At 43.9% G+C, this 121,896-nt stretch overlaps 2 protein-coding genes across 2 annotated transcripts; both read right to left on the reverse strand.

The window, feature by feature from the left end:
• Positions 1-11,525: 11,525 nt before the first annotated feature.
• Positions 11,526-12,039, reverse strand: LOC117067666 (28S ribosomal protein S17, mitochondrial). Its single transcript, XM_033184495.1, has one exon. The coding sequence runs from the start codon at positions 12,010-12,012 to the stop codon at positions 11,620-11,622; it is 393 nt and encodes a 130-aa protein (XP_033040386.1). The 5' UTR covers positions 12,013-12,039; the 3' UTR covers positions 11,526-11,619.
• Positions 12,040-70,205: 58,166 nt separating this feature from the next.
• HS3ST3B1 (heparan sulfate-glucosamine 3-sulfotransferase 3B1) lies at positions 70,206-119,551 on the reverse strand. Its single transcript, XM_033184496.1, is given in 4 exon segments — positions 70,206-74,238; positions 74,241-74,369; positions 74,372-74,595; positions 118,525-119,551. Coding segments are annotated over 4 exon segments (1,167 nt in total). The 5' UTR covers positions 119,079-119,551; the 3' UTR covers positions 70,206-73,978.
• Between the last annotated feature and the right edge of the window lie 2,345 nt (positions 119,552-121,896).

The raw sequence follows: 121,896 nt of genomic DNA on the forward strand, positions 1-121,896 counted from the left end.
GGAAGGAAGGAAGGGAAGGGAGAAAAGGAAGTAAAGGAAGGAGGGAGAGATGGAGGGAAGAAGGGAAGGAGGGAAGGAAGGAAGGAAGGAAGGAAGGAAGGAAGGGAGAAAAGGAAGGAAGGAAGGAGAGGAAGGAAGGAAGGGAAGGGAGAAAAGGAAGTAAAGGAAGGAGGGAGAGATGGAGGGAAGAAGGGAAGGAGGGAAGGAAGGAAGGAAGGAAGGAAGGAAGCTAGGAAGCTGAAATCCAGGCATTCAAAGTGTTTGTTTTTTTGTACCTGGCACATGGCTAATATTTTAGAATGAAAACTATAAGATCTGTTTCTGTTTATATGTTTATGTATGTTTGTATGTATAATTTAAATGTGATATTTTTCTATCTCCTTATGATATCACCAAAATTAAATTGTAAAAGAGCCCTATTTATTCGGCCTAAAGAAAATTAAGTGCTTATATAAATTAAGTATTCTCTTGGAAAAATAAGAACTAACCCAGATGCTTTTCAAGTTCATACGACTTGGGTAATTTTTGGTAAATAAGAATATTGTTAGTTTTATCATAACAGGCTTATCTTCAGAGTCATCACCATTAAATACAACACAAACACACAACTTTTCCTAATTAGGTTTGCTGGAAATAAGCTTTTGTTATCTCTATATTACAAAATTTATCGGCAAGAAAAATAACATAAGATGATGTCTAGCTGTTTAATGTCTCATATTTATGAGAAATCCAAGCATAATTATTAAAAATAAACAACAAGTGAATCAAATAGATGCAAGTAAGATACACTTCCCAGTTTGTTTTTTGTTTTGTTTTGTTTTTTGAGACGGAGTCTTGCTGTGTCTCCCAGGCTGGAGTGCAGTGGCTGGATCTCGGCTCACTGCAAGCTCTGCTTCCCTGGTTCACGCCATTCTCCTGCCTCAGCCTCCCAAGTAGCTGGGACTACAGGCACCCACCACCACACCTGGCTAATTTTTTGTATTTTTAATAGAGACAGGGTTTCACCGTGTTAGCCAGGATCGTCTCGATCTCCTGACCTCATGATCCGCCCACCTTGACTTCCCAAAGTGCTGGGATTACAGGCGTGAGCCACTGCTCCCGGCCAAAAGGTTCTAACATTCTTATCAAGAATGGAAAGTTGACACTGAGGAAAGTCTGTACAAACAACAAGTTAATTCTCAGGCCTAGAAAATAGAAAAGCTAAGAGGATAGAGATAGAATTTTGCCTCTTCTACAAACAATTTCTTATTACAACGAGACTAAAAGCATCCGAGACTGTTAGTAAACATGTTCTGTGCCACTCTAACAAACTGTACTGTAAGAAAGCACATGTGGGCCAGGCGCGGTGGCTCAGGCCTGTAATCCCAGCACTTTGGGAGACCGAGGCCGGCAGATCGTCTGAGGTCAGGAGTTTGAGACCAGCCTGGTTAACATGGGAAACCGCATCTCTACTGAAAAAAAAAACACAAAAATTAGCCAGGCATGGTGGTGGGTGCCTATAATCCCAACTACTCGGGAGGCTGAGGCAGGAGAATCACTTAAACCTGTGAGGGAGAGGTTGCAGTGAGCCGAGATCACACCATTGCACTCTAGATTGGGCAACAAAACATGATTATGTCTCAAAAAAAAAAAAAAGAGAAAAAATTAAAAAAAGCACATGCTTCTAGATATTATGGTTCAGAATTGCTGGTGTGACAGACAGTTCACAATTATTTGCACCATGGTGTTCACTGGAACTTAAGGTCATAGGGGTAAAAAATTCTAATTAATATATGTAACTAAAATTATTAGTAATAACAAAAGAAACAACTGTATATGTAAGTATACAAGGAAGGTAATATATGCTTTTCATGATAAAAAACTATGAGTTATGAGGATGTTCTGTTTTGTTAAGGGAAAAAGAGAGTGGTTTTTATCCTAAATTGTAATGACTGGTTATTCAAAATGAGAAAGATGAAAAACATAGGACAAAAAAGTGAACGGGTAAGAAAATTGTAGAAGGTTTATGGAAGATGAATCTTTTGAAAGAAATTTTATGTGTGGTCAAACTGGCTAATCAAATAAGTAGAAGGGAATTATTTATTAGTTTTTCTTAAACTTGAGCATTAATATCAAAATATCACTAACACAAAACTAGAATTTGGTCCTTTCTGTTAAAAAAAAAAAAACAAAAAACAAGGTTTTCTTGGAGTATTGGTTTGTTCTTAATAGGAAAATGTGAAAGGCTTTTCTTAATCTTTTAGGTAATTGATCAAGGAGAAAAGATTCTGTGTCTTACTATGATATTTCCTCTACTTCATGATGTATTTATTAGGATTTGGATCATATAAGAAAACTGAGTCCTCTCTATTAAAAAAGCTAAGGTTTTTCTATGGCTATGTAATTTTCTGTTTTTGCCTTTGAAGCCTTTAATTATCACTCTGGTTAAGTGAATGCCTGTTGTTTCAAGTGACTTGTCATCCTATTTTGATCAAGTGTTTTAAATCCTTGATATTTTTGACAAATGTCCTAAAATCAAATTCTAAATTAAATCTTTCTCTTGACCTTAAGTTAATTTTAAGAATTTTCAGATGGGCCCTTGGAACATCTTAAAATAATATCTTTCCTTACATAAAGAGAGATATTAAACAAATTTGGCTTATTTGATATATGAAATTGTATAGAAAGCATTGTCAAATAATAAGTAATGCTAAACCTCACTTGAGTTATATTGGGATGGATGTGTTATTAACACGCGTTCCAGAAATTGTATGAAATCTCTAGAAATCTGATCATACCACTGGATTGGGTAAGAATTCACAGAACTCTTAAGAAAAAAACTGATTGGTTTCATAAAACTGCTCATCCTACATCGAGCACAACATGAATTAATTGAATACCAAGGAAATGATTTGGCAGATTTTCATGCTATGTCAGGCAGTACTGGAATTACCAACATATGTGATTCGAATAAACTCCATCAAATTAATCCAAGTCAAATTACCTATGATAACCTGTTTAAGAAACAGTGGTATGCACCTGAATTGGAGAAACAAAACTGGAACATAAGATGATGTAAATTCAGTGTTAAGCGTGGACTCATGGGGAGCCTTGACAGCCACCTGTTCCTTCCTGAGTCCTTAAAGCTTCCATTATTATTATTATTATTATTTTGAGACGGAGTTTCACTCTTGCTGCCCAGGCTGGAGTGCGGTGGCGCGATCTCGGCTCATTGCAACCTCCGCCTCCCGGGTTCAAGCGATTCTCCTGCCTCAGCCTTCCGAGTAGCTGGGATTACAGGCATGCGCCGCCACGCCCGGCTAATTTTGCATTTCTGAGTAGAGAGATGGGGTTTCTCCATATTGGTCAGGCTGGTCTCACAAACTCCCGACCTCAGGTGATCTGCCCACCTCAGCCTCCCAAAGTGCTGGGATTACAGGCGTGAGCCACCGTGCCCAGCCCCAAAAACTTCCATTATTAAAAGCACTCTATGACTCATCATGAAGCTGATAAAATAAAAGAAAATTGAAGTTGGTAAGATGATCATTATATAACTGCTAAAATGGTTAATAACCCATGTTTGATTTGTCGAACCCATAATTCTGATAAGACAACAAGGTGCGGGTGATGCATTTCCAGTACCTGCTGAATAACTTGAACACTTACAGATGAATTTCCTTCAACTGCTACTTTTAATACATGTTTTCTGGTTGTACAGAAGTTTTTTCATTCAGAAAGACGATGCTACATTAGTAGCTAAAAGGTTATTAGAAAACGTGTTTTACTGATGAGGCATTTCTGAAGACATCTAATAATAAAGGTATTTATTTCAATGGACAAGTTATACAACATTTAAATAAGGTACTACAAATACAATGGCATCAGACAAAGCTAACTGAATTGATGAGATTACCTTGGTGAAAGGTATTACTGATTGATGGCTATCAGATCTACCCTCAGTGGAAAACACAGATTGGCCCCTTATGAAAGTTACTGGAAGGCCTATGCCCCTAATAATAGAACTCCATGTGTCTCCCTCTCATAAACTCTGACATGACTCAATATTGCAAGGTTTTAATGCATTATGCCAAAGTATATTTTCAAGAGGTAAAAGAAGCCTTTTGTGATCCACCAATTGATGCCAACCAGACCTTTCACAATCCAGAAGATTAAGTCTTTTAAAAAAGACAACAGAAAAAGACCGCCCTTGAACTCCACTGGAAAGGACCATAGCAAGTACTTCTCTACAGAAAAACTTCAGGGCTTCAAGTCTTGGATCCACATCTCTCAACCCAAGAGGATCCCTCAAAACTCTTGGAACTGTATACCCAATGGGGGTCTCAAGATAAAACTGATTAGGGAGGTTTCTTCTCAGAAGCAGGTGGCATCTCAGGTGTGGACAGCTTTTTCAAGATCACACATCAAGACTTCTCTTCTCTGTCACCATGAAACATTTGTTCCTGGTACTCTTTTTTTCTGTTTATACATGATAGAATCATATGATATTGAAGATTTCATAATCCACAGTTTCTGTAAGAAATTTAATGTTGGATGTATCATGTTAAACCTAAATTTGTACATGATCTTACAGATTCTGTGGTTCAGCCTGTAACAAATTGCACGGATATTCCAAGTCTGACTATTTGTTCAAATTGCACCCTTTCTAGAGGGTTACGTTTTTCGATTCATGTATTCAAATCCTTTATCTAAATCTAAGAGCAGATAATACCTGAGAATTTTGTGATTTGCAGTTAAATTATAGCATAAGAAAACCAAAAGAAAGATAATTTAACTGTTTGTAGACCAATGTATAACTCTTATCCCTTAATTGTTGGTACCCTCCAGCCATTAAATGATTCAGTAATGGAACTTTAGAAAAATATTACTAGTGCTTCCTTTTTGGTGACCCCTAATGCACAAGATGTCCCACAGAAACTGTCTTTTGTATCCCTTTAGAATGTATTTTTATCTGTGGAAGATTTTAACAACCAACTCTATGTGTGGGCAACTCTATGTCTCAATAGTGGAAAATAAGGGGCCAATGTGGATTAAGTACTGTAACAGTATCACTGTCACTCCATAGCCTATTGGAAACTGAACACTGGTCTACACCTCTGAGTTTGCACTGTGGAATAAAGACAAATTTGCCGGCCCTCATAAATCTCTCTAAGTGGACATCATTTGGTACAATGCTCCTTCCCTAGTTTGGTATAAATGTCAATAAAACTATGATGAGAAATCTGTCTCAGACATTAGCTACTACAGCTGTTCTACTACACAGGTTACAGTTGGCCAGCAAGCTTCTTTAAATTCTTTTGCTAAATTTGTTTTAGATAACATGATTGCTTCAGACTAGGAGTGCATGCAACTGATATAAACTCAGCTGCAAGAAGTCAGCAAACAAACTACTTAGTTAAAATTACTCATCTGGGTCAGTTTTGATATATTTGATTTTGATTGGTTTGATTTGTGGAGGGTCCTCTTAAGGAATATACTTTAGTTTCCTAGTATTGTTCTCAAAATAGCCAGAATAATAGTTTCTTTCTTGCCTCATATCCTCTGAAGAGAGTCTTAAATGTTTGTATGCAACATAAAATGGTCTCACTACAGTTAAAACAATGAAGACACCAGAACATAAGGAATCATCCAACTGACTTGATGTCATAAATTGTGAATTTGTCCTGAGACCAAACAAGTCCATAATGATTACACAGTGGCATCAATACCCAAAGTTGGGTCAGTCTCTCAAAATTGAGATGCTTATCAAAAGGAGAAATTTTTAATTTAATTAAATTTGGCCTAAAGTTGTCTCCACATGTAGCAAACTGCAACCTGACTGATATGGTCTGGCTCTGTGTCCCCACCCAAATCTCATTTGGTAGCTCCCATAATTCTCATGTGTTGTGACAGGGATCTGGTGAGAGATGATTGAATTTTGGGGGCAGGTCTTCCCCATGCTGTTCTCATGATAGTGAATAGGGCTTACAAGATTTGATGATGGTTTTAAAAATGGGAGTTGTGAGCGGGCACCAAGGCTCATGCCTGTAATCCCAGCACTTTGAGAGACCGGGGCAGGAGGATCACCTGAGGTCCAGAGTTCAACACCAGCCTGGTCAGCATGGTGAAACCCTGTCTCTACTAAAAATACAAAAATTAGCTGGGCGTGGTGGCAGGTGCTTGTAATCCCCACTACTCGGGAAGCTGAGGCGGGAGAATTGCTTGAACCCGGAAGGCAGAGGTTGCAATGAGCAGAGATCGCACCATTGCACTCCAGCCTGGGCAACAGAGTCAGATTCCATCTCAAAAAAAATGGGAGCTGCCCTGCACAAGCTCTCTTTCTTGCCTGCCGCCATCCTCATAAGATGTGACTTGCTCCTCCTTGCCTTCCGCCATGATTGTGAGGCCTCCCCAGCCATGTGGAACTGTAAGTCCAATACACCTCTTTCTTTTGCAAATCGCCCAGTCTTGGGTATGTCTTTATCAGCAGCATGAAAACAGACAAATCCACTGACTTAGTATGTAAGCATGTTGCAACCTAACAAGAGTATATTCTTGTAAAAAGTAGCTGAGTGGTAGCCTATCACAGCAGCCAATTTCAGCCAATCACAGGTTGCCAACTGATCGGTCCACAACCATAAAAGGTAAATGCCTCATCACACCATGCCCACATCAGGTCAACACAGAGCTGTAGCCGGTCAAGTTGTTTCTGTATGTCACTTCCTTTTATTGTCTATAAACACTATCTGTCCATGTTGCTGAGTGGAGTTCCCTGAACCTTTACTGATTTGTTCATGACAATTCAGGCCCAATTCATGAACAGTCTTTTGCTCAAATAAATACAAACTCTACTGAGTTGAATTTGTCTGACCTAAATTTTAAAAATAAATTTTTCTATTTTTCATCCAGGAGGACTTTTGTATTAAATTCTGAAATTCAAGATCAGAAAATGACTAAGTGGGCTCGTCTCACTTATCATCCATGCAGCTCTGAGCAAGTTATTATCTCTGGGTCTCAATTCTTTTATCTGGAAGTAAGAAATAAATTGCAGTACTTTTGCAGTTTCAAATGAGATAATGTATAAATGTAAAAAAGTGTTAATATTTCTAGGCTTCCACAACACCAATCCAGCAGCTCCGTGGACAAAGCTTTCAGGGACAATCATCACCGTTGCACTCTGATTAACTCCAGGGCTCATGACTCCAGCCATTGTCTCTTGGTTATTGCTGGTTTCTCCTCTCTCCCTTCAACGTACATGGCACACGAGCCTCAATGCCCATCCTTACATGCACATCAACACATGCGACCCTGCTGGAAACTGTTAGCAGCCTCAGCCCCTGCTGACATAGGGATGCTGGAGCAATTGCTATCTGTGTATGAGGCTAATTCACTACCAGAGTGGCTGAAGACTCAGACCACAGCTGCCTATGCTGGCTTTCTTTACCTAATCTGTGAAAATGCCAACATTCTCTTTCTCCAACAAGTCATCACTGAGCCAAGACCTCAACAAGATGGGGAAGTCCCCTCCTTATGCACATAATAACTTCTCAGGCATGGGGAAAACAAACATAGGAGATCTAGGGATTACCAAATCCAATTAATGTCAAATCAAGCCCAAGCTCAGCCCCTGCAGCTCAACAGAGCCGCCTTGTTATTTGATTACTATCAAAATGGGTAGTCATGAATTCATCAACTCCCCAGCAACAGCCGGTTAAGAGGCATTTCCAAAAATAACCCAAGTAAGCAAAGCATTTAGAAAACGGTAGGCCCTTTGCCCTCTGGCCTTCCCAGAAGACATTCCCAAATGCCTCTACTGTTGCCTTATGCCCCCCTATGGGTAGGGCTATTTATTGTCCCCCATACTCAAATAGAGCTTCAATTAAAAATCAGGATTTGGCAGCAACAACCTGTTTTCTTGTCAGACACATTGTAAATTGTATAAAATCTATTTTGGTGCAATTTACAACTTTGGAAATAAAAACACCCTCATACAGCAATTTGTCTGCTGTAGCATTAGGAAGTCTGGATGCCTGGGCTCCTGGTCAGAGGTTGGAAAATGGCCAATAAAGGGAATGTGTTTGAGGGTGGAATGCATACAGTAGTGACCACCAACAGCTAGGTGTGGATACAGAAACACATTCCACTTCCTCTGAGTGCTGTATAAAGATTAAATGGATAATAAATTTAAAATATTTTGCACAGTACCTGGCACATTGTATTTTAATAAAAGCAGGGGGGTGGGGATGACGATAGTAGTAGTAATAATAGCAGTCATCATCCTGGTAGTAATAAGAGTGGTAAGTGCTGAACCGGAGCCAGGAAAACCTAGGTTCTCTTCATAGCCCTACTACTAATAAGCTATCCAGTCCCTCTTTCCTGAGTCCAGGAAAAATCAATAAAAACACTGGAAAAGCAGATCAAAACCAGGGTAAAGTACTGTGCTCAAGGATAACTCATTATTACTAACTCAGCAATTACTTGAAACAGGCAAAGGTAGGCAGAGCCAAAGAGAAAAATTAGCTCTCACAACCTGAGAATGGAGCAATGAACTAGTCAACCTGTCTCATTATTAGGCCCCTCCAAAAGCTTCTCTCAGGACAAAAATAGGCAGGAAAGTTCTGAAAGAGAAGATGCTGAGTTTTCCGGATAGTAAACACATAAATGTTGTAAAAATTGAAATTTAATTTATGTGATACCAGGACAGAAGTAGACAGACAGATAAATAGAATCAAATGGAAAGACCAGAAACAAACTCAAGTATTTGATAAAGGTGGCACTTTAAATCAGTAGAGGAAAAAGGATAGATTATAAGTAAATGGTATTGGAAAAAATGGATAGCCCTCTGGAAAAATAAATAGATACATTTCGTTCTCTAACTCCTATAATAAAAGCAAATTACAAATTAAAAAATTGAAATACGTAAAATGAATCCATAAAAGAACTAAAATAAAATATGAGCCTTTTTTCTTAGAAAGGGTAATGCCTCCCTTAAAATATTATATAAAGCCCAAAAGCCATTAAAATCTTAACTATCACAAAATTGAAAAAGAAACTCTGCATGACAAAACATAAAAACAAAACAATAAAAACATAGAAAGCAACAATAAAAATGTCAAATTAGGAAGAAAATATATGTACATCATATCACAAAGGGCTAATTTTCCCAATATATAGAAAGTTCTAGCAAATCAATTAAAAAGGGCAAATATATAAACAGACTGTTTACAGAATACAAAATAGAGATGCTCTGAAACATATCAAAAAAAAACTTAATCTTGTTTGTAACAACAAAACCAAAATTACAAGATATCATTTCTTCACTCCTCAGATTTGCCATTAAAAGGAAAAGGTAATGTGGTTAAGTAATAAAATAAAAAATATATACTTAGGTAATAAAACTAATAATGGTATATAGAATATTACTATTTGTAGGGAAACACATGAACATTTATATCTTTTCATAAGAAACTTGTGCCTGTAGTTGTCTGGGTAGCAAAAATGGATGGCTAATTGCAAAAATGTGGAATTAGCTTAAATGCCCATCAACCAACAAGTAGATAAAGGAAATGTGATATATAAATACACACACACACACACCATGTATATATTTTTTATATATGTAATATATGTATTTTATATATAATATATGTATTTTATATATTATATATAATATATAATATATATGTTTTATATATATACACACACACACCATGAAATACTACTCTGCCATAAAAAGGAACAAAATAATGGCATTTTCGGCAACTTGGGTAGAACTGAAGACCATTATTCTAAGTAAAATAACTCAGAAATGGAAAACCAAATATTGTACGTTCTCACTTATAAGCGGGAGCTAAGCTATGAGGACACAAAGGCATAAGAATAATACAATGGACTTTGGGGTCCACTGTACACATTTGGGTACAGTGTGCACTGCTTGGGTGACGGATGCACCAAAATCTCAGAAATCACCACTAAATGACTTATTCATGTAAGCAAAACTCACCAATTCCCCAAAGACTATTAAAATAAAATCTTAAAATGTTTTTAAAGTTTTATGCCTCTGTACCTGCTCCTGAGTACCTTATATTGTATGCACTTTGTCCAGCCCTCTTACTAATTTAACAGATAGGAAAAGGGCCACATAGCAAGCCTAAGCTCTTATAGCTATTTAGTGGCAGATCATGAACTGCCAGTCTTCCTCTCTTTCCACTGTCCTAATTTGGTTGCCTGCTTATTCTTTAACTGGTAGCCAGGCACTAAGAGTCTTTGTCCTCCATTACCAGCATGGTATACTAAATGTACCTTGGAACTCCCTTTCCTTTTTATCCATGCCTTTTCTTCCTTCAAAACATAGCTCAAAGTGTCCCAGCTCCCCACCTGCCCATTTCTCACAGGCTTATGGATGACAATTACACGTCATTATTGTGTTCTTTGTTGTTCAACTTGCAAAGCAGTGTTGCACAAGTAAGAAGGGCCCTTGGCCTGGTTGCCAGGCCTCCTAATTATAGGTCCTAGCTTTCATTCTTGCTAGCTGGGCAATCCAGAAGACCTCTCTAAGCCCCGGGTTCCTTGTTTGAGATATGGAACCATAGTGCCTGCCCCACCTATCTCACGACTATTAAGAGAATCAAATATGTCAAAATGTTTTATACATTTCATGAACTATATTATAAGCATTTCAACCCTTAAAGAAAGCCCATTGTTATTGAGGGAAAAGATGGGTTAGCCCTCCCATCTGAGTGACTACATGGAGCATTTCCTTCTTTAGACTAGTCTTTTTCTAAAAGCAGAAAGACACTCTGAAAGCAGGCATGGGGGTGAAACCTATCCACTGTACTTTCTGGGGAGGTGGTTTCAAATAAGAAAAATTGGACTCAGGAGGCTGAGGCAGGAGAATCGCTTGAACCCGGGAGGTGGAGGTTGCCATGGGCTGAGATCACACCACTGCACTCCAGCCTGGGTGAAAGAGTGAGACTCCATCTCAAAAGAAAAAAAGGAAAGAAAGCAAAAACTGCAGAATTTTTTTTCTTTTCTTCTTAAGATTATTTTCTGGCATCATATCAAAAGCTGAAAGCTTTTTGCAATTGAAACAGAAGATGCAACAAGACCACAGAGTCAGGAGGTTTTTTGTTGACTAAGTTATCTTTAGAGCTTCCCCACAAAAGAGCAAAGTTGGTGACTGGGTTAATTTGGGTGCTATCTGAAGAAAGAATGACACTTTAAAAAATAAAAAAGCTAGTTTCCTATGTTAAGGAATAACAGCCCTGCGATGGACACCAGCAGAAGTGATTCTTCTACTTTCTGCTCTACTAGTAACTAGCTGTGTGCTCTTTGGTAAGTCACCCACCCTCTCTGAATCTCAGTATTCTAGCTGAAAGGGATGCTATGAAGATCAAATGAGATCATAGATATACAAACGCCTTGACCATAACTGCCTGTGAGTGTGAATTACTACACTCTAAACTGGCATTTCCCAAAATGATGCTTTGCAGAGCTCTGTTAATAAGAGGGTAATGAGAAAAGTGTCTGCACTCACAAGAGTTGAGGAATTTTTTTTTTTTTTGATGAAACTTAGAAAAATTTCTTTTTCCATAACATAAACATGTTAATTTTTCCCTTTAGCTCCTTCCTTCCACTCCCGCTTCACTGTGCTGAAGAGATATTGAGTTCTTCCAGATTTTTGCTTAGCTGGGTGGTTTCCGAACTCAACGGACTCTCCAGGTAGGTAGTTCCTGCACAGGGCTTTCCTGTCACTGGATCTATGACTTTTCCAACTTTGAAAACGATCTCGGCCAGTTCATGTTTCACATGCTTTGCTCGTGGAACAGGTAAAGCTCTGAGAAGCACAATATCCCCAACAGTGCACTGCTGAAGGGCATCATGAGCAAAGTAGGTTTTCCGCTTATTAAAATACTTTAATAAATAGGGATCCAGAACAAGCCTGGTCACTCTCACTTTGGCAGTCTTTTGCATTTTTGTCCCAATTACCTTCCCCACAATCCATTTGGCATGGACGGATGAACGAACTACAGACATTACTGTGGCTTTGGTCACCTCAGCCACTACTATCATAGGTGGGAACTGAACAATGAGATCACTTGGACTCGGGAAGGGGAACATCACACACTGGGGCCTATCATGGGGAGGGGGGAGGAGGGAGGGATTGCATTGGGGAGTTATACATGATATAAAAGTCATGCACATGTACCCTAGAACTTAAAGTATAATAAAAAAAATAAATAAATAAATAAATAAATAAATAAAAAAGAGTTGAGGAATTTAGCTTCCTCACTTCAGGTCTCCCCAAAGCCTTTAACAGGCTAATATGCATTATGAGTGTCAAAACCAAAATAACGGGACTGGCACAGTGGCTCACGCTTGTAATCCCAGCACTCTGGGAGGCCCAGGAGGGTGGATTGCCTGAGGTCAGGAATTCGAGACCAGCCTGGCTAATATGGTGAAACCCCGTCTCTACTAAAAATACAAAAAATTAGACAGCTATGGTGGCACACGCCTGTAGTCCCAGCTACTCAGGAGGCAGGAGAATCGCTTGAGCCCAGGAGGCGGAGGTTGTGGTGAGCCAACATCACAACACTGCACTCCAGCCTGGGTGACAGAGTAAGACTCCTTCTCAAAAAAAATAAAATAAAATAAGGAATAGATGTTGAAATGTTTCCCAGTATGTTCCAAAGAAAGTAACTTTAGGAAACATTGCTCTCAAATCAATTCCATTTTGAAGGCAAGATCCTCACCTTGTTTCATTTCCTGGGTATGGAAACTCAACAGAGAGCCAAATACTACTAGTCTTTCTGTTATCATGTTGGTTATTCTTAGTGCCCTACCGCCACTGCCTGAATCCCACCCACCCTCATTCATTCTCCACCATTTTGCCTTCTGACTTCCAAATGGGTACGGTCAATGAAAGACACTGCAGGAAATCAAACAGTAGAAGAAGAGAGAGGTTGGAGTTCCTCTGATACTTCCCTGTATGGGTGTCATGGTCCTGGAAGGGGCTATATCCTCGTATTCATCTGTTTTCACACTCCTATAAAGAACTGCCTGAGACTGGGTAATTTAGGAAGAGAAAAGGTTTAGTTGACTTGCTGTTCTGCATGGCTGGGGAGGCCTCAGGAAACTTACCATCATGGCAGAAGGCGAAGGGGAAGCAAGGCACATCTTCACAAGGTGGCGAGAGAGAGAGAGAGCAAGGGAATGGGGGGATCCGCCAAGCACTTTTTTAAACCATCAGATCTCATGAGAGCTCACTCACTATCATGAGAACAGCATGGGGAAAGCCACTCCCAAAATCCAATCACCTCCCACCAGGCCCCTCCCTCGATACATGGGGATTACAATTTGAGATGAGGTTTAGGTGGGGATGTAGAGCCAAACCATATCATTACACCCTGGCCCCTCCCAAATCTTATGTCCTTTTTACATTTCAAGACACAATCATGCCTTCCCAACAGTCCCCCAAAGTCTTAACTAATTCCAGCATTAACTCAAAAGTCCAGGTCCGGAGTTTCATCTCAGACAAGGCAAATCCCTTCTGCCTATGAGCCTATAAAACCAAAAGCAAATTAGTTACTTCCAAGATACAGTGGGGGTACAAGCATTGGGTTAATGCTCCCATTCTAAATAGGAGAAATTGGCCAAAACAAAGGGCCACAGGCCCCATGCAAGACCAAATTCCAGCAGGGCACTCATTTAATCTTATATCCCCTTTGACTGCTTGTCTCATATCCAGGACAAGCTGATGCAAAGGATGGACTCCTACGGTCTCTGCAGGGTACCCATCTCCTTTGACTGCTTTCACAGGCTGGCGTTGAATGCCTGCAGCTTTTCCAGGCATGTAATACAAGTTGTTGGTGGATCTACAGTTCTGGGGTCTGAAGGATGGTGGTCCTCCTCTCACAGCTCCACCAGGCAGTGCCCCAGTGGGACTCTGTGTGGGGGCTCCAACCCCGTATTTCCTCTCTACATTGTGCTAGTAGAGATTTTCCATGGGAGCTCTGCCCCTTACAGCAGACCTCTGCCTGGACATCCAGGCATTTCCTTTCATCCTCTGAAATCTAGGCTGGGATTCCCAAACCTCGGCTCTTGTCTTTTGCACACCCACAGGTCCAACACCACTTGCTAGCCACCAAGGCTTGGGACTTGCACCTGCTGAAACAATAGCCTAAGCCGTACGTTAGCCCCTTTCACCACAGCCGGAGCAGCTAGGAGGCAAAGTGCCATGTCCCAGGCTGCACAGAGCAACAGGGCCCTGGGCCCAGAACATGAGATTATTTTTGCCCCTAGGCCTCCAGGCCTGTGATGGAAGGGGCTGCTGCAAAGATCTCTGACATGCCCTGAAGACATTTTCCCCATTGTCTTAGCTATTAACACCAAGCTCCTCACTACTTAGGCAAATTTCTATAGCCAACTTGAATTCCTTCCCAGAAAATGAGTTTTTCTTTTCTACCACATGGTCAGGCTGCAAATTTTTCAAGGCTTTATGCTCTACTTTCCTTTCAAACATAAGTTACAATTTCAAATCATCTCTCTGTGAACGCATATAACTGTACGCTTTTAGAAAAAGCCAGGTAACCTCTTAAATGCTTTGCTGCTTAGAAATTTCTTCTGCCAGGTATCTTAAATCATCTCTCTCAAGTTCAAATTTCCATAGATCTCTTGGGCAGGGGCAAAATGCAGCAAGTCTCTTTGCTAAACTGTAGCAAGAGGGACCTTTGCTCCAGTTCCCAATAAGTTCCTCATTTCCATCTGTGACCACCTCAGCCTGAACTTCATTGTCCATACCACTATCAGCATTTTGATCAAAACTATTCAACAAGTCTCTAGGAAGTTCCAAATTTTCCCACATTTTCCTTTCTTCCTCTGAGCCCTCCAATCTGTTTCAGCCTCTACCTGTTACTCAGTTCCAAAATTGCTTCCACATTTTCAAGTTATCTTTACAGCAGTACCCCAACTGTGGTACCAATTTATTGTATTCATCCATTTTCACACCACTATAAAGAATTGCCTGAGACTAGGTAATTTACGAAGAAAAAAGCTTTAATTGACACACGGTTCTGCATGGATGAGGAGGCCTCAGGAAACCTACAATCATGGCAGAAGGCAAAGGGAAAGCAAGGCTCATCTTCACAAGGTGGCAGAACAGACAGCAAGCAAGGGGGGGAACTGCCAAACACTTTTAAACCATCAGATCTCATGAGAATTCACTATGATGAGAAGAGCACTGGAGAAACCACCCCCATGATCCACTCACCTCCCACCAGATCCCTCTCTCAACACGTGGGGATTACAATTCGAGATGAGTTTTGAGTGGAGACACAGAGCCGAACCACATCAATCATTCTGTGACAGTTTCTTAATCTACAAACCATGAACACCGCCCCCTAAAAATTGAGATAAATAGAATTCTGAGGATCTGTAATCTTGGAGGGGGGGCAAAATGCACCATTTTTGCATTAACTTTTAACTGAAATTTAGTATTTTTTTTCCATTATGAATATAGGCAACACATTCATATCTATGATCTGTCATCAACTCAAATTAAAAGTATTTTTATAGCTTGTTACAGTTGTTGCAGATATCTCCAAATGCTGTCAATATTCATCACTATCATCAGATTATGGCATTATGAAATCTGCCTCTTAGGCTGGGCGTAGTGGCTCATGCCTGTAATCCCAGCACTTTGGGAGGCCAAGGCTGGTGGATCACCTGAGGTCAGGAGTTTGAGACCAGCCTGGCCAACATGGTGAAGCCCCGTCTCTACTAAAAATACAATTACCTGGACGTGGTGGCAGGTGCCTGTAATCCCAGCTACTGAGAGGCTGAGGCAGGAGAATCCCTTGAACCTGTAAGGCAGAGGTTGCAGTGAGCCAAGATTGTGCCATTGAACTCTAGCCTGGGTGACAAGAGTGAAACTCAGTCTCAAAAAAAAAAAAAAAACAAGAAAAGAAAGGAAATCTGCCTCTTAGTTTAGTTTATTTAAAATGCTAATAAGGAGGTTCATAAAATACTATGTCACAAATTTGCTTTTTAAAATATCTTTAATAGCATATTTCAGTATAGTTAGTATTCTTTGTGATTCTATTCTTTCAAAAAAGGGATCCATAAATTTCACCAGGCTTCCTAAGGGGTACATGGCACACACACAAAAATTAAGACTTCCTACTTAAATGATCTGAATGGACATTTCTCCAAAGAGTATACACAAATGGCCAGTAAGCATAAACACAGACACAAACACATGCACGTGCGCACTCACCCATGCACGTACATCCATGAACATCGTTATTCATTAAATAAATGCAAATTAAAACTACAATGAGATATCACTTTATGCTCAGTAAGATGACTATAACCAAAAAGTCAGAAAAAGCCAGACACGGTGGCTCACATCTATAATCCCAGCACTTTGGGAAACTGAGGTGGCTGATCACTTGAGGTCACGAGTTCAAGACCATCCTGGCCAACATGGTGAAACCCCATCACTCCAAAAGGTGCAGGTCTCACCAGGCAACTAAGGACTTTCATGACCAGGGAGCCCAGTAGGGCAATCAAGGGGCTCCAGCATACAAAATGCACTTTTCTATATTCTTCAAACAGCTTTACTTCATATTTTCTTCTCCCTCTTAATTAAGTTAAAATGCTATAGCTTACAATTCCATAGCTGTGCATAGAGGTCCTTGTTGTTTTATGTTCCAGATTCTGAATCTGATCATTTCCCTGTTTTAGCTAGACAACATATTGTTTCAAATGACTTTGCTTTTTGAAGGAAGGCTTGCATAATCTGACATTAAGTTGATTTTATAAAAATAATATTACATTCTGGGGATCTATTCTTAATTCAAACCTTTACCTCATGTGAAGATGTTAGCTTTTACAGGAGATCTACCTTGAATCTAAAGCTTAAGTTATGTGGTAAATTCCTCCATAACTGTATTTGGTAACTGTCCTATTTGTTCTTTGGTAAAACTTAATCACCTAGGTTGAGTGCACTCACGCCTGTAGTCCCAGTACTTTGGGAGACCGAGGCAGGTGGATCACCTGAGGTCAGGAGTTCGAGACCAGCCTGACCAACATGGAAAAACCCCGTCTCTACTAAAAATACAAAATTAGCCAGGTGTGGTGGCATGCACCTGGAATCCCAGCTACTCGGGAGGCTGAGGCAGGAAAATCACTTGAACCCGGGAGGCAGAGGTTGCAGCAAGCTGAGATCATGCTATTGCACTCCAGCCTAGGCAATAAGAGTGAAACTCTATCTCAAAAAAAAAAAACCTCATCATCTTACAAATAGGTGTGAGGGTAGAAGTAATCTTCTCTGTCTACCTACCCACACACAAAAGCATGCACCAGAGAGAGAAACAGAGACAGAAAGACAGACAAAAATGAGAAAGAAGTAGAAAGAAGAAGAAAAAAAAAAAGACAAAATTTGCCTATTATAAAGTCCTGGGCAGTTACTGAGGGTCACTACCATAGGCTACTTGTGCTCAGATTCAAATACCAAGATTGGCTGGGCGCAGTGGCTCACGCCTGTAATCCCAGCACTTTGGGAGGCCAAGGCGGGCGATCACAAGGTCAGCAGATGGAGACCACGGTGAAACCCCGTCTCTACTAAAAATACAAAAAATTAGCCGGGCGCGGTGGCGGGCGCCTGTAGTCCCAGCTACTCAGGAGGCTGAGGCAGGAGAATGGCGGGAACCCAGGAGGCAGAGCTTGCAGTGAGCCAAGATCGCACCACTGCACTCCAGCCGGGGGGAGAGAGCGAGACTCCGTCTCAAAAAACAAAAAAAAAAAACAAAAAACAAACAAACAAACAAAAAAACCCCAAGATTTACTTTTAAAATAACTAAAATCAAAAAATTCAAAGAGATATTTGTATACCACATTCCCAGAAGGATTTTTCACGATAGCCAAAAGGTGAAACTAACTCAGATATCTATTAACAGATGAATGGGTAAACAAAATGTGGTATATCCATACAACGAAATATTATTCAACCTTTAAAATGAAGAAAATTCTGACACGTGATACAACACGGATAAACTTGGAGGACATTATGCTGAGCAAAATAAGCCAATCACAAAGGGACAGATAGGGTATGACGCCATTTGTATGATGTATCAAGAATAGTTAAATTCTTAAAGACAGAAAGTAGAAAGGTGGCTTCCAGAGTTGTGGGGAGATGTTGCTTAGTGAGGATAGAGTTTCAGTTTTCCAAGATTGAAAGGGTTCTGGAGATGCATGGTGGGGTGCTTGTACAATAATGCAAATGTACTTAACACCACTGAACCATGCTCTTAAAAATGAGATGATACATTTTATGAGGTGGGTATTTTACCATGATTAAAATAATCTTTAAAAATAATAAAAAACCGCCGGGCGCGGTGGCTCAAGCCTGTAATCCCAGCACTTTGGAGGCCGAGACGGGCGGATCACAAGGTCAGGAGATCGAGACCACCCTGGCTAATACGGTGAAACCCCGTCTCTACTAAAAATACAAAAAATTAGCCGGGCGCGGTGGCGGGCGCCTGTAGTCCAGCTACTCGGGAGGCTGAGGCAGGAGAATGGCGGGAACCCAGGAGGCAGAGCTTGCAGTGAGCTGAGATCCGGCCACTGCACTCCAGCCGGGGGGAGAGAGCGAGACTCCGTCTCAAAAAAAAAAAAAAAAAAAAAAAAAAAAAATAATAATAAAAAACCAAAATCAACTTCTCAAAACAGAGCCTGACACCTTAATCTAAGCTATCTATCTGGATTTCATGTCTGGGTTAGTCCAATATTTTCTGCCAGTCTTCATTTAAGGAAATAAAAACAAATTAAAATAGTATGCCTGAGGCTGGAGAATCGCTTGAACCCGGGAGGAGGAAGTTGCAGTCAGCCAAGATCGCGCCACTGCACTCCAGCCTGGTGACAGAGCGAGACTCCATCTCAAAAAAAAAAAGAAAGAAAGAAAGAAACAAGAAAAAAAAAGTAGTATGCCTGCCTCCTCTTCTGCCCTTCTTTATTAAATACAATATTCCTGGAATTCTCCATTTTAGGGGTCTTTAGAATTATTCTCCCGGTGGTTCTGAAGGCAATACCTTCCAATACTATAGTTTAACAGTATTCTGTAGCATAGAGAAAGGTTTAAAGATTTAATTCTAAGACCTGAAGCAAAAGTTGTAAAATACACTTCAAGTTTCATTCACCATTATTGAGAATGCAACTGTAACACATAAAAGATGAGTTGTTTGGGGCTTAGTTTTCACTTGGTCTTAAAAAAAAAAAAAAACCAAAAAGCCAGAGGTAATCTTGGCAAAGCAGCACTGAGCCAGTGCTAAGAGAATGACTAATAATAGAGTAGTACCTTAGTAAAATCACTTTCCTTTTATGATATCTTAAAGCATGCTAATTTATAGACCCTGAGTCATCCATAGCATGAACGATTTTATATTTCTGGGTATGGTAGTAGTCATTCATTTAACAAATATTTATAGAGTGCATGCTACATGACAAGTCCAGTCTTCACAGAGCTCACAATGCAGACACTTGCTCTCAGCTGAACAAGTCAGTTGGAACACGCAATGACCACACAACAACGACCACTTTCCTCCCTCCCCCAAACCTGATCATTTCTAAGCTGGGATCCTACTATCTTTTTTTCAGAAATAGATGAGGGCAGAGGTGGCAATTTAGAAAGTCAGCAAATAAAACTTCATAGATTGAATTCTTATTGATTACAAAATTCAGCCCCAGCTTCTATCTCTAGCCAATCACAAAAGGACAAATTCTGTATGATGCCACTTATATGAGGTACCTGGAGTAAATTCCTAGAGACAGAAAGTTGATCTAACTAGCTTAACTATTCTTCAGCTATCTCAGTTCAAAGGAGAGACACACCCCTAAGATGCCTCTGTGGGACTATACTGTTTCATCTAAACAATTATTATTGTTATTGCTATTATTATTATTAACACGTGCATAGTGCTTACTATGTAATATTATATATGTGTTTATATACACACGCACGCACACACACACACACACCCCAACATACACATTTAATAGTAGTAAGGACTAGTATTATTCTCCTTTAATAGGTGAGGAAACTGAGCCACAGAAAAGTTAGATAGGGCCAGGCACAGTGGTTCATGCCTATAATCCCAGCACTTTGGGAGGCCGAGGTGGGCGGATCACGAGGTCAAGAGATTGAGACCATCCTGGACAACATGGTTAAACCCTGTCTCTACTAAAAATACAAAAAATTAGCTGGGCGTGGTGGCACGCACCTGTAGTCTCAGCTACTCAGGAGTCTGAGGCAGGAGAATCTCTTGAACCCTGGAGGCGGAGGTTGCAGTGAGCTGACTGCACTCCATCCTGGCGACAGAGCGAGACTCCGTCTCAAAAAAAAAAAAAAAAAAAGAAAGAAGTTAGTTAACTTACTCCAAGTCACCCAGCTAATAAGTGGCAGAGGTAGGATCTGAACCCAGGCAATTTGGCTCCAGGATCATGCTCTAAACCAATCTTACATAAAGTAGCTAGACTTTTAACTTTTATTTTATTCATTTATTTATTTATTTATTTATTTATTGAGACGGAGTCTGGTTCTGTCGCCCAGGCTGGAGTGCAGTGGCATGATCTCGGCTCACTACAAGCTCCGCCTCCCGGGTTCATGCCATTCTCCTGACTCAGCCTCCTAAGTAGCTGGGAATACAGGTGCCCGCCACCATGCCCAGCTAATTTTTCTATTTTTAGTAGAGATGGGGTTTCACTGTGTTAGCCAGGATGGTCTCGATCTCCTGACCTTGTGATCCACCCTCCTCAGACTCCCAAAGTGCTGGGATTACAGGTGTGAGCTACTGCGCGGGACCTAGACTTGAAACTTTTTTATGCTGGTCTGTGAGATGATAAGGAGATCACACCAGATTGTAAATCTATGCACTGCTTCCTTCATTAAGAAAGTCCTTTTATGAAAAAATATCAGCTGAGCTAAATAGTGTGCTTTTTTGGAGCTGACTTACATTCTAGAGAAAGCTTCTTATCTCCTTGGGAACCAATAACAAACAGTTGTAGAGCGGCATTAGTCAGCAGGCTATATGTTGGGTAGCACTGCTAAGCCATTATGCCTTCCTGCCTCCCAGACTATCTCCCATAGAAGACACAGCATCCACATTTCTTGCGCAGGACTATGACTGTTAACCAGAGGTGTCTGGAGAAGTCAATATAGGTCAAACACTACCCAAGAGTACCCCAATTCCAAAGAAAATCTTAAAAGGATGAAAGGATTTCCAAGTCCTAGCCCACCCATCCCAAGCAGCATTTAATATCCGTAAGGTATAAAAACCTCCATGGGAACAAATCCTTTCCAGACGAATGTACAAAAAGGCATCTTCTAGAGTGACAGCTGGAGCCCTTTGTAATTTATCTTAGCTTTGAACCCACAATAGTAGGATGCAAAATAAGCCAAATTATGGTTACTCTCTCAGAAAGAGATAAGACTTCAAGATTTGTCTTTTCTTTTATATGGATGACCTGAAGCTATAGCCAGAGGAGAGTGCTCGATTACAAAGCATGCCTGAAATAGAATCCTGTTTCAATCAGTCAATTAGTATGGAATTTGGACGGGATAAATGCAATTTCCATGTGCCAAATGTGAAAAGGTAAAGAATAGCAAACCCATGCAAGTCTTTGAAGCCACTGAAATTTGGGAACTAAAGTTCCCAGGGGCTTATAATGTCACAGACTGCAACAATTTTTCTAGGGAAGCATCAGAAAAATGCAGTAACGCATAATAAAATCTTGCAAAGAATTGGGCATACTCTGAAGATGTAACTGAATAGATGCTAAGATGCAGTATGGTTCAGTGGTCAAATGTGGGCTCTAGGTCAGTTCTGGCTCTGCTGCTTATAGACCTGTGACCGTGAGTGTTAATACCCACATCTCCTATTTCTTTATTTGCAATGGCATCTGCCTAGTAGAGATCTCATAAGAATAAACTAAAATGCTAAGGATAGTTTCTGGCACAGAGGAAGCCACACTCCATAGGGGTTAACCTTGATTATCAATAAATGCATAGATCACCCCAATTTTAGCTTTTACTTTTTGAATTTGGGAAACTGTGCTCCTTTCCAAAGCATCAGTTTCACCACCACCTACATCGTCACCATCACCTCCATCATTACTGCTTCCACCACCACCACCATCACCTCCACCATCACCACCACCTCCATCATTACCACAACTATCACACTCACTGCTACCATCACTGCCGCCTGCAACATCATTGCTACTATCGTCAGCAACATCACTCCACCATCACCACCACTACCACCATCCTCACTAATACCACCATCACCACCACTACCACCATCATCACTAATACCACCATCACCACCACTACCACCATCATCACTAATACCACCATCACCACCACTACCACCATCCTCACTAATACCACCATCATCACTAACACCACCATCACCAACACTACCACCATCATCACTAATACCACCATCACCACCACTACCACCATCATCACTAATACCACCATCACCACCACTATTACTATTACAACCACCTGCACCACCATCACCGCCACTATCACTACCAACTCTACCACCATTACTGTTGTCATCACCACCACCACTACCACCATTATTCCTAGCACACAAAAATTACACAATTCTCATTGTGCTATTATTACAAAACCAAATATTTGCAATTTGGACAGCTTCTATTCCCAAAATAGCAAAAACCACTTCTACTTTCCTCTACTCCTTTTCAGACTCACCTTTCTCCAGTATATTTGAGAACATGAGATTTTTGTCACACTTGCATTGTGATGTTGATCAAGATTGCCCCAACTTTTCCACTGGTACTTATTGCTCTATGCTGTACTCAACATGCTACACGTCACAGCCAGAAACCCAAGCAATTCTACGTGTTCCTCAATGCTACACTTATAGGCCTACACTTGTGTCTACTTTTCACTGCGAATGTCACTAACTGTCATCTAGTTTCCCAGCATAGCCCAATACACTAGAATACATGGTCCTGAAGTCAGGCCTAGATTCAAAACCTGACCTTGCCTCTAGCTTTATGACCTTAGGCAAATAAACATACTTTCCTGACTTTCAGGTTTGTTTATCGTGAAATGGCATTTACAAAATTCATTTCATGGTAATTAGGAGGAATCATAAATGAGGTTATGACTATCAAGTACTTAGGACTCTATTTAGCATAAGGCAGGAGCTGAATAGGAGAAAGTTTCCTTCCTTTCTTTCCTTTTTCTGTAACACTTGTTTAGTCAGTCTGTAAAGTTGTGATTCCCAAGGTGTGAGCAATATCAAAATCGCCTTGAGATCTTGCTAAAATCTGAACTTCTGAGTCCCACTCCCAGAGTTTCCGATTGAATAGGTTTTAAATGAATCCTAAGAATGTGGATTTCTAACAAGTATCCTCACCCACTCATCCACCCATGATGCCTGCTCTTCTGGTCCAGGGACAACATGTTGAAAACCACCTCTGTATACAAACAGCAAAAAGAAAAAACAAAACGATCATGAAAATTTGAAGATGAAAGCCTAATATACATCAAAAACTTTTGTTTTAAAACACCATAAGAGGCCAGGTGCCGTGGCTCACGCCTGTAATCCCAGCACTTTGGGAGGCCAACGTGGGCGGATCATGAGGTCAAGAGATCCAGACCATACTGGCCAACAAGGTGAAATCCCGTCCCGGCTAAAAATACAAAAATTAGCTGGGCATGGTGGCAGGCGCCTGTAATCCCAGCTACTCAGGAGGCTGAGGCAGGAGAATCGCTTGAACCTGGGAGGTGGAGGTTGCAGTGAACTGAGATCGTGCCACTGCACTCCAGCCTGGCGAAGAGTGAGACTCCATCTAAAAAAACAAACAAACAAAACAAAAGAAACAAACAAAAATGTAAGAAACATTTAACCCACCTTTTTTAAGGAAAATAATAATAAAGCATCTCAAGTGATTCAATGACAGAGTGTGCAAGTGTCATTTTCACACTGTAGTGAGCGTTGTCAATGCTCCTTCATGCCCCTTTTCCCTCTTGTTCACACCAGCTCCCTGTGTACTTTGACTCCCAGTATCCAGCACTTGAATTTTTTTTGTCAGCTTTGCCTAGAACCCCTGATAGCTGAAAGTGCCTGGGGTTTACATGTTTCTGCATTAAACCTTTGACTAATGACTGGTGTATATGGCTAAACAAACACTACAGCTCCTTGCCCCAGCTAGGGATGACTTTCAGGTGTGACCTGCCCTGTCTCCTGTGAGAACAAAGCCAACATTACCCTTCATGGGACTTTGATATCGCTCTGTTTCTTTGACCTTCTTTTCCAGCTCTCATCTCTTTAGTTCTCTACAGCTTTTACTTGGGGCCACTTCTTTTTGTATATTTTTTTATTTACAATTGGCACATAATAATTGTTCATACTTATGAGGTGCAATGCAATGTTTACATAAATGTGTAATAATTAAATCAGGGTCATTAGCATAACTATCACCTTAAACATGTCTTATTTCTTCATGATGAGAACGTTCAAAAACATCTCTTCTCCTGTAATCCCAGCACTTTGGGAGGCCGAGACGGGCGGATCACGAGGTCAGGAGATCGAGACCATCCTGGCTAACACGGTGAAACCCCGTCTCTACTAAAAATACAAAAACTAGCCGGGCGAGATGGCGGGCGCCTGTAGTCCCAGCTACTGGGGAGGCTGAGGCAGGAGAATGGCGTAAACCCGGGAGGCGGAGCTTGCAGTGAGCTGAGATCCGGCCACTGCACTCCAGCCTGGGCGACAGAGTGAGACTCCGCCTCAAAAAAAAAAAAAAAAAAAAAAAAAAAAAAAAAAAAACATCTCTTCTAGCTTTTTTGAAATACGTAACACATTATTATTAACTCTCACCATCCTACTATATAACAGGATACTAGAACTTATTTCTCTTATCTAAATGTAGCTTTGTACTCATTGACCAATCCCTCACCATCCCTCCCTCCTCCATCCTATCCCCATTTTCTGATAACCACTGTTCTACTTTCTACTTTTATGAGAACAACTTTTTAGTTTCCACATATAAGTGAGGTCATGTAGCATTTGTCTTTCTGTGCCCGGCTTAATTTCACTTAACGTAATTTTCTCCAGGTTCATCCATGTTGCCACAAATGACAGGATTTTGTTGTTTTCTATGGTCAAATAGTATTCCACTGTGTATATATATACCACATTTTCTTTATCCGTTCGTCTGTTGATGGACATTTAGGTTGGTTCCACGTCTTGGCTAAAGTGAATAGTGCTGCAATAAACATATGAAAACAGGTATCTCTTCAACATACTGACTTTACTTCCTTTGCATATGAAATCCTATTACCTAGTAATGCGATTTCAGGGTCATATGGTAGTTCTATCTTCAATTTTTCTTTTCTGTAATGGTTGTACTAATTGACATTTCTACCCACTGTGTGTAAGAGTTCCCTTTTTTGTATTCTCTCCAATATGTGTTTTTTGGTTTTTTTGTTTGTTTGTTTTGTGTGTTTTCTTTTGTTTTGTTTTTATAGTAGCCATTCTGATTGGAGCAAGGTGATATCTCATTGCAGTTTTAATTTGCACATCTCTTGGTCATCTGTATGTCTTCCTTTGAGAAATGTCTATTCAGGTCTTTTGCCTATTTTTTGAGTTTTTTTGTTGTTGAGTTGCATGAGTACCTTATCTATTTTGATTATTAATCCTTTAGCAGATATATAGTTCACAAGTATATTCTCTCATTCTATAAGTTATTTCTTTGTTTTCTTTTCTTTCCTGCAGAAACTTTTTTGTTTGACATAGTCCTATTTGTCTATATTTACTTTCATTGCCAATGCTTTTGAGGTTTTATCCAAATAATCTTCATCTAGACCAATGTCATTGAGTTTTTCCTCTACGTTTTCCCTTAGCAGTTTTGTAGTTGTAGGTTTTAAATTTAAGTCTTTAATCCATTTTGAGTTAATATGTGTATCTAGTGGGAGATAAAGGTATAGTTTCATTCTTCTGCATGTGGCTGTCCAGTTTTCCCAGCACCATTTTTTTTTTTTTTGAAAAGGCTGTCCCTTCCCTATTGTGTATACTTAACATCTTTGTCAAAAATCAGTTTGCTATAGATGACTGGGTTTATTTCTGGGCTTTCTAGTTTGTTTCATTGGTTTATGTGTCTGCTTTTATACCAGTACCATGCTGTTGTGTTTTGTTGTTGTTGTTTGTTTGTTTGTCTGGGAAAGTCTTCATCTCTCCCTTGTTTATGAAAAATAGCTTTTCTGGGTACAGTATTCTTGACCGTGTTTTTTTCTTCAGCACTCTGAATATAGCATCAGGCTCCCTCCTGGCCTGTAAGGTTTCCACTGAGAAGTCTACTGGCAGGTGAGTTGTAACTCCCTTATGTGTTATTTGCTTCTTTTCTCCCACTGCTTTCGGCATCCTCTCTTTGTCTTTTACATCTGAGGATTTAATTATAATATGTCTTGGGGTGTGCTTATTTGGGTTGAATCTGATTGGTGACCTTTTACTTTCCAGTACTTTGGATATCTGTATCTTTATCTAGGCTTGGGAAATTTTCTATTATTAGCCCTTTGGCATTCTCAAGTCCCTGTTGAATCTCAATAACCTGAATATTTGCTCTTTTGATGCTGCCCCATAGTTCCTATAGGCTTTCTTCATTCCTTTTCATTTTTTTTCTCCTCTGACTGTGTATTTTCAGATAGCCTGTCTTCAAGCTCACTATTTTGAAATACGTAACACATTATTATTAACTCTAAGCATCTTCTTTCCTGTGCTTCTTAACCAGTTCTTTCCTTTGCTTTATCAATTCTGCTGTTGATGCCCTCTGTTGCATTTTTCATTTGGTTCATTGTGTTTTTCAGCTTTAAGATTTCTGTTTGTTTTTTTATTATTATTTCAGTCACTTAACTTTCTCTGATAAATTACTGAATTGTTTCTCTATATTATATTGAAGTTCACTGAGTTTCCTTAAAGCAGCTATTTTGAATTCTCTGAGAGACCATACTATTTTAGGGTGTCTCATTATGTTCATTTGGTGAGGTCATGGGTTCCCCAAGTGTTCCTGAGGCATGTGGGCATGTGATAATGCACACACATTGAAGGATTAGATATTTATTTTAATTGTCACAGTCTGGCTTTTTGGGCACCTATCCTTTCAGAGAATCTGTTGTTTAACCACAGAGGATAGCACTGTGCCAAGAGCAAAATAGGTACTCAAAAATTAGTTTGTCAAATTGATGAAAGAATGAATTATAGTTCTGCCACTTACAAACTATGTGACGTTGGGTAAGTTTTCTTGCCCATTAATGTTGGATAAAAATACCTATCCTAGCCAGGCGTGGTGGCTCATGCCTGTAGTCCCAGCACTTTGGGAGGGCAAGGCGGGTGGATCACGAGGTCAGGAGATCAAGACCATCCTGGCTAACACGGTGAAACCCTGTCTCTACTAAAAAATACAAAAAATTAGCCTGGCGTGGTGGCAGGCGCCTGCATTCCCAGCTACTTGGGAGGCTGAGGTAGGAGAATGGCGTGAACTTGGGAGGTGGAGCTTGCAGTGAGCCGAGATCGTGCCACTGCCCTCCAGCCTGGGTGACAGAGCAAGACTCTATCTCAAAAAAAAAAAAAAAAAAACCTATCCTAAAGTTCTGCTGTGAGAATTAAATCTTTTTAAAGATCTATAGAAGCATCTAGAATATAGTACTTGCAACTTGATAGGTCCTCAATAAATTTTGGTCACTTGTTCTGTCAATTTCTCTACCCTCATGTTTTAAGCATGGGGCATTGTATAGCCCACGTGCACTTAGGAAATACCGTCAAAGAACCCTGGAATCCATGTCAAATAAAGTGAAATGGAAGAAATCGAACAATTCACCATAGTTGTGCAATAACAATAAACCAACCTACTGCTTTGTGTGGAAAGCCCACCCACACACCTCTTTCCAGAAGTGCCACTTTATCCACACCCACATATGTAGAGAAACTTGACTTGTTTTTCCCAGACGACATGCAGTTTTTCCAGGGACTGCTAATCAAAGGCAAGGTGAAAAATCACTGTCATGAAATATTTTTAAAATACTGGTAACTGAGAAGAAAAAAAAAAGAGAAAAAGAAAAAAATACTGGAACTGAGATTCTTGCAAGGGAAAACAATATTAACATATTCCCTGAAATGTTTCCATGCTCTTAAAAAAAGAAGGAACTCTACATTACCGTATTTATTACCAAGGCAAACTCCTTTTAATCTATTGTTTTGTTCATCTCTGATTTTCAGCAATTCACATCTCCCTGATGAAGTCTAATTTCCATAAATGCTTTACAGAATTCAAAGAGGACAGATCTTTGGATCATTCTAATATTATTAATAAATGCTAAGAGGGTGTAACAAAATTAATGAGGAAATTTAATAATTCTCCTATTGGAATTTCCTTTCCATGTAGTTCCCAGGGGAACATGTTAGTGAGCACTTTCTGTAGACAATATTGTTTAATGGAAACTTTGCAAAAATTAGAATTAGGCCTTTGGTGAACAGGGATCTTTAATTTAATTTGTTTTTACTGCCAGAACACAGGGAGTTACTCACAGTGGATTGCACCAGCAGGCAGCCCGTTAGAATTAAGTTTTGTTGTGATCAGCAGGGTAATGACTTCTCCAAGGCCCGGTGTTTGGAGAACAGTGTGGTTTAGTTATTACGGGAATCGTAAATGGCATTAATAAAGTCCTGGAGGAGCAATCGCGTTGCAGAGCAGCCTTATAAACACGGGAGGCCAGTCACTCCTCACATACTTGAGAGGAGAGAAGGGGATGGCTGTAATGCACTGGGGGAGGGGAAGAGGCAGAGAAGTCAGAGAGGTATGAGAAGGAAAAGGGAAAAAGAGGAGAAAATGAGATCCCTTGCTTTTACTTGGATTTTCCCCCTTAACGTGTGTCTCCAGTTTAAAACGCAAAATTAAAACCCTCTGTTACTAACATCCAGTTTTCTTTCCTGTTACTGATGCTGTTGCTTCCACTTCAATAATAGAAAACCAACCTTTCTAGAGAGAGGCTGAAAAGGTAAGGCTTAAATGCAAAACTGCCACTGCTCAGTATCTACCCAAAGGAACGGAAAGCAGGGACTCAGGCAGATATTTGTACACTCCTATGCAAAGCAGCACTATTCACAACTGCCAAAAGGTAGAAACAACCCAAGTTGTTTCCATCAACAGGTAAATGGGTAAAGAAAATGTGGTGGGTACACACAGTGGAACATTACGCAGCCTTGAAAAGGAATGAAGTTCTGACACATGTTACAATGTGGATGAACCTTGAAGATAGTATGCTAAATGTAGTAAGCCAGTCACAAAAAGACAAACAGTGTATGATTCTGCTTATCTGAGGCACTTAGAGTAGTCAAATTCATAGAGACAGACAGTAGAATAGACATTAGCAGAGGGCAGTGGGAGGGGGATTAGGGACTCACTGCTTGAGGGTTACAAAGTATCTGTTGAAAAGTTTGGGAAATAGTGGTAATGGTTACACAACATTGTGAATGTAAACAATGCTACTGAATTGTACACTTAAAACTAGTTAAAATGGTAAATCTTATATTGTATGTTAGATATTTTACCGCAATAAAAAAGGATGGGGACGAGACGGGCGGATCACGAGGTCAGGAGATCGAGACCATCCTGGCTAATACAGTGAAACCCCGTCTCTACTAAAAATACAAAAACTAGCCGGGCGAGGTGGCGGGCGTCTGTAGTCCCAGCTACTCGGGAGGCTGAGGCGGGAGAATGGCGCAAACCCGGGAGGCGGAGCTTGCAGTGAGCTGAGATCCGGCCACTGCACTCCAGTCCGGGCGACAGAGCGAGACTCCGCCTCAAAAAAAAAAAAAAAAAAAAAAAAGGATGGGGAAAGAGACCCAGGCTTTGGAAAGCTCTCTTCCTCTTTTCCCTCTCTTCCTTCTAGCCCCACCTCTTATATGTAAATCTCAGTTTCCCATGCCTTGATTTTATGAGGTGAAATGAGCAGAAGTGCATGGCTCATAGTAAATGCTCAATAAAATAGGCATCCTGTGCCTCCCTCAGCTTGTCTGTCAATGAAATTATATAGATACCAGTTCAATATCTTTCTCCCTTTCTTTATCTTGTTGAGTTTATGTTTTTCTTTTCTTTTCTTTTTTAAGTTGTTTAAAATTATTTCTATTGAAAGAGAGCCTGATTCTTTCAGAAAACAGTTTTTTGGCCTTCATTGAGGTGTGTGAATTTCAAAAACAGGGTTGGGAGCGGCCTTTAAAAATGGCCACTTGTTCAGAGAATGATTTCACTTAGAATTCAATTCAAAAAAAATAGCGGCAGAAAGCCAGCAGAGAATCAACTCGTTTGACCCTGTTCCCAAAGACAGGGTAGCTTCTGATTGGCAGTTGCCACCACAAAGGCCGTGGGATGGAATTGAACGCTGGCATGTTTTGGGATTTCTTGAAGTCAGCTCAGAGTTAATATGAAACATTACCAAGGAAAACTAGGATTTTCTGTCTCGTCTGCAAAAAGCATCATCAGGTAAACTCTTATTCCTAGGAGGGAAAGTGAAGGTCCAGGTACTTTAATAATTTCCATTTATAGATTTAGAGTTGTGGAAAAGCTTTCTCCCCAAATTAAAGAAGGCTCTAATAAAATTCGTGCCCGCAGTTAGGATTACAAAGGGTCCAAATTATACCTAGATGCTTTTTTGATAGCTTACTCTCAATTTTCTTATCTTACAGGAAATACATAAGCCCAAAATACAGATTTCATTTGATTTGTTTTTCCCACCCCTTTGCAAAGAAAATTTAAAGTGGATAATAACATTATTTGGCTGGAGAGTCTCTGGGGATTTTTCTTTTATTTATTTTCCAAATTTGGTGTGGGTATTTTCTTTCATAACAAAAAAGCACTACTATAGTGTATAATATGTTATTTAACACTGCTAAGATTAGCAGTTTTGATAAAGAGCTCTATTTGCATTTGCAGCTTTTCACTGAATAAAATCGGTTCTGGTCTGTATCTCAGATCATCATGCAATGCTTGCTATTTAACCACATGGCTCAATCTTGCACCTGGTGGTGAATTGTGATCAAATTTTAAAGAAATTAACCAAGAGTTTCTTTGGCAATGTGTTTAGGAGGATGTGCCTATAAAATAACGACAACAAACATGCATGTCACTGTTATTCCAGGACTGGATTAAGACTGTTAGAGAGCCGAACCTCTTAAAAAGATTATGCTGTTTGCATCCCTCTGTGATGCAAAATGCAATAAAAACAAGAGTAAACTGTCCTCATTACTATTACTCTTGAAGTGTACTGTTTGCCTTGCCTGAGCTTTGTCCAGGGTTAAATGGCACACATTGGAAGTCCAAGTCACACTTTGGCCACCCAGGTGCTAAAATGAGATACGAGGCATGAAGATGTTGCCGGGCACTCCGACAGCTAAGCCGGCACTGCATGAAAACACGAAACCAGAAGCAATTGATCCTGTATTTTCAATCATCTTACATGACCTAATTGGATCGACCATTTTAATGGAACTGTCTCATCAATTCAAGCAGCCAGTCAATTAAATCTAACAATCCATTTAACTGGTCTCCTTCTGCCCCCCCACAACACTCCGACGATTTGAACGGATGGAATTCACAGGTTGTTTTCACATCATGTACACACAGCCTTAATGATGAAATTGGACTCGTGCCACTGCTGAGCTCATCGATTATACAGAAATCACTCCCTAATATGTGATCTCCCCACCTTCTTTCAAAATAAAATAAAATAAGAATCAAGTGCTCTGGTGGCCAAGTAGCGCCTTGGCCTGAGGCTGTGAGGATCACAGAATCGAGCCTTTAAATGTCTTAGTATGTTTTAGTATTGTCTAAGTCTTATGTCTTACTCTGTTAATATCTTAGTATGGCTGGGTGCGGTGGCTCACGGTTGTAATCCCAGCACTTTGGGAGGATGAAGCGGGTGGATCACGAGGTCAGGAGTTCAAGACCAGCCTGGTCAACATTGGCGAAACCCGTCTCTGCGCAAAATACAAAAATCAGCTGGGTGTGGTGGCACGTACCTGTAGTACCAGCTACTTGGGAGGCTGAGGCAGGAGAATGGCTTGAACACAAAGAGGCAGAGGTTGTGGTGAGCCGAGATAGTGCCACTGCATTCCAGCCTGGGCAACAGAGCAAGATTCCCTTAAAAAAAAAAAAGTCTTAGTACAACTTCTGCCAAAATGGACTTGAGGCAACAGACATCCACTCAGTACATTACAGGTCTCTGCATGCATTTCCATGCATATCTGAGCCCGTCAATGTGACCACAGGTTCCAGAGAATTCACAGCACTCTCCAGTATAAATATTCTGTCCTGTTTTCCCCATAAGTGTACCTCCCTGGGTCCTCATTTTTTTTATTTCAAAACTATGGTCACTGCATCATTCAGACCTTTAACAGCCCCCTTCTGGCCGCCTACAAGGTCTCGAGTGCCCATTAAAACGTGGTTATAGGGCTCTCTCATAAATTGCCAGAGTGTGTAAATTGATATAAGTTCTATAGTAGGCATTTTGGCAAAAATCTATCAAAATCACAAACACATATATCCTTTGTCCAGAAAGTCCACTTCTCAGAATTTGTCTCACAGAGAAACATATTCTCAGACTTACGGAATAACCTAAATATAGGATTAGTTGTGGCAGCTTTGGCTGTAATAGCAGAAGATTGCATACTGTGTCAACGTCCATCAAATCACTGGTAAAATACAGTATCACAAATCCATACCACGAAATAATATACAGCTGTCAAACGAGGAAACTCTATGCATTGATATCAATGAACCCTCCAGATAGAACATCAAATGTCTAAAATTTAAGATGAAAACAATATATATAGCAAATTTCTATTTATTTTTTAAAGGAAACACTTATTGATGCATTTGCTTTTTTATGCGTAATGTAGCTCTGGAAAAATGCACAGGAAATAGTGAACGCCTCAAGGGAGATCGCTGGTAGGCCAGGGGTTGGAGACTTACAGGAGTAGGAGGAAGACGTTTTATCATAGTCTTCTTTCTTGCTTTTGAATCTGGAAGCACATAAAGCTTTAAATATTTAAATTTTTGTGTTTTTTTCAGTGGTTTGGCAAGTCTCCCAGGCCCCCAACATCCTCTTAGACCCCAAGTCTCCAGTCTTCTTCTAAAGGCTTTTAATCTATCACCTCTCTCTCTCTCTCTCTCTCTCTCTCAGGTCTGGGTCTCTGATTTTCATTTTTTTCCCTCTCTGGAGTCCTCCTTTCTCACAGGCCCGTTTGTGTCCATGACTAGGGGACAACTTGCCTGTCTAAAACACTTGAGCAACTGTCACTCACCTCACTCAGCTAAGGTGCTCATGACCCGTCTGTGTCCAAGGCCTAATAGGGATGGTGAGGCGATCCCAGAGCCAGGCTTCATCTATCACAGACCCTTAGGTGTTGGAAAGAACAGGCAGCTCCTTAGCTGTGTGTAGCAGACAAAGGGGAGGTTCAGTGTTTCCAGCTGTGCGTGGCAGCCCTATCACTGGAAGCCTGTGTTCTCTTTATTCTTCTTTGTTTTTTTTCTTTTTCTTTTTTTTCAGACAGAGTTTCACTCTTGTTACCCAGGCTGGAGTGCAATGGCACAATCTCGGCTCACCGCAACCTCTGCCTCCCGGGTTCAAGTGATTCTCCTGCCTCAGCCTCCAGAGTAGCTGAGATTACAGGTGCACACCACCACACCTAGCTGATTTTGTATTTTTTATAGAGACGGGGTTTCTCCATGTTGGTCAGGCTGGTCTTGAACTCCTGATCTCAAGTGATCTACCTGCCTCGGCCTCCCAAAGTACTGGGATGAAAGGTGTGAGCCACAGTGCCTGGCTGTGTTCTCCTCTTTCTGACTTCTGGAATCGTCTCAGAGCTGAAGCCCAGGACAAGAGTATTATAGGGTTTTGTTGAACGTGTGGGGTAAGGCCTGAGGATCTTCCCACGTGCTCTTTCTTATAGTTCAAAAAACTAATTTTCTTTCTTACTACAAATATACTTAGTGATAGGATACATTCTTGCTGAGTAATAACCCCACTCGGTCTCATTAAATTAAAATAATAATGTGTTTTATTCATTCATTTATTCAAGCAAAACATCATGCAACAGCTAGTTATTTGGCAGAGAAAAAAACTGAAACTGACTCTTAAGTCCGGCAGCTGTGTAGACAATCTTAAGAACAATAGATGGCCGAGGGAACTTTGGGAATATGTCTCTGGCATTTGACAAAATTCCCTGTACCTTTCCATCTCCTATTCCAAATGTCGGTGACAAAGTCTACTACCCTTCATAGAGCCTTCCTTCAAGAATGTGCATATTGGCCAGACACAGTGGCTCACGCCTGTAATCCCAGCAGTTTGGGAGGCTGAGGTGGGTGGATGATTTGAGGTCAGGAGTTCAGGACCAGCCTGACCAACATAGTGAAACCACGTCTCTACTAAAAATACAAAAAGTTAGCTGGGTGTAGTGGCACGCGCTTGTGGTCCCAACTACTCGGGAGGCTGAGGCTGGAGAATCGCTTGAACTAGGGATGTGGAGGTTGCAGTGAACCGAGATCGTGCCACTGTATTCCAGCATGGGCAACAGAGGGAGACTCGTGTCAAAAAAAAAAAAAAAAAAAAAAAAAGAATGCACATATCTGCTTTATCACAAATACATAATATCTAAAATCATCCCATTCATTCATTCAACAAGTATTTCTTGAAATGCCATCAGCGCCAAGTGCTGCAGAAACAACAGCAAACAAGGCCCTGCTGTCATGGGAAGAGAGTCATAAACACGTAAATCATAATCACATGGAGAAAAGTCTATGAAGAAAAATAAAACACATGCTTCTGAGTGATGAGTACGCAGCATTTTCTCCTTTCTGTCTTGGAAAATACAAAAGGAAGAGAAGAAAACTAAGCCGTTGGCCATTCGATGACATCCAAATAAACCACACTGAACCAAATGCCTGGTAAATTCCTGGGTGCGAAAGTTTCAGTTTCCAGCAACACAGACTATTTCCGTGAAATGACAGGTTAATTCTGCTAACAGTCGAGTTTGAAATGGACAATGGCTGTCAGTGGTCCAGGACAGACCTTTAGAGATTAATAAACAAAAGTCTCTACCAGTCTGAAGATGAATATTCTTCCAGATTTAAAAATATGCTAAACCTAAACAGCCAGGAATATGGCAAGAAGGACAACAGGAATGAACGGAAGCCCTTCGCACAGAAACGGAAACCTGGGAAGTTGAGAAGGAGTGGTATTACTAAAGCAAGCCTCCAAAGTCATTGCTGGTAAAAATAAACAAATAAATAAATAGCTTGGTTTACAAAGAGAAGTAAAAGGTTGATGTTGTGTCCAGTGATCTATCCCGAGGTTAGGTGGAAGGTACAGAATATAAAAAGGTGACTGCTTATCCCATACTACACACGGCAGTATCAGAATAGCAATATTGTACTCTAACAGTTGATATAATTTATGAGAGTTGTTTAAAAAAAATGCTTTCAGGCCAGGCACAGTGGCTTACACCTGTAATCCCAGCACTTTTGGAGGCCAAGGTGGGAGGATCACTTGCGGCCAGGAGTTTGAGACCTGCCTGGGCAACATAGCAACATCCAGTCTCTACAAAAAAAAAAAAAAAAAAATTAGCTCAGCGTGGTGGCATGCACCTGTAGTCCCAGCTATTTGGGAGATTGAGTTAGGAGGATTGCTTAAGTCCAGGAGTTCCAGGTTACAGTAAGTTATGAGGCCACCATTGCACTCCAGCCTGGGCAACAGGTTGTCTCAAAAACCAAACAAAATAATGTTTTCATATGCTCTCCCATTTCCCCCTATTTTTGTGGTCATCCCATATCTGCACTGTCAGATTGTATAACCATCATATGTACTGTCCTGCCTCCAGTTTAGCCCTCATTTAATCTTAGCTCTAGAGTAACTATCAACCCCAGTCCTGTGTGACTGTCCTCTAGCCATTTTGCTTGTCTACAGCTAGTCCTTTAGGAGACCCTTTAGGAAGGGGCTGTCTGAAAGATGTTACTCTACTTTTTTCTGGCATAAAACATCGTTGTCGAAAATCTGATGATAATCGAATTCACTTTCTGGGTCAGGTTCTTGCTCAAAGGATTTCTTTTCTTTTTTGTAAGTCCCCAAATTTTGCTAGAATATGTCTCAGTGTTGGTCATTCTGGGTTAATATTCTCAGGAATATGATCATTTTCAAAATGTAGTTTTTGTATTTCAGGAAAATTGTCTTGAGTTAGAGTTCTTAGTTCTATGCCATTGCTTTGCTTCTTTGCGGGGGACCACTATTGTGTTAGCTACCATCCTCGCAGCCCCTGCGTCTTGGACTTCCCAGCACAGTCTCCACCCTCTCTCTCTCGCTCTTCCAGGCACTTATGTAGCACTTACTGACTGGACTGTGGCACTCACTCCTCCATTTTTTCTCTCATTCCCTGCTTTTTCTTTGCTTCATGCACTTTTTTCTCCTCTCCCTAAAAAAGACCACAAATCCTTAAGAGCCAGCACATTGCCTTATTCATCTTTTCTGTATTTCCAAAACTGTTCTCACCCACCACAGCTCTGAGTTCCTTGTAGATATTCATCAAATTTCTTGTAATTGAATCAAATAACCTCTGTGCCCTGAGACCCCTCTGAGTGGCTCCCAGGGGACCGCAATAATCTGCCTCTTGTAGGAAAGTAGAGAACGTGATAGGGATCTGAAAGCAGAAAACTCCTTTAAATTTTCAGTAGGTGGTTGGGAGCCCGCTCACCGGCTGTCCCGTCCCTGTAGGCCTTACCTAATCCGCTGTCACAATCCTGGATGAAATGCATAGGCTTATTCTGCTAAATCTGATTGCTTGGTTTAAAAAGTAGTGCATAGCTTCATATATCACTATAACAAGGAGGAAAGGCCATTAAAATGTTTACTTATACTTGCTGGGCATGTGGTCATTTGGGTGTGATCCACTTTGCCTGCCTTACACACTTGCTTAGTTTAATAACATTTTTCTTAAAACAGAGCTATTCCTGATTCTGTTTTTGGTAAAGGAAATAATTTTCATGTACTATGTTGAAGGCAGTCTCTTATTTTGTGTTTGACTAACATTCCATTGATGTATTCCAATTGAAGTGATCTCCAAGGTAGTGGAGTAGCTTTTTACCTACTAGGTTTAAATAATTTTTAATCTTTTCTCATTTCGAATAAAATCAGATTTGCTATAATCATTCTCTTCCAAAATCATTTGTAGATTAGAAGAGAGTTTTCAAATGTTCTGACTTGCAAAGCTCCCAAAAATATTTCCAAAACTTTGGGAGGCCGAGACGGGCGGATCACGAGGTCAGGAGATCAAGACCATCCTGGCTAACACGGTGAAACCCCGTCTCTACTAAAAATACAAAAACTAGCCGGGCGAGGTGGCGGGCGCCTGTAGTCCCAGCTACTCGGGAGGCTGAGGCAGGAGAATGGCGTAAAACCCGGGAGGCGGAGCTTGCAGTGAGCTGAGATCCGGCCACTGCACTCCAGTCCGGGCGACAGAGCGAGACTCCGCCTCAAAAAAAAAAAAAAAAAAAAAAATTCCAAAAAACATTTATCAAAAAACTTTTATCAGAGGTTTATATTACCACAAAGAATATTACTTCTACTGCTTTCTATTTTATTACTAATTTTTAGGTAAAAGTGTTATATTGTTTTTTAAAGGTTTTTTCTTCAACAGGCCAGTCTAATAAATACTCAGCCATCTGTTGAGAGATGAGGAATCTTCGGATAGGCTTATTAAGCGCCAAAGAGTCTGGAATTGGACTGCTTGAATTCAAACCCTGCTCCTTCACTTTTCAGTTCTGTGATTTAAAAAAATTATATAACCCTTCTCTCTTCTGTTTCTTCACTTGTTAAAATAGCACTAAGAAGACGCACTTCATAGAGTTTTTTTTTTTTTTAAGACGGAGTCTGGCTCTGTCGCCCAGGCTGGAGTGCAGTGGCGCCGTGTCGCTGCAAGCTCCGCCTCCCGGGTTCCCGCCATTCTCCTGCCTCAGCCTCGCGCATAGCTGGGACTACAGGCGCCCGCCACCACGCCCAGCTAATTTATTTGTATTTTTAGTAGAGACGGGATTTCACCGTGTTAGCCAGGATGGTCTCGATCTGCTGACCTCGTGATCTGCCCGTCTCGGCCTCCCAAAGTGCTGTGATAACAGGCGTGAGCCACCGCGCCCGGCCCCAACACCTCAGAGCATTTTTGTAAAATGAGATGAACTGACACACTCAATAAACGTGTGTCTGGCGCAAAGCAAATCATCAGTGAAAGTCAGAAGCTCCTGCCGCGGGTCCTCCCTCTTCTACACAGGCAGCCTTCCACGTCTATACAGCATCTTCTGCAATCCTTTGAGTTTTCGATTTTTTTAGACTTTCTTGATGGTCTAAATTAATTTTAATGAAGAATTGGAATGCTGGCCAGGCGTGGTGGCTCACGCCTGTAATCCCAGCACTTTGGTAGGCTTAGGTGGCTGGATCCCCTGAGGTCAAGAGTTCGAGACCAGCCTGACCAACACAGTGAAACCCCATCTCTACTATAAATACAAAAAAATTAGACGGGCGTGGTGACGGGTACCTGTAATCCCAGCTACTAGGGAGGCTGAGGCAGAAGAATCACTTGAACCCGGGAGACGGGGGTTGCAGTGAGCCAAGATCATGCCATTGCACTCCAGCCTGGGCAACAAGAGTGAAACTCTGTCTCGAAAAACAAAAGAGTTGGAATGCCACCGACACAACGCTTTGGGTTGTGGTGCTTATACCACCCTCGAATTTCTACCAAGACGAACCTAACGCTACAATATTCTATCAGAACAAGAACAGTTGTTCCAAACTGGCCATTGAAATGAGGAGTCCTTCAGTCTTAGAGGAAGGGTAAAGACAATAAACTGTCAGTGATTTTAAAACCCTCCTGGTCCAGGATATTGTGCTTCTTGCCACAAAATGGCAAGAAAATACAAGCCTGAAATTCTGGTTTTGTTCTTCTTTAAATAGATAGACATTCACTGACAACCTCATTAATAGTGATGCTGTGCCATTTCTTCTGAAAACTCATTTAGACAAATTATCCCTCTCAAAAGCAATAACACTGTTTATACATCCCCTTTCCTGACCAAAGTTGCTCAGGAATGTGAAAATCCTGATGTTATCCATTTGAAACACTAATCGAACCATCCTGGTGCTGGCTCATAAAAGCAGGCTATTAAAATCAGTGGGCCAGTTATGCTAAGTACAATAAGCCAGTCACAAAAAGACAAATATTGGGTGATTCCACTCATATGAGGTACCTAGAGTAGAGGCAAAAACTAGAATAGAAATTACCAGGGGCTGGGAGGTGTTTAATGGGTATAGAGCTTCAGTTTTGCAAGATGAAAAAGTTGTGGAGATGGATGGTGGTAATAGTTACACGACAATGTGAATGTACTTAACACAACTGAACTGTACCCTTAAAAGTGGCTGAGATGATAAATTCTCTGTTATATGTATTTTCCTACAATCAAAAATAATATTAAAAAGAATATTAGAGGACCATAGTCAACTCTACCCTCTTTCTACACGTTTGATACCCAACCAAATGGTCAAGTCAGAAAATGTTAGAGGGGCCGGGCGCGGTGGCTCATGCCTGTAATCCCAGCACTTTGGGAGGCTGAGGCGGGTGGATCACTTTGAGCTCAAAAGTTCAAGACCACCCTGGCTAACATGGTGAAACCCCATCTCTACTAAAAATACAAAAATTTGCTAGATATGGTGGTGCAGGCCTATAATCCCAGCTACTCAGGAGACTGAGGCATGAGAATTGCCTGAACCTGGGAGGCAGAGGCTGCAGTGAGCCTAGATCATGCCACTGTACTCCTCCAGTCTGGATGGCAGAGTGGGACTCTGTCTCCAAAAAAAAAAAAAAAAAAAAAGACAGGGCCAAGCAGAGTAGCTCATGCATGTAATTCCAGCACTTTGAGAGGCTAAAGCAGGTGGATTGCTTGAGGCCAGGAGTTTGAGACCAGCCTGAGCAACATGGCAAAACTTCGTCTCTATAAACAATTCAAAAATTAGCTGGGCACGATGGCATGTGCTGTAGCCCCAGCTACTTGGGAAGCTGAGATGGGAGGATCTCACGAGCCTAGGGAAGCTAAGCATGCAATGAGCTGAGATCATGCCAGTGTACTCCAGCCTGGGTGACAAAGAGACCCTGTCTCAAATTAAAAAAAGAAAAAAGAAAAAAGAAAAAAGAATGATATGTGCAGAATTTTTATAACAAGTAACTCCTGAGTTTGGTTAAAATAAATTTTGAGACCGGGCACGGTGGCTCATGCCTGTAATCCCAGCACTTTGGGAGGCCAAGGTGGGCGGATCACAAGGTCAGGAGTTCAAGACCAGCCTGGCTAATATGGTGAAACCCCTTCTCTACTAAAAATACAAAAAAATAAAAATTAAAAAAAACCGGGTGTGGTGGCACATGCCTGTTATCCCAGCTACTCAGGAGGCTGAGGGAGGAGAACTGCTTGAACCTGGGAGGCAAAAGCTGCAGTGAGCCAAGATCACTCCATTGCACTCCAGCCTGGGCAACAGAGTGAGACTCCATCTCAAAAAAATAAATACAAAAATAAATTTTGATATAGCCATATGATTCAATGTAAAGCCTTTTCTTAAAAAGTATCTTCATGAGAATCTTTAATGGCAGGGAAGATATTTATCCCATATCATTATACAAACAAAGCAGGTTACATAATAATTTGTTTAATAGGATTTTATTTTTAAAAGGTAAATATGTAGATAAATAGATATAGGTAGTTATCTAGAAGCACAGATAGTGTATTATTAAATATAGCTATTTCATCAGTGATGAGATTACTGCTGATTTTTATTGTCATATGTTTGCTTCAGTGAATTTTCATTTATAGATCTGTGCTATTTTCGAATAGCGAAAATAAGTTTTCTTAACAAATAAGATATATACTATACATATGTGTTTAGTATGTGTATGAATTTTCAGCCAAGCAGCGTTGTATTCACACAGTGGTTCTCAAATGACAGCTCACAGACTCTAGCCATCCCGGCCATCCCCAAGGCAACTTGCAGGAAGTCTGTGAAATCCAAACTACTCTCAAAATAGTTTTTTCCTACCCCCGTAGATATCATTATTACTTAAAAAACCACAAATTATCGTGATTAGGACTTGAGTAAGTGATAGACACATTCTTGAAAATGAACAAAGTGAGACTGTCACTTCAAGGAAAACAATTGCCAGCATTTGTTGCTAATGATAAAATACATGCTTTCAAGTGAAAACCAGAATTGTATCAGCCACCATGAACTTAACAGCTTGCTATGCTTTGAAGATTTTTCTGATGATATGAGGGGCAATGGATGTGATTGTTTTATACTATATTAAAGATGAACTGTTATTTGGAAAAGCTACATGATTCAGCGAACCAGTCTTTTCCAAATGGCCCATACAAACTGAAGAATCATGTGTGGGTTAAAGATTTATTCAATGTGCAAGGCAAACCAATGAATTTTAATGTAATGGGTCACAAAAGTTCATTAATGCAGTTTCAGATTCCGCCTTGTAACTAACCTTTAAGAAACTACTACTTAATGGTATGGCAATTACTCAAAAAATTAAGAATAGAATTACCACACAATCTTAATAATTCTGCTTCTGGGTATATAACCAAAAGAATTAAAAGCAAGGACTCAATCAGGCATTTGTGCAACTATCTTCATAGCAGCAATATTCACAATAACCAAAAAGTGGATGCAATCTGAGTGTCCTTGAAGGAATAGATGAATGAATGAATGAATGCATGAATGAACGAATGGATGAATGAATAAAATGTGGTATATATATGTAATTGGGATATTTTTCAGCCTTAAAAAGGAAGGAAATTTGGACACATTCTACAACATGGATGAACCTTGAAGACATGCTAAGTGAAATAAGCAAGTCACAAAAAGATAAATACTGTATGATTCCACTCATATGAAGTGCACAGATCAGTCAAATTCATAGAAACAGAAAGTAGAATGGAAATTGCCAGGACCTGGGGGAAGTCAGGACTGGAGAGTTATTGTTTAATGGATGCAGAGTTTCAGTTTTGCAAGATGAAAAGAGTTCTGGAGACGATGGTGATGGTTGACAGCGATGTTAATGTTCACTTAAAAATGATGAAGAAGTGGCCGGGCACGGTGACTCAAGCCTGTAATCCCAGCACTTTGTGAGGCCGAGGTGAGTGAATCACAAGGTCAGGGGATCGAGACCATTCTGGCCAACATGGTGAAACCCCACCTCTACTAAAAAAAAAAAAAAAATTAGCCGGGCGTGGTAGTGCACACTTGTACTCCCAGCTACTCCGAGAGGCTAGGGAGGGAATCACCTGAACCTGGGAGGCGGAGGTTGTGGTGAGCGGAGATCGCACCATTGTACTCCAGCCCGGTGACACAGCGAGACTCCGTCTCAAAAAAAAAAAAAAGGTGAAGAAGAAAAGAAGAAGGAGGAGGAGGAGGAGAAGGGAGGGAGGAAGGCAGGAAGGCAGGAGGGAGAAAAGAAAAGAAAGATCAACAAACTACTTGTCAAGTTTGGGTATCACATCAAAGAAAAATATACAAGATTGGCCAGGCGCGGTGGCTCACACCTGTAATCCCAGAACTTTTGGGAGGCCCAGGCGGGTGGATCACAAGGTCAGGAGATCGAGACCATCCTGGCTAACACGGTGAAACCCCGTCTCTACTAAAAATACAAAAATTAGCCGGGCATGGTGGCAGGCGCCTGTAGTCCCAGCTACTTGGGAGGCTGAGGCAGAATGGCGTGAACCCAGGAGATGGAGCTTGCAGTGAGTGGAGATCGCGCCACCGCACTCTAGCCTGGGTGACAGAGCGAGACTCCGTCTCAAAAAAAAAAAAAAAAGAAAAGAAAAATATACACGATTATCTAAAAGGCTATTAAAATACTCTTCCTCTTTCCAACCATATATTTGTGTGAGCCCAGATTCTCTTCATATGCTTCTACCAAACAAAATATTACGACAAATTACATGCAGAATCAGATATAAAAATTCAGCTGTCTTCCATCTACCAAGCCAGACACAAAACAGATTTGCAAAAAGTTAAAGCAATGCCACTCTTCCTGATATATAGTCTTTTCTTTGAGAAAATATAATTATTTTCCATAATATGCTCTTATGTTACTATATAGTGGTTTTATTATTTTTAAATGTATTAATAATAATTTTTAACATGATTCTCAGTTCTAACGTCTAAAATATGATTAATATCAGTAGATATAGCCCACATAAACAACAGCACTTGGTGGGTTTCAGTACTTTTTAAGAGTGAAAAGGGTCCTGAGACCAAAAGAATCTCTGATTTGGCACAATAAACATTTGTTAAATGACTTTCCTCTTTCCCCTTCCTCATTGGGAGTGCACCCTACAGGATAGGAAGTCAGAACTTCTCAGTCTCCATGCTAATCAATGTATTACGTTTTTCAAAAAACCTGCAGGAGATTTGTCTCACGCCTTGGGTACCCTCCCAGCAGCAGGTGCTGGGAATCTTGCACTGTCCTGTTTGTCAAAAGCATAGATCCTACTCTCTTAATAACCATTTGCCAAAAGTGTTGTCAAACAACCAACTGCACATAATTGAGCTTCTGAAAGAATATGCCCTCTGGTGAGTTTAAAAGAAATGTTACAAATTAAGATAATAGATGATTATGTGAGACATACATCAAAATTGTCAGAAGGCTGCTATCTCAAAAATTACAAACTTGGCAAACGGATATATGTGGTTCCATGACTGTCCACTGAGCTTTCTCTCTTGATTATTTTATCCAGGCATTTGCTGCCTCAGAAGTTGCTGCAATTCATATTGTCTTTCATCATAAGCCTGGATTTGTACAAAGGAGTGATTAATTTTTTAAAAATCTCATTACTTGAGATACATTCCTGAAGTTTGTAACAAAAACCACCAAAACAGATGGAAGGGCTGGAGACCCAGCTGCCAGAGGAACTGTGTTCCTGTCTCTTTTGATCAATGAAATTGATGGGATGATCATTAGTGGGGGAATAAATAATAAGGACTCTCCTGGCTGAATCTTGGATATCTCTCTTAAGTGCAATGCTGAGCTTTCCTAGCAATGCAGCACACCAACTCACCTTTTGGAGCACACATTCTTGATGCTCTGCTCATGGGCCAGAATAACTTCTGCCAGTCTGCACCCTGGCTCTTCTCCTTTGGGTTCTGTCTGACCACTGGAGGCCACTCAGGCAAAGTGGGGACAAGCCTGGGAGGTAATGCCTCTTGGGAAAATCCCTCCACCAATAGCTTGCAACAGCTGAGAAATGAATGACTCAGCTCCCTTTCCCCTTGGATGGCATAATTCTGGAATTTGCTCTACTCTCTCTCTGGGGGTTCCCCAGAGATACTGAGCCTAGTTGGTCACAGGGGCCATCTGCTCAATAATGCATATTTTACTGGCTTCCTTCAACATTTCAATTTCCTACTTCCCTTCTGGTGTTTCCCAGGATCGCCTCCCAAATAAACTGCTTGTACTAAAATCTTTGTCTCAGGGACTGCTTCTGGGAAACCCAAGCTACGACTTGATTTTACAGGTCAAAAGTCGAACCTTCAATTACCCTTTTTAAAGATTTTGTCAGCTCCCTGAGAGCAGTGAGTGCATTCTTACAAACTGAGGATCCTGCTCCCAGCAGCCCCTGCACTTTCTGTTTGGGGGAACCCAACTCTTCCTAAAACACAGTGTAGCCTGACAAGAAGCAATAAAGCTCTTTTTTTTTTTTTTCCTCAGTATCAGGGCACTGCCTTTGCAGAGCGTCCACATTTTCACTGTCCCCCAACTACCTGCCAGCTGCATTCCATTTTCAGCACCTATAGGGTCCCCAGGCAGAACCCAAGGAAGACTGGTTCTCACCAGGGTGAAAGAGGAGAAAACGCAGCTGGGCCAAGCTGAGCAGGCAGCTGCCTCCACACCAGCAGCTCCCCGCCTGGCTGGGTGGTCACATTCCTGCCCTGCTTCTCCACACGGCCACTCTCCTGGTCACCGAGTATTTGCATGGGCTTTGCCCCCAGTTATCTCTGTCCCTTGATCTCGGTTTGCTTTTCCGGCCTCTGACCCCTCTGTTGGCCAAAACTTCAAGTGTTATCATGCTCTTTTGTCCTCGTCACTGCTCTGTCCTGGCAGCCCCAATGGACCATCAACAGCACAGGCACAGAGTGGGAGGGGGTGAGGGAGAGAATTTCATTTGGTCAATTGAGTGGTTAAAAGAAAAAAGGTTGCTTTTATTGTTTTGTTTCTTTCTTTTTAAGCAAGTAACTTGTTTAACTTGCATTGACCAACCATTTGACCTAATCGACTCTTCAGTTCCAATGGTCAGGCTGATAGAAGTAGGTAAATAGATGAGAAACAGCCCAGCAGTTCAAGGCCTCCTGGCTTTCCCTCCTACTTCTGATCTGAAAGTAAGAGAAACTGCAATGAAAAAACCAAGTTTCTAAGCTTGTGGAAGGGAGGGTGGCCTGGCACTGTTTACTTCATGAGAGACTCGTGGTTGAGAAAACAGAAATTCTCATGCCGATTGAAGTTTTAAAAACATTCTGTAGAAAACAAAAACATTCTAACATTTGCATTTAGAAAACAAAAATAAATTCCTCCCTAAGGCATCCATGCTTTGGTTCGTAGATTAGGCCTTCAAAAATTACCTCATCAAGAATATAAACACGTCATTCTGAACGAAATGATGTCAGTTCAAATTCCTGGTTAAAAGCATTAGCTAGGCATGATGGCTTATGCTGGTAGTCACAAGAGTGAGGCAGGAAATCCTGAGCCCAGCAGTTCGAGACTATAGCAAACTACAATGGTACCTGTGAACAGCACTCCATAGACAGTGGCAACATAGAGAGACGTCATCCCTAAAAAATAACATAGAATAAAAACAAAGACAAGCCTACCTACATCAAGAGTGAAAGGCAAAAAATGAGGGCATGGTTAGCATTTCATTGATCCCCCTGACACACACACACACATGCATATACACAAATGTACATGCTTTCCGTGTATACTCACAAACAATGTTCATATTGTCAGTGATCTATAAAAAAATGAGGGACTTGCCAAAAAGAAAAGAAAGAGAAAATACTTGACAATTAGAATATTTTGGCCGGGCGCAGTGGCTCAAGCCTGTAATCCCAGCACTCTGGGAGGCCGAGAAGGGGGAATCACCAGGTCAGGAGATCGAGACCATCCTGGCTAACACGGTGAAACCCCGCCTCTACTAAAAAATACAAAAAACTAGCCGGGCGATTTGGCGGGCGCCTGTAGTCCCAGCTACTCGGGAGGCTGAGGCAGGAGAATGGCCTAAACCCAGGTCCGGAGCTTGCAGTGAGCTGAGATCTGGCCACTGCACTCCAGCCTGGGCGCGAGACTCCGTCTCAAAAAAAAAAAAAAAAAAAAAAAAAGAATATTTTGGCTGGGTGCAGGGACCCACACCTGTAATCCCAGCACTTTGAGAGGCTGAGGTGGGATCACCTGAGGTCAGGAGTTCGAGACCAGCCTGGCCAACATGGTGAAACCCCGCCTCTACTAAAATTACAAAAATTAGCCGGATATGCTGGTAATCCCAACTACTCGGGAGGCTGAGACAAGAGAATCGCTTGAGCCCGGGAGGCAGAGGTTGCAGTGAGCAGAGATGGAGCCACTGTACTCCAACCTGGGCAACAGAATGAGACTCTGTCTCAAAAAAAAAAAAAAAAACACACACACACACACAAAAAAAACAAAGAAAGAAAGAAAAAAAATGGAGGACATGGCTAGCATTTCATTGTTCCCCCCAACACACACACATATATGTACACATATGTACCTGCTCCCCATATATACTCACAAACAAGGTCCACGTGTCAGTAACAAAAAAAAAAAAAAAAAAAAAAATCAGGGACTTGTCAGAAAGAAAAGAAAGAGAAAATACTCAAAAATTATAATATCTTGGCTGGGCACGGTGGCTCACGCTTGTAATCCCAGCACTTTGGAAAGCCGAGGTGGGTGGATCACCTGAGGTCGGGAGTTTGAGACCAGTCTGGCCAACATGGAGAAATCCCGTCTCCACTAAAAATTATACAAAAATTAGCTGGGTGTGGTGGCACATGCCTCTAATCCCAGCTGTCAGGAGGCTGAGACAGGAGAGTCACTTGAACCTGGGAGGCGGAGGTTGCAGTGAGTTGAGATCATGCCACTGCATTCAAGCCTGGGCGGCAGAGTTAAACTCTGTCTCAAAAAAAAAAAAAAGAAAAAGAAAAAGAAAAAGAAAATTATAGTATCTTTTAATTACATCTATATAAAAACATCGGCATTCTATCTGATGGGATAGGGCTCAGGCAATATTTTTCATTCTCTCTTTTCCCAATAATGAAAATAAAAGCATTTAAAAACCCTGAACATAAAACCAGATTGATTGTTTTAACAAAAAGATTAATCAATAGAACCCAAATGTTCGAGTAATTTTTTAAAAAATTTGTATCCCTACTTCATCTTTTCTGAAAAGTAATTTGATAACACTTATTAAAATCTTTAAAAATTTTATTCTGTTTGACCTAGAAATTGGAATTTTATAAATCTATACCAAAAAATTTTCCAAAATTCAGACCCAGGTTTATGCTCAAGATATCCACTGAAGCACTGATTATAATTACATGAACCTGGAAGCAATTTACATTCTAATAATAGAATTGGACATAAAAGCAAATTATGGTATATTCATGCTATAGAGTATACCACATTCTATATTTGCTCATCAAAAGTATCATAAAAATTATAATCCTTTAAAAATAATATCAACTAAAAGTAAAATGTAAACCTGTATGTTTGGTGTAATTTTGACTATAAGAAGTATATATACATATGCATGTATGTATACACAAATACATACGTTTCTAACATTTACAGGAGGTGTATATGTGTGTGTGTGTATGATTTTGCAAGAGACAGATTATTATTCTTACATTTAGTAAATACATATTATTTCTAAATGCTTTCATACATAAACCACTCCATCATACCTGCTCAATCAGTTCAATCAGAACAACCTATCCACACTCTCAGGCTACCAGGACCTCCCAAAGGTTCCAGAATGCGATTGTCACCTGGTACTCTATATTCTTGGATAATCAGGATGAGCACAAAAATTTATAGGAATTAATCACAACACCAAATTTTACAGTTTTCTTACAGCATACAATTAAATACTTTGTGAATCATACAAATTAAGACTTCATTTATTTTGAATTAGAAATAATCTCAATCTCCAGACTTGGTCAGACTCCCCTTAATGCACTTACCTTGGACATCTCCCATATGGCATTCATCACAATAAGACACTCACATGTGCTTCTTTGTTTAGAGCCTGTCTTCCCTCATGCATGAGAGCAGAGGTGGTATCTGTTTTGTGCTTCCCTCTATCCCTAGCATCAGCACCACATATGGGATAGCAGATGCCAGCAATGCCCAGCTCCGTGTCATCATGCCCCACCTTTGGGTTCACCTGTGGGAAAGGTGGACAGGTGCCAGCAAACCGATGGCCTCCTACCTCAAGTCTCTGCTTCTTTCTATTTAGGAGTTTGCTAGAGATATGCAGACACATCAATGTCTCCAGGGGTTCATCTCAACCAATGAGGGGCAGGAGGAAATGCCCCACCCCACCCCTATCCTCTTCATGGACCATTCTCAGATGCTCCACATGTTTTCTCAGAGTGTCCACAGCAGGATGGAGATCTCCTCCTTAACACGACCTTCGTGGGCTCTCCACCCTTCCTTGCCTCACTTTTCTCCTCTCTCATTCCTGCATCCTGGGGTGATCTCACAAATAAACTACCTGAACCCCCACTCCTTTCCTCAGGCTCCACTTAGAGGTAAGCCCAACTGAGACCTGTGGTTCCTAGTAGGTTTTTGATCAATATCCTTTGAACAGGTGGATGAGTGACTAAATTCTCACTGTGCCTCATCTGGGGCTAACAGCGTGTAGTGAACCCTCTTCTCATAAGTAGTATGAAATTATTACAATAAACAAGTCCATGAGCGGAATCAATAAAACCAAATTTGATGGCAAACTTATGTCTTCTGATTTTTATAAAACAATTAGGTGCTATTAACAAGTTGTTTGCATGGCTAAATAAAGCAGGTCTCTGAGAAACTATGCCTTTGTATCATGGCTATATTTTTCAGTTAAGGGAAACCCTCATTGCATCCAGGGAGAAGGCTACTATTTTTGAAGGGGTCCAGTAGTCACAGACTCCCTCATTTCTGAGAAAATAAAGGTCATGGATTAAACTAAATTTAGGGTAGAAACCAAATAGTTCATTTTTTACTAGTTACACATCATTAGGAGAATATTCTCAGCTTCACTGTTCATGAGCCTCCTCGATTTTCCTGATGGCTCCTTTCAACATCTGGGAACAGCTGGACGAGCTCGCTGTGCTGCCGTCAGTCCTTGTTATGGCTCAGTGTAAACAATCATCAGGACACTGATTAATTTCTCAAGACTTTAAAATAATTAAGGTAACAATCATCCCTCACCCACACACTCCCCCATTTTTACAACCATTTAGGAGGGAAGTGGCAGAGGGCAACCATAACATTCAGCCCAGAGTTCCCATTACTGCCCTGTAGCTTGTAGTAACGTGCACTCTTGACGGTCATCAGGGGAAAAGGTCCTCTGGCCTCCTGCACTTCTAAGGGAGGAGTAAAACTGTTAACCCCATGTAAACCCTGGAGAGTTGCTCACCCCAATCAGTGTGAGGCACTTCTGCCTTTACTTTGTGAATTGAGAGAGGTCAGTATGACTGTGAGTTTCTCCTTAGGGGGAGAATTTACAGTGCGAACCCGTACAAAAGAATGTTTAAGAGTGCACACCCAAAAGAATTGAAAGCAAGGACCCAGATAATGACGTGCCCATGTTCATAGCAGCAATATGCACAGTAGCCAAAGGCAGAAGCACTGCAGATGTCCATCAATGAATGAACGAATAAACAGAACATGGCATATGCATGGAGGGAATGTTTACCTGCTTTACAAAGGAAAAAGCCCAGGGGCAGGGGCTCAGGCCTGGAATCCCAGCACTTTGGGAGGCTGAGGTAGAAGGATAGCTTAAGCCCAGGAGTTCAGACCAGCCTGGGCAACATAGTGAGACCCCGTATCAACAAAAAAATAAAAATAAAAATAAATAGCTGGACATGGTGGCTCACACCTGTAGTCCCAGCTACTCAGGGGCTGAGGTGAGAGGACTGCTTGAGCCCAGGAGGTTGCGGCTGCAGTGAGCTATGATCATACCACTGCACACCAGCCTGGGTGTCAAAGTGAGACACTGTCTCAGAAAAAAAAAAAAAAAGAAGAAGAAGAAGCTATTCAAGGTTTGTGGGACAGAATGCAGGTCCAGGGCCTACAGAAAGCAATGATGGATCCCTGAGCATCAGGAATGCATTCACATTTTTCCTTGGTTCTTTGAGACCCTCCCTGAAATCCCCCCACCAGTTATGCCCTGGTTTCTTGTTTCTCCTCTGGATTCAATTCCACTTTGCAAGCATAGCCTTCCTGACCTCGCCAAGCCACCTGCCTGCTCCTAGTCATGGTAGAACGCTGACTGCTCCACTGCTTGACCCTCATCCTCTGGGCCTCTTGCTTGACTGTTGATTATGTATGCACTGTGGTCTTGCCCTCACTGTTGTACAGAGCATTAATTTCTGGTAGTATGACTGCATTGTAGTGGAAGGGTGACATGGTTAGGCTTTGTGTCCCCACCCAAATCTCATCTTGAATTGTGAACACTGTAATCCCCATGTGTCAAGGGAAGGACCAAGTGGAGGTAATTGAATCGTGGGGGTGATTTCCCGTGCTGTTTTTGTGATAATGAGTGAATTCCCACAAGATCTGATGGTTTTATATGGGGCTCTTCCCCCTTCACTTGGCAATTCTCCTCCCTGCTGCTTTGTGAAGAAGGTGCATTGCTTCCCCCTCACCTTCCACCATGATTGTAAGTTTCCTGAGGCCTCCCCAGCCACGCTGAACTGTGAATCAATTAAACCTTTGTCCTTTGTAAATTTCTCAGTCTCTGGCAATTCTTCATAGCAGTATGAAAAAGGACTAATACAAAGGGTCTCTAGACAAAGAATCAAGAGACCTGTGTTTCAGCAGCTCTGACTTCATGTCCTCTCCACCGCCCTTCTTCACACATCTCTGGACCTCGGTTCTTCCATCTGCAAAGTTGAGGGGGAGGGAGGCTCTGGGATCTCCAAGGGCTTTTCAAGTTCTAACATCCTGTCCTCTTGACCTATTCCTCCAAGGAGTACACAAATAACTGAGTGGATGACCAGGAGCATGTGCCACTATATAATCCCCCGGAGATTCCCATATGGTTGGCACCAACTAGTTGATTGATGGGCTAAAGTTTACTTATAGAGCTGATGAAAGCACATTCAAGGACTTTCAAATGAAGGTAATGTTACAGGTCTGACTTATGAAAGGGCAGCACTTGGGTTGTGGCTGCACAGTGCTCCAGCTCAGCCCATTCAAACTCCCCAGTTGAGGAAAAAATCTAATGTTCTTATTAAATTCCAAAGAAATTCCACCAATCAATACTGTGGTTTCATTTAGTGAATTCACAGGGGCTGTGGGGGATGGGGAATTAGTGAATGAGCCATTTGATGCAATAGAGATCACATAGCTAGTTGGTTTGATGCAATTGTCTTCTCTTATTGTAGATATTCATAATGACATCATGAATATTCCAAACACAGTTAATTTTAGAATGCATTAAGTTATAACTGAAAACACAAAGGGATTATTGGCTTGACAAATGAAGACCAATTGTCTTTGACAGTAGAGATTTGAAGCAAATCTGGAAAATAAGCTACTATGGTTTGAATATTTATCTGCTCCAAAACTCATGTTGAAATTTAATTCCCAATGTAACAATATTGAGAGGTGGAGCCTTTAAGAGATGAGTGGGTCATAAGGACTCTACTCCCATAAATAGATTAATTCATTCACGGATTGATGGATTAATAGGCTAATGGATTGATGGGTTATCATGGGAGTGAGACTTTACAAGAAGAGGAAGAGAGACCTGAGCTGGCATGCTTAGCCCAGTGGCTGTGTGATGCCCTGCACCTCCTCAGAACTCTGCAGAGTCCCCACCAGCAAGAAAACCCTCACCTGATGCAGCCCTCGATCTTGGATGTCTCAGTCTCCATAACTATGAGAAATAAATTCTTTTCTTTATAAAATATCCAGTTTCAGGTATTCTGTTATAAGCAACACAAGCCAAAATGTCTACCCTTTCCAATGCACTCGGCAACTTTCCATTTGAATTGTGAGTTCGTTGGAGGAAAATAAACCAGGTCGTGAGGGGTCTACTTCGGATGGAGTGGTCAGGAAGGGCCTCTTGGAGACCTAAAGAATAAGAATGTATTGCTCCAGGCAGAACACAAAGGAGAAACAAAATCCTGGAGACAGAAAAGGACTTAACCTGCTCAAGAATCAAGAAGACATATCTATCAAGAGATTAGGAGCAAAGGGGAGGCTTGCAAAATGAGGCTGAAGAGGCTGAGGGATCTAACACATAGGGTGGTGAAAGTCACCACACAGGGTTCAGATTTGACTCTAAGTGCAATGGGAATGCATTGAAGTCAAAGAGTGACATGATCCTATTTCTATTTCAAAAATATTGCTGTGGCTATATGGTGGCAATTGTACACATATTAGCAGACTTGTTTAACTCTACTAAGTTCAGTGTTTTCTAAACAAGTTTGATGCTGGAACCATTTTTCTTCCCAGAGAGTACTTTGAAGTTTTATGATTCCATTCAGATAGGACACAGCATAGAGCATAACATAGGGTAGATCGTTCATTTCCCGAAGATTTTTGTTTTGTTTTGTTTTGTTTTCTGGAGACAAAATCTCGCTCTGTCGTCACCCAGGCTGACGTGCAATAGCTCAGTCTCAGCTCACTGCAACCTCTGCCTCCCGGGTTCAAGTGATTCTCCTGCCTCAGCCTCCAGAGTAGCTGGGACTACAGGTGCTTGTCACCACACCCAGGTTATTTTTGTAGTTTTAGTAGAGAGAGGGTTTCACAATGGATATGCTTATACATAAGAATCCTTAGTGTTGGCCGGGCGCGGTGGCTCAAGCCTGTAATCCCAGCACTTTGGGAGGCCGAGACGGGTGGATCACGAGGTCAGGAGATCGAGACCATCCTGGTCTACACGGTGAAACCCCGTCTCTACTAAAAAATACAAAAAAAAAAACTAGCGGGCGAGATGGCGGGCGCCTGTAGTCCCAGCTACTCGGGAGGCTGAGGCAGGAGAATGGCGGGAACCGGGAGGCGGAGCTTGCAGTGAGCCAAGATCGCGCCACTGCACTCCAGCCTGGGCTACAGAGCGAGACTCCGTCTCAAAAAAAAAAAAAAAAAAAAAAAAAAAAAAAAAAAAAGAATCCTTAGTGTTTAAACATCTAAATGTCTAGCAAAGTGAAAGATAATCTGTTCCTCAGAGGCAATCACTAGAATATATCATTCCAATATTTTTATGTGTTTTAAATCATTGAGATAACAATAAAAATTTAATTTTGTATCATCTTACTTTTTTCACTCACTACTAGAGAAGAACCACTTTTCTCCTTTAACTATTGCTTGCGAAGAGAGAAACCAGTGACTTGAAGTCTTCATAAAGATCACAGCCAGGCCAGGCGTGGTGTCTCATGCCTGTAATCCCAGCACTTTGGGAGTTCGAGGTGGATGGATCACCTAAAGTCAGGAGTTCGAGGTCAGCCTGGCCAAAATGGTGAAACCCCATCTCTACTAAAAATACAAAAAATTAGCCAGGGGTGGTGGCGTGCGCTCTGTAACACCGGCTACTCAGGAGGCTGAGACAGGAGAATCACTTGAAACCCAGGAGGCGGAGGTTGCAGTGAGCCACGGTCACGCCACCACACTCCAGCCTAGGCAACAGGAGTGAAACTCCGCCTCAGAAAACAAAAAACAAAAAGAAAAGATCACAGCCTTTGAGCCTATATCCATTCTACTGATTCTATTTACATCTAGACTTTAAAAAGTTTCCAAAATAGAAAAGTATGTATAAATTTTCATTTAAACGTGATTTAAAGTAGTAAAAAATTAGAAACGTCCAGAATTCAAATAATAGGGAAAGGGCCAAACAAATTATGATAAATCCATAAGATGAACTAGCTTGAAGTCATTAAAAATTCTGTTTTCTTGGCAGTGAAATGAGTTGAAGGAAAATAAAATTTAAAAATATGTTTCCTGCAAATATTTATTGGTAAAGGGTAATAATTTACACTGTAATGTTAAATAAATAAAGCAAGACACAAACTATATCTTCTTATCCAGTTTCATCATATACACATATAAATGCACATGCAATTCTACACAGAAAAAAAGTTTAAAATATTATCCTAAAAGTGTTCACCGTGATTATTTCCAGGTGGTAGGATTCCAGTGATTTTTATATTGTCAGCATATTTCTCTATAATTTCTAAATTTCCTATAACAAGTAGGCATTAATTATTTTTATCCAGAAGAGGAAAGATATGCTTTTTAGAAAGCCCCTTGATTGAGTTAATGCATAAAAATCATTAGAAAATTTTTTTAAAACTTAGATAATTCTACTCTACATATGAATGATAGCTGTAAATAAATCATAATTGTGTGACAGTCCTTAATTAGGTGGAAATAGCAGTACTTGAGAAAACTTTCTTGGGTAAAGTTTTACAGCTTTGGATTCATAAATTTCAAGCTAAGTGCCAGAGCTGTCAGGCCCATCATCAGTCACTGCGTATCCAGGCCAATTTCTGGATGACATTTTGAAATGTTATTCCACCAACTTTGGGACTGGCAATGGTCAAGAAGATGAGGAACTGGATTTTACAAACTCTTCAGGTCAGAATTTCCTTTTTTTCAGAGACTTAAAATATTTCTATTCTCTAAAACAACACAGTCCAGCCCATTCACAGAACAGCAGGCAAAAATAAATAAATAAATAAAAATTAAAAAGATGTTAATGTTGCACGAAGAGTTTGAATAGATGTCATAATCTGCAGTATAACTCCCAAGTAACAGCCCAGCCCACAAGGCCATGGGAGAGAGGAATGGAGAGAAGATGGGAGAAGAGAAGACAGAAGACAGGAGGGGAGGGAAGAGGAGGGGAGAAAAGGGGAGGGGAGAGGAGGGATGAGGAGGGGAGGTAAAAGGAGGGGAGGCGGCCGGGCGCGGTGGCTCAAGCCTGTAATCCCAGCACTTTGGGAGGCCGAGACGGGCGGATCACAAGGTCAGGAGATCGAGACCATCCTGGCGAACACAGTGAAACCCCGTCTCTACTAAAAATACAAAAAAAAACTAGCCGGGCGGGCGCCTGTAGTCCCAGCTACTCGGGAGGCTGAGGCAGGAGAATGGCGGGAACCCGGGAGGCGGAGCTTGCAGTGAGCTGAGATCCCGCCACTGCACTCCAGCCTGGGCGACAGAGCAAGACTCCGCCTCAAAAAAAAAAAAAAAAAAAAAAAGGAGGGGAGGGAAGGGGAGGGGAGAAGAGAAGACAGAAGACAGAGGGGAGGGAAGAGGAGGGGAGAAAAGGAGAGGGGAGAGGAGGGGAGGGGAGGGGAGCAGGGGTGTCCAATCTTTTGGCTTCCCTGGGCCACACCGGAGGAAGAATTGTCTTGGGCCACACATAAAATACACTAACAATACCAATAGCTGATGAGCTAAAAAAAAAACAAAAAAACAAAAAAAAAACCTGCCAAAAAAAAATCATAATGTTTCAAGAAAGTTTACCAATTTGTGTTGAGCTGCATTCAAAGCTGTCCTGGGCCACATACGGCCCATGGGCTGCAGTTTGAATAAACTTGGAAATAGCGAAACAGGATGGGGGTGAGCTGCCCATGAAGAATAAAGCAGCTTCAGGAGAAGACACTTGGCTCCAGGGTTCCACTCTTCTTCTTGTCCATATTTGTTTTACCAGTTGAGGCAGAATATTGTACTGGAAAAAAAGGTAGGCTTCAGAGCGAGTCTGGAGCCTAAGCCCTGGTTCAGCTCCCTGGAAGCTGAATAACTACTTTAGATAGTTACCTCTCTGAGACTTCAGTCTAAGCGTAATATGCTGATAAGAATTCTTACCCTGGTGAGACAAACTGAACACACCTGTGGGTGGGGCTGTGGGAGCCAATGTGTTGCTCGGAGTAAGAATCTGGCTGGACGCTTAGTCACTGCTTTGACTCCTGCCTTCTCAACTGTGCGAAGAATATTTTTGACAGCAGATTAGAAATATCCCAACTCGCTCTCTGTGACAACTCGCACTCTGTGACAAGGTAGGATTGGAGACAGGGAGAACAAGGTGATAGGAAGTGAATCTTGGCAGGCAGAGACGCAAGGAAGCCTGTGAGATCCCTCAGCGGATGAAAATGTCTGAGAGAATAGACTAATGGATAGGACTGGAGAACAGGCAATCGTACTGCATCACTGTAATGTTTGATATTATGTGTCAACCTGACCAGGCTAAGGGATGCCCAGATAGCTGGTGAACATTATTTCCGGGTGTGTCTGTGAGCCTGTTTCTGGAAGAGATTGGCATTTGAATCCACCAATTGTGTAAAGAAGATGCACTCTCACTATGGTCAGATTCAGTGGTTCACGCTTGTAATCCCAGCACTTTGGGAGGCCGAGGCAGGTGGATCACCTGAGGCTGGGAGTTCGAGACCAGCCTGACCAACATGGAGAAACCCCATCTCTACTAAAAATACAACATTAGCTGGGCATGGTGGCGTATGCCTGCAATCCCAGCTACTCCAGAGGCTGAGGCAGGAGAACCCTGCTTTAACACCGAACCCGGAAGGCAGAGGTTGTGGTGAGCACTCCAGCCTCAAGAGCGAAACTCCATCTCAAAAAAAAGGAAGATTCACCCTCACCAATATGGGTGAGCATCATCCAATCCATTGAGGATGAAATAGAACAAAAAGGCAGAGGAAGGGCGAATTTGCTCTGTGTTTGAGCTGGGGCATCCATCTTCTCCTGCCCTCAGATGTCAATCTTCCTAGTTCTCGGGCTTTGGGACTCAGACTCAGACCTACACTACTGGCTCCCCTGGCTCTCAGGTCTTCAGGTTTGGACTGGAACCACACCACTGGCTTTCCCAGGTCTCCAGCTTACAGCGGATAGACCGTGGGGCTTCTCAGCCTGCATATTCACACGATTCACATGAGCCAATCCCTCATAATAAATCTCTTTCTGTGTATCTATATACATCCTACAGGCTCTGTTTCTCTGGAGATCTGTAAGTAACAATTGCAAAATGCTAAAGCGTGTATGCTAGGGAAAATAGGCAATCCATGTTCAAAACAAGGAGATGACAACATGTGGACTTCAGTCTCCAAAAATGAATTTGAAAAGGAAACAGAATTTGACCTGGGCTGCAAAAGGAGGGAGGGACATGGAGAAAAAGGAGAAAGGGTCGAGGCTTCAGCCAGAGGCTGGTGAAGGAAACAAAATTGCATGCAAGGGAGGCCGGGGGGGGAGGGGAGGAGCTAACTGGATGTGTTTCCTTTTGCGGGGTAAAGCAGAGTCCTTGCTTGGGAGAGATAATAAGACTGCCTCATATTAGTCACTGGCTCCTAGTTCTTCCTCTGTGACCTCAGATTTAACAACTATGCTTCCTCTTTCATAGGCACAGATTGAGTCCCACTGTGCGTCGTGTCTTCACACCTGGGTGACTGTGTGACCTTCCTGCCCACAACATCCCCACCATCCTCTCAGTGGTGGGAGAGGAGTGTAGAAGTGAGAGATGCTGAGGGTGCATAGGCTGGGGAAACCCACCTGGCCGAGAGCTGGCCTCCTGGTGCCGCTGTGGGGCAGCGCCTCACCAACAGTCACGGCGGTTTAATCCCCAAGAAGGGCTCTGCATGGAGAAGAGATGGCTCAGAATGCACAAAGCTGACCAGCAGCAGGATGAAGATCGCAAAGTACCAAATGGCTGTTCAGAGCTGGGCTCAAACCCGTGTCTGCAGAGGAACAGAGATCAGAGTGGGTATAAGAGCTGCCCAGGGCCTTAGGGACCCAAACAGATTGAAGTCCAGGAAGTCTCTAATTCCAGAGGAAACAGGAAATCCTAAAGCAGGTAAACTGAGGCAGAATCTCATTCAGATGATCTGAGCCAATGGCACAAGGGCAGAAGAGACTTCCACAGCTTTGAGGCTACTGGGATTTGAAGGACTCACCCTGCACCATCAAACACCAGGTTTATAAAAATGGGACTGTTTTTAGGTACTACGAAAAATGAACCCTATGCTTTTAATATTCATTCCACCCTGACCAAAATTAACTCAAGAGGAGTGAATGAAGGAAAGCAATGTTTATCAAATATTGCCTATGTGCCAGATGGTATGAGAAGTGTTTTGCAGATGAAATCTCTTTTAATCTTTTTATACTTGTTAGGCCTGTATTATGGACTCCAAGCTATTGTTAAGGAATCTTGGGTTCAGAGAGTTTCGCCAATTTTCCCAAGGCAACGGAACTAGCAAATGATGGTGCAGAGCTTCAAATCTGGAGTGGAATGGACTGAGCCTGTGGGTAGAAGGTATAAGAATCTCAGGTTGGGGGAACTGAAGCAACAAGAGTCCCCTCTTCTTAGACTGTGCATAGATCCCATTCTTACTGGATTCCCTTTCTCCTATTTTCCCACAGAACCAATTTTCAGACCCCAACATGACATAAGTGAAGGGTCATTTGGGCGGAAGACAGACTCATACGGACATCCACATTCGGATCTTTAAAATGGCACTTGCAGGCCTCAAAGAGAGCTCATTACTCATACATACACACAGATACAAAAGATAGTCCATCTTATTGAAAGAGCTTGACAGATTGAATAAGTACCAACTAGATGCCTTAAAATCACCATGATGATGGCCGGGCGCGGTGGCTCAAGCCTGTAATCCCAGCACTTTGGGAGGCCGAGACAGGTGGATCACGAGGTCAGGAGATCGAGACCATCCTGGCCTACACGGTGAAACCCCGTCTCTACTAAAAAATACAAAAAACTAGCCGGGCGAGGTGGCGAGGTGGTGGGCACCTGTAGTCCCAGCTACACGGGAGGCTGAGGCAGGAGAATGGCGTAAACCCGGGAGGTGGAGCTTGCAGTGAGCCGAGATCGCGCCACTGCACTCCAGCCTGGGCAACAGAGCGAGACTCCGGCTCAAAAAAAAAAAAAAAAGAAAAAGAAAAAAAAAAAATCACCATGATTGCCGGATGTGGTCGCTCAAGCCTGTAATCCCAGTACTTTGGGAGGCCGAGACGGGCGGATCACGAGGTCAGGAGATCGAGACCATCCTGGCTAACCTGGTGAAACCCCGTCTCTGCTAAAAAATACAAAAAACTAGCCTGGTGAGGAGATGGGCACCTGTAGTCCCAGCTACTCTGGAGGCAGAGTCAGGAGAATGGCGTAAACCCAGGAGGCAGAGCTTGCAGTGAGCTGAGATCCAGCCACTGCACTCCAGCCTGGGCCACAGAGCGAGACTCCGTCTCAAAAAAAAAAAAAAAAAAAATCACCATGATAAAGAGGATTAAATTAAAGTTGAACTGCACTATACCGTGTCACCAATCACCAATTCAAACCACTTGACACCCGCAATGATTAATTTTATGTGTCAATTTGACCAAGCTAAAGAATGCCCAGGTAGCTGGGACAACATTATTTCTGGTGTGTCTGTGACCACCTTTCTGGAAGAGATTATCCCCTAAATCAGTAGGCTGAGTGAAGAGGATCTGCCCTCACCAATATGAATGGGCATCAATCAGTCCACTGGCAGCCTAATAGAATCAAAAGGTGAAGGAAGGGTGAATTTTCTCTCTCTTCTTGAACTGGGACATCCAGCTTCTCATGCCCTTAAACATTGGAGATATGGATTCTCTGGCCTCAGACTCGGACTTAATTATACCAGCAGCTCTCCTGGTTCTCCAGTTGGCAGGCAGTAGATGGTGACTTCATGGCCACCATAATCATGTCAGACAATCCCTAGAATAAACATGTGTGTGTGTGTATGTGTATACATATATATATAGGTTCTATTTTTCTGGAGAACTCTGCCTAATACAACGCCCCATGTAATGTGCTGCTTTGATGTACAAATGCCAGGATCTGTAGGAGCCCAAGAAGCACTGAAGAATAAACACTTAAAGTGAGAATGTTCTGCAACTATTTAGCACATTATCAATGTTTATATATTTTCTGGTCCATGGATCATTAAGGAAAAAAAGCTAAATTGATACAATATCAGAGTAAAATTTTATAACTAAATACATGATTATTTTTTAAGCTTAATAAAATAATATGATCTTTTTCCCCAGAGTCCTCAGTTCAGCCAAGATTTTCTCTGACTTCTAAAGGTTCAACCTGATTTTCTGGGTTCCCAGACACTTAAGAACCTCACGCAATCGAACCGTGGCCATGTTAGAACATTAGGAAAGCAAACCAACTGGAAAAGCAGGGGTTAGTCAGCGTGTCGGAACCCTTTCCAGCCACCACCCTGTCTAGGCCCTCATTCTTTATTTTTTTTTAATTTAATTTTTTTTTTGAGATAGAGTCTCGCTCTGTCACCCGGACTGGAGTGCAATGGTGTGGTCTCGGCTCACTGCAGCCTCTGCCTCCTGGGTGCAAGTGATTCTCCTGCATCAGCCTCTGAGTAGCTGGGACTACAAGCATGTGCCACCACACCCAGCTAAATTTTTTGGTTTTTTTTGTTTTTTGTTTTTTGTTAGAGACGGAGTTTTACTATGTTAGCCAGGCTGATCTTGAACTCCTGACTTCATGATCCTCCCGCCTCGGCCTCCCAAAGTGCTGGGATTACAGGCATGAGTCACCGTGCCAGGCCAGCCCTCATTCTTAAGTGAGTAATGTTGCAGTCTACATTACTGCAACAATGTGTTCCCCCTTGTTAGTTTCCCATCAAAGCTTTAGCATTAATATTCACCCAAGTGTTGAACCTAAAAGTCTGTTTGTCCTCCTTCCTGCGTCCTTTCCTCCTAAATTCCTTCAGTTTGCTCTATATGGTTCCCAGACTCCATCTTCAACACATTACCATAGTCCTGGCCACCATCATTGCCCATCCAGGTCCCTGCAGCTGTGCCTCCAAGGGACCCCTTTGTCTCTACTCCTAATTCTTCCAATCTCTTTTCCCCAGAGGCCAACATCATCTTTTAAAAGTGCTAATCTGATGGTAACTTGGGTTTTTCCTAAATTCCACAGCCTTCAGAATTCATGCTTTTCTTTCATAACCAAATAAAATAACTAGAGCGGAACCGCAGGAAGCCCCAGGAAGCCCCTGCTTATCTTTTACTTCTGAGGCTTGCATTTCCTGGTGTTCCATTGTGATGGATCCCTTCCCACTCTTACACAATTCCCAAATCTTCTCTTCATTTCCCAAGAGCAGAGCCAAGGTCTCCAATAGTCCACTGTCAAGGTTCACAAAGCCTGTAGCGATTAAGAAAGACTTTGGGGTTGCATGCCAGAGTAGAATGAGAACACCTCCCAGTAACAACTTAACTTAGGTGTCAGGCTGTTAGGGGTTGAATTGTAACCCCCAGAAAGATACAATGAAGTGCTAAACCCTAGTACCTGTGAATGTGAGTGTGGGGAAAAGAAAGATCTGACTGTTAACCTTGTCAATATAGAAGGAAGAAGACATAAGAGACTCCATTTTGTTCTGTATTTGAGATGCTGTTAATCTGTGACCCTACCCCGAACCTTGTCCTTGCAAGAGACATGTGCTGTGGTGACTCAAGGTTTAACGGATTTTGGGTGTGCAGGGTGTGCTTTATTAAACAAGTGCCTGAAGGCAGTATGCTTGTGAAAAGTCATCACCATTCTCTTCATCTCAAGTACCCAGGGACACGTACACTGCCAAAGATCGCAGGGACCTCTGCCTAGGAAAGCTAGGTATTGTCCAAGGTTTCTCCCCATGTGATGGTCTGAAATATGGCCTCGTGGGAAGGGAAAGACCTGATCGTCCCCCAGCCTGACACCCGTGAAGGGTCTGTGCTAAGGAGGGCTAGTGTAAGAGGAAAGAAGGCTTCTTGGCAGTTGAGATAGAGAAAAGCATCTGTCTCCTGCCTGTCCCTGGGCAATGGAACATCTTGGTGTAAAACCCGATTGTATGTTCTGTTTACTGAGAAAGGAGAAAACCGCCTCAGGGCGAAAGGTGGGACTTGCTAGTGAAATGCTGCTCTTTATGCACGAAAAAGGTTTATGAAGATGTTGGCATATGCATATCAAGGCACAGCACTTTTCCTTAAACTTATTCATGTCCCAGAGATCTTTATTCATACCTCTTACTGTCGACCTTCTCCCTACGATGATCCTATTATCCTGCCACTTCCCTATTTCTAAGATGGTAAAGATAATGATCAATAAATACTGAGGGAACTGAGAGACCGGTGCCGGCGTGGGTCCTCTGTATGCTGAGCACTGGTCCCCGGGCCCACTTTTTCTTTCTCTATACTTTGTCTCTGTGTCTCATTTCTTTTCTCAAGTCTCTCGTTCCACCTAACAAGAAACGCCCACAGGTGTGGAGGGGCAGGCCACCCCTTCATGTGAGCTTATTTGGAAATAGGATCTGTGCAGTGGTAATCAAGTTAAAATGAGGTCATTAGGTGTCCAATATGACAGGTGTCCTTATAAGAAGAGGGGGATTAGGACACGGCCCCTGGGAGGAGAATGCTATGTAAAGACACAGACACAGAGGGAAGACAGCCATGTGACCACAGAGGCAGAGGCTGGAGTTTTGCTGCCAAAAGCCAAGGAATGCCTGGGGCTACCAGAAGCTGCCTCCCTAAATGCTTATCTCCAGAGTTCATCACAAGAAAATAAGAATCCCTTAATTTACTTTTTTTCTGCCCAAGGAAGTCACATTTCACATTATTTCTAGTACACTTTTAACCTCTCTCTGTCTTATCCTCTCTCACCCAAACTACACCCAAAGTCTTCTCTTTTCAGACCCCAACGATCTTACTGTTTCTAAACCACAAGAAAAGCTCTCTTACACACATTGTGCCCTCATTAAAAGCTAGCTTTCCAAGTATCCCTTTTTTTCTTCCATGTAAAACTACCTTGTCACTCATCTGTTTAAAACTCTTATCCTTTCCCCCTCAGGATATAATCTAAATGCCTTATTCTTTCATCCAACAGATAATTAAGCAACTCTTAGGTGCTATCGAAAATACCTTGCTGGCAAATAAGAAGCCATGATCTCTTCTGTCATGGAAATTGCAGACTAGTGCCGAAGAAAGACAATAAGCAAACACACAAATACATACATAACTACAAATGTGACAATCGCTCTGAAGAAAGGGGATTGGATTTTCTGAGCTAAAAAAGAAAAAAAAAAGAGCAGAAGTTAATTTGACTGGGGATTGTTCCAATTATCTATTATTTGAATTTCAAACCACCCCAAAACTTAGTGGCTTAAAAGAAAAATCAGTTATGATGTCTCTTGATTTTGTTGGTTGCCTGGGCTCAGCTGGGTGGTTCTTTTGTTCCATATGATAGAACTGCAGTCAACTGGGGGCTCAACAGGGCTAGGACACCCAAGAGGGATGATTAATGTGGTGGCAGTATAGCAGGACAAGCCGCAGACAAAACTCCTCAGACACGGAGTTAAAGAAGGAAGGGGTTTATTTGGCCGGGGGCATCGGCAAGTCTCCTGTCTCAAGAGCCAAGCTCCCCGAGTGAGCAATTCCTGTCCCTTTTAAGGACTCACAACTCTAAGGGGGTGCGTTTGAGAGGGTCGTGATTGATTGAGCAAGCATGGGGTATGTGACTGGGGGCTCCATGCACCGGTAACTAGATCGGAACAAAACACCATAGGGATTTTCACAGTGCATTTCTATACAATGTCTGTAATCTATAGATAACATAACCAGTTAGGTCAGGGGTTGATCTTTAACTACCAGGCCCAGGGTGCGGCGCCGGGCTGTCTGCCTGTGGATTTCATTTCTGCCTTTTAGTTTTTATTTCTTCTTTCTTTGGAGGCAGAAATTGGGCATAAGATGATATGAGGGGTGGTCTCCTTCCTTCTTAGTTGATGCTGGCTGCCAGCTGGAAGCTCAACTGAGACTATTGACCAAAATGCCTATACGTGGTCTCTCTATGTGGTTTGGGCTTCTCAAAGCATAAAAGCAGGCTTCCAAAAGGGAGCATTGGAAGAGAGGAAGCAGAAGTGGGCAGGCCAATTAACAGCTTGTCCAGGAATGGGCTCAAGAGTGTTTCTGTTGTCTTCTGTCACAAGCCCAGTGGCTAGATCACTGTTGGAGAGGGTTACCCAAGGGTGTGAATGCCAGGAGACAGGGTTCATTGGGGTAGTAGTCTACTATAGGGAGTTAAAGAAGTCCTCACTGAGAAAGTCATGGGCAGGGTTGGGGCGGTAGAGTATAAGTTAACCAGGCAAGGCGTTGGAAGAAATGCATCCAGCATGGGAACGTGGATCCTTCTAGGAGCTGAAGGAAATGATGTGGCTGGAGCAGGGGGACCAAGGAGGCGTAAGTATACAACAACGAGCCTGAGTCGAGCCTTCCAAGACACATTAAGGAGTTGACATTTATCTGAAACATAATGGGAGGTTATTTAAGGGCTGATAGCAGGAGTACACAGTCCAATTTGAGTTTTAAAAGATCCCTCCAGCTGTTGTTGTAGCAGGATGAGTGGCAGACAAAACTCCTGAGACACCGAGTTAAAGAAGGAAGGGGTTTATTCGGCCAGGGGCATTGGCAAGACTCCTGTCTCAAGAGCAGAGCTCCCCGAGTGAGCAATTCCTGTCCCTTTTAAGGACTCACAACTCTAAGGGGGTGCGTGTGAGAGGGTGGTGATTGATTGAGCAAGCAGGGGGTATGTGACCGGGGGCTGCATGCACCGGTAATTAGATCGGAACAAAACAGGATAGGGATTTTCACAGTGCATTTCTACACAATGTCTGTAATCTATAGATAACATAACCAATTAGGTCAGGGGTCGATCTTCAACTACCAGGCCCAGGATGCCATCTGCCTGTGGATTTCATTTCTGCCTTTTAGTTTTTACTTCTTCTTTCTTTGGAGGCAGAAATTGGGCATAAGATATGAGGGCATAGGATGATATGAGGGGTGATCTCCTCCCTTATTGTGAGCAAACTTGGTTGGAGGAAGAGGAGGAGGACATCATGGAAGCCAGGGAAAGGCTGCCGCAGTGACTCAGCATATAAGACTATAGCTTATACAGGGCGATAGTGTCAGGGGAGATACAAAGAAGTGGATGGATTTGGGAAATTTTCTGGAAGTTGTCTTGACAGCACTTAGTGATGGATTGGATGTAAGGAATGTGGGAGAAAAAGATGTCAAAAATGACTCCAAGTTTTCTAGCTTGAGCACTCCCAGAAGGAGAGATTAGTGGAGATTTAGGAATGTTTATCTTTCAGATGCTTATGGAGACATCCAAATAGAGATGTCAGGTGGGCAACTGGAGAAAGGAGTTGGGAGCTCAAAAGCAGCTGGATTGCTCTTAATTTGCCTGCAATACAATGTTCTGGGTTTTGTTTGTTTGTTTTTGTGTTTTTTGAGGTGGAGTCTCGCTCTGTCGCCAGGCTAGAGTGCAGTGGTGAGGTCTCGGCTCACTGCAACCTCCAACTCCCTGGTTCAAATGATTCTCCTGCCTCAGCCTCCCGAGTAGCTGGGATTACAGGCGCCACCATCACGCCCAGGTGACTTTTGTATTTTTACTAGAGATGGCGTCTCACCATGTTGGCCAGGCTGGTCTCAATCTCCTGACCTTGTGATCCGCCCGCCTTGGTCTCCCAAAGTGCTGGGATTACAGGCGAGAGCCACTGCGCCCAGTCACAATCTTCTGTTTATCCCCTCCAGAGCTGTCCTCACCCCTCCCACCATCCTCTCCAGGCTGCTTCCCTGCTGAATGGCCTGCAGTTTCCCACAGGTAGTATTTTTTTCACATCTAGATCTTTGCATGGGATAATGTCCCTTTACCTCCCCATCCCATCACATGGATACATCTTACCAGATTTATAGCCTTGACCCTCCCTCTACCACGAGCCCCCACCCCCCACTTCTCACCCCACAACACCTCACCTTGTCAGGGCCCTTGTCACACTGCATTGTGGTTGCATCTTCCCCTGTCCTTCCACTCCCCGTGGAGTGCAAATTCCTTGAAGCAGGAAGCATTTCTTGTGTAGGGTTGTGTCCCTAGCAGCAGTAGACACTTGGTAAATAACCCTGGATGAATGAATTGACCTTTGACTTCAGCTTCTTCGTGTTCCAATTCACAGAGAATATCATATCCAAAGTACACTACTCTGGACATCCCTCTCCTAAGATGCCTCCCTTCCTTAGAAGCTCTGGAGGCTTCCTGTTGTTTACTGCTTCCAAAGGAGGCTTCATGCCCCTCTCTTCTCTTTTCGAATATATGGAAATAGAAAGCATGCAAGGCCTGAATGTTTTGAGGTCAGGGTTTCTTAACAAGTGAGGTATTATAAATAGCTTCTACATATTCAAGGGGAGGTGCTGGGGATCAACAGAGAACATGTAAAGGAGCCTCTAACACCTTCTTGTAGGTATAAAGTCAGGTCCAGAGGGCGGAATTTCAATTGCTTATATGCACCTTTCTCAGGAGACATGGTACATTGAGGTCGTTGAGCCACTTTTAGTTCGTTTAAAAAAAGTCTGTTGCATAGAAGCAAAACTTCCCGAACTCTCAAATGGGGAAGGCTGCCTGTGAGACCACAGATATGTAATTACAGCTGACTTTGTGCAATAAGTTGATTACTTAATCATCTTTAGCACATAATAGTAAGTATGAATAGAAAAACGAAACTAGATGCTAATGATAGCAACTGTAGGTTTATATGAGCTTGTTATAATTGAGAACATGATGGCCACATGGCCAGGCTAAATCTTTGACCTTGAATGACCAGCCAGTGTGCTTTAGGTAGCCAACTGTGGGTTCCGTTGTGAAGGAGAAGGAGAAATAATGGTTAATGATGTACAAAACATTGGGAATACATTGTTGGACGTTGAATCTAGGTGAGGGGAAACTAGGGATGTAAAAGATTTTTTAGCTCTCTTAAAATAAATGCCTTATGATATACAAGTCTATCGTTTCATTTTCAGGAGGTTCCAGAAATATATTAAAGATGACAGTTGGGAGCTGACTGATAAAAGAGGGCCCAGCAGTCTTGGAACTATTTGAAATGCCGCCACAGCAACTATGCAGGAGTTTCCTTAAAGGAGATGTAGAGTTATCTGGAGAGACCAGCTTCATAACTGACCTTACTGGTGAAATGCATGGTACAGAGGAAAACAGCTTTCATCAACAGTCCAAGCTGTCTAATTTAACAAAGATAGGCAGTCTATGCTCTAACTGGGTGCGAGTCAGAATTACCTAGAGTGCTTGTTAAACCCTGTGTTTCTAATTCAGTAGGTCTGAGGCGGGCAGGAATTTACATGTCTCCCAAGCTTCTATGTGATGCTCTGTGGTTCAGGGACCACACTTTGAGAACTACCCCAGACTAATGGCTTTTAACCTTGTATATACATTAGAATCTCTTGGGGAGCTTCTTAAATATACCCATGTTAAGGCCTCAGCCCCTAGTGTTTCTAAATGTTATTGGTCTGAATTGTGTTCAGGCTTCAGAATTTTTTTTTTTTTCTTTTTTGAGACAGGGTCTCCCTCTATCACCCAGGCTGGAGTTCAGTGGCACAATCACGGTTCACTGCAGCCTTGACTTCCAGGGCTCAAGTGGGTGCCTCATCCTCTTAGGTAGCTGGGACCACAGGTGTGCCACCACACCCAGCTCGTTTTTGTATTTTTTGTAGAGATAGGGTTTTGCCATGTTGCCCAGGCTGGTCTTGAACTCCTGAGCTCAAGCCATCCACCCACCTTGGCTCCCAAAGTGCTGGTATTACTTGTGTGTGCCACCGTGTCCAACCAGGCTTTGGAATCTCTTGAGGTTTCTTCAGGTCATTCGAATATTTGCCCAAGCTTGATGACCACTGCTCTAAATTGTGCCATCAGGTTAATAAGTAGATTTTGTGCAGGGCACAGTGGCTCATACCTGTAGTCCCAGCACTTTGGAAGGCTGAGGTGGGTGGATCACTTGAGGTCACAAGTTCAAGACCAGCCTGACCAGCATGGAGAAGCCCCATCTCTACTAAAAATACAAAAAATTAGCCAGGCATGGTGGCACATGCCTGTAATTCCAGCTACTCGGGAGGTTGAGGCAGGAGAATCGCTTGAACCTGGGAGGCGGAGGTTGCAGTGAACGAAATTGTGCCATTGCACTCCAGCCTGGGCAATAAGAACTAGAAATTAACAGCAATGTTAATACAACACAACTAGAAATTAGCAGCATTTATTTGCTTTCATTGTGCCTTTTAACAAGAGCAAAATTCCATCTCAAAAAAAAAAAGTAGATTTTAGGTCCATTTCATTACCTTTCTGTAGAAAAAGCATAAAATTGATGAGATGGGGTGCAAAGTCAAGTCAACACTTCTATTTCACACACCTATGTCACCAAGTGGCAAATTTCTAGCTTTGAAGAAACTAGTCTCCACAGAATGCTAGCTTTTGAAAACCAGATCTTAAGTAAGGCTCGTTTTCTGACTGACGAACTTACACCCTGTTCTAGTTAAGTCAGGGTTTTCTTTCCACAGCTTTCCCAAAACGCTAGACTAATTTTCAGCTCCATGCCTCTCTGAGGCATTTTCTTAGTGTGAGGCACAGTGTTTCCAAAAATGTCAGAAAACCAAGAGAACTGCCAGAGATGATTTGGGGTTGGGAGGTGGGTACCCATATTTTAGAGACCTAACCACGAATAACATTGAGTAAGTCATTCATTCACCAAGTCCCATTTATTCTTCATGGCAAGATGCAAATCTCACTTATGTGCCAGTCTTGAACAGTAGAATCTTTGCCAGGAGCAGCGAGTGAGCCTAAGGTGAGGCTAGTGTGGCTTTAGTGATACTATCTGGCTAGAAATTAACAGCATTGCTTTGCTGTCGTTGTGCCTTTTAAAAATGATGATCTCTTGATGGCAAGACATCATGGCTTTTTCCTTAAAATATGTTTCCTTTTAAAGTTAAGTAAAATCAGAGTGTGAATCAAATGGTTAAAGTAGCAAATACTAATTGTACAGATGGTGTGCCAGGTCAAAAGCAGCAGAAGGTAGTTTGAGACGGATTGAAGACACAGAAATGCTGCCTCATCTGAGTTCTTTCTGTCTCTGTCTTGCAGATAAGGATCTCCACCTAACAGAACACTCTGTAAAAGTGAGAAGGGAAGGCACCTATTATCAAAATCCACCCAGCCATAGGAGCTGTGCTCACATTGCACCTGTCGTGTGACGTGTGGCTGCCCGTGCACACGAACCTGTGGCACTGAAAGACTAGGGAAGGCAGCGGCTTCAGTATTCTTGGAATCCTGTGTAATGCACAGCACTTCCTGGGGGCTGCGGGGAAGCTCCACCGGGACACACGAGCCCCCCTCACCGATCTTGTCTTCAGAGTCATTTTTAAAAAAAAAGAAATCCACCCTAAATGCTTGTGGATTAGTTGTATATTGGATTGCACCCTTTAAAATCTAAAAGATCAGGCCGGGTGCGGTGGCTCAAGCCTGTAATCCCAGCACTTTGAGAGGACGAGACGGGCGGATCACGAGGTCAGGAGATCGAGACCATCCTGGCTAAGACGGTGAAACCCCGTCTCTACTAAAAAATACAAAAAACTAGCCGGGCGAGGTGGCGGGCGCCTGTAGCCCCAGCTACTCGGGAGGCTGAGGCAGGAGAATGGCGTAAACCCGGGAGGCAGAGCTTGCAGTGAGCTGAGATCCGGCCACTGCACTCCAGCCCGGGCGACAGAGCGAGACTCCGTCTCAAAAAATAAAATAAAATAAAATAAAATCTGAAAGATCAGCCTGCTGTCAGAATGACTCTGTGTGAGTGTGTGTGTGTGTGTGTGTGTGTGTGTGTAAGTGCGCATGCACACACATGGGATTATTAAATAAAATATTGCTACCTTGTCTTTCTGTAATACTTAAGAAGACATAAAGGTACTCACATGTTGGCAAAATATATTTTATTTGTTCATACAAAGAAATAGTATGAATTACCAGAATTTCATTTGCCTAGAAACATTTCTCTGTGTAAAATTAATTTGTGTTATACATAGGACAAAATATTTGATTTAATTTTTGTACATATTGGCTATCCTAACATCCAAGTTATCAAAGACATACTGCTAGAATTTGCACAGTATTTTAGATTACTGGGTTGAATGAGACTCAGTGATAAATTAATGTCACAAAAGTGAAAAAACATCTAACCACACCTTTTAAGTTTTATTGGCCAGCCTCTTGACAAGCTGAAAAGAAAAGTCACATTAGCTTCTGTGTCAGCGTCTTAGATATGTACTGTTTCTAGTATATTGGAACCTTCCATTTTCCTTTTTTACAAAAATATCCTGGCAGGATCTGAAACTGTTTCTCCAAATGTCTAAAATGTTATCTGTCACTCAAAATGACCCCCAAAGAGAATCCTGGGAAGAAAACAATTTCTCCTCCTCCATCATCCAATTAAGTATTTATCAAACAGTCACTACACTTAAAATACCTTTCCAGGTACCACCTACTAAGTTAACAGACTACTGTTCAAACACTGCAAAGAAAGCATGAACTAGATAGAAACAAGAAAAACCTCCCAATTTTTTTTTTTGTTGTTGAACTTTTTGTTTGTTTTTAAATGAGAAAAGAAACAAAACTGAGGGAAAAAAAATAAAGTACTCCAATGAATATCAGAGCTTTTCCTGTAAATTGGAGGAAGCCCAAAACACATGCCAGGACAAATTGCCGAAATAGAAAAGGGTGTTTGTTTTCTGGCAGCTAAAAAGTTAAGCTTGGCGGTCTTGCAGATTGCTAGAACAGGAAGAAATCTAAGGCTTACGTTACCTAACTTCTGCAGGAGGAAGATGACTGTCAGATGATAGGGTGCAAGCTCCAGCAGATGCTGCCACCAGATCTGTCAGGAACTTTAAGCCATCAGACCCTTATGAGGAGATGTACATGATGTTTGATTTATTTGTCTTACATAGAAAAACTTGCTGTATTCCATCAGTACTAATTATGGACATCTGTTTGAATTCAAGGATTTGACCCAGAATAGAATTTTGACCCACTTCAGTGTTCATGACTAAATGACCCTCCTTCTACCAGAAAATTTCCTGTTTCAGTTTTAAGGCAGGGAATAAAGAATTTAATAAAACATTGTCCAGCTTAGAAAGACGGCGGGGCCCTGAAGGGGAGGGAAAAGCTCCTGCGTGTTTTCCTATGGCTTTGTTGCATACTCTTCTCTGAACTCTTCCGTAGTTCCACATCGACAGCCACATCAGACCATCAGAGTGGTCAGAAAGTAGACAGGGCAAGACCAGGTAAAAGACTTGGATACTGCCTTTTACTTCAAGCCAAGTTATGCTGTAAACCGAAAAGAGGTGTTCTCAGTTTGATTTCAAATAAATGAAAAAATACACAACCAATTAGCACCCTTTTGCAGGTGTTTTTCACACCCACTCATCAAGAAGGCAGAACCACACTATGATTCGGGTATTTCCCTAAGTGCAGGTCCCACATTACTTTCTGGAGACAGTGAAAAGCTATGAAATGGATATAGCATTGGAGAACAGGGAGAAACCTGACATGCGCAGATCCCCCATGAGCGTCCTCCAAAACAGAACCTACACAATGATGGTTTGGCTGCTAAGTGTAAGCTAGCTAGATGTAGACTAAAACTTTTGGGCAAATACAAACTGGATTTTCAAGACATCACTTAAAGACCAGTGACATCTCTGATCAGTTTCCAAAAATGAATTATCTTTTCCTCTTTTCATACAATGTTTCTTACACTATCAGGCAAGTGATCCCATAAAACATACAGAAGTGTCCTTTGTAACTATCCCATCCCAACCATTTTGACAATATGTATATCTTTCCACATATTCCTTGATGGAAGTAGAACTGAAATCACAATTCTTTTATGGTAGAAGCATTCTGGTTTAAAAAGTTTACAAAACTGAGGTTAAATTAAACATGTCACTATGTGATATTGCTATATGTTTAACCAACTGCCCCTGTCACTCAATTGCCTACTCAATAGCCACTATATTGCTATCTGGTTATCCAACTGTTATAAACCAACAGAGAGGCATGGGGAGAGCATTCTGCACATCCGTGACAGTGCTGCTAACCCTTCTGTCAAGACCTGGCTAAAACAAGGGACAGTTGTATGAGCATCAGGCTCAAGGGTTTACAGGCAACATGGGGCCAGCTTTCCCAACCTTTTTTTTTTTTTTTTTTTTTTACAGGGACCACTCTTAGTTCTTGCTGTTTGGCCACTGGCTACCGCCCATATTATCACTCTGAGAGATCATTCTGAGATGAGCTAGGAATTCCAAAGACACATTAAGCTGAGGTGTCAGACTCCCTTCCTCTGCTAGGCTGCCTCTCCTTTTGAGGCCTTTGTCTTTTCTGCCTATTGAGGCTGTGAGGCTGCTGCCCAACACTGGCTGGCTCTGTACCTAGCAGCACCTTGGTAGACACTGATGCCGAGGGACACAGCTGACCCCTCTGAGTCTCGACACCCAGCGCCCTTGGTTTGTGCCGGCGGCTCTGCTAGCCTACGGGATTCTTTGGTGTGTCAAAGCAGAACTGTCTGCCTGGGGAACGCAGCATGCTGTAGTTTCATGCAAATTAAAGGAGATCATCTTGATTTCTAAAGCAGCACCCAAGCATCTCACACATGTGACCTGGGAAAAAAGGGGCAACAATCTGCATACACTTCAAACTGGTTAATGAACCAGGGAATGGGGCAGAGGAGGATACAGGGCCATCCTTCAAAATCAAAAGCTGAAGTCAATGGACCCTAGCAATCTGACTTTAAAAGGATGTGGATAGGGGGTGCAGTGGCTCACGCCTGTAATCCCAGCACTTTGGGAGGCCAAGGCAGGCGGATCACCTGAGGTCGGGAGTTCGAGACCAGCCTGACCAACATGGAGAAACCCCGTCTCTACTAAAAATCCAATTTAGCCAGGTGTGGTGGTGCATGCCTATAACCCCAGCTACTCGGGAGGCTGAGACAGGAGAATTGCTTGAACCAGGAGGCAGAGGTTGTGGTTAGCCGGTATTGCGCCATTGCACTCTAGCCTGGGCAACAAAAACAAGACTCCATCTCCAAAAAGAAAAAAAAAAAAGGGACATGGATGTCCTTGTAAAGGGAGTGAGAGATTCCTCCATGTGCTGAATGGAGGTGGGGACAGAACCCTAGCCTAGCGCTGTGGCTTTCAGGCTACATCATTGGACCCAACACCACATCTGCAAGGAGGCTGCTACATGAAGTCTGCCCTTCAGAGTACAGCCCTGTTGAGGCAGCTCAGCGTCCCTATGAGGTACACAGGCAGGAAGAGACAGGGAAGCTGGAATGGGAGACCCAAGACAAGACAAGGAGGCAGCAACTGGAGAACTCAGACGGTGACTGAAGGCTGAATACCCGTAACAACAAAAATCTCAAGTTGTGCTTTTCTTCGTTTTAAATATAACAGGTAGGGGAGAAGAAAAAAATGGAAGCACCATCAATTGTGAGGAAGAGAACAAAATTTTAGAGTTAAACACTTTGGAATGTTAACAGATTATGAAGCTAACTCTCTAGAGTGTGGCTAGGCAGCTTAGTGAATTAATTGCTTATGAATTAAAAATAAATTATTATAAAATAGATTTCTGTACATTTTACATACATATAATCTCTGTCAATAGATAAGCCACGTGGGTAAGGTATACAGCCCTGGTCTGTTCAATCCCAGCCAAAGTCGTGCCCGGTCATCTGGTAGAACTTGAGGTTGAAAGGCCGGTAGAACTCGCGCAGCCTGCGCACCACCTCGCGGTCGATCTCAGGGTGGGTCCTGCCCTTGGTCTTGCCCAGGCAGTGGGGCCGGCTGCTGCCCTCCGCCTTCTTCAGGCAGGGGAAGCCCTTGGTCTTGTTGAAGTAGAAGTGCTTGTCCGTGATGATCCGCTTGAGGCCCAGGAAGTCCTGCACGCGGCCCAGCTCGCCGGCGGGTCGCTGATGAGCCGCTCGCCGCTCACGAAGAGCATCTGGCGGATGGGGAAGTGGCGCAGCCAATGCTCCAGGTGCTTGGCGTAGATGCCGATCTGGATGGCGCTCCACGACGTGTCGATGAGGCCGTCGTCCTGTTTTTGAACGTCAAGCTCTCGAAGGTGGGGATGTCCGGCCGCTTGGACAGCGTCTGTGTGTAGTCCGAGATGGCCCTGGTCACCGGGTCCCGCACCACCACGATGAGCTTGGTGTCCTTGGACATGGCCGAGATGCGCGCGGGCGCCTCCCGCGTGACGAAGTAACTGGGCGTCTTCTCCATGGTGATCTGCCCGTCCAGGGTTCTGGGCATCAGGTCCCTGAGAAAAGCAAGCAAATAAATCGGGGTCAGAAGGTGACGCCTCTCTGGCCACACGTCTTAAGGTCACCACTTGTAATCCCAGCTCCCTCTTATTTCTGGAAGCAGTGGAAGAAACATGTAAAAATGCAAGTGGAACTTTAGAGATGAAAGGTACATTAGCATCCCACCTGGTTTGGAGGGCAGGTACCATCCACCGGAAACATGAAGGCCCCTTCACCAAGGTTAGAGCAAGCTACCTGTTTCTCTAAGATCCTCTTGTGGGTATAACCTTCCCTTATTTTTGCAGCTTTCAGATTGCCCCAAGCATCTCGTGCCAAAATACGAAAGCCTTTGGCCTCTGATAAGTGCCTTTCCTAAAAATATAGCACCCAGGACTCCCAGAGATTTCACTGTCCATGAGTCCTGCCGCTAGTCCGCCTTCCCACACTTGCCAAACCCAGGCAAATGTGCCGTGGACACTGGAAGGAAAACATCCCTCGGGTCCAGCCCAGTTGTTCCAGCTTTATCACAGCGACTGCTGACAAAGCCTTTACTCCACAAAGCAACAAAGCACACAGCAGTCAAAAAATTCGGTGACATCAGGTAAGTAAACTGATACAAACGTACCACGAGAAAATTCCCAAGACACAATTCTAGAAACCTCCAAAAATACTTTAGAGGGGGTACTATGCTCACTACCTGGGTGACGGGATCAATGATACCTTAAACATCAGCATCACGCAATATGCCCATGTAACAAACACCTGCACCTGTATCGCCTGAATCTAAAACAAAAGTTGAAATTATAAACAACAACAATTGAAAAAAAAAAAGGGCTGGGTATAGTGGCTCACACCATTAATCCCAGCATTTTGGGAGGCAGAGGCGGGCAGATCACCTGAGGTCAGGAGATTAAGACCAGCATGGACAAAATGGAGAAACCCAGTCTCTACTAAAAGCTAAAAAAGAAATTATCCGGGCGTGGTGGTGCATGTTTGGAATCTCAGCTACTTGGGAGGCTGAACAGGAGAATTGCTGGAACCAGGGAAGCGGAGGTTGCAGTGAGTCGAGTTGGTGCTATTGCACTCCCACCTGGGCAACAAGAGCGAAACTCCATCTCAAAAAAAGAAAAAAAAAAAAAAGCCTGGGTGCGGCGGCTCACGCCTGCAATCCCAACACTTTGGGAGGCCGAGGCTGGCGGATCACGAGGTCAAGAGATGGAGATCATCTTGGCTAACACGATGACACCCCATCTCTACTAAAAATGCAAAAAATTAGCCAGGTGTGGTGGCGGGTGCCTGTAGTCCCAGCTACTCGGGAGGCTGAGGCAGGAGAATGGCGTGAACCTGGGAGGCGGAGCTTGCAGTGAGCCGAGATGGCGCCACTGCACTCCAGCCTGGGCGACAGAGTAAGACTCCGTCTCAAAAAAAAAAAAAAAACAAATTAAATGAGGTTAGATCCAGCAATCCCATTTCTGGATATATATATATATAAAGGAATTGAAATTGGTATGTCAAAGAAATATCTGCATTTCCCTGTTCGTTTTCTAATAGCATTATTCAAAATTGACAAGATATGGAAGCCACTTAAGTGTCTATCAACAGAGAATAGATTTTTTAAGTGTAGTATATATGCACAATGAAATATTATACAGCCTTTAAAAAGAAGGAAATTCTGTCATTTGCAATAACATGAATGCAACTGTAAGACATTATGTTAAATGAAATAAATCAGCACAGAAAGACAAATACTGTGTTATCTCATTTATATGTAGAATGTAAAAAAGTTGATCTCACAGAAAGAGAATAAAAATGTGGTTACCAGAGGCTGGTGGGGGGATTAAAGGGAAGATGATGAAAGACAAGATGTTGATCAAGGGATTCTAAGTTTCAATTAGACTGGAGAAATAACTTGTAGTGATCTATTTCACTGCACAGTGACCACAGTTAATAATAATGTATTGTGTATTTCAAAACTTCTACAAAAACAGATTTTCAAGTTTACCACACACACAAAATGATAAGTTGGTGAGGTGATGGATATGTTGATTTGCTTGATTGAATCTTTTTTTTTTTTTTGAGGCAGAGTCTCGCTCTGTCACCCAGGCTAGAGTGCAGTGGCATGGTCTCGGCTCAGTGCAACCTCTGTCTCTCGGGTTCAAGCAATTCTCCTGCCTCAATCTCCTGAGTAGCTGGGACTACAGGCACCACAACCACGCCCAGCTAATTATTGTATTTTTAGTAGAGACGGGGTTTCACCATGTTGGCCAGGGTGGTCTCGATCTCCTGACCTCATGATCTACCCGCCTTGGCCTCCCAAAGTGCTGGGATTAAAGGCGTGAGCCACTGCTCCCGGCCATTGATTAAACCTTTCTAGAATGTAAACACAGATCAAAATATCATCTTGTACCCCCCAAATATGCACAATTATTTATCACGAATAATTTTTTTAAAAAAGGAAAAAAATTAAAGGAAAGTCATAAAGCTGACTCAGTTTAGCTTACATTAGTTCCTTAAATTAGTTAAGGAATTTGAGCTCTAAAGTCAGACTGCCTGGGTTTAAATCCTGACTCTATCACTTATAAGTTATGTCACTTTGAATAATTTATTTAACTTTTTTGGGCTTCTTTTTCACGTCCACAAAAATGGAGCTACCAATACGTATTCATGGAAGTTTAATGACGATTAAACAATTAATAATTACAATATGATTAGAACACACCTGACATATGGAATATACTTGACAAATATTAGCCACTACTACTGTCATTATTATTATCATTATTAAGTTGCTCAATACACAGTTTATGGCATGTGACAGAACCAAAATTCAGCATATGTGTATAAGCGCTAGTGTGTATACATCAAAAGGAGGTGTGTTATCTAAGTGGATACTAAGCTTTGGCCACAGATCTACAATCAGGCAAGTTATTATTTACGAGTCAGATAATTTATTGTGTGCCTGCGATTATTCTAGATACCATGTTAGGGGCTATATCATCTATTAGCTATCTACTATGGAACAGAGATTTCTGATTGATTCCTGCCTAGGCACAGGAATTAAAGGGAAAAAAAAGACAATTTCCACATTATTTTTGACCAAATATTTACCTCTCAGTAAGGCATTCTAAGCTTCAAGCCATCTTAATCCACAGAGACCACAATTGCCCTGTCTAGCACCGATACGGAAACCACAGAAACTTTATCACAGGATCCAGAAAAGGCAGTTTCCTGGAGGACAGACACTCCTTCTTCCGGACTGCCAACAGGGAGTCTGAAGAAGGGTGCTTTTCCCTTAAGGAAGATTGCTCAGCAGCACTGGAGTCAGCCTTGGTTTAAGCTAAAGCTGGATTGACCCACTTTGCCCATTAACCACTTAAATTAATGTAGCAGTGTCATCAGCCTAATGTGGTTGAGGATTAGAGAGAGTCTCGGCTCGCAACTTATTTTGCATTTGACCAAAAAGCAGGTCAGGTCAGATAAACCCCAACTTCTTTTTCCTCTGCGTTAAACCATCCGCAACTAGACAGTTTACAAGAGGTTAATATTCAGAATCAAAGCATTATCACCACGATTGAAGGAATATACCAAACCCCGAGGTTCTTCAGGGCCATTGCAGAGAAGGGGATTTAGGGGCATACTCCGTGTCAGTCTGACCTAGCATGGGCTTGGAAGTCAGGCCACCAAGTTTGACTCTCAGCACCTCCATTTACTAAGGTGTGTGACCCTGGGGGATACCATCACTTAATCTGTTCATGCTGCAGTTTTCTCATCTGAATTAAAAAAAAAAAAAAAAAAAAAAAAAAAGATGATGTCTGCCTCCTAGGGCTTTTGAAAGAACTGCAAAGTTAGCTTTGGTGCCCAGCCTGGTACCTAGTAGGCTGTTAGAAAAATGTTATCAATTATCTTCTGTTGACAGGATCTTGGAAAGGATGTAAGGAAGCAAGGTTTTTGCGCAGAGGACTTGTCACTCATTCAGTTCTACCCCACAGTGGGGCAATGAGGGAGATTTGGCTCCTGGAAGAGGCTAAGTGCAGGAATGCTGGATTCTGCTTTCAGCCTGCCTGGGGTCCACAACCTTCCCTGAACTCTGCAGCCGGAATTTCCTCACTGGCCCTAAAGAAGGGTTTGTCAGTAGCTGAACAGAATGCTAAATTGGCAATTGTGTATAAGAAACCACATAATAAAGCTAGTAAAAAGGAAATGAGAGATCAGCCATAAATAAAGATTCCCTGAGCTGTGGATAGATTTACTGTGCTCGACCGCCTGCTGGTCCCCTCAACCATATGAGAGCCCCTCTCCCCAGGACAGTCTGGTGTTTGTCTACATGTGTCAGAAAGCACTCAAGGAGCCCCAGAATTTATTTTGATTATTGTCAAAATAACGGAGCCAGGGCAACTACTGCTATAATAAAGAGACTTCTAAGCCCTTGTCCAGTGGAGGCTCTGGGGCTGCTCTCCCCTCAGCATGCTTGGGTGCAGACAAGCAGTGGCTGAGAAGTGAGATCCACAACAGAATTTATCATTTTGGCAAATGCCTCCTGAGCCTCTCCGAAGGCTTCCCGGGATACATCTGTAGTAGGCGCTGGGCTCAGACCCTGGCATCTCCCAGCATGCCCCTGTGGATCCATCTGTTACAGAAAAAAATTACTCAGCTGGGCTCGGTGGCTCACGCCTGGAATCCCAGCACTTTAGGAGGCCGAGGTGGGTGTTCACTTGAGGTCAGGGGTTCGAGACCAGCCTGGCCAACATGGTGAAACCCCATCTCTCCTAAAAATACAAAAATGAGCTGAGCATGGTGGCACACATGCCTGTAATCCTGGCTACTCGGGAGGCTGAGACAGGAGAACCTCTTGAGCCTGGGAGGCGGAGGTTGCAGTGAGCTGAGATTGCACCACTGTACTCCAACCTGGGCAACAGGGCGAGACTCTGTCTCAAAAGAAAAAAGAAAAGAAAAAATTAGTCAATCACGCTTGTTACATCACAGTAGCAAAGACTTTATTCAGGATCATCGTGATAGGTATAGAGACACACTGCAATGGAGTCTTGCAGTGATGGGGAGACAGATTGGCCTCAACTCAGAACACAGCATGGGCAAGCAGGGTTTATAATCAAGGATCAGGGTGGGGTCAGTGGATAGAAAATTACTACGAGGTGCCATGAGGGAAAAGGGAAATTCTGGCTAAACCGATCTAATAGGACTCTCTCTGAAGACAGGCCAAAGTGACCAGACATCACCTGGAGGCTGGTGGAGGCTGAGAAACCTGATAAGATATCAAGGGTGAGGAGTTCATGCTAAAATGACTTATCAAGGGCCTTTGCTAAGACTGGGTTTTACAAGGAAGTGCACAGGAGGTCCCGGGAGAAGGTTCAGGAGGCAGACTGAAGTTTGGTCAAGCAAAGAACCTTTGTCACACCAAGCGAGAAAGCATGGCAGGCCTGAGAAGCTTTGGCTGCTCTTCCTCCGCCACCCTCACCCCACCACCACGCAGTCCTGGAGTCAAGTTCTTTCCATTCACTAACTGGGCACACCTTCCTCTTCCTCCGCCCCTCCTCTAGGCACGCTTTCCTGCCCTCACTCTCAGAAACCTCTCTGATCTCAACAGTGGCACAGAGAAGAAAGGATGAGGATGTGGCCGAGGGTGAGACCTCCTGACATGCAATCTGCGTGCCCATCCCAGCAACCTCAGCAGCCTGTCCAGCCCCGGCGCTGGCCTCCAGAGTGAGCATATGATGCAGGTTAATTGAGTCACTCATTATGAAAGCCAGTTTCTCAAAGGGATAGTCAGAGCTCATAATGATATAGCGCCCTGGAGCTTGCAAACTTTCACCTGCTTTATCACCTACTTTAGCGCCTTCGTGGTCATCTCCAATTCAAATGAAGACACTGAATCTAAAGGAGAGAGGGTGACTCGCTTGGAGATGGGTCACCAACTGCAGGTCAGAGAGTTGGGACGTGTAGTCAGCTCTCCTGATGGGCCTCCTTCTATTCATGATGATCCTGTCTCTTAACCCACCTTTGCTTCTTCTTAATATGATTTAGAACATGTAGAGCTACACACCTGTCCTCTCTTTAAATAGATTTCTGTATTTTTTTCTTCCATTCATAGATTAGTAGCCTAATAGGTATTTCTGTGCTAATCAGATCACTGCCGATCATAACTGTTCAAATAGGCCTCCAATTTCTAAACAATAAGCTTCTTTGGTTTACATGTTCCCATTGTTAACTGCCTTCTATGGGGCCTGCAAAATTACCAATCATTGCAACAGCACCTCCTCTCCAGCAACACTGCCCCACCTCTTCTTCCCCTCTTTACCGCGTGGGCCGGAAGGGATAGCTTTTTGAAAAGCACATGAATCTGGCACATATCACTAATAGACGTTTGTGAGGCCAATGGGGCTAGACAGCATCTCCAGTCCAAAGCTAAGGCAGACACAATGCTCACAGCCCACAACAGTATTCCTTGAGATGAGCCTAGGAGATACTATCCAGGTATGTGTGCCCACATGAACACAGGGTGGCAGAACCCAAGAAAGATCTTACTTCTTCAATTAAACCTAAGGGCAAAGCAGGCTTGTCACCCCATTAAGGTTTGGGGATGACAAGCACAGCGAACATCCAGGACCACCAGTGGCCTCAAAAAACTGGGCCATAGTGCATGATTCTGAGAACCAGGAGGATTTGGAGTATTACAGGCTTTCAATTTGTTTAAGGATATTTCAAGAAAGGTATTAAGCCAGGCTGGGTGTGGTGGCTCACGCCTGTAATCCCAGCACTATGGGAGGCCGAGGCAGCTGGATCACCTAAGGTCAGGAGTTGGAGACCAGCCTGGCCAACATGGTGAAACCTCGTCTCTAGTAAAAATACAAAAATTAGACAGGTGTAGCGGCTCCCACCTGTAATCCCAGCTACTTGGGAGGCTGAGACAGGAGAATCACTTGAACCTGAGAGGTGGAGGTTGCAGTGAGCCGAGATGGTGCCATTGCACTCCAGCCTGGGCAACAGAGCAAAACCGCGTCTCAAAAAACAAACAAAAACAAAGAAAGGTATATGAGGCTGGGCGCGGTGGCACACACCTGTAATCCCAGCACTTTGGGAGGCCAAAGTGGTCGGATCATGAGGTCAGGAGATCGAGACCATCCTGGCCAATATGGTGAAACCCCATTTCTACTAAAATAAAAAAATTAGCCGGGCGTGGTGGCACGCACCTGTAGTCCCAGTTACTCGGGAGGCTGAGGCAGGGGAAATCATTTGAACCCGAGAGGTGGAGGTTGCAGTGAGGTGAGATTGCACCACTGCACTCCAGCCTGGTGACAGAACAAGACTCTGTCTCAAAAAACAAAAACAAAAACAAAAAAACGTATATGCCTCCTCTGTGGCACTCAGTTTCATCCTAGTTGCATTTTATTTATTTATTTATTTATATTTTGAGATGGAGTCTTGCTCTGTCGCCCAGGCTGGAGTGCAGTGGCCGAATCTCAGCTCACTGCAAGCTCCGCCTCCCGGGTTCACGCCATTCTCCTGCCTCAGCCTCCCGAGTAGCTGGGACTACAGGCGCCCGCCACCACGCCCGGCTAGATTTTTGTATTTTTAGTAGAGACGGGGTTTCACCATGTTAGCCAGGATGGTCTCGATCTCCTGACCTCGTGATCCGCCCGTCTCGGCCTCCCAAAGTGCTGGGATTACAGGCTTGAGCCACCGCGCCCGGCCCCTACTTGCATTTTAAATCATGCAGGGTGCTTTCAACCAGCATTAAATGTCTGGCCCCTCCCCACACCCGTTGAATCAGGCCCTGGATGGGCGGGGCTTCAACATGGGATTATTTTAGATGATTCTAATGTGCAACCAGGACTGGAAACCATTATGCTGTGGTATCTGTGGGCCTGGAACTTGTCATGATATAGTCATTTATTCTGCTGATATTCATGTGCGCCTAAGTGGAGGTACTATGTGGGTAGAGAGGTCCACCATTGTGGGGGAAAAAAGTGAGAAAACAACATTGTCAGCAGAAATGAAACTTATTCAGCTAATCCAAGACTAGCTATTTGAGTCAAGGCTAGAGGAGTGAGGGTCACAAGCTCAGATGCCTGTAGACCACCTCCCAGGGCCAGTGAGGGCTTGTGTCCTGATGGTCTACAAACTGCAGAGAAAAGAAAAGCATTCCAATCAGGCAGGCCAGGTATGATGGCTCACGCCTGTAATCCCAGCACTGTGGGAGGCTGAGGCGGGCAGATCACCTGAGGCCAGGGGTTCAAGACTAGCCTGGCCAACATGACGAAACCCCGTTTCTACTAAAAATACAAAAAAAAAAAAATTAGCCAGGCATGGTGGTGGGCTCCTGTAATCCCAGCTACTCAGGAAGTTGAGGCAGCAGAATCACTTGAACCTGAGAGACGGAGGTTGCAGTGAGCTGAAATCTTGCTACTGCACTCCAGCCTGGGTGACGGAGCGAGACTCCATCTAAAAAAAAAAATCCAATCAGGCTAAGATATTTGTTGCCCCTAAACACACACTCACACCCCTCTGACAGTTGGTTACCCAATAGGGATCAGGCTACCAGTAAAACAAAACAAATGAAAGGAAACTGGAAGAAAGATAAGTCTACCTCTACTGGTGTGATAAAGAAAAGCTAACAGAGGTATCTAATTCTTTCATCATCAAAAGTTAAATAATATTACCCTAAGCAGAAGAAAGACAGGTAAAGAATAATACTAGCATTAAGTTGTCTAATTTATGCTTGTATAAGAGTTTGTGGCTGCAAATTAAACTCAGTGCTCTTTTAGAGCATATGAGTGCACTCTGCCTCTCGCTGTGGGATGCCTCAAGCAGCCTCAGGACTCAACAGAGTCCCCACCAGCAAGAAGGCCCTCACCAGATATGTCCCTGAAATCTTGGTCTTGTCAGCCTCCAGAACTGTAAGAAATACATTCCTTTCTTTATTTAAAAAAGGAAAGAATGAAAGGACAGAAGGAAGGAAAAGGAAAGAAAGGCACTAAGTTCTCCTTTAAAAGAAAAAAATTCCATGAAAGTAAGATGAATTAATGGCATAAATTCTTGTTTTCTTTTTTCCCAATCTTGAGGCAGGATGCTCAGAATCACGTTCCAGGATTTAGAATTTCCATCCACAGTCGGAAGATAGCCTCTGCTCCTTGCCTTTCCTCTCCAGAACAGAGAGGTCAGCCGAGAAGATGAGCTGACTTCCTGCCAAATCAGTTTCCCACTGGGGAACGGCGGTCCCAGGGCTTTGGAGAAACACGAGACTTTACCACTAAGCATCCCAGCTTTTGCTGGGGCTCTTAAATACTGCAGCTAGAAATGGGCTATTAAAAACCAACCTTGAAGGCTAAAGGCGTAGGAAATTAAAATGAACCAGAGTAGTTCTAAAAAACCCTATAATTCTGATGTTACCCAGTACCAAATGTTGCCCTAATTTCTTCTTCTGTTTCTTCCTTTCCTCGGGTGATATCCCTCCTCCTATAGCCCAGCAATTGAAGTTACTGTTTGAACTGGTAAATTACACAACAATAAAAAAGAAGATTATTGAAATGGGCGTAACCTAACTCACAACAGGCAAACAGATGCCTGGAAATTTATGTAAAACAGATGATGGAAGTTAATGTGCTTCAGAGAGGAGAGCAAGCTGCAGCCCACATTGAGTGGGGGTAGGCCCAGTTTTCCAAACCAATTGAGGAAAACTGGGAAGAGCAAAGGAAACATTCACCCCACCCACTTCTCCTGGCCCATTAGGAAAATGACTTCCTTGTTTAGTTGCAGAAATACCCCATGTTTTCTGAACTCCAACAAAGATTCTTTTTCTTTTTTTAAACGTACTTTTTAACTTATATAGAGTGAAAGTCATTCTTGGTGTCCAGTTCCAAGAATTTTGACAAATGCATAGAATTATGTAACCACCACTATCACCAAGAGGGAGAAAAATTCTAGCATTCCCCAAAATCCACTTATTCAGCCTCTTCCAATGAAGATTTTACAAGTTCCCTTTGAAAGGGCCAAAGGTTGCCCAAATCCTTGTTTTGACACTGCTTTGGGGAAAATATTGATTGAAATGAAAAAATGGTCAGTAGAGACATAGAAAATTTTTTTCCTTTTTCTTTTCTTTTTTTTTTGAGATGGAGTCTTGCTCTGTTGCCCTGGCTGGAGTACAGTGGTGTGATATCGGCTTTCTGCAACCTCCGCCTCCTGGGTTCAAGCGATTCTCCTGCCTCAACTTCCAGAGTAGCTGAGATTACAGGTGTCTGCCACCATGCCCAGCTAATTTTTGTATTTTTAGTAGAGATGGGGTTTCATCATGTTGGACAGGCTGCTGTCGAACTCCTGACCTGAAGTGATCCACCCACCTTGGCCTCCCAAAATGTTGGGATTACAGGCATGAGCCACTGCATCTGGCCAAATCTTCATATAACTGATACATTGACTGTTGTTGTTTATTTTTTTCTTTAAAGACAAGCTATTTTTGTGACGATATCTGCTCCTAATTGGCATGTCCCAGTGGTTACTTTCCTGGGTTTCAGCTTCCTCATCTGTAAAATTAGCTCAGCAGTGGAGTCTCCAGAGGTTCTGCCCATTCTGATAAACTGTTCTCACAGCAATCCCAAGAGCTTCAGTTTTCTGGGCCTTTCTGGGCCTCAGCTTCCTCATCTATAAAATTAGTTCAGCAGTGGAATCTGCAGAGGGTCTGCCCATTCTGATAAACTGTTCTCACACCAATCCCAAGAGCACGGGACAGGAAATTGTGATGTCACATCTGCTTTACCTTCCAGGAAACCCAGGTCCAGCCTCTGAGAAGTCACAACTCAAAAATGTGACAAAGAGAAATCTTTACAAACACAAGAATCAAGATTTCTAGGAAGGCTATGTTTCCACGCTCCCCGCTCCAAAGCAAAACTTGTTCCTAGCATCTACACAGTCACAAATCTGTCTAGGAAAGAAGGATGCCTCCTTAAAAAGAGCAAAGGAAATAGAGAGCGCAGGGTTTTGAGTGCCTGATAAACCAACCAGCATCAGCAGCTAAACTCAAAAAGAAAACACTGGGATCCTGGGGGTTGGGTGAAGGGCAAAAAGAGATGATTCAGAGAATATTTTAGGGCAGTGAAACTACCCTGCAGGAAAATAACATGTAGGTTCCATGTCATTATACGTATGTCCAAACCCATAGACTATGCAACACCACCAGTGAACCCCAGTGTAAACTATGAACTTTGGGTGATAATGAGATGCCAATGTAGGTTCATCTATTGTATCACTTTGGTAGGAAATATTGATAATGGGTGAGTTTATGCATGTAGGGGGTGAGTAGGAGTATATAAGAAACCCCTGATGAGCCTGGCGTGCTGGCACACCTGTAATCTCAGCTACTCAGAGGCCCTGAGAAAGGAGGATTGCTTGAGCCCAGGAATTTGAGGCTGTACTGGCTATAATTGTGCCTCTGAATATCCACTGCACTACAGCCTAAGCCACACAGTGAGACCCTATCTCAATAAATAAAGAAATATCTGTACCTTCCCTTCAATTTTGCTGTGAACCTATAAGTGCTCTTAAAATTAAGTCAATTAAAAAAAAAAAAAAAACGTGAAAAAACACTAGAATCAGGCAAAGATTCTTCTCCCAATCAAACGACTCAGTCTCCCCCAAACTTTTCAACTAGGCCTCAACTTTTGTCTTTCTCTTTGTCTCTGCAATGTCCAATTTTAGCAATTAATTCTACTGAGTTGGTTTAGCTAGAATACCCCATCCTCTAAAGCTGATCAAAGGTTCTCAGCCTCGGCCGGGCGTGGTGGCTCACGCCTGTAATCCCAACACTTCGGGAGGCTGAGGTGGGTGGAACACCTTGAGGTCAGGAGTTCAAGACCAGCCTGAGCAACATGGAGAAACCCCTGTACTGAAAATACAAAAATTAGCTGGGTGTGGTAGCGCATGCCTGTAATCCCAGCTACTCAGGGGGCTGAGGCAGGAGAATCACTTGAACCCAGGAAAGGATGCAGTGAGCCAAGATCACACCACTGCACTCCAGCCTGGGCAACAAGAGTGAAACTCCGTCTCCAAAAAAAAAAAAAAAAAAAAAAAGGTTCTCAGCCTCTACCATCCCTCAGGTGATGTTGGGCCACCCTGGCCTGTCTTCAGTAAGAATCTGGTTAGGTGGGTTTAGCCAGAATCCCCGGACCCCTGATGACTCCTCTTAGTAATTTTCCAACAACTGACAACCTCTCACCGGCTGCCCAAAGACATCCCCTACTCCTCCCACACCCTACCCCACCCCCTCACCCACAGCACCTTTCCTATAAATCCCCACTTGTCCATGCTGTATTAGGAACCGAGGCCAGTTCTGAGGTCTCTTTTCCTTTGTTGCAATAGTTGTTGAATAAAATCTGTTTTTATATTGCTTTGACGACTATGGCTCTGGTTTTCTTTGACAGATCCCATCTCTCTCGTTTCTTTCCTGCGAGAACAATCATTTTCTCCTCTGGGGACGAACAGGGTCCCACCCCTTAACCAAGGCCAACATCATCGGTATTATTCTCATCATCTGTATTTTTGGAGCTGCGGGCTCTTCCTGCGGTGCAGGGAGCACGCGCAGCTTTGCTGGTCTTGAAACCCCTAGCAACCACCGCCAAGCACTCAGGAAAAAGAAAAACTCTTCTTCCTACTCAGTAAAACTGAGATTTGTCAAAGTTAGCACGTCCTAGCCTAAGAATTAAAAAAAAAAAAAAAAAAAGATAAAAGGTCCTCTTTTATGAAAGGATGCCCCTCGGTTATAAGGGACTCTGCTCTATACCCTCACCGTGCTGAATGGGGTTGCCCAAGCCCCTCCTTGGCCTCTGCTGCTTGGAGCTGGATCCTTAGCTCCTGCTCTGTTCCGTGGGGAAGGAAATGTGGTAATAAGGGAAATGAGGCACACAAGAACCGGTGGGATGGAAGCTGAGGGCTTATTTCAGGCTCAGCGTTGACTGGACCAGTTGCTCAATCTTCCCATTCCAGGGAGATCGGTGACATCTACTCAGGTGACCAGCTTGAAAGGGCGGTGGGAGCGGTTGCAGACTTTTAGGTTAGCTGGGAATGGGGGAGGGTAGAGGACGTTTCCGAGAAGCAAACTTCCTAGCTGTCGGGCAAGTGCTAGAGGTGGAAGACGCTGGCAGATTATGCGGGGAGGGCATCTGGTACCGCAGACCAATGCGTTAAAGTGTTTTCAACAGAAAATGCAAGGAAAAAAGAAAGAGTAGGCCGCAAAGTCATCAGAGTCCTAATCACAGCATTTTCTATAGTAACAAGCACGGCCCAAACTACTGTCTTCTCTGAAAGCCAATGTGCTCATCTTAAATAGTCTCCTCCCCAAAACCGCCTGGGATCTTTCCACATGGCCTTATACATCACAGGGAACCTCAGGGGTCAAAAAGACAAAGGTTGCAGTCTCTCCTCTCCCCTTGCTTCTTCTACCGAAAGATAAGACACCCAGCCAGGGATGCGAAATGGGTTTTCCCAGAAAACTTCACACAGTCATGGGGACAATGACAGAGGAGAGCTGTAACTTGAACTGCAAGTTGTAACTCCGGGAAGTTTCTTCTTGAAAGCAGCTTTCATCCCAGGGAGTGGGGTTTGGCGGGAGGCGGCCGGGCGGAAGATGTGTATCAGCCCTGTCACTCCTTATCTGGAACCTCCTTCCTTTCCTAGGAAGCCTCAAAGCCACCTTTTCTGAGAACTCCCTTCAAAGGCCCACATCTCCATAAATAATTATCTCCATTTGGAGGCGATGTTTGCATATCAAAGAACTCCTTTGGGAGGGTTTAAAATAATGTGAACTGAAATTGTAAATAGTTACTGGCTCTCAATTTCCGATTTCGCAGCGGGATCCGGGGCGCTCCCGGAAGTGATGTCATTTTTCATTAAACGTTTACTAGGCCTTTTCTCTTTCCTTTTTTACATGTTTTCAAGGTAATGGGTAGGAAAGAAGCAAAATAACAAAGGATGGACTCCCCAGCCCTCCTCCTCTTCCAGCCCCTCTCTCCTTTCTTCACGCCTAGCCCCCCAACCCCCACCACAAGGATTTGGCCTCCATTGTCCTAGAATTTCAATACTGCTCAGAAAGTGAAAAGCCCTTGAATACCATAAGGGGGTGGGGCTCAAAAGAGCATCTCGCTTCTCTGGGTCAACCCAAGATCCCTTTCACTGGGGCAGAATCCTCGGTTATAGGCCCCGCTTCACAATGGCCAAAAGTTCCTGTTCCTGGAAGGGGCTGGGGATGGGGGTGGAAGGGAGGGTTTCAATTAAAAGCTAATAGTCTTTTGTGGGTGAGCTCTCTGGGATACTGCTCCTGTTTACAGGACCTCACTGTATGCCGGGACAAATCCTGTGAAATCAGTGATCCTGTGTCCTATTTCCTAGGGGGGCGGCGGAGGGGGGGAGAGAAAAAGCAAAACAAAATCCAACTTAAAAATAAAATCATTATAAAGAAAGAACAAGAGTTTTCTGGGAAGCAGACTTTTTAGAAAGTAAAATTAGTGCTGCCAATGGGCAGGGGCGGGGCAGAGCTGAGTACCCAGAAAGAAGGGGAGGAGGGCACCAAAATCCAGCCGCAGTTGAAGTGGTTCTGCTGTTTCCTGCTCCGACGGATTCTTCTCTGCACACGCTGGGCCAACGTTTTGTCTCTGATGAGTCCTAGCTTTCCTATCTGTAACATCCTTCTTTTTTTTCTGGGCTGGTGGGGGCTTCAGCCCTATGTGTGGGTTACTTCCTTGGCAACAAAGGGTCATTCCTCCAGCAGGCAGCTTGCAAGTCGCTTTTTTTTTTTTGTCACATGCCTCTATAGTCCCCTCCCTGCTCCCAGCTTCATCCCCAAGAAAAGCAGCCTTCCCTGTACCCTTGGTAGCACAGTGTAAATGTTTGTAAACAGGCCTTCAGCCAGAGGGCTTCCAAAACACTCTGCAACACCAGTCAACACAGAGATGATGAAAATCACTAAACCTCCACCCGCAAGCAACACACACACACTGGGAAACCAGGAGAGAAACAGGACAAGGGGAGGGGCTGCCCAAAGCAGAGTGGGCACTGGGCATATGAAACCCTAGGTTCCTGTTCCTGCCCTGACACGGACAGGAGGTACTTGGACAAGACCCCCAAAAACTTGGACTCAGTTCTCCACGTATAAAAATTAATGGATTGGTTTAAAAGGGTGTTCCTCAGCTCTAAAGTTATTACAACTACCCTTTCTCCAACCACTCCCCACATACCACTTCCTCCTACAGCCAGTGGTAGGGTGGCACAAGCTGGCAAACGTTAAGTAGAACCTCTATAAATATTTGATGTTTGAGTATGTACAAAATGCACCCCAAGGGCATCAGTACAGGCCACCCCCAGGAGGTGTCATCAGATGGTGTTCAATGTCAAATGTACCCTAAAATGAGGCACTCAGTCTGGTGAATCAAAAGAAAAGTGGAGTTCAAGGTCAGGCTGTGTGGCCTCAGGCAAGGGCTGTCTTCCCTCATCTGTAAAAGGATAACATTTGTCCTGCCGGTTTCACGAAAAAATTCTTCCAAGAATCCAGTGTAGTTTGTAGGTGGATACACTCTGAAAGCAGCAAAACCCTACCTAAGGGTAAGGTGGGATGCATCCCACTCGCATCCCCTCTTTATATCTCCCTTGGCATTTGGCTCTGGATGAGAGAAATGCTGTTAAGGAAGAAGAGACATAAAATTGGTTTTTAAATTTAAAGGCTCATGTAACAACAAATATTTAAAAGAGTTTGCATTTCCTGTAATTTTCCCCTTGTGGTATGAAGCATTCCATTTTTGGTGCCCTCTTTCTTAGTCCCCCTGTAGGATGTTGGAGACAAAGGAAAACTGAGTCTCCTTCTGGGGTTAACATCACTGAATGAACTGGATGATCAGCCAAGGAGGAATGGAAAATGAGGCAGCTTTTAATACAAGCTCTTTCTTTTCTTTTCTTCTCCCTCCTTCCTTCCTTCTTTCTTTCTTTCTTTTTTTCTTTCTTTCTTCTTTCCTTTCCTTCCTCGCTCTTTTCTTTCTTTCCCTTCCTTCCTTTCTCTCTCCTTTCTTTCTTTCCTTTCTCTTTTTCTTTTTCTTTCTTTCTTTCCCTCCCTTCCTTCCTCCCTCCCTCCCTTCCACTCTCTCTCTATCTTTCTTCCCCTTCCCCTTCTCCCTCCTTCCCTCCTTCCTTCCGTTTTTCCTCTCTCTCCCTCTTTCTTTCTTTCTTTCTTTCTTTTTTCTTTCTTTCTTTTTCTTTCTTTCTTTCTCTTCTCATGGCAAACAGGTTGAGAAGGACAGAAACAGCCCCAGTTTAGGGGCAGGGGTCCATCTGAGGCTACTAAAAAGAAACAAACACTGTGGGAAGACTCAGTATCATCAGTGACCTTCCCTACCTCCTGAGTGCAGGACCAGTAGGAGTTTGGGACAAGAGAAATTTCAATCAGGGCTTGACTTAAGTCTGAGATAATGGCTCCATCCAACTCTCTGCTTCCCTTGTGCTCAACCAACAGAACCCTACTTCATGGCAATCCACTAAAAACAGTACAAGGTTAACTAAGTCAATAAAAATCTGAAGACATAAGCTTGAATTCAACTAGAATGAAGGGAAGCGAGTGCAAATAAACCTCCGTTATCACAGGCTTTAAATAGCTCAACAACATTTTAGAAAAGAAATGAAGCACTTGCTCACTCTTGTTTTGTATTATTTTATTTTGTAGAGACAGGGTTTTGCCATGTTTCCCAGGCTGGTCTTAAACTTCTGGGCTCAAGCGATCCACCTAGCACAGCCTCTCAAAGTGTTGGGATTACAGATGTGTGCCACCTTGCCAGGTGCAAAAGAAGCAATTTCTAACCAGAGTGAAGATCCCAGAGAGTATAAAACTTGAGATACTACAGACAAAGAAAAGGCTACTGTTTCTCATCTCACACTCCTTCTTGTCATCAGTACTTCTTCCTAATTGGCTTGTCCATGTGCTTGTCCATGTGCCTCTTGAGACCAAGGGATGTCTCAAGAAAACAAGAGACATGGCAATGCCAATGGAAACTCTAATTGGACACCCATCAATTAAAGTTCACACCCCCTTCCCCAACCTTTTTGGAATTCTCATCTTGTGAAGTTTAGATGTTACCCAGAATCAACTTTCAACAGTAGAAAAGTAAGCCCAACCTCCCTACATTCTCATCTTTTCACTGTCATGGTCAACCATTTATTCTAAAAGCCCAATACATTTGCAACAGATCAGTATACAGAGTCCAACCTGCCTTGTGCATTTCACCTCCAAAGATATGAGAGAAGGAAAGCGTTAGAGGCTGAAGCTATGGACAAAGGTTCCGCATTATTTGCTCAGGTTCCATGATTATCTGTTACATTCTATGAGAGCGTTTTGGTAGATGATGTTGCCTAACTGATGAGTCTTAAAATTTCCAGCAACTTTTCTGTGCTTTAGACAAAGCATTCCCGTTCGTCTCCCATTCCCCACTGCTAAGGAACGACACAGTAAACACCAAGGAGATTAAGTAACTAAACCATCAGTGAGAGAGCTGTTAAGAATTACAAGTGAGATTAGCCTTTTACCCTGCATTGGCCTGGTGAAAAACTGACCCTGTGACTATTTTTAAGCCTAATGACCATTTCTAAAACCAAAATCTCTAATTGAAACTTATTGCCTTCCATGTTTTGTCTTGTATGTGTTTAGACTGTGAGTTTTAAAGACTCTATCTAAAAAAAAAAAAAAGAAAAGAAAAACAGCAAAACGCCAGGCATTGCAAGCACTTGAAAATATTTGTTGAACGAACAAATACATGAATGAAAGAAAAGGAATCAACTAGCAAGGCTTAAAGCTAATGACTGGAGGTCATGATGAAAATATATCTAGAGACTCAGGGGTGAATCGAGGGCAACTTGGAATAATAAACAGGTGGGGCCAGGTTTCAGAAGGGTGATGGTCTCAGTATCCTGATGTCCAAAGATGATACATATATGTATCATCACACCCATTACATTAAGTGACGCAATGACATTAAGTGGCTATACCCATAAAAGTCTTGAACTTAAATGCTAAGCAAAAACACACAACAAATGTGGTAAGATCAGAGTTCCTTATTTTACCTGTGGATCACAGCAAACTCTGAGCCCATTTCCTCATCAAACTTGGAATGCTTTACCTCTGGTGGCCAGCAATTAACGTCTGTTCAGACTAATAAATGGTTACAGTTAATAACAATGAGAAAAATTGCACTAATTAGCAGATTCGTGTTAACTATTACTTATTATTTTGCCTTAATTATTATTACGTTAGTTTGCATTCCCAAGCATCCCTCAGGTGATGGCAAATGTCTCCTAGGTAGCAGCAGCAAGAGGAAAGGAAACTCGAATTTAAGTTTAATATTTGTCATGATGATGAAGGAGTCAGTGATATGGCCAATACGTGTTGTTGATCGGGATGATTCTTGCCTTCCAGGGGCTTACCATTTATGTCGAGAGAAATTCCACACAAGGGTTTACCAAGCGATATTATATACTTGACTCAAAAATGAGAAACGTGAAAAATTGGCACCCAGAGGTTGTGCTCAGGTCAACTGAAGCTGCTTCTTCTTCTTCTTTTTTAAGACACAGTTTCGCTCTTGTTGCCCAGGCAGGAGTGCAGTGACGTGATCTCCGCTCACTGCAACTGCCACCTCCCGGGTTCAAGCAATTCTCCTGCCTCAGTCTCCTGAGTAGCTGGGATTACAGGAGCGCACCACCACGTCCAGCTAGTTTTTTGTATTTTTAGTAGAGACGGGGTTTCATCATGTTGGCCAGGCTGGTTTCAAACTTCTGACCTCAAGTGATCCACTCGCCTTGGCCTCCCAAAGTGCTTGGATTACAGGCGTGAGCCATGGCCCCGGTCCTGAAGCTTCTTTGAGCCTGCCCCAAGGGAAGGTAGAAGTGGAGCAATCAGGAACAAATGATGTTCCTATTTAGAAACATGAACAAAGCCTACTCAATGAGACAGCCATTGGGCCATTTAGCCAGGACTGAAGTTTTTGTTTTTTGTCTTTCTATTTGCTTTTAAGAAATGATGGCAAATAAGGTTAGAAAAATGGATTGGAAAATAGGCTGGGAATACCCTCATCCACTCTGCCCATCCCTCCATCCTTTGCTTCCACAGACATCTTTCCAAAAGCCAAATCTGGAAATGTTCATAGCTTCTCGCTGTGTTGAGAATGATCTGCAAACTCCCTGGCAGGGCACATGTGCATTCATTCCAAGGGAATTCTAAGTTCCTCCCTCGCTCTCTTTCCAACCCTCCTTCCAACTCTGCTTCACCCCAGCTATCACCAAAGCACCTGTGGTTTCTCCAGTGGATCATGAGGTTTCTTGGCCCCCATGGACTTCCCTCCTTGTTCCTTTTTCATAACTATTACATTCCTTCCTGAAAATGCACACACACACATACGTGCACACACACACAGAGAATCATCATAACCTCTATCCATCTGCTACAGCAGTCCTCCAAGTGTGTGAGGACTGGCTTATTTGCACTGTGGCAAAAATAAACGGTTGCTAGATAAAGGAAGAGTAAACAAATGCAGGAACAAATGCTAGACAGAATTTGGATTTGACCTCTGAGGCAATGAGAAGTCACAGAAAATGTAGGAGGTTGGCGGCATGAAAATCTTGTGTTAGGCGTCAAGGAGCCAGAGCTTGCCAGCAGCATATCTTAAACAGGCTTAGGCTTTGAGCTGATTATAAACTCCACGAGCCTGCTGAAGACCAGTATTTTTACAATGTGAAGAAATATGGAATAAGCAAAAAAAAGATCACTAGGTGTCTCCAGTGGAAAGCTTGCATTGTTTAGAGCATGCTCACTGATTATCTGACTCTAGCCTTTGATTGCTTTTGAGAGACTCTGCAACTTTCTAAATTATATAGACAGCAATATAGCAATCCAATATAATTCTTGATTCTTGACCAGAGATATACAAATAAATTCTGGTGGGAGTTCTATGGACTTTCTTCTCTACTTCCTACTCTGTGGAAGAGGTCAGTTTCTCATCTATTCATCAATTTAAGTCCAAGTAAATTTGTATTCTTTTGACTTCTCCTTTGAACCAATGGTAACATTTGTCTGGTTCCTTCATTAATAATGAGTGAAATAAGGCTTTTAACATAGTCATTGTATACCTGGATGAGAGCATGATTTTAACTTTTTCTAAGAAAATTATCCTTTAACAAAAGGGCTGGATTAACCATGTGCTTCTTGCAGGGGCTCTATCTGTGCCAGTAGCCACTGCCCCATGGCAACCTCTTTATGCCAACCCCTCGGCTTAATACTAAGAACAGTCATGGTTCTCTTTGAGCAAACAGCTTGTTTTTGTGATTTGTGTAATTAAGGTTTACGTTTTTTAAAAGCTGTGAGAAAGCTGTGGATCAGGTCCATAGTCATTTGGGGTACGTTTCTTAGGACAACTTCTGGGTCCATCTTACATGCCCACTTTTGGTTTTCTTCTTTAACTGTCATGTTTTATGTGCTTTTTGTGCTTTAAGTATCATTTTTAAGAATCACACTTAATGGTGGCTCACACCTATGATTCCAGCACCTTAGGAGGCCAAGACGGGAGGATTGCTTGAGCCCAAGAGTTTAAGACCAACCTGGGTAATACAGTGGAGACCCTATCTCTACAAAAAAATTTTCAAATTAGCCAGGCGTAATGGTGTGCCTGTAGTCCCAGCTACTGAGGAGGCTGAAGTGGGAGGATCACTTGAGCCCAGGAGGTCGAGGCTGCAGTGAGCTATGATCACACCATTGCACTCTAGCCTGGGCAACAGAGCAAGACTCTGTCTCTAAAACATATTTTTAAAAAACAAATGATAGATAAAAATAAATGAAATTATGTAGATCTGAATGGGGAGGGGACAGTGGGGATGTAAAAGAAGGAGCAGCTAATTCTAAACATTTTGCTACTCAGGAAGCTGAGACTGGAGGATTGCTTGGGGCCAGGAGTTCAAGACCAGCCTGGGAAATATGGCAAGACCCTCATCTCTAAAAATAAATAAACAAACGTTTTAAAGGAAGATAAAAAGAAAAGCCAATAACAGGTTAGAGATGGAGAAAGAAGTGAGGACAAGGAGCACCCTCGATTTTTAAGCAAAGTTGATCAAGGGCAGGACACTAAAGTACTTTGCGTACACCCACAGAAGTAGCAGCAACCCAGGTAGTTTTAGGGGTAGAGGGTGAGGAAGAATTTAGGTGTTCATCCAAGAAATGTTATAAACAAATGAAGATTTAGGCCCTGTGTCCGTGTGTAAAAACAGATCAAAACTGAGAGAAGGTAAGAATAACCCCAGATTATAGACTAGAAAAGGGCTCCTGGGTCCAGAAAGGCTCATTCTGGGCAGATGAATCAGCCTAGGTTGAGGTTGGGGGCAGGGGTTGGGGATGCACCAAGAATAATTTACTGCCTCTCTCTGAAAAGCTCAGTGGTGTTCTCTATTCTCTGACAAAATCAAGTAAAGTCCTTTAAGCTGTTACTTTCCCAAATGAATCAATTTCCAATTCCCTGGGCTGGGAACACAGGGCATTAAGCCCACAAGCAAACACCACCCAAAGGAGAGAACAAGGGCTGGGGTCTCTATTGCCCCATTAGCATGTTTTGGAGATTAATCAAGCTCAAACCTCTCCAAAGACAATGTTTTCCTGGGTTTGCTAAACACACATCGATTCACTTGTCACTTGGAGACAGTCAGGACTATATCAGATAACAAACTGAGGAACAGAATCAACCAACTACAAAGCTAAAGCTGGTGCAGTCATCAGCCTCCTTACATCCAATATGAAGTTATCTCAATGAATCTGGAATTGAGATAGCTTTCTTTGTCAGACAAATATGTCTATCCAAGGAAGGATCCCCTTTCCTGGGCTCCTCCTTCCTCTGAAAATAGATGATTCTTCACTTGTTCAGAACAGAAATAGGTCTTATTAAATATTACGACAGAATGTTACCCTTGTTGACTGCAAAAAGGTATACAAATTCCCCAGTGCAGTACCAAGGAGCAGAGATCTGGAGCTTTTAGGAGCTGCAGAGAATCTGAGTAAAGGGATGGATCCTCTGTGCGGTGAAATGCAGGTATAAGACATATACACGGCCGGGCACGGTGGCTCATGCCTGTAATCCCCAGCACTTTGGGAAGCGAGGTGGGTGGATCACCAGGTTAGGAGTTCGAGACCAGACTGGCCAACATGGTGAAACCCCGTCTCTACTAAAGATACAAAAAATTAGCCGGGCATAGTGGCACGCGCCTGTAATCCCAACTACCCGGGAGGCTGAGGCAGGAAAATCCTTTGAACCTAGGAGGCGGAGGCTGCAGTGAGCCCAGATCGCACCATTCCACTCCAGCTTGGGTGACAGGGCGAGACTCTCTCTCAAAAAAGAAAAAGAAAAAAAAAAGACATACAGACAATTCTCAGTTCTCAATTTCAGGAGATTCACAGATTCCAGCCCAACTGCGGGCCCAGATTAAGAACCTTGGCACAGCCCAACAGCTAGCTACTCACCAGCCACTGGTTGGTTGGTTGTTCTGCTGGTCAAAAGCCTGGTTGACATGATCAGTGTTAGGGGTCAGTGAATGGGGGAGAGAGGACATGGACTCTTCCAGACTTTCTAGATTTCATCCATCTGGGAGGTTAGCATTAACACTTAGGCCCACCCAAACACTCTGCCTGAACTACACACACGAGATCTGCCTTTATATTTTATTAAGCATTGAAATGATGAGTCTGCACAGTTTTGTGAAATGGCAAGGAAACTGTCCAGTCCAATACTCAAAGTTCATGCTACAGAAAAATAAGTTTGCCTCCTGGAAAGAATAAATAGTTTTCCCTTTTATCAGAAGATGATTCTCTCTCCCTTGGCCATCATGATGTCAGCTCTAAGATTTGCATAGCACTTTACCTGCCACAAAGGACTAGATATTCAGGATCTCATTGGCTCAGTGTAATAACAATGAAGGGCTGTTTCCTTCCTTTTAGAGAACGGAACGGTGAGGCTGAGGGAGGAGAGACTGAGTGGCCCCAGATCAAATACTGGGCAATATAGCAAAGCAGGGACTCAAAATCCAGAATGTGAAACGCTGAGTCTCATGCTCATCCCACTTCTGTACATTTCTAAGAACTTTCTAGATCATAATGTTCAAATATAGTAACCACCCCACTTCTGAATCATCTCTAATTACCCACCCCCTTTCTAAAGAGATTTTCATCTTATTTTCCTATCCGACAATTTAAGGTTTGGGTTTAAATTAATATTTTGGAATTATAGGGCCTGTAAATTATAATGAAATAAACAGCACTTTATACATACATATACAAAAGAGATGATGATGATAACGGTGATGTGTGTGTGTATATATATATATATACATATATATGAGAGAAAAATTAATTTAGAAAGTGGAAGCTAAATCTCTTACTGGTTCTTTGCACTTCTGCACCAATGCCTTTATTTTAGGAGTTCATTTGTCACTCAATCCCACTGAAACAAATGATCACAAAACTGAAAATAACCAGATTAGCCTCTTCAAACCACAGCCCTCATTCCTCTGTCCCAATTCTTATTCTGTGTTACGTACTTTAGCCCGTATTTTTTTCAACCGCATCAGTGTTCTATGGAAGAAAAACACCACTTACCCACATTCTGGAACTAATATTACAGGCCAGAGTTGCTCAAGGCAGCTCACCTAAAAGGTTCTGCTGGTGATACAAACCCAGCTGGAAAGAAGGAAAGAACTGGAATTTCACAACGTGCTTTACAGGTATCGTGGGCTCATGAACCGACCCAAGGCTATCCCCTCTGCCCTCCTTCTTCCCTTTGAATAAACCAAGTGTGTAAATGGAAAAGAGAGCTGATTCTAAAGGTTCAGAGGCCAGAAGTCAAGCTCAATCCATCTTTAGAAGAAGGAAGATACATGAAGCTGTGCCAGGCTGAACAAGCCTCTCGAACCAGGAGACGAACAGGCTAATAAATTAAGACTGCTAAACCACTGAGCCGAGGAGCCAGAATCAATCCAATAGGCTGCCTCCTCTTCTAGCTCATTAACTATTTGAGATTACCATCATATGGGGAGTAGCCTCTCAGCTGGAAATTAAATTAGCCTAGCTATAAACCTGGAATGTAGACGGAAAAGTGTCTGATGAGTGAGCAATCCTGGGGAAAAGATCCACCACCAAATGCTTGTCCAAACTCCATCCTCAGGCACTCCAAGCTGGCCTTCCTTTACAATTTCTCTTTTGAACGACAAAAGGAGTGAGACTTTCTTACTTTGGTGTTCAGAAAATGCACAGTAAATCAAGGTTGTACACACACACCCCACCGTCCCTGCAAATGGTCTGTGCAGAAGGCTGAGCTCAGTAAAAAGGGCAGCAGGCACTAATTGCACACTCAGAACAGGTGTGTGCCTGCAGAGCCACCTCTTAATTACCAGGTTTGGCATTTTGGCACTGGCAGCCTGGAACTGAATGCTGGAACTGAGCGGCCAACCGGGCTGTTCGCATTGTAGGTCCGTGGAGCTGAGAAATGGAATTTCTAATTACATGGCTTCAACCTAATGAAAGACTCCTTCCAGACAGGCAAAAAGCAACCAGATTCGAGGACGTGGAACCTGGAACACTTCCTGAGAGGATCTCCAGCGCTGGCCCTTTTTTCTGAGTGGCATCTTTTTTGATCACCAGCAAAAGCCATTTGTGTTCAACGCTATTCAACAGTCTCTTACAATTCTCACTTCTGAGTTGACACATTTTTTCACAGGAACCTCCTTGCCTTTTCACAGGCATTCGTTCTGCCAAGATCTTCTTTCCCACCCAATCTGTACATGAACTCTTATTCATCCATCAAAATTTCACTCCCATGTCACCTCCTCCCTGAAGCCTTCCCAGCGCAGCTCTTCCCTGCCTAGACAGATTGAAATTCTCCCTCTGTAGGGTTTGCTTTTGAACTACTTCTCTTTTTGCATGTATCATGCCATACTGTATTTAGCCGTCTCACCCTCTCCCTTTATTCTCACGCTCTACAGTCTGTCCCTGCAAAGCAGTCAGGGTTTTTCTAAAATGTAGGACAGGTCCTGTCCTTTCCATTCATAAAGCCCCACACACGCTGGCATCCCACACTAAGATCTGCCTCTCTGACCCTCTCTGTCCTCATCTTTTTACCTTTTCACCTTTTTAAAAAGGTCTTGCTATGGAAAAGCATAAGAATGATATAATGGACTTTGGGGACTTGGCGGGAGGGTGGTGAGGAATCGAATACTAAACATTGGGTACAGTGTACATTGCTTGGGTGACTGGTGCACCAAAATCTCAGAAATCACCACTAAAGAACTTATCCACGTAACCAAAAACCACCTGTTCCCCAAAAACTAACCGAAATAAAAAAAGGCCCTCCTGACCTCCAGCCTATAGTGTCCCTTTTCTCCCATCACCCTCTCCCACAAAACTGTCTACCCTCTCACTCTTGGTGACATTATATTTTTATTAGTCTACTTGTTTATTTCTTTACTGCCCATCTCCCTACTCGAATGTAAGCTACAGGAGGGCAGGAATAGTGCTCATAAAATAGGCACCCGATGATATTTGTGAAATGAACAAATCTTTGAATCCCAGAGCCTGACCCAGAGTAGATGCTCAATAAATTAATAAAGTCAGTACTTAAATTCTAAGGAACAAATCGAAAATCATTGGACATTCAGATACAGAGAAAAAAAGAGCTAACTAGAATCAACCTGATTCCTCCCCCTCTTCCCTGTGTCCACTGTTGGTTTCCAGATGGATATAATCAATCCTCAGGGACTGCCTTAATGATCGTTTCCTCTGGGAGGAGGGTACACGGTGCCTGTTCTCTCAATACACTCTTACTGAGTAAAGAGAAGCCAAAGGATTTTAGAATGGAGACAAAACAGCACCAAATCCAAACCAGAATGTAACTGACAAGCTGCTAGAAAACCGTTTATGGAGGGCATGTGTGAGACAGAATCTAAACCCACCATTACACTTGGGCTTGCAATCGCTTAGGAGGCATCTTTACCTGCAGCCCAGACCGCTGCTGTCTGCTAGTGCCCCTCTCCTCACCCGAGCTTTTAGCACCTATGATCCATCTGCCACATCTGGAGGCTGATCAACCACAAAAAACTCACAGCCCTCGCTGATGTGCTTTTGCACTTCCCATCCCCCAAACCCACATCCCCAAAAGACACCATCTGGGTAAAATGAGGTGGCTTCCATCAAAGTCCTCGAAACCAGCGAAAGCTTCAGTCTTGAGGAAGCCAGTACATCTGCTGCCTGGCAAATGCTCTTTTCACGGAACCCAAAACAGTCATGGGTCTGTTCTGTACTTCTGTTTCCAGCAGGGACTGGAAGAAAACACCATCCTAAAAATAACAGTGAAAGACTGAACATTCCCTTGGAAGAGACAGATGGGAAGGAGACACAGCCAGGGCAGGGGGCCACCCAGCCACAGTGGCAGCCCCCTAACCAGCTGCCTCCTGGCCGTGTCCTCTTGCGTCTACCTCTCAGCCTCTCTTCTCTGTCTCCTCTAAACAGAAATAGGATCTGATCAGGGCAACCCAGTTCTGAGCTAGACCTTATCAATAACCGCAATCACTTTTATACGCCAACAAGGAAGATCCCTAAACTTAACTGAGTTCCCCCACAGTGAGTGATGGGCCCAGGACTAAATCACACTGGGAGTGCTGGCAAGCAGGAGCCAAGCGTGGCTGCTTTAGACTGCTCCCAATTCTGAGACTGAGGGCGGAGGTTCGCTCCGACCCTGCCTGGTTGAGCCAGAGAGCCGTGGCCAAACGTGGCATTCCCTCATCTCCTCTCCCACTGTGCCTGCTGACATGCCCCTCCTGAAGAATGACAGGGATCCTCTCTCAGCAGCACTGGTGAAGGGAGAGGGGAGGTGGCAGGGCCCAGTCTGCAGACCACCTGCCTCACCACGCCATCCGGCCGGAGAAGCTGGCCTGGGGAGCCTGGCGGGGAGTTGGAGAAGAATGGCTCTCTTTCCCTCAATACTTCAAACCACAGAATGAAGGTGCCGAGGACAGTTATCCAAGCTACCCAGGGAGGCGGCAGGGAGAGGGGGTGTGTGGATTCTGCAGGGGCAATGAGTGGGGATGAGGAAGCACGTCCCAGCCATATTTGCAAACACCACAAACTGCTGCTTGTTCCTTTGGGAGCCTTACTTGAATCGCTCAGCACAGCTAAATGTGGTTCATCTTAGAAAACCATCTATGTGTTTTCTTGCTTTCTCTATCTTGAAATCACAAATTTTTAAATTTTCCCTGCAAATACAAGAAAAGAATTTGAATTCACAACTCATAGAAAGCTTGTGAATGTCTCCGGTACAGGAGCTCTGTTGGCCTGAAAAACTCCCTGTCTGTAGGATAAAAGTTCTCTCTTTAATGTGCCATTCCGGCCTCTCCATCTCTGAGCCAGCCTCCGGACTCCTCTCTCGCCCAGTCCCAGGCACCCTCACTGTTTTGCCCAGGCTGCAGTGCTCTTGTGTGCTTCTCTGGGCTTTTTTCACACAGAGCTTCCCAGCCCTGAATATTCTGATCGGTTCCAGGACAACCAGCCTCCTATCCACGCTTCAGAGCCCAGCTGGATGGTGGCTTTTTCTCTGGGCCTCTTTCTCTCCTCTCTCTGCTTCTACAGCATTTTTTTTTTTTTTTTTTTTTTGAGACGGAGTCTCCCTCTGTCGCCCAGGCTGGAGTGCAGTGGCGGGATCTCAGCTCACTGCAAGCTCCGCCTCCCGGGTTCCCGCCATTCTCCTGCCTCAGCCTCCCAAGTAGCTGGGACTACAGGTGCCCACCACCTCGCCCGGCTAATTTTTTTGTATTTTTAGTAGAGACGGGGTTTCACTGTGTTAGCCAGGATGGTCTCAATCTCCTGACCTTGTGATCCGCCCGTCTTAGCCTCCCAAAGTGCTGGGATTACAGGCTTGAGCCACCACGCCCGGCCTTGCTTCTACAGCATTTCTTATTTTGTTCTACACACCTCTCACCATGGCCCCTTGACCAAGATGGTGAGTTCCTTGAGGATTTGAACAACGGCTTAAAACCTTGTTTTCCCAAATGTCTGCCTATCAGTTGACCCATTCTAGGAGTTCCAAAACTGTCTGGTAGATAAAATCATGAATGAATGAATGAATGAACGAATGAATGAATGATAGACAAGACGATATTCCACTAGCAGTGCCATCTAGATGCTCTGGTCATACACTGGCAATAAGGCTGCCCTTGTTATCGCCTGATTTTCACAGGCTGCACAGAAAGAGAAGGTGGGTATTAAATTTCCCTCTAAAAGATACTTAACTTTATAGGAAGGGAAGTGTGATAAGAATGAAAAGCTAGTCGAGTACATGCAATAGAGGATCCCACTCTGGTGTGAAACTGTTCACCCACAAACCATGTGAAATGTCCTTGCCAAACGCCTCCTCCCGAGCAAGGGCTCAGGTAGAGGTGAGCCGGCTATCCACGCAGGTGTTACAATTTCCCTGAATACGAAGAATCTATGGTAAGTGTATCAGGAGATATTAAGATAACTATGGCAAGCTTAGAGTGCTTGCAGGAGAAATCCAGATACTCCTGTAACTTTAGTTTTATACAAACAGGTAAATCAATCCCCATCTCTCTCTGTTAAAAGACTCCACTCGCCTCCTTTCCCAGTGACACCTAATCTGAAAGTTTCCTTTGTTTCTGGTGCTGTGTGAACTGCAGAACACTTTTCAGTGTTCCCCTTGGCCACACAAAAAGGGGAAAAGGCATTTTTAAAGAAAGTTATTGGCTTCGTTTGCAGCTCAAGGCTGCCAATGTTTACATGTGGCACTCACGTTATTTAGTGAAGACCTCAGCATTACACCCAGGGTGTGCAATCATCTTGGAGCCAGCATAAAACACACACAGATCCCAAGAGGAGCTACACAGTGCCAGGCGGGGTGAAAAAAAGCTTCACCTTTTCCAACACCATCAAACATCTTGCCCCATAAACACCACCAACACAGAACACCTACCTTTGAAAACAGACGTAAGCTGCTTGGAGGAAAGCTGAACCTGCAATTAGCCTGCTTACGGAATAACAGCAAGTGGAGGCCTACCAAAGGAGCTTTCTGCAAGACCCGACTTGAAATCCTAATCAGCAAGTCTGTTCCCCTGGCCTCGGCCTCAGCCTCAGCCGCTTTTTATCCAGGGTCCTTGATTCACTGCAACTCCACTTCTTGTTCTTTATTCTTTTTGCAGCAACCATCTGGGGCCAGGGGGAGGGTGCAGACATACTAGGTTTGAGATGACATCAGAATGGGAGATGTGCAGGAGAGGAAGAACTCAAGCTGTAGGAACAGGAAGCCTGCTGCAAGGGGTAAAGGTGGATGGAGAGAGAGCCGGAGCACAGGATTAGGGTCAGACTCTTAGAACTGCAAGAAACTTCAGAGACTTGTTTGGCCAGTATGGCCCAAACTGGCACCTGGATGGACGCAATGCCTCAGGATGCTGGTAGGTATGAATTAAAGAAGGGTTCTGTACTCATGGGGGAAATGCTAGGTGAAACAAACATTTATTTACTTTAATTTGTAAATAATGTTTTTGTTTTTAGCTGCAGTATTTATCAGGGCCTTTAATATGCCAACATGGAACTCTTTTTTTTCTACACTCTATTAATCAATTTTTTTTTTTTTTAAATGGAATCTTGCTCTTGTTGCCCAGGCTGGAACGCAATGGTGTGATCTCAGCTCACTGCCACCTCCACCTCCCAGGTTCAAGTGATTCTCCTGCCCCAGCCTCCCGAGTAGCTGGGATTACAGATTGCAGGTACCTCAATACCACACCTGGCTAATTTTTTGTATTTTTAGCAGAGATGGGATTTCATCACGTTGGTCAGGCTGGTCTCGAACTCCTGACCTCAGGTGATCCACCTACCTTGGCCTCCCAAAGTGCTGGGATTACAGGCATGAGCCACGGCACCCAGAAGAACTTTCTGTTCACTCAAAGAAACGTGGAACAGTGCATCTCAAAGTGTGACCTGCAAGACTACCCACAAATTGTCCTGGAGGAGATACACGCAAAACCTGAGAGGAAGCATTAAAAACTATTATAAGTAATTTGAAATTGCGACAGCATCCAAGGTCATATGATCAATGAACTCACTGGCCAGTGTGCGTGTTGCTAATTGTATGGCAGGAGGCACACAGCATGCCCTGTGTGCTTGTCACATGTCATCGGACAACAAATTGAGCCACAGTGGATTGGGGGAAAACGTGGTCCTACAGCAGAGTTGGCTGAGAACTGGTTTAGGAAACACTGCTGGTTCCAATTTCTATGGTACATATCGGGTATTCTGCTGACACCAGAATAACTGAGTGACCTGACTAGGTCACATCACAATGTATCCACAGCAAAAGGCTGACCTTAAGATTTACCAACTGGGGAACCCGATAAAAGAAAAGTCAGTTAGGGAACTAAAAAAGTAAAAAATAGGAGAAGCATGTCACTGAAAATGATTTCATCATCACGGTGATTCTGATTTTAATGGGCAGCCAGCTAAGCAGACCTCCACACATCCTCTCCAGGGATCCCTATGACGGTGTAAAATGAAAAAGTCAAATAGATAAAAGCTCCTGCCCAACTCTCACAAGAATGCCCGTGATGAACTGGATTGAGGAAATGTAATCCTGAAATGTACATACCTGAAAAAGTGGGAAAACCGTTTGCAGCTCTCCACTCTGGTAACAAATGAGAGAAGCTGCCCAAGTGTGAGCCAGGAAGGGGCAGGGAGGGCGGAATGTGGGAAGGAGAGAAGATTCCCCCATCTAAAAGCCCAGGGGCTCCCCAGGTCCAGCCATTTGTTGCCATGAGAAAGGCAGGCATGGTACTGTCCCATCTTTTATAAAAGCAGCAGGAAATCTGGATTTGTATGTGAAATCTCCCAGTCTGTCAACATAGGCAATACATGTGCATGTTTTAAAACTCCATGAATGGCCGGGCGCGGTGGCTCACGCCTGTAATCCCAACACTTTGGGAGGCCGAGGTGGGCGGATCACGAGGTCAGGAGATCAAGACCATCCTGGCTAACACGGTGAAACCCCGTCTCTATAAAAATACAAAAAATTAGCTGGGGGTGGTGGCGGGTGCCTGTAGTCCCAGCTATCGGGAGGCTGAGGCAGGAGAATGGCGTGAACCCAGGAGGCGGAGCTTGCAGTGAGCCGAGATCGCACCACTGCACTCCAGCCTGGGCGGCAGAGCAAGACTCTGCCTCAAAAAAAACACAAAAACCCATGAACATTCACTGTTAGGCTTCATTTATAGTAGGTTGAACAACAGGCAAAACTAACCGGTGGTGGTAGAAGGTGAGATAGTGGTTGTTCTTGGGATGGGGACAGTAACCAGAAGGGCATACAGAGGTAGCTTTGGGGGTTCTTGAACTGCCACTTCTTGGCACTTGTTACCAACAACATACTTGTATGTTTGCCTTGTGAAAAGTCATCAGGTCGTGCACTTCTGATTTGTATACTTTTTGATAAGTATGTAAATAAAAATTTAAATAAGCAACCCAGGCTGGGCAGGGTGGCTTACGCCTGTAATCCCAGTACTTTGGGAGGCCGAGGCAGGTGGATCACCTGAGGTCAGGAGTTCAAGACCAGCCTGACCAACATGGAGAAACCCGGTCTCTACTAATAATACAAAATTAGCCAGGCCTGGTGGCTCATGCCTGTAATCCCAGTTACTTGGGAGGCTGAGGCAGGAGAATCGCTTGAACCCGGGAGGCAGAGGTTGCAGCGAGCCGAGATCGTGCTGTTGCACTCCAGCCATTGGCACTCCAGCCTGGGCCACAAGAGCAAAACTCCGTATCAAAAAAACAAAACAAAACAAAAAAAGAAACCCAAACCCCACAGATTTATAAACAGTGTAATGTCTGAGATTTCTTTCAAATAATACTGAAAAGAGATAAAACAGCACTTCCTTAGAAATAATGGAGGGGGCCAGGCGCGGTGGCTCATGCCTATAATTGCAGCACTTTGTGAGGCCAAGGCGGGTGGATCACCTGAGGTCAGGAGTTCGAGACCAGCCTGGGCAACATGGTGAAACCCCACCTCTACTAAAAATACAAAGTTAGTCGGGTGTGGTGGCGTATGCCTGTAATCCCAGCTACTTGGGAGGCCAAGGCAGGAGAATCACTTGAACCTAGGAGGCGGAGGTTGCAGTGAGCTGAGATGACATCACTGCATTCCAGCCTGGGCAACGAGAGTGAAACTCTGTCTCAAAAAAAAAAAAAAGAAATGAAGGAGGGATGTCTTGGGGAAGGCATAAAATAAAGCCATGTCAAGAAGTGGTTAAGAGAATGGTGTTCAAATGCGGGCTGCCATCTCTCTGAGGTTTCTCCTTTTGTGTAGGGAGAGCTAAATTAACTGGTGCTTCAAGGAAGAGGATGTCCTGCAGAGAAACAATGCACACAGGCTGTCTTGGCAAAGGTAAGGGTAGCTGCAGAGTGAGTAAGGGCCAAGTTCTCCGTGGAGCGCATGAAGTTGGGATGGGCCGGATCAGCTTTATATAAGACATTTTTGGCCAGGGGCAGTGGCTCACGCCTGTTATCCCAGCACTTTGAGGGGCCAAGGCGGGCAGATCACAAGGTCACGAGTTCGAGACCAGGCTGGCCAAACATGGTGAAACCCCGTCTCTACTGAAAAAAAAAAAAAAAATATATATATATATATATATATACATAATTAGCTGGGTGTGGTGGTGGGCGCCTGTAATCCCAGCTACTCAGGAAGCTGAGGCAGGAGAACTGCTTGAACCCAGGAGGCAGAGGTTGCAGTGAGCTGAGATCATGCCACTGCACTCCAGCCTGGTTCAAAGAGCAAGACTCTGTCTCGGAAAAAAAAAAAAAAAAAGACATTTTCTTTTTTTTTTTTTTTTTTTTTTAGACGGAGTCTCGCTCTGTTGCCCAGGCTGGAGTCCCAGCTACTTTTGGTAGTTTTTAGTAGAGACAGGGTTTCACCGTGTTAGCCAGGATGGTCTCCATCTCCTGACCTCGTGATCCGCCCGTCTCGGCCTCCCAAAGTGCTGGGATTACAGGCTTGAGCCACCGCGCCCGGCCAAAAAAAGACATTTTCATGCACACCTGCTGGGGACTGTACAAAACCCAGTGTCTCCACGGGTGGGGCGTTCACGGTGCTGGACAATATAGCTCAGAAGCAATGGGCCCCAGAGTGTAAAATGTTGGAGGAGGGGTGTCAGTGTGATCCCAAGAGCTGAGAATCTGAGTGGCGTGGTTGTGGGGGGCAGCGCAAAGGGCAGGTGGGAGAGAAGGGATGAGTTGGTAGAGGAGGGGATGGGAGCAGGCCTCAGTCAGAGAAGGGGAGTCAAATGCACAGATGTTGGGGCAAGGGCTACAGGGATGGCAGGAAAGTGCTGGGTTGACACACGGATGGCATGGTTGAAGACTGCCACCATCAACACGGGCATCACAGCAACAGAGACAGGCTAGGAACCAATGTGGGGAGTAAAAGGGAATAGGGACAGAAAAATGGATGAAAAAAACAGAACCTTGCAAATGCTTTTAAGTGGACAAGTCTTCATCTTTGGGAGGAAAGAAACAACAGAAGAGATGGCTTAAACTGGTCCAGAAGGACATGGCATTGAATTGCTGCCAGGTATACAGCCTCCAAGTTGTGGAGTTTGAAAGGCCCTCAGGGAGTCATTCTCTTCTTCCTTAGGTCCAAGAGGTAGAGCTACCTACAGATACAGCTGTATGACCTTAGGCAATCTCTGTGAGTTTCCGTTTCCTCCCTTGGAAAATAACGGAAATCACACAGGAAGCATCACTGTTAAGATTAAGTAAGCGCCTGGCCCACTCGCCTGCACATAGCAAGTTTTCACATACTGAGGCTAAGACTTATTTTTTTTCCTTTTTTTAAATCACACACAGTCGCTGACTTTCTGGCCCCTTCTTACTTCCTTAGCCCTCTTCGGAAAGCTACTGGAAAAGTAAAATGCAAAAATCACATTTTAAAATTCGTACTACCTTATCTCATGCTTCTGCTTCCTCCTTAAATGGTTTTCAGATTTACCAGTAATTTAGTAGGACTAATGATTTCAAAAATAAAAATAAAAAATCAGGCTTCAATTGCCTGCAGATCTCCTCGAGCCCGTAGATGTCAGTCCACTGACTAAAACAGGCTTCTCAGGGACAGGTTCATGGCTCCTGTACTTCCTCAGTGCTTTAAGTGCTGCCTCGCACTAGATAAGAGCAAGTGCTCCGATGGGATTTTTGAGGCAGTAAAACTACCCTGAATGCTACTATAATGTGGGATACAGGTCATTATGCATTTGTCCAAACCCATGCAATGTACACTACCAACAGTGAGCCTTAATGTAAACTGCGGACCCTGAATGATGACGTGTCAAATGCGGGTTCATCAGTTGTAACAAATGTACCAGTCTGGAAGAGGATGTTGATAGTGGGAGGCTGTGTGTGCGTAGGAGTGATGGGTATTTGGGAAATCTGTGTAATTTATTAAATTTTGCTGTGAACCTAAAACAGCTCTAAAAATATGGTCTGGGTCTGGTGTGGTGGCTCACACCTGTAATTCCAGCACTTTGGGAGGTTGAGGAGGGCGAACTGCTTGAGTCTAGGAGTTTGAGACCAGCCTGGGCTAGCATAGTGAGATTTCATCTCTACACATTTTTTTTTTTTTTAATTAGCCAGGCATGGTGGTGTGCACCTATAGTCCCTGCTACACGAGAGACTGAGGTGGGAGAATCGCCTGAGCCCATGAGGTAGAGGTTGTGCCACTGCACTCCAGCCTAGGTGACAGAACAAGACCCCGTCTAAAAAAAAAAAGGTATATTTTTTTAAAAGTGCTCAATAAATCCTTGTTAGATGAGTGAAAAAGTAAGTAAACACGATTTATACGAATGTATTATTCATTGACTATAGAAAAGGATTTTAAATGGTCACCTTTGGCTTCCTCCATTAATAAGTATTTTAAATCAATAATAAGGTAATGATCACTGCCTTTCTCTCTTTACCCCATTACTTCCCACACTCATCCACCCACACACTTGGGGATCTTCCGTGGGAACAGGATGTTTACTGCTTTGTGTATCTGTGTCAACTGGCAGCACTAGCATATGCTAAGTGCCCGGAGGCAGACTGGAACAATCAGAGAAGAGGGCACCAGGGACCAGCCGGACAGCACATCAAGGGGAAGGGCTGGACCCAGCCAGGAGAGTTTCCGGTGCACAAGGCCAGGACCGGCAGAGAGAGGCTGCTCAGCTAGGAAACCGCACCAGGAGCTATCTGGAAGAGAATTACTGGTCTCTAATTATGTGCTCTGTATGTCTCTCCCCAGGGAAATTGTACTTCTTTAATGGAAGTAAGAACGAAATTTTGTATTTCTTCAACATCTCATGCAACAATGTTCAACGTCTTATGTGCACTTCCCGACGTGCCCTTTTCATAGGCCTTTAGAAACGCGAGGAAAAAGGTTGCCTTTTTCAAATCCACAAGAGTTCTTGGCACCACGGAGGAAGCCTATCCGCAAAGGCTGGGGCTGGGGCGTTTGTGGGCTGAGTCCACCTTGGGCAGCACGAGAAATGGGTGGGCTTATCAGTGCCCACGAGGAGAGATCCCTTCTCCCCTCTGAGGCTGTCCAGGAGAGCTTTCCTTCCCCTCCTCTGGGTAGGAGCGACTGCAGGGCCCTGTGCACACGGCTTAGGGTTAGGAGGACTAGCCTTACATGAGTGAGCAGCGGGGAAGGTGCTGGGGAGAGGGCGGACCACTCGGTCTGAGTCCAGGTGAGATTCAGGAATCGGAGGGGGCTTGAGACTTACTGGCCTTTTCCTTTTCCTCCTCTCCTCTCCATCCCAATCCTTCCCACTTTCTCTTCATCCAGTCATTTAATGGGCCAAATTATGGAAATGAAGGTATTCTATGTTATCTCCTGAATCTGCGGAATCGCCTTACAGGCACCCATTATAGAAGTGGGTGGAAAGAGGATTATCCATTTCTTTCCCCCAAAGAGAAAAGGGGGCGGGGAAAGGGAGAAACGAAACGCGTGCTCTTTGCAAACTGACTCAACTAAGTTCACTTTCTTGCCAGCGACCCCTCCCGCTTCCCAGATCCAAAATAAGGTCGGAAAAAGCCGAAGTGTCCTCTCTGGCTGTAAAGAATCCACTAGGGCCCACGTCCTGCCAGCGAGGGCTGCATAAGGCGAGGCGGTCTCCCTGCAGGACTCGGGAGCCGAACATTCGGAGAACAGACATCTCCGCTCCAGAAAACAGGAGAATTTGGGCAGGAGGGTGCAGACAGGACAAAGAGAGAGGAACCAAAGGAAGAGAGTACAATAGATCAGCTGATAGGCTCGACTTGGAAAGCGAAGGCAGCTCAGGACCAAATCAGCAGCACGGAATAGAAGCTGAGCAGCGGAACAGCCAGGCCAGCACCGGCGGGGGCGGGGCGCGGCCGCTCAGCCCGCCTCTCTGGGCGGGGTTCTCCTCTCAGGCGGAACCCCATTGGTCTCTCCGCAGCCCCTCTACCCAATCAGCGCGAAGACGGGTCCCGCCGGCACCGCCCACCTCCGGTGCGGGCCGCTCAGCCAGGCTCAGCCCAACAGGTGAGGCCTGACGGCGGGGCTGGTCACGTGGCCACGGCCGACGACCCGGCCCGCAGAGGGGCGGGGGAGGCGGCCCCAGTCTCGGCTGCCAGCCCTGCCCCCGCACTGGGAAGCTCCGCCATCTGTCTCCGGCTCAGCGGCCCCTGGGCCAGAGGCGGCGATCCCGCGCGACACCAGGGCCGCGTCGATTGATGCCCGAGGCCGGGCGGCTCGGAGCCATTTTCCCTGCCTGTGGCAGCGCCCCCGGCCACCCTTCCACAACTGGATGTCCAAGCCAACGCCCCCCTTGCTCCCGAAAGGAGCGGACACGTGGCAACGTCGTGGGCCGCTGGGGCCCTGCTGGACACTTCCGTCCCCAGACCTGAAAAAGGGGGGCGGCTCTCCCCCCAGCTCCATTCATTAAATCACGAGTGGGATTCTCACTGCTCTTCCCAATGTTTCTTTCACTCTCCATTTGCTTCTCAAACCTCATGTTGCCCAGAACCATCTTTCAGCATTTTATGGGTTTCTAAGCAAGTGTAACAGTGTTAAGTAGCGTGGGGCAAAAACTTGGGAGAAAACAGGGATTCTGAATCCTACGTGTAAGGTGCTTCGTGGACACACATGGAATCGTTCACATTCTAGGCAATGGTGTTTAAAATAGTGACCCCTTGGCGAGAGAGTCTGGGCTGAAACACAACTTGATATTAAACCAGAGTCTTCTTTGCCATATGTAGAACAAAAATATCTTATTCCAACCATGTATGGTGGGTGTACTTTTTTTACTGTCCGGAAAATAAAAATTCCTCTCGGACAGTACTCTTTAACCAGCTCTAAATCTAAAGATACGCGCTCATAATTTTTACAAACAGCAATCTTTGGGAGGCAAAACCTGTGCAGTACAACTTTGCAATTTAAACATGTTTCATCCACGACACAATGAAGTACATTTTCTGAATGAGCCAGTAACAAGATATTTTTGATATTTTTCAGGTTACAGAGATGTGTGTGAAATTTGTATTTAAAAGAACTTATAAAGGAAATTAATACCACTTTCATCTATGTACAAATAAAATTAATGGTGGGTTTTATTAGCATTAGCAGTATTTTAACACATAGCCTCTTGGCTGCCATAAAAATTATTTATTATCATTTTATTAAGATGGTAATTGCTTCTCACATCCTAAACTTTTCCCCAAATCTCTTGACAAGAAAAATCAGAAATAAAAATCAGCATGCACGAACATCAGTTTTATTTGATGTTAGTTTTATTTTGGCGTAGTTTGAGAGAAATCCGAGAGTTCCAACAAGGTAATGTTTTAAATATATAAAAAGTTTCATGTTCTACTTACAATTAGTTTTCAAAGATATCAGTATCTCATTTCTTTGCGGTCATGGCAAATGTTTTCATTCGAGGTAGGCAGCATATTGTTTTCATCACCCTTTAAAATACGCCACATACTTAGGGGACTCATTTTGCTGGAATTCCTGACTGTCCCAACAGCCTAGGATTGAAATTTCTCTTACTGTCTGAAATCATCGACTGTTAAATGAGAGAGGTAGCGCCCTATTTGGAAACTAACTCTATTCACAGCAAAAGAAATGCTCATTATGCCCTGCCTTTAGAGTAGGCATTTTGTGTTTCTGTCAATCAACTTAATTTCCATGTTCATAGAGTGAGAACATAAAGTATTCAAAAAACTACTGACATAGAAACCAGTCGGCAAGCAGCCTGAGTCACGTATTTCAGTTCTGAAGCTTTAAATAAATGCCACCTCCCTGATTCATAAAACTAGCTGACTGGTGAGTTTGTCTTTTTAAAAATTCCTGGTGTGCTTTTAATTATAAATAATTTTAGTGATTCAAGGAGTCGTTTCATATAACCAGAAAACCTTATTCCTACAACATACTATAAACCAAAAGATAAATTAGCATACATATGTGGAATGAGGTTATGTGACACTGACTGTTCAAAATATTAAAAAGTTTTTTTTTTTTTTCAGACTAAAACATCAAACTAGAAACTCAGAAGCTGTGACAGGTCATTTTAAAGTTTCAAGCAATACAACTTTAGCTGGAAAACTATCTTTTACAAATACTAGTCTGTGCTAAATTATAAATTTTCAATTATCAGATTCCATTAAAAAACATAATCTAGCTTAGCCAACATGTAATTCCTACTTGTAGTATTCTATTTTGATAAATATTTTTGAAGACATGTACTGCAACCTAATTTTTAGAGACCTGTTCAATAATAACATATCATTTGGAAGATAATAAGTGTAATCTAATTCATATATTTTAGCATTGTATTTATCTAAAACAAATGGGTTGCTATTTAAATTTTGACTATTTTATTAACTCAGAGCATCTGGGAAAACACTTATGATTAGGTTAATTGATGTTATATTTTCCCTTCAACTTGTAGAAGATTAATCAACCATTTTATGGTCTAATTTAGGTGCCTAATTAAAAACAGAGTTCAACACATGCTCCACTGTCTTGCTAATAAATCTTGACAGCTTTGTAACATGATGGTTTGTATTTCAAATTGTTGCATACAAATGTAGATTTTTTTTTTTTTATCTTCACCCAACATCTTGGAAGTGAGTTACATACTTGGTTTAAACTCTGGGACTGAGAGAGTGCAATTACTTCGAAATGGATTATCCCCAATCAGATCTTATCTTAAATTTCCCTCAGTGAAGACAGAAACATTTTTTGCTACCAGGTTTTCTGAAGTAGACTAGAAAAATAGGGGGCAGTTTTGTTTTCTCAGTATTTGTTAAGTTGAAAATGTAGAGAATATTGCTATTTTCGGCTATTAGCCTTCAAGAGAGAGATTTCTGAAGTTACAGGATTTTCTATTTTCATTCTAAACAAATCTGCTAAAAGTGTTAGCTGTCATTGTCTGTTGATTAATCAGTACAAGTCAATTATGGACTTGATTTGGGGGCACTCTTTTTTATGAATAAATTAATTCCAAGAAGTTCTGGAACATGTCATTTAACCCCACATCCTCCCAGCCTTAAAAAGGGCAAATGGCAGAGGATAAATCTCAAGAGGGACACTCACTATGTTTTCTCTGTCCGGATGCTTGAGGGATTTTTTGTCATTTTAGTGACTCGCTTGATTCTAATTGTCCTTTGCAGAAAAATGAAACTGACACAGTGGTGTGATTATCCTCACTCTTGTTATTAACCAATGTTAGATGTAGTAACTAGCCTGTTTGGGGGCTGATATTCTTTTCAAGTGAATGACAAAATCTGCAGTCTGCACTGAGACCACTAAAGGCATGTCAGAAAGCTGTCAAACTCTTCTAAGGCAAACTCAGTTTTGGACCCATGCTATATGATAAATATCCTGCTTCGATCACTTAAGCGAGGAAGCGTGATCCAGAATGATCCAGAATGATCTCTGAAGCAGAACTGCCTGGGTTAGTATATTAGCTTTGATTCTTCCCAGCTGTGAGATCTTGGGCAGATTGCTTAACCTCTCTGTGCCTGTGTTTCCTCATCTGTAAAAGTACCTACTTCACAGAACTGTAATGAGGATTAAATTTGCTAATCCTGTAAAACTTGAAACAGTGCCTGGCACATAGGGAAAACATTCGGTAAGTGTTAGCTACCACCATTATTATGCCACACACACACACATACAATGTACTTTGTTTAATGTTGGCCAGAGCATTAAAGTGTCAGCTTATTTTGTGTAACTCAGAATGGGAAAGGGAGGCGGAGGTTGTAGAGGGAGTTTCTGCCGCTGTACAGTCTAAGGCATATTTTTGTATAACAAACAATAATTACGCAATATTTCGCTAACTTAATTCCCAAACGGAGGTCATTAAAATTTCAGAATATTTACCAACACTTAAGTAAAATCACAAAGTGAAACTTTAAAAGTTACAGATTTTTTTTTTGACCATTCAAAGTTTAACATCCCAAGCCTAAATAAATGTACAGGGCAGGTGCTTTCTCCACCTTGGCATACGTGAAATTCTCCTGAAACACAGCCCCATGTTTCCTAAACACTATGGGGTACCCGTGAAACAGGAGATAACACCCAGTTTCACCAGCCTGCTTGATGAGCCTCTCTGTGGTGCCTGCTAAGTTTGGGAGGCCTGATTCAAGAGGCTGCATAATGAATTGGAAAAGTCAACCGAGAAGAGTCATCATCGCAGACTAAAACCAACTGGAGTTCCAGTGTGGATGGACTGTCCGTATTAGCACGTTTGATTTTTGCAGGGTGAAGGAGGTAGAAAGGCTCCCACTGTCTGGCCAGTGGCAGGGTCAGCTCTGTGCACCACCTCGGTGGGTTCCATCTCACCATGACCCCTCCTGATCCGGCTGATGGTATCTCCTTTTGCCAAGTGGAAGGAAGAGCAATCAAATTCCGAGATGTCATGCAAATCTGCCAGGCCCTGGGCTACCGGTTAGGCCACTAGCAGGCTGTGTATCAACCGATTAAACCCGTTAACGACTCCCAGACACAGCCACGACCTCATTCTCTAACAGATTAGGATGCTGATCCTCAGACTCAACCATCCGTGCCCATCGTTTTCTGTTCTTAATGCCTTCAAAATGTCTCCTCACTCTCATATTCTCTAGTTTTTGAGGACTTGTTTTAACCAGGTTTCTGAATTACAACTCTCCCTGGTTAATTACTATTTATACTCTTCTCCAGTTGGCGGCCTGACTGCAGGGACAGAGCGGAGGTACAATGGCGCACACCTCTGGCAAGGAGCAAAGCTTGGCAGACAGGAGAGAACTCCAACAAGGGCGAAGGGTGTACTCTGCGCACCAGACTTCAGGTAAAGCGCTCTGGGTCAGGAGTCTCCTCCTGGCGGCGTGGTCTGTTTAAAGTTAAAAAAGCCGCCTTCAAAATAATTGTGACGTCCATATCTTTGCCCAGACATCCATTCATTATTCTTAAGTAATTAAAAATTTTAAAGTAAACAGATAGCATTTAAAATATTTTTTCCCCCTTAGAAAATATCCACCAACCCTGCGGCCGCGCCAGGCGCTGCTGGTGCAGTCCAGGAACGCAGTGTTTGGGGCCAGTTGCGGCACTTACAGTGGGCTCCTCCGGCCGCCCGGTCCGCCGGGTCACCGCCCCGGGCCCTGTGCCTCCTGGACCCTGGAGTCCTGCTTGTCAGTTCACAGAGATGGCTCGGAAGGACGAAGAACCTCCCGCCTCCGGCGGCCCAGCCAAGCCCTTGCGGCCCCCTAGGTCCAGCCGCCGTGCGTGGCCGCTCGCAGAACAACCCCCGGGCGCAAGTCGCCACCCGAACCTCCCGGGCTGCGCTCTCCGCTGCTGGCGCGCGGCGAGGGTTTCCATGCGACTTCATTCTTCATTCAGCGTTTTTGAGTCAATCAAAAAGAACGTGGCAGGTGGAGGGCAGCCGCCTGAGACTGAGTGAGCCTTTCGGTGGGGATTTCCATGGCTTGCCCCAGGTGCTTCAAAACCGCCTGACATTAAGGGTTCAGTCCTTTTCCTGCCAGTTCCTCCCAACCCGGCCCCAAGTGTGTCTGATCTCAGAAAATCCTAGGCTGCCTCGGGGCTCTGGCGGGTTCCACCTGGAAGGGCGCTAGTTATAGCCTGCCGCCCGGCCCTAGAATCACCATCCCAGGAGAAGGGGGAGTGCTGGTGGTAGAAGTAATAACAATACAATCGATGACAATAGCTAACAATTAGAGAGGCCCTCACATGCCTGCGCGGCATCTTACCGTACCAGCGCATTCACTCTTCCCATCCCTGCCCAGAACCTGCATTATTCCCACTGCACAGATGAGAGCATCGAGGTTCACGCGACTAACCAGGACGTGAATCCAGGCGGCGGACTCCAGACCCCCATTCTTGTCCACCAGTATCCCGAGAATGGGTCACAGCCCGGGAACGGTGGGAAGGGTGACTGTCACAGCTGGCTAAACCTCGAGACTTGGGCAACTCCTGACAATAATAAAAAACGTTAAGGACAAAGGGGAAGGGGTAGGACGCGGCTGGGAAGGGAGCGGTTTTAATCCGCGGGGTCAGCCCTCTTTTATTCTCCATCCCACCCAGGTCCCGAGAGTGGGGTGGGCACAGGGAGAGGGGTTCAGTTCTCTTCTCCTCTTTTGTTTTCCCAAGTCTCGAGCCTCTGTGAAGCTAATTGGGCCTGGAGGGGTGCCTGAACGTCGTGTTGGCTGGGGTTGCGGGTGGAGACCCCAACGAAAAGGTGGGGGCCGGTACCTGGGTCCCTGGTTGAAGACAGTTATCAGAGGCCGAAATCTAGACCTCCTGCCCACTCGTGTCTTATCCGAAGCTCGGGAAACCCAACAGCTCACCCCAAAGACCAGCAGCTGCGGAAAGCAGTGGGCAGAGGTAGTGATTATGACCCGGGGGCCGCTGTCCCTTTGGAACCTGACCCGCAACCCGACTCCAGAACAGAATTTCCGGAAACCGCGACCTCGAAGCAACCCTCATTTCTCAATCAATGGGCCCCGAATATTCTTTGCCCCGGACGTGTAAAAGCCCCGCGGAGACACGCGTCCTTGCTTTCGCTATCCCAGCACTGAGGCCAGGGAGGCGGAAACGGGCGGCGATGCCCGGGGGCCCGGACGCCTTCAAAGCCGCGCGCCGCTCCAGTCGGTTGCAGTGCGCGCCTTTGCCCGACAGGGACCAGCACAACTCCACGCTCTGCGCGCCGCCCGCCCGCCAGGCGGAGGTGCCGGGCCACCCGTCCAGCTCACCCTCCCGAGCCCAGGCGGCTCGCGAGCGAGGCGGGTCTGACCCCCTTGAGGTTCCGGTAACCAGGCGGACTGTAACAAAAAGTTAACAGACTCGGCAGCCTCGGCGGGACGCCGCGGCCCCCACCCCCTCTCCCCATCTGGGAAGCAGAAGCTGCTCTAGAAGTTCTTTGAGGGCGGAGACCAACCAAAGGGGCGCAGAACATTCCCAGCGTCTGGGACTCCGGGAGGAAAAATTTAAGACGGGTCATAAAATGCTATTCGAGTCGGATACCGCCATGGTGGAGGGTGGCTCGCTTTGCTGAGCGCGGTCTCAGACGCTGCCCTTCTTCTTTGCGGCGAGGTCTCCTGATTAATTCAAGGGCACCATAGACCACTGAGCCGCCAGCGCTCCGCGAGAACTTTCTGGTGTTGTGACGAGAACCGAGAGGAGCGCAACCCTCACCGCACCCAGACAGGATGCGCGGCGCAATCTGCGGTGGTTTCCCTGCCCCTCCCCGGGTGGTCCGAAGTGGTAACACTGCCACTTCCCTATCATACGCCATGTCTCCCTTCGTTCAGGGTCTGAATCGACGATGGAGACCCTGCCCCTGGCAGGGAAACTCACCGGTACCAAGCGAGGCCCTTGTCGTAGCTGCGATCGAAGAAATGGGGCTCCGCGCCCACGGCGCGCACGTCGGGGTGCACGCGCAGAAACTCCAGCAGCGCCCGCGTGCCGCCCTTCTTCACGCCGATGATGATGGCCTGCGGCAGCTGCTTGCTCCCAGACCCACTGAAAAAGCTGGAGATGGGGCTTGGGGAGTCCGGCACCTCGGGACTCTGCTCCTCAGGGCTCGCAGCGCCCTCGGCCATCTCCTTGCCTGAAGCCAGTGGGGTGGCTGGCTGCGCCCGGAACGGCAGCCTGGGGGGCGTCCCGTCCGGAGCTGTGGCCAGGGCTGGCGGGGCGAGTGCGGCGCGGGACCCGGAGCCCAGCAGCAGCAGCCCCGGCGCGGCGGCGCAGGAGCCGGCACAAGAGTACAGGAACATATAGAGCCAGACGCAGAGCATGGCGAAGAGCAGCGCGAGCTTCCTCCTCACCGGCGGCGGGGGCGGCGGCGGCTGCGGTAGGAGCCGGCCGGGGACATCGAGGCAAGATCTGCCGCCACTCAGGCGCTGCCCCATGCGCTGCCCGCGGGCGCGACCAGGGGCATGGCTCAGCACATGGCGTGAGTCCCGCCAGTCAGTGAGCGCAGAGAGGGTTTCCCGGCCCGCTGGACGACTGTGTGGCTCGGTTTATTGCCCCCGCGTGCCCGAGGCCGCCGCTGCTGCTGCTGCTCTTCCCCAGGTGGCGGCGGCAGCTGTAGCGGCGGCGGCTCTTGACATATTGCACGGCAGGAGCTGCAACTGCAACGGAAAGTCGAGACGGCGGTAACTGCTGGCCGAGGGTCTGCTCCTGGGGCGCGACGACGCGCTCGGGGCCTGGAGGACGTTGCACTCCCGCGCCCTGGCCACTCTAGACGGTGCGCCCCGCCGCACGCCGGGGCTGCCTCCTTGCAGTCCTAAGAACTGAGCCTGGAGCAGCCCCGGCACTTCCCTGCAGAGGCTGCGGAGGCGAACTGCGCAGGAAGAGAGCTGGGGACCGAGGTGGAGTGGGCGGTCCCGGCCTTCCAGAGTGACGGGCTGCTCTACCTACCAAAATTCCCGAACGCCATGCAAATACAGGCACTTCGCCGAGCTCACAGCAGCCAACCCTCTTCCAAGACGTGGGGGTGTGGAAAGGCTTCTGGGCGGTGTAGGGCGGTCGGGGATTGCCATTGGCTGCGGAACAAGGGGCGGGCCCAGAGGGGCGGAGTTAGGGGCTGGTGACAGGAGCAGATGGTGGGAAGAATGCTGCAGTGACCGAGCGCTGGGAGAGGTCCTACCCTACTGAGTGGTGCGTTCCCGCACCCGCATGCATTTCCGCACTCGTTCCCTAGAAGTCAGCCTTGGCGGTAGTTGCCCAGATGTTGGGACACGAGTCCACATCCAGATGTTTCGCAGGGGGTTTCGTGATGCTTACGTGTTGCAGAGTAGGGAGGCGGTTGGAGGAGGGAGAGCAAGGCCGGAGATGCGCTAGGCACTCGAACCCCTCCTCCCCAACCCACGCCGGAGACTTATTCGGAGGCCGTTCCTGAACAGGCACGGGATTAGGAAGTTAAAGCAGAAAGGGTGTTTGGAAATCGCTGTCGTGTGTGTGTGTGTGTGTGTGTGTGTGTGTGTCTTCTTTGCCTGGTTAGCTTGGCCTGCCGGTTAACTGAGATCAGTGTAAAGTGTCCTTAACAAAAATCTCCAGCCTTCCAAACTGCCGAAAGTAGGTTGGGGAGGGGAAAAGAGACAGGAGAAATTAACAGGAAGAGAGAGTCTGGTAAATGAAAGTTTCCTGGTCGAAACGTGTGTGGGGGAGTCACGTGTAGGAAGTTTTATCTGGATATGAGTTTGTTGGAGACTTTAGGTTTGAGAAAATTTTCCATCTCCCCCTTTTCCCTGAATAGATAGAAAGCCAACATTTGCCTTTATTTAGGAGACAGTTTGATTTGCTAACCTGTGACACGGATTATTTCGTGTTGTCATTCGCCACAGCTATTTTAAAAGTCAGACATCAATTTGGAACAAATCCATCACTGAGGTGCACTTATTTAATAGTGAAAGTCTACTCGAAGGCACTCCCAACCACATTCTCTTTGGCAAAATGACCCACCCACCCGGGACTGGGACTGGGGCGGATAAGCGCGTCTTCCAAGAAACAGCAACCGCTAGCTGGGGAAAGTGTGGGTGAGCGGTGCTACGCTTTGCTGAATTCTTGCCCAGGCGTTTGGAGTTCGGAAGCTCGAGATCAAGTTCGTACTGGTCGTGTTCAGGAAGTTTTCGATGTCTGCAACCCAGCCTCTACGGGGCCAGAGGACCTCCAACTCCCGGCTGCAAGCGGTTCCGGGGACAGAACATTCCTTCCGATTCTGACCCCAGCGCGACCCCCGGGGCTGAGTGTCACTCACGAAGTGACTCACCGGGAGCCGCCGCCCGCACTGTACTTACATCATTGTCGGCGAAGGCTGGCGCAGCGGAACCGACCTGAGCCCTGGTCCCTCGACCACGCTGTCCAGGACCAGCCGCCAGCAGCCGGCCCCTCTCACTTCCTGAGTAAATGTTCCCAAGTGTCCCCGAGTTTACGCAGCCCCATCCCGGGTCCGGTTCCCCACCTTCGGAAGCAAATTGAGAAAGCCAGATTGACGTTAGCACCTCTGGTTTGAAAATGTGCCTGAGCAGCGGTAATGGTCAGAGAGGATTCAGATAGCGCAGCCGCCAGCACCGGACCCGTGCGTCCCGGCTGTGCTACGGGAGACTTCTTTGCAACTACTTTGAGCCCAAGACGCTTTCTTACAAAACTGTTGAGGGAGAAATAAATGAGACAGAGGATTTCTCTCCCGCTTTTATATTCTCAGCAGTAACTTCTTTCTAGCTTTTCTTTCCCTCTCTCACTGGGAGGTTGTGTTTGTTCTTCGAAATGACTTATTCGCTCTTAATTTTTAAATCTAATCCATTTATTTTAAACTTCTAAAACATGAGAACAAATCTATTTCTGAGCACTAACCCGACTCTACTTGGAAATGTGAGGAGAAAATAGTGTCTCTGTAGGGAGTGTCTTCAAATTTTATGTTATTTAGGTGGAAAATTCATGTTGTATAGGTGTATGTTAGGCGAATTGTAGCTCCCATGTGGCTAACTTCAGGCCTGCCTGGGTGTGAGTCTTCCAGTGTTTTAAGGATTTTGATAATCCCAATAAAAAAGGTCCCTGTTCTGAGGATTAGTACAGTCTAATAAGTGAGCAATTACAAATGGAGGCAGCTGAACACATTTGACATTTCTTTTTTCAGGGGGTGGATTGAGGGAAGGAGGGAGTAGAGGCAAAGATGTGGGCGTCGGAAATTGTTCTGACTGCAGAGCAGAGCTGAGCTCCCACAGC

Source organism: Trachypithecus francoisi, unplaced genomic scaffold (genome assembly GCF_009764315.1).
Source record: "Trachypithecus francoisi isolate TF-2019V2 unplaced genomic scaffold, Tfra_2.0 Lachesis_group20, whole genome shotgun sequence".
Taxonomy (NCBI): domain Eukaryota; kingdom Metazoa; phylum Chordata; class Mammalia; order Primates; family Cercopithecidae; genus Trachypithecus; species Trachypithecus francoisi.

Excerpts from the sequence above, each read along its gene's own strand:
- LOC117067666 (XM_033184495.1), bottom strand. The coding sequence starts at position 12,012 with ATGTCTGTAGTTCGTTCATCCGTCCATGCCAAATGGATTGTGGGGAAG.